At 46.4% G+C, this 144,179-nt stretch overlaps 1 protein-coding gene across 1 annotated transcript; it reads right to left on the bottom strand.

The window, feature by feature from the left end:
• Nucleotides 1–66,212: 66,212 nt before the first annotated feature.
• On the bottom strand, nt 66,213–125,586 carry LOC148138801 (putative G protein-coupled receptor 139). Its single transcript, XM_087981372.1, has 3 exons — nt 125,520–125,586; nt 109,105–109,296; nt 66,213–67,123 (listed from the first exon to the last, which is right to left on the bottom strand). Exons 1-3 carry the CDS (start codon nt 125,584–125,586, stop codon nt 66,213–66,215), a joined length of 1,170 nt encoding a protein of 389 aa, XP_087837498.1.
• Nucleotides 125,587–144,179: the final 18,593 nt, after the last annotated feature.

Genomic DNA, 144,179 nt, shown 5'->3' with positions numbered 1-144,179 from the left:
AGGTTCACTGTGTCTCACACATATACACACACACCCCAATAAAAGAAAGAAAAAAAAGAAAAAGAAAAGAAAAAAAATAGAAAGAAAAAAAAGAGAAAAAATAGATACAACAATGGAAATGGGCCCTGACCCCATTCCTGCAAAAGGACTGAAGACTTGTGCTGCACAACAAGCCGTGTCCCAGGGGAAGCTGTTTCCTTCTAGCTCAAACTCTGACGTCTTCGTGCTGATGTGGAAATTACTCAACCATATCCAGTCCCTGAAGTGAGGAATAATTACAATCTGTCCAATTACCAGCCCCTCAGTCCCATCACGAAAGTCATATTGGTGGGAGTTATTTCTGACAGAGCTGTCACGCAGCACAGAAATAACCTGCTCTGTGTGGTTTCTGGTAGGCGCCTTCTGGAGACGGTGTTGTTCTGGAAATGTAATGGATTACTAATCCATACCAGGATAATGCTCTGGAAGTGTAGGGCAATTAATAACATATCAAGTCGGAAAATCTGGTGTCAGTAACAGTGAGCTTGAAGCCAATGTCGATTGGAAACATCGATCTCCTCCCCTAATGTACATTCAGGAAGTGAATCTCCCGTGCTTTCCTGGTGTGGCCTAAAAGTGACTCCAGGCACACAGTCATGTGATAAACTTTTCAATGTGTCTGAAACGGCGAAGCAAGACACTCAATTGTATCAAACTGCTCAGAGGTCTTAAAGGAAAAACCGGACAGAACACCCAGCGCCAGCCTCAATATCGGAAAAAGGAATGTGAAAACTTAGTCCTGACGACCCTGCACAGATCTCCTTCCTAACATCTGAGAGTTTGTAACAATATTACAGAGATTTCCCACAGACTGCACAGAAATATTGGGAAAGGTGGAGGTCATACAACACATTGAACCTCCACCATTCTGGTTCATGGAGAAAGTCTCCTCAATGCAGTTTTCCCCGCACAGTTTTCATGTCCCTTAGTTTGTGTAAACATCGTGAAAAATAAAGTAAAAACTGCTGTAGTCCCTTTGGTCCATCAATTTTGCTCTTCCATTCAATATACAAGCAGGTCACCGATAACGCTTGTTTATTAAACACAATTTGGCTGCAACACGATTCGTGAATTGCGGATCTTTCTTGACAAAGGGATCTCCCGTTCACTGTGACACAATTTCGTACACGGCACCTGCTGAATAGCAAATCCCAGCCTCAGGGTCCTCTGTCTGTGAAATGCGCCCTTGGTGTGTTCAGCTATAAAAGAAATGCAAACTGCTCTGTAAGCCTTGAACCTGAGTCTGAAACTAGGAATTGAAGTCGACATTCAGAAGGGGCGTCGCTCAGAAAGCTAGTGCACTTCCAATTAAACCTGTTGGAATATAACCTGGTGTTGTGTGATTTTTTAACTTTGTAACACCCAGTCCAACACCGGTATCTCCAAATCATGCTGCAGTCTGTCACTGTAGTGTTAAAGTGTTGCATTTACAGCACTATTTCATTACAATATAAGATTTAAAGTCTGATCTATAATTTGTGTTCAACTAACAATTGTTTTTGTTTTGATTTGTAGTTATACTTTAACGGTTTGCCTCTAAAACCGCCTTAATAATATTTATGATTTCAATAAGACAGTGTTCCACAGGATCACAGCTATCACATTATTGGACCTGTCATGGTGGCTGGCCCTCTAGCTCCAAAGCATTCTCCTGCTCTCTCTCCATTATTTTAGTTTCCAGAAATTGTTATTTATATTCAGTGCCTCGGCTTCCACAGCCTTATGCGACAGAGAATTCCCCATGTTCAACAGTCTCTGAGTGCAGACATTTCTTCTCATCTCACTGCAGAGTGGCATGCATGTACCTAAGAATGTGACCCCTTGTTTTATACTTCCCAGCCTGGGGAATTTTAAGCCCTGCTTCCAATCTGCCTCGCCCTGTCAGAGTTGTATATATTTCACTGAGATCTCGATTCATTTTCCTATACCCCATGGAATACAGGCCCATATCCCCAAACCTTGCTCGCACAACAAGCCTGTCATCCTACAGATCAGTCTGGTCATTCTTCACTGCTCTCAGATATGTCCTTCATTATGTAAGGAGACCATAACTGCACACAATACTGCACAATGTTCGAGATGCAGTCTCACCAAGGGCCCTGTACAGCTGCAGTAATACACGCCTACTCCATTGATATCAAGCTCAGCACCATATTTATCTTCCTAACTGCTCTCTATTCCTGCAATATAGCTTTCAGTGACCTGGTGTACATGGATGTCCAGGTCCTTCCACACCATACACTCACAGGAGCAGAGACTTTGTACCATCATATATACAGCACAGTCTACATTAGTCCCACTTTCCTACACAAGTCCCATAGCCTTGAATGTTATGACACTTCAAGAGCTCGTCCAAGTACTTTGTAACGGTTGTGAGGTTACCCATGAAAACTGTCCTCTCAGGAAGTACATTCCAGACCCCAACACCCTCTGGGTGAAGAATAATCCTCTAATTCTCTCTCATCCTCAAACCCTTCACTTTAAAATTGTGCCCCCTTGTTCTTGACCTTTTTTCACCCTATTCATGTCCATCGAAATCTTGATTTGTAGATGCCGGTGTTGGACTGAGATGTACAAAGTTAAAAATCACATAACACCAGGTTATAGTCCAACAGGTTTAATTGGAAACACACTAGCTTTCGGAGCGTCGCTCCTTCATCAGCTCCGAAAGCTAGTGTGTTTCCAATTAAACCTGTTGAACTATAACCTGGTGTTGTGTGATGTTTAACATCGAAATCTTATCCTTCTGTATTGCGATCCCTCAGCTTTTTCTACTCCAAAGTAAACCACCCGAGCATTTCCAGCCACTCTCCACAGCTGATATGCTCCATTCAACCGAAAATCATGGTGAATCTCTTCTGCACACCCTCCAGAACAATCGCATCCTTCCTGTAATGTGTCTCCCAGAACGACACACAGTATTCCATCTTGGCCACACCAATGTTCCGCAAAGCTCTTATAATCTATGTGCCGATGAAAGGAGGCTATGTTTACGTTCTCAACTTGTGCATTAACCTTTTTAGTCACATTTTGGGATGTGTGGAGAAGCACACTCTGACCTTCCTCGTGTGCTACTATTCATTGAGTACTCCACATCTGGTTCCTTCTTCAAAACTGCATCACCTCATACTTAGCAGGGTTACATTCCATCTGCCATTGATTCACCCATCTGACCATTCTATCTGTATCGTCCTGTAACATAAGGCCTTCCTTCCCACTGCCAACCACCCGGCCAAACTTTGTGTTACACATACACTTACTTATCACCCTCCCCCTACACCGCTTCCTATTCACATCTACATCATTTATGAATACCACAAATGATAAGGTTAAAAATCACACAATACCAGGTTATAGTGCAACATGTTTATTCAGAGGCACTAGCTTTTGAAGCGCTGCTTCTTCATCACATGAATGTGCGCTTTGAAAGCTCGTGATTCCGAATAAACCTATCGCACAGTAACCTGGTGATTTGTGATTTTTAACTTTGTCCACCCCAGTCCAACATTGGCACCTCCGAATCACAAATAATAAGGGGCGCAGCATTGATCCCTATGGTGTACCATTGGACATTGCTTCGCAGTTACACGAACAGCCTTCTACCACCACCATCTATCTCCTACCACTCAAGTTTATTAGGATGCAACTTAGCAAGTCACTGATGGGTTCTACTGTTCCCTCGTCATTCGGTTCGTATTGATACATGTAGATTACCTAGGGAATTTCCCGAATCTTGCACTTCCAGCAGGTTTCCATGCCCCTATGTTAGCCAGTCCCAACAAGTGAATAATTTCCTCCTTATTGCGGTCTTAAATGACCTGTCCCTTCTCATGCTATTGTTGCCTTAACTGTAGAGTAGACAGCCAGACAAACGTACTGTTTATTTCCAACTTGTCATCTGTTTAATGTATATTCTAAATTTCACTGCGATTACGTCTTATTCTTTGAAACTCGAGAGAACACAGGTAGAGTTTCCTCATCAGGCAATCTCACCACCTGATGCATTTATCTGGAGAATGTCCATTGCACTGCCTCTGTCGTCAGTATATTTTTCTCAGATTGCGTCACCAAAACCGTACACAATATTCCAGACACAGTCTGCTTCAACATGACCTCCCATCAATATTCTGATTCCCTTAAATGAAGGCGAACCTAACTTTAACTTTCCACTTATATCTATTCCTCCAAATACCCTACAAACTATTTCGAAGTTTATCAAGTATGATTTCCCTTTCAGCAATTCTTACAGATTCTCTCCAATGTTGCTGTTAATTTTTAAATGTCCAATATCACATCCTATGTAATAGATTTCAACAATTTAACGACAGATGTCAAGTTATTTGTTCTGCAGTTCTCCACACTATCTCTTCTTGCCTTTGTACATGCTTGGATACATTCCACTCATCTACCATGCTTGTATCACGTTTACTACCTTCCATTCATCGAGAATGGCTTCTGTCGTCTGCAGAATGCATAAGAAAATAAAACACATTAATCGACTGTGCAATTAATACTTCTGTTGCTGATTTATTTGTAATATTTTGATATGAAGTACATCTGGCTCTCAGACTTAGCAATTCTCAATCCAGCTACAATGTTAAGTACTACCTTGTTACTGATATGAATTTACTTTATGTCTTTAGTTTCACATGTCCGAGATGATCACTTGGTATTTCTCAGAGATTTTCGGGATCTTCGTCCATGAAGACAGATGCAAAGGAACTGGTTATTTTCTTGGCCATTTCCCTGTTCACCACAATAAAATCTCCTCTCCCGGTTAAAACCTCCTACATTTGACCGTGCTTTTATCTTGTTTTATTTGAAATATAGTTTTTCGATTTATGCCGTCTTTGTGTTTCTGTTTGTTAGTATACATGTTCACTTTTTGATTTCCATATCAGTGTCATGGCACTCTTTTCGATTGTAATTTTTTGAGAATTCTCAGTTTTCCAAAATGTCTGGAATTCTTCTGAAGTCAATTCCTGTGATTAATATAATCGATAAGTTGTTATGTTAACCATCATTAAGTCACTTTAACATACTTTGGTGTTTTTACCTTCAAGAAATAGACGCATCTTCAGACTTTGCAGTATTTCTTTAAATCTACCATTTCTGACCAGAAATATCCGAACGCACTGCGGGAGGAGAGAGAAGAAATTCCGGGGGGGGGTTGATTGATATTTTTGCATCATCGCTGGCCATGGGTGAAGTCCCAGAGGACTGGAGGGCAGTGAAGGCTTTGTCCTTATTCAAGAAGGGCTACAGGCCGAACATCTGCATTATGTAATGTTCTTTAGAAGATTCTGAGAGAGAAGGTATTCATGCATTTGGAAAGACAGGGTGTGATTAGGAACAGTCAACACATTTTTGGACATAGGAGATCATGGCTCACAAATTTGTTAGTGTTCTTTGATGAAGTGACCATCAATGTTGGCGAGGGCAGGGCGGTATACGTAGTCTACAAAGATTTCATTCCACATGGTACGCTGGACTGGAAGATTAGATCGCATGGAATTGAGTGGGAGCTTGCAATGTGGATGCAAATTTGGCTTGATAGAAGGAAGCAGAGTGTAATAGTGGAAGGATGTTTGTTGGATGGGATGTCTGTCACTAGTGGAGTGACTCAGGGGTCGGTGCTGCGACCATTTCTGTTTGTTATATGTGTAATTATTTAGATTCGAATGTACAAGACATCATTACTAAGATTGCAGATGACACTAAAATATGCGGTATTGTGGACAGTGAGGAAGGTTAACACAAATTGCAGCAGGTCGTTGATCAGCTAGGGATATGGGCCGAGAAATGGCAAATGGAGTTTAATATAGATGCATGTGAGGTCTAGCATTTGGAAAGTCAAATCAAGGTCGGAATTTCATGCTTGGGCCTTAAGAGGTGGAGTGGAACAGACGAACCCTGGAATTCGGGAGCATGGTTCTCTGAAAGTTGATTCAGAGTTAGACAGGGCAGTGAAGAAGGCTTTTGGCACTCTGGCATTCATCAGTCATGGCGATGAACATCGAAGTTGGGGAATTATGCTGCAGGATGCACTGGTGAGCGCATACATGCACCTTAATGTTCCGTTTGCTCACTTTGCGAAGGGACAGATGTTATTAAATTGTGAAAAAGTTCAGAAGAAATTTACAATGATTTTGCCAAGGTCTCAATGGTCATAGGTCTGGCGAGATAGTACGTTTTACTTTAGAGTGTATCAAACTGAGGGGGAGGGGGGATCTTATAGAAGCGAATAAGATCATGGGAGGCATGAATAAAGTGAATGCAATGAGTCATTTGTCCCTGGGGTGAGTAATTACGGTCTAGAAGACATCAGTTTAAGGTCAGAGGGAAAAGAATAAAAGGGAACCTGAGGAGCATTTCTTTTACACACAGGATGGTACACATATGGAATGAGCTGCCAGTGGAAGTGTTTGAGGTGGGTACGTTCACAACATTTTAAGAGACAATTGAACAAATACACAGATATAAATGATGAGAAGGATACGGACAATGGCAGGGAATTATGGTTAGTGTGTATGGATATTTTGATTATAATGGACCACTTTTGACCGAAGGGCCTGTGTCTTTGTTGTAGGACTCTATGACTCTAACAAACATTGCTTGTCTCCCACTGACTGTTATATTGTGGTTTTTCAATTCACTGGAGCGAACGTGACCTTCTAGCCCCCAGGCTTCCATGACGTTTGACCAGAATGCTCACACATGCTATATTGTATGCAGACGCCATGTAAAATGCAACATATTAATGACATTATTCCTCAAAAGCTGCTTAAGAGCAAGGTTATTAATTAGTCGTTCTGACCACACAACACCAAATCTGATATGACCTGCTCTCTAGTTTGGTTCACAACATAGTCTTCAACCCACCTCAAATACACCATTCGAATTTATTTTTCACAACATTAGCAGTCACTAAGTTTAGGCGTTTTCAATGCAACTCGATACCATCAATTATTACTGCAGCAATCACGAGTATTTGTTACTCATTTACAGGATGTGGGCGTCACTGGATAGCCAGCATTTACTGCTGCTGTCGGAGGGCAATTAAGAGTCAACAGCGTTGCCGCAGGTCTGGAGTCACATGTAGGCCAGACCAGGTAAGAACAGCAGTTCCCTTCCCTAAAGGGCATTCAGTGAAACTGATGAGTTTTTTCCCCAACAATCGATAACAGATTCCTGCTCATCATAGATTCTTGATTCCAGATACTTACTGAATTCAAGTTCCACCACCAGCCATGGAAAAATTCAGGCCAGGCGCCCACAACATTACGTGGATCTCTGGTTTAAGAGTCCAGCGATAATACTGCCAGGCCATTGCTCTTCCGTGCATATGCTTGCATATCTAATTTCCAGAGAATATGATGCAAAATATTTGCATTACAGTTTTGGTTTAAATATATAACACACCAATGTTTGCTTCTCTTTGCTATTTGTAAGATCTCCCCAAACTGATACTGTGGGATCTGAGGGACAGAGTCTGTGGCGTTATTAGTGAGAGACATGGGCAACATATTCGGGGAGACTCACTTCAACGCTGAGATGATCTGAAGAAATATCCAGCAATACAGGACAAGCATCAATGTCCTCCCAAGTTTGCCAGGGTAATGGTCGTCGTATTCTCTCTGCTCTCTCACACTCACTGTGTGTCTGCCATAGCACCGATGCCCGAACAAGGCTCACGCTCTATCTGAAAATAATGGTCATGCACTACCACTCTATTGAATTCAGCACCTTCCTTCAATCATTTTGCCTGTGGTCTATGCAATACACCGCACGAATAACACTGCATGGATTCTGCGCTGTGGTCTGTCTCCCTCCAGCCATCTCACGATCTCCCCCACCCCTACCTACACCATCACTAACTGCAGGGCCACCCACTCCCACCTTCACTCCCTTCCTCCATTTCTCCGATTAGAGGAGAAACAGCCTGAAATAGGACGGAAAGGACCAAGCTGGGTGTTGGAGTGCCTGATATCCGGTACTCCATTCCTCACCCCTTCCCCACCACAGCCATGTGCGGAGGACCTGGTTCAAGGTGGGCAGGATCGGTACTCCTCGTGTAGAGATTCTAAAACATCCATGTCCCACCAACCGAGCAAGGAGCAATTTTCAATGAAGGGCAATTCTCACTTTGAACCCACTGGCAGTTCCAACATCAGCTCTCTCACTCCCTCCCCCAAAACAAACACATGCCACATTACGCAGAGATGCAGGCACAGAATTACACAGAAATATTGGTAAATACCCCAATATACTGACGTGCACAAAACATACAAGAAGATAGGCATACACACACGTAGAAGCACACAGAGGCATATACAGTCACACACAGATAGACACAAACACAGATAGAAACACATCGGTTGATGTACAGACAGAAGTAGGCACACAAATACTCAGATAACAAGCACATGGACACACACACACATACACACACACCGAGACACTCGTGTCTTAAAGACACCAATAGATAAGTTTTTGATTTATAAGGGGATCAAGGATTCTTGGAAGAAGGCAGGAGAATGAGGTTGAGGAACAGATAAGAAATTATTGAACGGCATATCAGACTCGATTATCCGAATGGCCTAATATCGCTCGTTTTTTGATGCTTGTGTGGTGTTATGCGATCAGGTATTCTCGTGCTGAGACAGCAGCAGAGGCTGGGTTTGATACATAGTTGATCGTAAAGAGTCAGGAGGAATGTGGGACAGGTTTAGAGGGCTGAATGGTTTATGTCTTTTCCTAATTATTGTTTCCTTATGTCTCAAAAGAGGCGATTTGATGTTAAGTTAAGTTTAAAATAACGGGTCCTGCAATGAAATCAGGACGTCCCTTTCCCTTTAGTGTTGTGATATCTGTGGTGTCCTCATCCTCAGGGAGCAGTGAAGCCTCAGTTATTTAAGATATTCAAGGTTGAGCTCGACTGATCTTTGCTGGGCAGGGTATTCAATGTTTACTGAGTACAGTCGGGCGACGGATTGTCAGACATAATCGGATCAGCCATGGCCATTCTGAATTGTGCTGCTAAATGGCCAACTGCCGTCCCTACCCGACATGTTGTTCCCTTAATTCACCCCTCGAGGCTATTACAGGGATGTACTGCTGCCTCTACCACATGTGTTGTTCCCTCAATCCACCCTCGACGCTGTTGCAGAGACACACTGATGTCCCAACCCCACGTGTTGTTCCCTCAAGTAACTCCACGATGCTGCTACAGAGATATACTGCTGCCCCTACCCATGTTTTGTTTCCTCAATCCACCTTCGATGCTGTTAAAGGGTAGGTGACCACCCCATTCAGCTACAAAAGATCGTTTCAATGAGATGGGAGGGAACCATCCTGCACCTCGAAGGAGTTGCAAAGGAATATAGAATGAAGTAATTCAGCTCGTTGAGCACATTTCGCAGCCCAGGAGGAGACCATTCAAACTACCTGAGCAACTTAACAGGAAATAGAGAGTAGAGATAAATGTCCATTTTCAGGTTGCAAAGCTGTAACTGATAGATTGCCTCAGAGATCACTCTGGGATCGTCAATGATCAATAATCTGTATGAAAGAGCTGGAGGAAGACGAGGGAACGGCTTGAAGCTCAATTAGCTTGTATACCAATATGATCATTCAATGTGTCAACAAATTGAGGTAGTGAGTTTCTATTGTGATATAGACAGGCAAGGTTAGTGAGCAAACCTTCAGCAGAAATAACATAAGGTGAGGTGTCTGTTTTGGCAGGAAGGATAAAACAATGGTAATCAATTTTAATGGGGAGATTGCAGAACTCTGTGATACAGGCTGTTTCCATGTTCCTGGTAAATGAGTCATATGCAGTCAGTCTGCAGATGCAGCAAGTGATTTGGAAGGTAAGTGGAACGATGCTGTTTCTGGCAAAAAGATATCAGGTTTCGTGAGGAATGTTTCGCTGCATCTGTACAGGGTAATGCTGAAACCACATCAGATACACTGTGTGAAGGTTTGATCCCCTAAACTAAAAAAAATAATAATTATTTCAGATGATTTCCAACATGTTTCCATTTACTCATTCACGGAATGAATGCCTTTTTTATTGGGGATTTTCAGTTTCGATCTTAGATGATAAATCTTATTAAACCATCCATGACTTTCTGAAAAGTGTATCAGCTGAATGCGTATTTTCTCTTGTTAAGGAGATTAAAGTAGAAACGCAATTTAAGAATAAGTAATATTGATTTAGCACACGTATTATAAACACATCGACTAATATTTGCAAATTATGCAGACACTTATAAACATGTCATCAAATTATAAAGCGGGGACATTTCTTTTTGCGAATGAAAGCACTGTGCTCAATAACAGCAACTATGCACCTGCATATAGTTCATTATCATCCATTCCAGAGAATGTTCATGGAGAGCGCACATGGCCCAGTTTGGTGTTCAATTGAAGTTATTTTATGCTCTAACACAGAGAGGGCGAAAACGTTTCCCTGCCTAATTAGCAGCAGCCGATTGATCCATTTCTCTTACTCTGTTCCAACTGATAGCAAAATGTGAGACCATAAAATTCCTGAGTTACCTTTACCACTTTTCAAGGATTCCTGATGAGTATTCATTCGAATCTCTCCACAGCCTGAAGCAAAGGGAATTATGCCAAATCCAAATTTGCTTGAAAGAAATCCCACTTCCAGCAGCTTGTGTGAACAGACAAACTTCAAAAGCAGAAAACAATTTGGGACACTCTCCCATTTTACCACTTGTGATGTGTTCAGATTTTTGTGTCTCAATTTTCCAGAAAATGGCCAGTGTGAGACCTATACAATTGGTAATATCACTAAACTGGTTAAATTTAAAATTTGTTGTAACCAGTGGAAGAGTAGGGCTGGAAAAGCAAACAGTGACCCTCCAACATTGATCGGAACACAAATGAGAAATTCTTTTCGGGCAGTTCAAGTGGGAATTCCCTTTCCCAGACGTTTGTGGTGCCTGGATGTTTGCATTTATTCAAAGTTGTATTGTATTCAAACGTTTGACAGGCAAGTGAATTTAGGAAAATACAGTGAGAAAAGAGCTGCTGAGATCGCAATCAGATCAGCCAAGATCTTAGTGCCTGCTGAAACCATGACTAAATGTCTGATTCCCAACTCTTGATCCTCAGTCCTATGTTCATATGTTCCATTCAGACTCTGAAACCTCCTGCACAGGCGCAGATGGGGGCAACACGTTCCAAATACCTGGTCCACAGTAATACAGTATCTCATTCAGTCCCTCAAGACTGACACACACAGTTTGGTGTGGGTTGCAAAATGTTATTGTGAAATCCAGGCTGGTTTCGAGTAAAACGCATTGCTGTGGGTTTGTAGTGTTACAACACAGGATACATTCTCCTGCTTAATTTAAAACCAGCAACAGAGAAAAGATTTATTCTGTGCAGTAATCTGTGATAAATTTCGAGTCCAAACCTATTTAAAGTAAAAATTAACAACTTTACTTCTGAAAGTATAAAAGCGAATAATAAACCAATGATTATTTCCAACTTCGTCCTCTCACCTATATTTTACCTTCCTGCTCCACAATACTAGAGTCCTAATTAAGATTCACAAAACAAAATATTTTATCTCTAAACCAGGACGCTTTCAGTTCTTCTGCGTATTCCGTCTTCTTTTTGTTCTTGGGGATTTTGCTTCAACAGTTACTGTTTAATAAAGGTACTTTCATGAGAGCTATTTTTCAGGCAATCTTTACATGCTAATAGCTTGGCAGTTCTCCTCTCAACTGTTCTATTTCCCAGGTCTTGCAAACCGAAAGCATTGGATTCTGTCATTGTCTTATAAGATTGTCAATATGTTAAATTCAAACTTGTTTGTAGCTGTGCGTTTTGGGGTGTAATTTAAACTGATTGGTTGAATTTGTTTTTGTCTCCAGGCAACCAGCTAATTGAGTTATTCCACCAAGTGTTACATTTTATCATTTTCAGAACATTTGGGGCTGCCAGGTAGTAGTTACCTTTTTAATTTTCTTAAAGGTACAGTACGCCCACATCTTCATCACGGAAGTCACACAGAAACCTGACCAGGGAAAGATGACATATTGACTTCCCTAAACGAATTGAGGCAAGTAGATGGACTTTTATAAAAAAATGATAATGGTTGTTTTTAAATTGAACCAATTCCCTTAATGAGTTATCAAAAGACGATTATTCTGTGGCGCTTGATTATGAGTCAATGATTTGGCCTCAATAAACTGTCTTCCCGTTTCTGCAGAGAACAAGTTAAACATTCTCAAGAGCAATTATTTTGTGATGGGCATGTGGTTAGAAGGAACTTGCAACTGTTTCATCCAGATTGAACAAAGGCACAAATCATGGTTTATTCAGAAGTTGCACTGAGACTGAGGACGAGACTGAGGTATCATGACGGTGGTATTGGACAGGATTGGTGATTGGGGAGGACATGGAGATGTAAATATGTGAAGGGCAAAAAGGTTTATGAAGCTTGAGAACAGTCTGGTTCCTTGTCGCATATCAGTGAGTGATGTATAAATAATAGTTTGATACTTATAATTTATACAGAAAGGAATTTTTGTTTGGAACTGAAGACATCCGCTATTCCAAAATTTACCTGTCATGAGCAGGAATTCAGTTCAACCCGGTTTAATAGATAAATGGAATGACTTACCAGGAACACAACTATAGCGATGATAGTAAAAACCTTGAATAATCCAAAGTATACTTCATCTGTGATGTTTATGATATCCAAGAATGAGATACATAATAAAGACACCGGAATAAACTCCTATCTATTGCTATAACATTCCAGACTATCATTCTCAGATTCTGATGCATTGTTGGAACACTCCAGTCTAATGTTCTCAGATTCTGATACATTGTTAGAACACTCCAGTCTATTTTTCTCAGATTCTGTACCATTGTTGCAACATTCCCGTCTAATGTTCTCAGATTCTGATCTCTCCTCCCCCTTTCTCTCGAGCTGTTGATCCCTATTAGTGCTGTCGGCGATGCTCCCACTCATACTATGGGATAACACATTGACTGAGCCCATTTATCACGAAACGATGGAAACTCTGCACTGGAATAATTAGAATTCATCGAGATTGACATTAATCACAGTCACTGAACAAGCAGGTTCAGTTAACCACTTTAAATTAAATAGGGTTTTTATTGAAATTCAAAAGAACGTTTGAAATTTACAAATTCAGCATGTGATATGCGGGGGTGACTGAGGGAAGAAATATTGGAGGAGGTAGATTGATTGTGTATAATCGTTCAATCTACTTAGATGTGTGAGTAATGTCATAGGATTGACAGAACATAAACAAGTTTCTCTGTTTACAAATGGAAGCGTACAGCCTGTAGTTACTGATCATTGATTACAACGTCAATAAAACACGGAGAGAACTTTTATTGTCCATTATCTGACAGGAAAATGCGCTTAAGACAACATGGGTTATAACAGACAAATGGCATGGATATGTTAACAGAGAATATTACGTTACAAACGCAATTCAGATGGTTATTCAAGGATCAGAGATGGCAGGTGAAGATTCTGCTGTTAACTTCATTGATGTCAATTAACTGTGATGAAGTGCCAATCACTGGTCTTCAATTGCAGTGTGATTATGATATTGGGGAGGAGACAAATCACACATGGAATTGGGGGACATGGCTGATGAGACTGGATGGAGGGAACATGATATTGCCCGGTCATCGGTATATTGCTCTTTATAACTGATATAAAGATAAATTTCCAGGATACATCTACAATGGGGAGTGAGGCGAACAAAAAATTAACCATACGACCAGAAGAAATTGGAGCAGAAATTTGGCCATTCAGCCCATTGAGCCTGCACCGCCATTCAATGATGGCTGTTAAGCTTCTCAACCCCATTCTCCCGCTTTTTACACCCGTGATCCCCTTTAAAATCAAGAGTTTTTCTATTTCAGTCCTAAATATACTCCATGACCTGGCCTCAACAGCCTTCTGTGGCAGTGAATTCCATAGATTCACCACTCTCTGGCTGAAGAGGCTCCTCCTTAACTCTGTTCTAAAATGTCATCTCTTTATTCTGTCCCCTCGGGTCCAAATCTCTCCTACCATTGGAAATATCTTCACAAAATGTCCACGTCATTCAGTATTCTGTATATTTCAATTAAATTTCCTAACATCCTTCTGAACCCTATTAAATATGGACCCAGAGCCCCCAATCTTTCCTCATATTTTATGCTTTTAATTTCAGGGACCATTCTCATGAATCTGCTCTGAAAATGCTCCAGGACCAGTACTTCCTGAGATATGTTACGCAAGCCTGCGCACAATATCCAAACGTAGCCTGAACAAAACCTTATAGAGCCTCAGAAGTACTTCCTTTTTTTATATTCAAGCCTTCTTAAAATAAATGCCATCATTTTATTTGCCTTGTTAACCACTGACAACCTGTAAGTTTGTCATTCGAGACTCCTGGATTAGAAACCCTGAATCTTTTTGCACTTCAGATTCTCAATTGACCTGCTATTTAGAAAATAGTCCATGCCTCTATTCTTCGTGGCAAACTGCATGATCTCACATTTTTCCACGTTATACTCCATCTGCCATTTCTTTGCTCAGTCTCCTAACCTGTGCAAATACTTCATCAGGTGAAAGTGAAGACTGCAGATGCTGGAGATCAGTGTCAAGAACTGTGATGCTCGAAAAGCACAGCTAGTCAGGCACCAGCTGAAGCCCAGGAGATTCGACGTTTCGGGCATAAAGCCTTCATCAGGAATGCGGGGGCTGGGAGGAAGGGGACTGAGAGATAAATGGGAGTGGGTGGGGAAAGTGGAAAGGTAGCTTGGAAGGCGAGAGGTAGATGAAGGTGGATGGTGATAGTGATAGTTGTGAGTGGAAGGTGGAGTGGATAGATGGGTAGGAAGATGGGCAGGTCGGACAGTTCAAGTGGGAGGTGCTGAGTTTGAGGGTTAGATCTAGGATAAGGTGGAGGGTGGGGAGCTGAGGAAACCGGTGAAATTGGCCTTGATACCGTGTGGTTAGAGGGTTCCAAGGTGGAAGATCATCCGTTTTTCATCTAGAGGTCGGGTAGCTAGAAGTTGGCAGTGGCGGAGGCCACTAACTTGCATATCCTTGGAGGAGTGGGATGGGGAGTTGTAGTGTTCAGCCACAGGGCAGTGTGGTTGTTGTTCGTGAGGGTCTCAGAGTGTTCCCTGAACTGTTCCGCAAGTTGATGCCCTGTCTCCTCAATATAGAGGAAACCTGGAGCAACAGACAGAATAGATGAGGTGTTTGGATGCACGGGATGTTGTCTGCCCGATGTGGAAGGATCATTTGTGGCCTGGGATGGAGGTGAGGGGAAGGTGTTGGCACTGGTTTTATATCTCTTGCAGTGTCAAGGGAAGGTGCCAGGAGTGAAAGGTAGGTTGGTAGGTGGCGTGGACTGAAGAAAGGAGTCGTGGATTGAATAGTCTCTGCAGAAAGCTGATGGGGTAGGGAGGAAAATATATCTCTGGTGATGTGGTCTGACTGTTGGTGGCGGAAATTGCGGTGGATGATGGGTTGTATCCTGTTGTTGGTGGGTGGTGTTCAAATCCTTGTTGTGGTTGGAAGGGTGGTGATCAAAGGTGGAGTTGCGGGAAATTGAAGAGATGCACTAGAGCAACCTGCTGCCGCCAAACCACATCTTTAATGCTTCCTGTCCCTCTATTGATCTTTGTACTGTCTGAAAATTTAGGCAGAATGCCCTCAGTTCCTTCACTTAGATCATTAATGCATAAAGTGTAACGTTATGGTCCCAACACTGAGTCTTTTGGAACACCACTGCTCTCTGGCTGCCATCCTGAGAATAACCCTTCTATTCCAACTCTCTGCTTTGTGTCAGACAGCTATGCTTCTTGCCTCTAACACCATGGGCCCTTATCTTTCTTATTAGCCTCCTGTCGCCACCTTGTCAAAGGATTCTTTAGGTGCAGCGAGATAACATCAATTGGTTCTCCTTGGTCTTATCTGCTCGTTACTTCATCAGAGAATTCTAGCAGGTTTATCAGCCATGACCCCCCACCCCACTTCATGACACCATGCTTTTTCCTATTTTATCAAACACATCCAAGTATTGAGAAATCCCATCCTTCACGATGGATTCCCTCAACCAAGGTTAGGCTAAGCACTCTGTAATTTTCCAACTTCTGTGTGAGGGTGATCTCCAGCATCTGCAGACCTCACTTTCTCCTGACAGTGGAAGGGTACAGTTTGGTTCGGCGGGAAAGGAAGAAGCGGAGTGCTTTGAGGCCTTCGTGATGGGGGATGGAGTTGTACAGGAAATCAACGAACTCAACTTCAGCCAGTGGTCAGAGAGATAGGCAGTAGAGGGACCCAGGAGGTAGTTTCAGGAGTCCCAGCCCCTGTCCGTGTCGAACAGGTTCCAAATCTTGTTCCCTGCGTGGATGGGAATGGGTACTGCAGCGCAGATGAGACAATGGGCCCCAGCACCCAGTTTAGGGAACCTTTCAAGGGTGGGGGGAGGAGAAGAGACATGTTGTTGCAACTGGGGATAGAATAGTCAGAAGCATAGACACTGTTCTCTGTGTCCGGGATTGGGAGTCGTGAAGATTGTGGTGCCTACCTGGAGCTCACATTGTCATATCTCAATTGGGCTGCAGAGGAACTTGGAGTGAGAGGGAAATAAGCCAGTGGTCGTGGTCGTGGTACCAACGACAGAGACAAAACTCGGACAGAGGTTCTGCTTAGCGATATGCACAGCTAGGAGCTAAATTAGAAAGCAAAAAGTAAATAATCTCTGGATTACAGACTGAGCCATGAGCTAATTGACACAGGGTCAGCAAGTAAATGTATGACTCAAATATTGGTGTGGGAGAAATGGGTTTGAATCATGAAACATTGACATCAACACTGTGGGAGACGGGAACTGTTCCGATGAATTGTGTTGGAACCAGAGTCTTAGCAAATCGTATAACTACGGTTATAAACAGGACGTTAAACTTAATGGGGGTGGGATCGGTTATACGGAAAATTAGAATACCCGAATTAAAGGAGAAGCTAAAAGTGCAGAACTCAGCAGAAGTTATTAAAATCTCCAATCAGACACAGAGTGAATGGAAAGTGTTAACAATCAAACTTCAAGGACACAGGACAAACAAATGACAATGAAAAGAGGGACGGTTAATACAGGACGGAAGTGTTCTATCTGAATGCATGCCGTGTCAGGAATAAAGTAAATGAGCTTGTGACACGAACACAAACTGGCAGATACAACATGGTGGCCATCATGGAGACATCGCTGCAAAAGGATCAGGATTGGGAGATGAATATTCAAGGATACTCACCCTGTCGAAAAGGTAGGCAAGTGGGCAGAGGAATAGGGTTGCCTCATTGGTAAGAAATGAAAATGAATCAATAATAAGAAATTAAGTAAGGTCAGATGGTGTGGAATCTGTGTCGGTAGTTTAATGGAAAATTAACAAATTTAACATTTACTGTGAAATCTGAAAGTGAATGCTTTTCTAAATTTAATGCTGTGCTGAGTTCTGCAGCCAGGAGACAGCTTGTCTTTGTTTGAAGTTTGTAAACATTCAGTTTGACATTGCCACATTCGAATTCAGCGAAATCTGAGAAAAGCATAGGAGTAGTTATGTCCACGACCAGTGGATGAGAGAATAACAACTTAAGTTTTCCCAGTCTTTAAGAGTATCTGAATTATGCTCAGGTGCCCCTTACATGAGGCATCTGGCCGAATGTATTCGGTCGGTTCTGCAGAACCTGAATAGAACTCTTTTGTTTGCTCGTGCAAACAGTTGAGTCGACTCGATTTAATTTCCACGACAGTAAATTTGGGGGCTCGTCCCGGCACCCCGCAACTGGGTGGGATTCTGACGATTCCCCAAGAGGCGCAGGCGCCAGCGCCTTGAAAGTCTATCACTTTATCTCGAGCGCTGAATTGGCCCCTTTGCGTGAGAGGACTGGGAATCTGTGGATTACCCTAGCGCCGGGGTTCAAATCGAATAATTTCGGGCTACGAGTCGTGCCTTAAGTAATCGCACATAGAGACTCATTCTAAGAGAACAAATGAATCCGGAAAACGGTTCAGTAAACTCTCGCGTGATATTTGAGCAAAACCCAAGGGAAAGGATTGCCATTTCTGGAGTGCTTAAGAGACAGTGATTTTAAGTGTGGTTTTAGACTTGGAGCCACAACTGGCTGAGTTAGAATCGCCAAAGACGTACCGGGTACTTGGTTTCTTGGTTTGCGAAAACAAAGGCATTGAGGCGAACGGGCCGAAGGCGAGAGGGGATCTGCAGAGGTAACAAAGCACGTCAAAGCAGAAATATGCTACTGTGTGCGAGAGAGAGAGCTGAACACTTTTTCAGTTACGCTAAAAATGGGCTCTGGCAAGAGCAAACAAAAAGAGGGTCCACCGAGGACTTGGAATGGCCAACCAAAAATAAAATACATGCGAAATAATTACGACCCATAGTCTGTAAAGCAGTTAGAATTGTGCGTCAACGAATTTGGTTTTCTGGCGGGAGGAAGTTTTACGAAAAAAACAGTTGGAAATATTGAGGTCGAGGTTGAAGGAGAGAGAGAAGGAGAAACGGAAGGGAAAATAGTACCTGTGAATTGGAGTGCTTATAACATGTGGAAGGCTGAGGCAGATATCAGAAAAAGGATATCTCAAGTCAAAGGGAGATCAAATACACGTACAAACACGAGCACACATGGAGTCGGGCTCAGAAAACAACTGATCTGAGCTGTGCAGTGTCTTAAGTCTGTTTCAGATCCTGACACTGATGACTGCCCTCCAATTCCTACAGTCCCCCCTACGAGATCCGCCTGGCGAAGGTTCCTAGTCAGCGCCGCCGCCTCAAGGTCTGCTGAATCAATGGTAACACTTCGTCCCACTAATCAACTGAAGCAAGAAGCCCAAAAGAAGGGCGGCCACTCCAAGATGGAAAGGGATCCCGGGCCTGCTCGCGATTGCCCCCAACGGATGACGAGTCAGACGGTGAGAGTAGTGGTGTATGATCGTCTAGCCAGGTAGTTCTGCAAGCTCCAATGGTTGAAGTTGCAGGTCCAGAAGGATATCCAGTGGTGGTCCACAGTCCATGGACCATGAAGGATCTGGAAAGTGCCTATGGGTAATTTCCTGACCCACGCGAGGTTGGAGGTAATAAGTTCGTTGAAGACGTGACAAAGTTCTGTACTGAGCTCTGTCCCATGTCACATGGAATCAGACGTCTCCTGAGATGACACCTGGATGCCTATGTTACCAAGATCAAGTATAAATAGCCAGTCGTAAACGTCCATGCCAGGGCAGCCGACCCCAAGCTTTGATGCTTTTGTTGCAGCAGCCCGTCGGGAGTCATTCCCAGTGCAAATGGACATGACCAAAATTGCAATGTGCAAACAACAAAAAGGTGAAACAGTGTCCCAGTACCTTCCGCACCTCACTGAAGTCTACAACGCCCATAGTGGACTGAGACTACCTGACGACGTAACGGCGGCAGAGATCACGCTATATGAAGCACACCTCAGGAACAGCTTCATCAATGGAATGAAGGACGAAATAGCTAAAAAGGTAGAAGAAACTTGTATTACCTGGGACACGGGAAAGCTGAATTTGATAGAACGACATGCAATGCATGATGAAAAATTGCTTACCCACGAGAAGAATAAGCGGAAACTCAAGATGGAACAAAAAGCACATAAACTCCATTACTATGATGCAAATGGTCACCCAGCCGTTGGAGGAAGGTGCTGCAGGAAGAGACAGAGGCTGAGCTGGAGGTCGCAGAAGAGGCACTACCAGAGGCATAACTGGTGGTTGATTTGTTTGCAGAGAAATGGACCACTAGGCGAGGCAGTGCCGGCACAGACAGTTTCAATCAGCCCGGAGCCTGAGCTGCAGGGTGACTCAGAGGGAAGGTTGAGGTGGAGGTGGGCAGCCCACAATGTACAGGTAAGCCTCTTTCCTTTATGCTTGACAACGAAGACTTGCATATGCTAATCTTTTCTATTAACCATACTGGCACTGAGACATTTCCCACCTCTCTGTTTAGCTCTGAGATTGCGAAGTATATCAGTGATGCATATACGTCGATGCCTACCTCTATGTTATATGTGGAAGGTAAAATTTAACTTTTTGATAGATACAGGGGCAACATATTTAGTCCTGAAATCAAGCCAGTTCAGAGAGTCAACGCGAATAAAGATGAGTGGAAGGTTCCTGAACTCAATGGGTGCATCAGGAGTCGTGATACGAGGGAGATTTACTGCACCCCTTTTGTGCGATTTTATCAGAATGATCACAGATGTACAGTCAGTGTGAACTTATCTAAGGTATCTGTAACAGCAAGCAGACCCTGTCTTTCTAATGTAGAAGGCTCCGCTCCCCACGTGTCACTGGCGAAGGCACCCAGTGACAGGTGGCAGGAATTGGGTCTATATGCGCAAAGAACAAAAGATTGGGTCTTCAGGGACGATTGGTATCTGGTTCAATGCAGATATGTGAACATATAAGAATAAAGTTAATTGGCTAACTCAGGCAGATAGGACAGCCTTGAAAAGCTTTTAGGGGCAGCCTGGCATGTTCCCCAAAAATAGAAATCTCGGACCCAAGATTTAAAACGGTCCCTACTGAGTTGTAGGCAAAAGGCAAACATGATATGGGGCTCATACGGGGCTGATAATCCACAAGGATAACTCCGAGATCTGAGTATCGTTCTTACAGAGCACAATAATAATTAAAACCCGAACCATAGAACGGATTACTCCAGTCTTTTAATCTGTCCTAAAGGCTGGAGAGATAATCCCCTGTGAAAACTCAGTGGTGAGAACCCCCATTTTTCTGGTCAAAAACGCAAACATTTCCGGTGAACCGGAGGAATGGAGGATTGTTCAACACCTGCAGGTAGTCAATGATGCTGTAGTCCCACGCACCCCAAATGTTCCCAACCCCTATGTTATGTTAGTTCAAATTCCACCGGACAATGTTGTGGATTTAGCAAATGCCTTCTTTAGTGTACCTTTCCACAAAGGTACTCAATTCTGGTTCGCTTTATCATTCAAAGGAAAATCATTTACCTTCACACGACTTTGTCAAGGTTACTGTGAGTCCCCCACCATATATAATAACGTTCTATACAGGAGGCTGGAGACTCTCGCTTTTACCCCGGGGTCAGCGCTTCTGCAGCATGTGGACGATTGCTTAGTACCAGCACCAACAGAGGCCGAGAGCGCCTTTGTTGAATTTAAAAAGGTGGTCCAAACTGCACCTGCACTGGGAATTCCAAATCCAAACAAGCCTTTTGTACAATCAGTAGTTGAGATGCGTGGCTGCATGACATGTGTAGTGTTACAGGATCATGGGGGAAAGTTGAGGCCAGTAGCATATTTTTCAGCGAAAACTAGACCCCGTAGCGGAAGGATTACCTAAATGCCTGCGAGCCGTGGCCTCAGCTGAAAAGGCTGTTGTAGCATCCAGGAATATAGTCGGCTATGGTGAATTTACTCTTCTGGTCCCACATGCAGTATCCATAGAACATAGAACATACAACAATACAACACAGAACAGGCCCTTCGGCCCACGATGTTGTGCCGAACATTTGTCCTAGCTTAAGCACCCATCCATGTACCTATCCAATTGCCGCTTAAAGGTCACCAAAGATTCTGACTCTACACTCCCACAGGCAGCGCATTCCATGCCCCCACCACTCTCTGGGTAAAGAACCCACCCCATCATCTCCCCTATACCTTCCACCCTTCACCTTAAATTTATATCTCCTTGTAACACTCTGTTGTACCCGGGGAAAAAAGTTTCTGACTGTCTACTCTATATATTCCTCTGATCATCTTATAAACCTCTATCAAGTCACCCCTCATCCTTCGCAGTTCCAACGAGAAAAGGCCTAGCACTCTCAACCTATACTCGTACGAACTATTCTCCATTCCAGGCAACATCCTGGTAAATCTTCTCTGCACCCTCTCCAAAGCTTCCACATCTTTCCTAAAGTGAGGCGACCAAAACTGCACACAGTACTCCAAATGTGGCCGAACCAAAGTCCTGTACAGTTGCAACACCACTTCACGACTCTTGAATTCAATCCCTCTGCTAATGACCGCGAATACAACATAGGCCTTCTAACAAGCTCGATCCACCTGAGTGGCAACTTTCAAAGATTTATGAACATAGACCCCAAGATCCCGCTGTTCCTCCACCTCACTAAGAACCCTACCGTTAACCCTGTATTCCGCATTCTTATTTGTCTTTCCAAAATGGACAGCCTCACACTTGGCAGGGTTGAACTCCATCTTCCACTCCTCAGCCCAGCTTTGCATCTTATCTAAGTCCCTTTGCAGCCGACAACAGCCCTCCTCACTATCCACAACTCCACCAATCTTCGTATCATCTGCAAATTTACTGACCCACCCTTCGACTCCCTCATCCAAGTCATTAATAAAAATTACGAACAGCAGAGAACCCAGAACTGATCCCTGCGGAACTCCACTTGCAACTGGGCTCCAGGCTGAATATTTACCACTCTCTGACTTCAACCAGTTCGCCAGTTTTCTATTCAATTGGCCAAATTTCCCTCTATCCCATGCCTCCTGACTTTCTGCATAAGCCTACCATGTGGAACCTTATCAAATGCCTTACTAGAATCCATGTATACTACATCCACTGCTCTACCCTCATCAACATGCTTGGTCACCTCCTCAAAGAATTCAATCAGACTTGTAAGGCAAGATCTACCCTTCACAAATCCGTGCTGGCTGTCCCTAATCAAGCAGTGCCTTTCCAGATACTCATAAATCCTATCCCTCAGTACCCTTTCCATTACTTTACCTACCACCGAAGTAAGACTAACTGGCCTGTAATTCCCGGGGTTATCCCTATTCCCTTTTTTGAATAGGGGCACAACAATCGCCACTCTCCAGTCCCCTGGTACCACCCCCGTTGACAGTGAAGAATGAAAGATCATTGCCAACGGTACTGCAATTTCCTCTCTTGCTTCCCACGTAATCCTAGGATATATCCCATCAGGCCCGGGGGACATGTCTATCCTAAAGCTGTTCAAAATGTCCAACACATCTTCATTCCTAACAAGTATTTCCTCTAGCTTACCAGTCCGTTTCACACTCTCCTCTTCAACAATACGGTTCCTCTCATTCGTCAATACAGAAGAAAAGTACTCATTCAAGACCTCTCCTATCTCTTCCGACTCAATACACAATCTCCCACGACTGTCCTTGATTGGACCTACCCTCGTTCTCGTCATTCTCATGTTTCTCACATCCGCATAAAATGCCTTTGGGTTATCCTTGATCCTATCCGCCAAAGATTTTTCGTGCCCTCTCTTAGCTCTCCTAATCCATTTCTTCTGGTCCCTTCTGGCTATCCTGTATCCCTCCACTGCTCTGTCTGAACCCTGTTTCCTCAACCTTATGTAAGCCTCCTTCTTCCTCTTTACAAGACAATCAACCTCCCTCGTCAACCAAGGTTCCCTCACACGACCATTTCTTTCCTGCCTGACAGGTACATCTATATCAAGGACACGTTGTATCTGTTCCTTGAAAAAGTTCCACATTTCCACGACATCCTTCCCTGACAGCCTATGCTCCCAACTTATGCTCCTCAGATCCTGTCTTACAGCATCGTAATTACCCTTCCCCCAATTGTAAAACCTACCCTGTTGCACGCACCTATCTCTCTCCATAACCAAGGTGAAAGTCACAGAATTGTGGTCACCATCACCAAAATGTTCACCCACTAACAAGCCCATCACTTGTCCCGGTTCATTACCGAGTACCAAATCCAAAATGGCCTCTCCTCTGGTCGGACAATCTACATACTGAGTTATCCTTACTGCTTTCGGAGCAAAATACCGCACACATGTAGGCAGCACGTTGTCTCAGATATAATACTGTGCTATTGGAGATGCCTAACATTACAATAAAGCAATGTAACGTTCTTTACCCTGCTAGCCTTCTCACACAGAAGGAGACAGAGACACACATGATTGTGTCGCTGTAACTAATGAAATTTGCAGCCCGAAACCAGATTTGCAGGAGTCAATACTTCAGAATCCAGATATGGAGATTTTTGGTGGATGGGTCAGCAGTCAGAAGCAAGGAGATAGGCCAGAAGTGTGTTGGATATGCTGCAGTGACTACTTACGAGATAGTCAAACCAGACCACTCCCTCCTCATCTGGTGTTTCCACCTCTTACCAAATGACAATGTTCCCTTCGTCATTTTCACCGTGCACCTGAGAGCCTCTTTCAGCACAAGCAGCGGAGCTGATTGCCTTGACTGAGGCCTTTAAATTGGCTGAGGGAAACACAGTGAATATTTACACCGATAGCAGATACACATTCAGGGTTGTACATGATTTTGGAACCGTGTGGAAACACAGAGGCTTCTTGACCTCTACCGAAAAGCCCATCACACACCGTGGCCTGATTTCTGACCTCCTGGAACTGGGCCTATTGACTAAATCAATCGCAGTGTGTATATGTGATGCCCCCACAGAAAATAATGATTCTATTTCTCAAGGCAATGCGAGGCCAGACTTAGCAGCCCAGCAGCTGCCACGTGATCAGATTGACATGTGTATGACAAAACTTTGTACCCCAACAGCAGATGTATGGGAATTCTAGTCACAGGCCACACTGGAAGAAAAGTGTGAGTGGACTAAAGCAGGATGCAGTGTGAGGGAAAGAGTATGGTGTGGTCCCAATGGTAAACCCTGTCTGCCACGATCATTATTTCCATTCTATGCCAGACTGGCACACGGAAAGGACCATGTGTCAAAAGGGGCGCGGGGGAATGTGTTAACGTATTATGACACTGATGGATTTACTCATTACTCCCAGAAATATTGTGAACTTTGTGTTATCTGCGCCACTAATAACGTGGGGAGGGGAATACAGATGAGTCAGGCAGCACACCCCAACCCTAAAAAACCTTTGAACTTTTACAGATGGATTTTATTGAACTAACGCCCAGTGAAGGGAAAAGGTATTGTCTGGTAATAGTTGATATATTTTCCAAATGGGTGGAAGCGATCCCCACGTCTAAATAGGATGCCAGAACAGTAGCCAACACTTTGCTAACTGAGATAATTCCCAGATGGGGCAACCCTGAAAGATTTAGTTGCGACAATGGGACACCATTTGTCAGTAATGCCTTACAGCAGATTAGTGATCACTTGGGAATAAACACTGTGCCTACCACTCAGCGAGCGGTGGGTCATTGGAAAGGAAAATGCTACCCTAAAAATAAATTGACTAACTGTGAGGAACGAGGGGTGACGTGGACATAGACACTTCTGAATGTGCTAAAGTATATGGAGATCCAGGAGGAGAGGAAGAGCTAATATTAGCCAGTTTGAGATTTTGTTTGGTCGACCACCCAACACGGGAATTGGACCAAGACCTAAGGTAAGACAGATAACAGACCACTATGAGGATGAAATGTTGTGTTACTGTATACAACTCTCTGCACTTTTGTCTCAAATACAGAATCAAGTGAAAGCCGCACGACTCGAACCAGCCGAAGGGAAACTGCATAATCTTGAACCTGGAGACTGGATAGTGGTGAAAGACTTCAGGAGGAAAACCTGCAATGTGAAGAGGGGGCTGGCATCGTTTCCAGTGCTCCTTACAACACAGACAGCTGTTAAGATCGCCGAAAGAGCTACGTGGATACACGTCAGCCATTGCAAGCGTGTAGCTGGGCCTGAGGAGACATCAGAAAACACCAGGATGAATTAAGTGCAAGTAGTTATTAGAAACCTCATACGAATATGGGGCTGCCACAGCTCACACTGTTAGTAAGCGCCCTGATAGGAATTGTCTTAAGGAAAGGCGCATTTGGGATGCAGCCACGTGATAGAGAGTCGAGGAATAGGGAGAGAGAACAGTTAAATGCGTGGCTACAGGGATGGTGCAGGAGGGAGGGATTCCGGTATTTGGATAACTGGGGTTCTTTCTGGGGAAGGTGGGAACTCCATAAACAGGATGGTCTACACCTGAGCCTGAGGGGCACCAGTATCCTTGGTGGGAGGTTTGCTAGTGCTCTTGGGGGGGGGGGGGTGTTTAAACTAACTCTGCAGGGGCATGGGAACCCAGACTGTAGCTTTCGGGTGCAGGACCTGGAATATAGGGAGGTTAGGAACATGGCATCAATTTCAAAGGAGGGTGCCTGTATACAGGAAAGTGGTTTTAAGTGTGTATACTTCAATGCAAGAAGTATACGAAATAAGGTAGGTGAACTTGCAGCGTGGGTTGGTACCTGGGACTTCGATGTTGTGGCTATTACGGAGACATGGGTAGAACAGGGACAGGATTGGCTGTTGCAGGTTCCTGGGTTTAAATGTTTTAGTAGGGTCAGAGGTGGGGGTAAAAGAGGGGAAGGTGTGGCATTGCTTGTCAAAGATAGTATTACAGCTGTGGAAAGGACGATGGATGAAGACTCGCCATCTGAGGTAGTACGGGCTGAGGTTAGGAATAGGAAAGGTGAGCTCACCCTGTTAGGAGTTTTTTACAGGCCTCCTAATAGTCCTAGAAACGTAGAAGAAAGGATTGCGAGGATGATTCAAGAGAAGAGTGAAAGTAATAGGGTGGTTGTTATGGGGGACTTTAACTTTCCTGATATTAATTGGGAAAGCTATAGCTCAAGTTCATTAGATGGATCAGTGTTTGTCCAATGTGTGCATGAGGGTTTCCTGACACAATATGTAGATAGGCCAACAAGAGGTGAGGCCATACTGGATTTGATTCTGGGTAATGAACCAGGCCAGGTGTTAGAATTAGAGGTAGGTGAGCACTTTGGGGACAGTGACCACAATTCGGTGACCTTTACTCTCGTGATGGAGAGGGATAAGTGTGCACTACAGGGCAAGAGTTATAGATGGGGGCAGGGAAATTATGATGCTGTGAGGCATGACTTAGGATGTGTGGCCTGGAAAAGTAAGCTTCAAGGCAAGGGTGTAATTGATATGTGGAGCTTGTTCAAGGAGCAACTATTGAGTGTCCTTGATAAGTATGTGCCCGTCAGGCAGGGAGGAAAGGGTCGTGTGAGGGAGCCGTGGTTTAATAAGGAATTGGAATCCCTTGTTAAATGGAAGAGGGCGGCCTATGTAAAGATGAGGCGTGAAGGTTCAATTGGGGCGATTGAGAGTTATAAGGTAGCCAGGAAGGACCTGAAGAGAGAGCTAAGAGAAGCAAGGAGGGGACATGAAAGGCCCTCAGTTGGTAGGATTAGGGAAAACCCTAAGGCTTTCTATAGGTATGTCAGGAATAAAAGAATGACTCGGGTACGAATAGGTCCAGTCAAGGATAGTAGTGGGAAGTTGCGTGTGGAGGCTGAAGAGATTGGGGAGACACTGAATGAATACTTTTTGTCAGTATTCAATCAGGAACAGGGCATTGTCGTCGATGTGAATACTGAGTCACAAATAAGTAGAATGGATGGCTTTGAGGTATGTAGAGAAGAGGTGTTGGAAATTCTGGAAAGGGTGAAAATAGATACGTCCCCTGGGCCTGATGGCATTTATCCTAGGATTCTCTGGGAAGCAAGGGAAGAGATTGCAGAGCCATTGGCCTTGATTTTTATGTCCTCGTTGTCTACAGGAGTAGTGCCAGAAGATTGGAGGCTAGCAAATGTGGTTCCCTTGTTCAAGAAGAGGAGTAGGGATAACCCTAGTCACTATAGGCCGGTGAGTCTCACTTCTGTTGTGGGCAAAATCTTAGAGAGAATTGTAAGGGATAGGATTTATGAACATCTGGATAGGAATAATGTGATCAAGGATAGTCAGCATGGTTTTATGAAGGGCAGGTCGTGCCTCACAAACCTTATTGAATTCTTTGAGAAGGTGACTAAGGAGGTGGACGAGGGTAAAGCGGTAGATGTGGTGTATATGGATTTTAGTAAGGCGTTTGATAAGGTTCCCCATGGTAGGCTACTGCAGAAAATACGGAGGTATGGCATTGAGGGTGAGTTGGAGGTTTGGATTAGGAGTTGGCTGGCTGGAAGAAGACAGAGGGTAGTAGTTGATGGCAAATGTTCATCTTGGAGTGCCGTCACTAGCGGTGTTCCACAAGGATCTGTTTTGGGACCATTGCTGTTTGTCATTTTTATAAATGACCGGGAGGAGGGGTTAGAAGGTTGGGTGAGTAAGTTTGCGGATGATACGAAAGTCGGAGGAGCTGTAGACAGTGAGGAAGGATGTGGCAGGTTACAGCCGGATATAGATAAGCTGCAGAACTGGGCAGAAAGGTGGCAAATGGAGTTCAATGTAGCTAAGTGTGAGGTGATTCACTTTGGTAAGAGTAATAAAAAGAGGGGGTACTGGGCTAACGGTCGGATACTTGGTAGTGTGGATGAGCAGAGGGATCTTGGTGTCCATGTACACAAATCTTTGAAAGTTGCCACCCAGGTAAATAGTGCGGTGAAGAAGGCATATGGCGCACTGGCTTTTATTGGTAGAGGAATTGAGTTCCGGAGTACTGAGGTCATGTTTCAGTTGTATAAGACTCTGGTGCGGCCACATCTGGAGTATTGTGTGCAGTTTTGGTCGCCATAGTATAGGAAGGATGTGGAGGCACTGGAACGGGTGCAGAGGAGGTTTACCAGGATGTTGCCTGGTATGGTAGAAAGATCGTATGAGGAAAGGCTGAGGCACTTGGGGTTGTTTTCATTGGAGAAAAGAAGGTTTAGGGGTGACTTGATAGAGGTGTATAAGATGATTAGGGGTTTAGATAGGGTCGACAGTGAGAATCTTTTTCCACGTATGGAGTCAGCTATTACAAGAGGGCATAGCTTTAAATTAAGGGGGGGGGGGTAGGTATAGGACAGATGTTAGGGGTAGGTTCTTTACTCAGCGAGTCGTGAGTTCATGGAATGCCCTGCCAGTAGCAGTGGTGGACTCTCCCTCATTATGGGCATTTAAGCGGGCATTGGATACGCATATGGAGGATAGTGGGCTAGTGTAGGTTAGGTGGGCTTGGATCGGCGCAACATCGAGGGCCAAAGGGCCTGTACTGCGCTGTATTCTTCTATGTTCTATGTTCTAAACGGTAAACTAAACTGAGATTGATAAGGACACCTTCACATACGACCCATGGCCGTTTAGAAACCAGGATGACTATATGTGGGACAATAAATATTTAAGCAGGGATCCTTGCGGCGCCAATGACTGGCACTTAGTAGTAGCCACCACAGCTAAAGGAACACCTGACACGGGAAATGGATATTCTATGATCAAGTTAGGAGGTTCCAGGGCACGGGTAATAATATCCAAGACTCAGAAGAGCGATAGGGGAGTCTGGTGGTCTGGAATAGATAAACACTTCTCCGACATCTATTGGCAGGTGAATATAGTGGTGCAGTCGTTCAGCCAACCCCCCTCCCCGAAATTCAATGCAGAAGGTCCGACAGAAGATAGTAGCACCGGGGCATGGCAGCCAATCAAACCAGGTCATGGACCTAACCCCAAGCAGGTCAGAGGGCATTAATGTCACGCCTGAACGCAAAGGGAGTCGATCGGTGCACAACAGCGAGTCTAACACAATAGTGGAGTTGGCCCCTGCAAGTGTTAAATGGCGTAAATGCGACGCCAGTAGGTTGGGAGGTGCGTCGGGCCTTTGCTAGATGTTAAGGGAACAGAGCATGAGCTTTGGTCTTAATATTACACCGGAGATTAGGGTTTGGCTATCCTTGGCGGATATTTTTGCACACAGCCCAATGCTGAACTGCCGAACCAATCACAGAGAGCCTGGCGAGAAGTGTTAGCGGTCTGCTTATGCGGGTGGTGACTACCCTGGGAACAATTACGGCAAATCCCGCGTCACCTCCAGAACTCAAGGCTAACTGCAGTCCCAAAGCTGCCACGTTTTGAACGACAGCCTTCCATAGAGGGGAAGGCAGGTGAGAAACGTGTATTTGCACAAATCAGGGGAGATTCCATTTAGGATCTCCCAGTGTACTACGACACTGTATTTGAACAATGACTCTTGTTCAGCAACTTATGCAAATGGTACGATCATAACTATTGCTTGTTTCTTTATCAATAATCAGACAATGATAGTGGGTATAATATGGGCCTGTGGAGAGAACGGTACCTTCAACTTCCCAGGATTGAAGGGGTGCTGTTACCCCGCGGTAAAGTCTACTGCCACAACAGTGTTCGTCCCAAGACCCAGTAACAGATGCACCCGAAGGGACGTTTCACGGCGTTGGAATGGGTACACACTCGCAGACACTCGGACTTCACCAGGAGTGAACATTGGGTGCTCCATTCTCTTGGGAGCAGGGACAACAGCCCTTATAAACAAGAATAATGGCCTTGCATTTAGTGTATTGCTGTAAGCTAATGAAACAGAGGAAGTCCTACTACTCATTAACACTGAGTTAACGGCGATTAAGGAAGCAGTGATTACAAAATAGATTAGTGCTAGACATACTGACGGTTGAGAGCGGGGGCGTCTGTAAAATTTTAGGTGCCTCATGCTGTTTTAATATTCCTGATGAGTCTCAAAATGACATTGCTGTAATAAATAATATGAAGGCAGTGATACGACCACCTCCCCCAGTAGATGACTCCTGGTTCCGATGGCTCACCTCCCTTTGTGGAGGATGGGGTATTAGATTCTACACGTCCTACTTGTTGTAGGACTGATCTTATTCATAGTGCTTTGTAAAGAACCCCGCTGATTTACCTGCCTGCACCACTTGCTTATGAAGGCACAGGATAAAAATGGTAAAATTATCAGTGGCCCCAGGCAGGAAAATCCGATTGCGGGGATCCCACCCTGCCGTGACGTTGACGAGTGTGACGTGCGAACATGAGCTGTATACAAGGCACACTAGAACAAGTGACGATACCACCACAAAGCTGTATTGCATGTAGGTGGTGTCTGAGGAAACGCCTGGTGTTTCTTCAGCATTTTTAGATGTATAGCTAATCTGGCTCTAGTTATTTTTGTTGCTGGAGTTCTCCTTGTTGTCATAAAATGACAGAAAGGGGGAAATGTAATGGACAATGAACAAATTTAACATTTACTATGACATCTGAAAGAGAATGCTTTTCTAAATTTAATGCTGTGCTGAGTGTTGCTTTCTGCAGCCAGGAGACAGCATGTCTTTGTTTGAACTTTGTAAACATTAAATTTGACCTTGCCACATTCGATTTCAGTGAAAGCTGAGGAAAGCATAAGAACAGTTATGTCCAAGATCTGGGCATGAGAAAATAACAACTTAAATTTTCTCAGTCTGTGCCCTTGACAGCGTAATAATAACTGTATAAGAACTGTATCTGAATTATGCCCAGGTGCCCCTTACATGAAACATCTTGCCGAATGTATTGGGTCGGTTATGCAGAATCTGAATAAAGCTCTTTTCTTTGTTCTTGCTAACAGTTGAGTCGAGTCGATTTCATTTCCATGAGGAATCAAAAAGGTAAAAATAAAATAAATTTGGAGTTATGTACAGGTCTCCAAACAGTAGTCAGGATCTGGGGTGCAAGATCCACCAGGAACTCGAAAGATCTGTGAGGAAGGCAAAGTTACATTGATCATGTGGGAATTCAATATGCAGGTGAACTGGGAAAATCAGTTTGCTTGTGGTTCGCAAGAAAACGATTTTGTGGAATGTGTACGAGATGGCTTTTTGGAGAAGGATATGCAGACAGACAAGGTAAGGAACGTAAGGTCAAGGAAACCTTACGAGACAGTTACCATAATATGATTGAAATTATTTTGAAATTTATGAGTGTGAAGGTAGAATCAGTGTTAAAGCTATTACAGCTGAATAAAGGCAATTACAGAGTCATGACGGAGGAGCTGGGTAGAATTGATTGGGCAAGGGCTCATCAAAGAAAGCCTGTGGAACAGAAATGCAGGAGATTCTTGGAGTACCTCAGGACACGCTGCAGAGATTCATCCCGAGGAAATACAGGCATGGTACAGGGAAGGTGAGGCAACCATGTATGACTAGGGAAGTCAGATATAGCATAAAAGCAAAAGATAAAGCAGATCATGTGGCTAAGAGCAGTGGGAAACCTGAAAATTGAGAACATTGGAAAGACCAGCAGAGGTCAACAACAAATAAATACAGAGGGAGAAAATTGAAAATGGGGTAAGCGAGCCACGAAGATAAAGGAGACTTTAAGAGTTTATTTAGATATATAAAGTACAAAAGAGAGGAAAAAGCGAATATTGGATCGCTAGAAAATGACTTAGGAAAGATAGCATTGGGGAACAAGAAAATGCCCAATAATTGAATAATTACTTTGTGTCAGCCTTGACAGTCGAAGGCACGAGTAATATATTTAACATTCAAAAGAGTGAGGGTGCAGAGCTGAATATGATGACCACCGCCAGAGCGAAGGTGTTAAAAAAATCTGTATGGCCTGAAGTAGCTTAAGCAACCTGGACCAGACGGACAACATTCTGGTGTTATAAAGGAGATAGCTGAAGAGGTATTGGATGCGCGATAATGGTGATCTTTCAACAATTGCTAGAGTTAGGAAGGATCATAGAGCACTAAACAATCACTAACGTGTCACCACTTTTTTGACAAGTGAGTACGGAAAATGATATAAAAAAAACCTCAGTGATTAGCTTAACCTTGGTCACGGGTAAGATCCTGAAATCCATTGTGAAGGATGAGATTTCAGACTATTTGTAACTGTTGGAAAAAATAGGGCAAAGCCAGGATGGTTTCATCAAGACAAGGTCATGCCTGACTAATCTGCTCGAAATCTTTCAGAAAATATTGAGCTGGCTAGACCAAGGACAGCCAATGGATGTTATTTAACTAGACTTCAAGAAGGCCTTTGAGAAGGTGTCACACAGGAGATTACTGAGTAAGATAACGGCCCGTCGTGTTAGAGGAAAAATAGTGGCGTGGATAAAATCTTGGCTGTCTCCGCCCCCACTCCCTCTCCGGCCTTTACCCCTCAATTTAACCTCCGTTCACCCATTGCAGTCTCATCGCCCCTCCCCCTAGTCCCTTCTCCCTACCTCTTACCTTAGCCTGCTTGGCACACTCTCCTCATTCCTGAAGAAGGAATTATGCCCAAAACGTCGATTCTCCTGCTCCTTTGATGCTCTCTGACCTGCTGCATTTTTCCAGCAAAACATTTTTCATCTATAATCCCCAGCATCTGCAATCCTCACTTTCTCCCAGTTGATTTTAACCGTCTGCAAATCCTCTTGGAAGGATGCCTTCCTTGACGAAGCTCTCTTCCACCCTCTACAAGAATCTCAGTGAGTCCCTCTCTCACTGCACCCTCCATGTCATCTCCTCTGCCCTGAAGCTCTTCAGCCACGTCCCAATTCGTTCGCCTCCACCGCATCTGCTCCCAGGAGGACCAATTCCAATACCGAACAACCCAGAAGGCCTCCTTCTTCAAAGACGGCAATTTCCCCTCAGATGTGGTTGACGATGCTCTCCACCACATCTCCTCCACTTCCCGCTCCTCTGCCCTTGAACCCCGCCCCCCAATCGCCACAAGGACAGAACCCCACTGGTCCTCACCTACCACTCCACCAACCTCCAGATACAACGTATTATCCTCCGCCATTTCCGCCACCTCCAAACAGACCCCACCACCAAGGATATATTTCCCTCCCCTCTTCTATCAGTGTTCCGGAAAGACCAGTCCCTACGCGACTCCCTCGTCAGGTCTACACCCCCCACCAACCCAACCTCCACTCCCGGCACCTTCCCCTGCCACCGCAAAAAATGCAAAACTTGCACCCACACCTCCCCATCACTTCCCTCCAAGGCTTCAAGGGACCCTTCCATATCCGCCACAAATTCACCTGCACCTCCACACACATCATTTACTGCATCCGCTGCACCCAATGTGGTTACCTGTACATTGGGGAGACAACCACCTACTTGCGGAACGTTTCAGAGAACACCTCTGGGACACCCGCACAATCAAACCCAACCGCCCCCTGGCTGAACACTTTAACTCCCCCTCCCACTCCGCCAAGGACATTCAGTTCCTTGGCCTCCTCCATCGCCATACCGTGGCAACACGACGCCTGGAGGAAGAGCGCCTAATCTTCCGCCTAGGAACCCTCCAACCACAAGGGATGAATTCAGATTTCTCCAGATTTCTCATTCCCACCCCCCCCCCCCCGCACCTCCTCTCAGTCCCAACCCTCGGACTCAGCACCGCCTTCTTGACCTGCAATCTTCGTCCCAACCTCTCCGCCCCCACCCCCTCTCTGGCCTATTACCCTCACCAATAACCACCAATTATTTTGTAATGGACACTTGATTAGAAGGGACTGAAACACTTGTATCCGGATTTAACAAAGGCGCAAAGAATGGTCTATTCAGGAGTTGCACTGAGGCAGAGGAGGGAGTACTGGACAGGATTGGTGAGTGGGAAGGATTGGATATGTAAGTCATTGCAGGAGAAAATAGAGCAAGGAGTTTGAGAACATTCTGTTTCAACCTCGCATATTGGTGAGTAATTTGTATTGAGTAAATTGCAAGGTATGATTTGTACGAAATGGAATCTTTGTATGGAACTGGAAGTATTGACATGCACCTTTCCAAAATTTACATATCACAAGCAGCAATCTGATTCAAAACGTTTCAGTAGACAGATAGTGTGACTTACCAGAAACACCATCTATATCTAGGATAAGATAGTAACCAGCTTGAATAACCATCAATACATCTTCAATCCACAATGCTAATGATAGCCAAAGGTGAAAAAGCCAGAAAAGAACGGAGGATAAACTCCTATCCATAGTTTGAACATTCCAGTCTAATGTTCTCAGATTCTGATCCGTTGTTTGAATATTCCTGTCTAATGTTCTCAGTTGCTGATCTCTCCTCCCTCTCTCTCTGGCGCTTCACATCCCTGTTACTGTGAGTGATGCTCCCGCTCATACTCTGGGATGACACATTGAAAATACTTCGTTCTTGATAGAAGAGGAAACCCTTCAGGGACGCATAGGATTCATGGAGACTGACATAATCACAATAGCTGAACACATAGCTCCAATTAACCCCTTTCAATTCAATTCTATTTTGTTAAAATTCAAAATAATATTTATGCATTCTGGATGTGATATGGGAGTGTGACTGCAGGAAGTAATGTTGGAGATGGCAGATTGATTGTGTGTAATCATTCAGTCTGCCTTGGATATTGAAGTAATGCCATAGGGTTAATGGAACACAAACATGATTGTCTGTTCATAAATGGAGAAATAAATCTTGTAACTACTGCTCAGTCATTGTAGAATCAGCACAACATTGAGAGAACATCTATCATCCATGTTTGATGGCAGAATGTGCCTAATACAAAGTAGGTTTATAACAAACAAACAGCATGGATATGTTAACAGAAAATTGTATTTTACAAACAAAATTCAGATTGTTATTCCAGAATCAGAGAGGGCATGAGAGCGTCATGCTGTCGATGTTGTCCATGTTAAGGAACTTGAGATGAAGAATCGTTTACTGGATTTCATTTACATTGTGATTATGACATTGGGGAGGAGACAGGCGATAGATAGGACTGAGGGACATGGCTTTTCAGACTTGGAGGAGGGACAGTGATGTTCCCTAGTTATCAGTATTAGAGCGTTACTCTTTATAACTCATATGAAGAACAGATTCAAGGTTACATCTACAATGAGGAGTTAGCAGAGACAATATTAATGAAGTGTGTTCATGCAATACAAAATACAGGCACAAATGACTTTCTGTACATATTAAAATATGGAAATAACAAATGTATAAGATTTTTATAATGAACTCCTGATATTGGGCTACATAGGTTGAAATGTGGATTTCAAACCCATGGAAATTTTGTGCAAACTTTATCAGTCACTATTTGACCCACAGCTGCGATCCTGATTTCCCCTCTGTCAGTGATCCCCCTCGCTGTTCAGGTCCATTGGCAACTCCTAAGATACTGAAGCGGTTGATGTCCAAATGGAACAAGATCTGGACAATATCCAGGCTTGGGCTGACAAGTGGTAAGTAACATTCGCATCACACTATAGATATGACCTCAGACCCTACTGTACTCCCTGCACACACAGCTCTGTCCTCAGCCCCCTAACTTACTCCCTCTGCACCCACAGCTGTGCCCTCTGTCCCTACTGTACACCGTGCGTACGCACAGCTGTGTCCTCAGACTGCTACTGCACCCCCTGTACAACCAAGGCTCTGTCCTAAGCACCCTACTATACGCCTTGCACATCCACGGCTGTGCTGTCAGACCGCCTACTGTACTCCCCGTACACACATGGCTGTGTTCTCAGCCACGAGAGTACAACCTATACACACACGACTGTGCCCTCAGCACACAACTGTATTCCCTGCATACCTACAAATGTGCACTTAGCACCCTATTGTACTTCCCGGACACCCATGACTGTGTCCTCAGCCCCCACTTTACATTCTGTGTACACATGGCTATGTAATCAACCCCTTCTGTACCCCCTGCACACCCACAGCTGTGTCCTCAGACTCCGATGCTATTCTCTCTGAACACCCACGGCTGTGTCCTCGTCTCCCTACTGTACTCCCTGTATACACATGGCTGTGTCTTCAGCCACTACTGTACTACATGTACACCAAAGACTGTGCCCTCATCAACCTACTCTACTCTCTATATACCCACAGTTGTGCACTCAGCCCCGAATGTATTCCTTGTACACCCACGGCTCTGTCCTCAGCCCCCAACTGTACCCTCCTCACACCCACAGCTGGGAGCTCAACCGCCGGCAGTATTCCCGGTAATCCCACACCGCTCTCTTCAGTCCCCGACTGTACTCCCTGAATACCCACGGCAATGACCGCAGCCAGTATTGTACTCCATGTATACACATGGATGTGCTCTCAGCCTCCTAATGTACTCCCTGTAAAGACACGGCTGTGCACTCAGCCTCCTAATGTTCTCCCTGCATACCCACTGCTGTGTCCTCAGACCTCCTCTGTGCTCCCGTTACATCAACAGCTGTGTCCTCAGCACACGACTGTACGCCCTGTATAACCACAACTGTGCCCTCAGCGCCCTGCTCTACTCGCTCTACCCCCATGACTGTGCCCTCAGCTCCCTACTGTACTCGCTGCACACCCATAGCTTTTTCCTCAACTCTCTACTATGCTCAACGTATACCCACGGCTGTGCCCTCCACCCTACTATACTCCATGTATATTCACGGCTGTGTCCTCAGCGCTCTACTGTACTCCATATACACCCACAGGTGTTTCTTCCGCCTCCAACTGAATTCCCTGTACACCCATGTCCATGACCTCAGTCCCCGACGGTACTCCATGTATAAACTCGGTTGTGCGCTCAGCCACTGCAGTTCTTCCAGTACACCAACAGTTGTGTCCTCAGACCCCTGCTGTACTCACTGCACACATACGTTTGTGTCCTCAGCTCACGACTGTATTCCTTCTGAACCCACAGCTGCATCCTCAGACCCGTACTGCACTGCCTGTACACCCATGGCTGTTTTCACAGCCCCCTACTGTACTCTCTGTACACCAACGGCTGTGGCCTCAGCCACCTACTGTACTGCCTGTATACCCACAGCTGTGACCTCAGACACCTACTGTACTCCATTTACACCAACAACTGTGTCCTCAGGATCCCACTGTCCTCCCTGTACCCCCACGTCCATGCACTGAGCCTTATACTGTATTTCCTGTACACACATGGCTGTTTCCTCAGATCTCTCCTGTTCTCCCTGAACACCCACGCCTGTGCCTCAGTGTCCTACTGTACTCCCTGCATGCATATCTGTGCCCTGAGACGCCGACTGTATTTCCTGTACACGACAGCTACATCTTCATCTTCCAATTGCACTCCCTGTACCCCACGGCTGTGTCCACCGCCATCTATTGTATTCGCCATACACACACAGCTGTGCACTCAACCAACTACTGTACTCCCTGTACACCAATCGCTGTGTCCTCAGTCCCCTACTGCTCTCGCATATACGCACAGCTGTGCCTGCAGCCCTAACTGTAATCCCTGTACACACACAGTTGTGCCCTCAACCATCTACTGTACTCCCTCCACGCACGCGGCTCTCTGCCCATCCCCCAAGTCTCTCACTATACACTCACAGCTGTGCCCTCAGCCACGTACTGTACACCTTGTACAACAATGGCAGTGCCCTCAGCCCTCTACAGTACTCAATGCACACCCATGGCTCTTGCCTCAGCCATCTACTGTACTGCTTGTTCACCTACGGCATTGCCCTCAGCACTAGACTCTACTCCCTGTACACCCACAGCCCCCTACTGTACTCCATGTACACCAAAGGCTGTGCCCTCTTCACCCTACTGTACTCCCCATATACCCAGAGCTGTGTACTTATCCCCCGAAAGTACTCCTTGGACACCCACGGCTTTGTCCTCAGACCCCGATTATACCTTCTTCACACCCACAACTGTGCGCTCAGCCACCGGCAATTTTCCCGGAAAACCCAGACCGCTGCCTTCACCTCCCCTACTGTACACCATTTACACTCATGGCTATATCCTCAGCCCTCGACTGTACTCCCCATACGCCCACAGCTGTGTCTGCTGCCCAGCGTTGTACTCCATGTACACCCACTGCTGTGTCCTCAGCCCCCGACTGCACACCCTGTACACCCATGGCAGTGACTGCAGCCCCTACTTTACTCGCTGTATACCCACGGCTGTGCTCTCAGCCTCCGAATGTACTCCCTGTACATCCATGGCTGTGCACTCAGCCTCCTAATGTTCTCCCTGCATACTCACTGCTCTGTCCTCAGACCACCACAGTGCTCCCTGTACATCAATGGCTGATTCCTCAGCATCCTACTGTACTTCCAGTAAAACCTCAACTGTGCCCTCAACCCCCTGCTCCACTAGCTCTACCCTCACGACTGTGCCCTCAGCCCCCTACTGTACTCGCTGCACACCCATGGCTGTTTCCTCAACCCTCCACTATGCTCCAAGTATACCCACCGCTGTGTCCTCAGCCCCCGATTATACTCCCTCTATACTCACTGCGCTGTCCTGAGCCCCCTACTTTACTCCCTTTATACTTACGGCTATGTCCTCAGCCCTCGACTGTATTCCCTGTGCACACGCAAGTGTTTCTTCCACCCTGACAGAATTCCCTGTAACTCACGTCCATGACCTCAGTCCCCGACAGCACACCATGTATACCCCCGGTTGTGTGTTCAGCCACTGCACTAATCCCAACACACCCACAGCTGTGTCCTCAGAACTATACATTTCTCCTTGTGTACCCACGATTGTGTCATCAGTTCACTAATGTATTGCTTGTATACCCACAGCTGTGTCCTCAGACCCGTACTGCACTGCCTGTACACACATGGCTGTTTTCTCAGCCCTCTACTGTACTCCCTGTATACCCACAGCTGTGGCCTCAGCTCCCTACTGTACTCCCTTTATGCACACAACTGTGTCCTCAGGATCCCACTGTCCGCCCTGTACCCCCACGTCTGTGCGCTGAGCCTTTATACTGTATTTCCTGTACAAATACGGCTGTGTCCTTAGACATCTCCTGTTCTCCCTGAACACCCACGGCTGTGCCCTCAGTGCCCTCCTGTACTCCCTGCATACATAGCTGTGTCCTGAGACCTCGACTGTACTTCCTGTATAGCGACAGCTACATCCTCATCTTCCAACTGTACTCCTTGTACACACACGGCTGTGTACTCAGCCCCCTACTACAGTCACTATATACACGTGGCTGTGCCCTCAGCCCACTACTGTACTACCGGTACACACATAGCTATGCCCTCAGTACCCTACTGTACTGTCCATACACACACAGCTGTGCCCTCAGAACCCTAGTGTACTCAATGTACACCCACATCTTTGCCCTCAGCCCTTACTGTACTCCTTGCACACCGACGGCTGTGTCCTCATCCCTCTACTATACTCCTTGTACACCCATGGTTGTTTCCTCAGCCAACTACTATGCTCCAAGTATACCCACGGCTGTGTCCTCACCCCTCTTCTGTACTTCCTGTACACCCACAAGTGTTTCCTCCACCCCTGAGTGAACTCCTTGTACACCCAATTCCATGACCTCATTCCCAGACGGTACTCCCTGTACAGCGCCGATTATGCGCTCAGCTGCTGTAGTACTCCCGGTACACCCACAGCTGTGTCGTCAATCCCCTACTGTACTCACTGTACACCAACAACTGTTCTCTCAGCCACCTACTGTAGTCCCTGCACACCCACGTCTTTGACCACAACCCCCTAGTTTTCTCCCTGTACACCCATGGCTGTGCCCTCAGTCCCCTACTGTACTCCCTGCATACATGGCTGTGCCCTAAGTCTCAGATTGTACTCCCAGTACACTCACCGCTGTGCTCTCACTACCCTAACGAACTCTGTGTACTCCCATGGCTGTGCACTCAGCCCCTACTGTGCTTCTTACACACTCACCGCTGTGTCCCCATCCCCCTACTTTACGCCCTGTACCCACACAGCTGTCTACTCGGCCCCCTGCTGCACTCCCTGTACACACATCGCTGTGTCCTCAGCCCCTTACTGTACTCACTGTACAACCACTGATGTGTCCTCAGACCGCTACAGTATTGCGTCTACATCCAAGACGGTGTCCTTAGCCCCCATTGTACTCTCTGCACACCCTCGACTGAGCCTTATGTCACCCAAATATACTCCCTGTACAGCCACATCTGTGCCCTCAACCACCTAAGTACTCCCTGAATACCCACGGTTATACCCTCAGGCACCTACTATATACCCTGCATAACCACGGCTGTGACATTAGCCTCTACTGTACTCCTTGGACATCCACCGCTATGCCCTCAGCCTCTTACTGTAATCCCCGAACATTGAGTGATGTGACGTCACCCCTACTGTTCTATACACAAACGTCTCTGCCCTCGTCCCCCAATGTACTCTCTCTACATGCGCAACTATGCCCTCAGCCCTCTACTATACTCCCTCACACCCACAACAGTGCCCTCAACCTCATACTCTACTCTCTGTATACACACGGCAGTGCTCTCATCCCCGTAATGTACTCCCTGTAAACAAAATGCTGTGTTCTCAGATGCCGATTGTACTCCTTCTATATATACGGCTGTGTCCTAAGCCCTCTACTGCACTCGTTCTGCAAACACGGCTGTGCCCTCAGCCACGTACCGTACTCCATGTACACCCAAAGCTGTGTCGTCAGCCCACTACTGTACTCCCTGTACACCAACAGCTGTGCCCTCAGCCCCCTACTGTACTCCTTGCACAGCCACGGCTGTGTCCTCAGCCCCCTACTCTACTCACGGTTCACATACAACTGTATCCTCAGTTCACTACTGTACTCACCGCACATAAACAACTGTGACCTGGCACCCTACTGTGCTCTCTGTACACCCGAGTCTGTGCCCTCAGACTCCTGTTGTACTCCGTGTATACCCAAGGCGTTGCCCTTAAGTCCCCATTGCCCTCACTGGACACAAATGACTGTGTTCTCAACTGATAATGTACTTCCTGGAAAACCACGGCAGAGTCTTCAGATCCTAATTGTACCCGCTCTACATCCTCAGCAGTGTCCTAAGCCCTCTACTGTACTCCCTGCATACTCATGACTGTGTCCTCCGCACCCTACCCTACTCCCCGTACACCTATGGCTGTGTCCTCAGACTCCTATGTACTCCTTGTATGCACGGCTGCGTCCTTGCCCATCTATTGTAATCCCTGTACACAAACAGCTGTGTCCTCAGCCCCCTACTGTACTCCCTGTGCATCTGCGGCTCTGCCCTCAGCCCCCGACTGTACTCCAGTCCAGCAAATGCTGTGTCCTCAACCTCGAATTGTACTCCGTCTGCACACACGGCTGCGTCCCCAGCCTGCTACTGTACTCCCTGTAATCCACGGCTGTGTCCTCAACCCATACTGTACACACACCCCCCCACCCCGTACACCCACGCCTGCTCCCTCAGGCACATACTGTACTGCCCTTACACAGATGGCTGTGTCCACACACCTCTACTGTACTCCCCGTACACCCTCGACTGTGTCCTCAGACATCTACTGTCCTCCCTGTACAACCACGACTGTGCCCCCATTCCGCTACGGTACCCCCTGTATGCAAATGGCTGTGTCCTCAGCCCCCTACTGTACTCCAGGTACACCCACGGCTGTGGCCTCCGCACCCTACTCTACTTCTTGCATACACTTTACTGTGCCCTCAGCATACAACTTTACTCTCCGTACACAGACAGCTGTGTCCTCAGCCCTCTACTGTAAACCCTACACACCCACAGATGTATCCTCAGCCACGGACTGTACTACCTGTAAACTCACAGCTGTGCCCTCAACCAACTACTGTACTTCCTCTACACCAATCGCTGTGTACTCAGTCCCCTACTGCTCTTGCATACACCCACAACTCTGCCTGCAGCCCCTTACTGTAATCCCTGTAGACCCACAGCTGTTCCCTCAGCCATCTACTGTACTCCCTCTACGCATATGGCTCTGTGCCCATCCTCCCAAGTGTCTCACTGTACACTCACGGTTGTGCCCTCAGCCACGTACTGTGCACCTTGTACAAATATGGCACAGCACTCAGCCCTCTACTGTTCTCAATGTATACCCATGGCTCTTGCCTCAGCCATCTACTGTACTAGCTGTTCTACGGCATTACCCTCAGCCCAAGACTCTACTCCCTGTACACCCACGGCTGTGTCCTCAGCCCCCTACTGTACTCCAAGTACACCAAAGGCTGTGCCCTCTTCACCCTACTGTACTCCCCATATACCCACAGCAGTGTACTCAGCCACTGGAAGTATTCTTGCACACCCATGGCTTTGTCCTCAGCCCCCGACTGCACCTTCTTCACACCCACAGCTGTGCGCTCAGCAACCGGCAGTATTCCTGTTAAACCCACACCGCTGCTTTCAGCCTCCTGCTTTACTCCATTTACACTCATGGCTATGTCCTCAGCCCTCGACTGTAGTTTCCATACGCCCACAGCTGTGTACTCTGCCCCGTGCTGTACTCCCTGTATACACACTGCTGTGTTCTCACCCCCCAACTGCACACCATGTACACTCATGGCAGTGATCTCAGCCCCTACTGTACTCCCGTATTACCCATGGATGTGCACTCAGCCTCCGAATGTATTCCCTGTAAAGACACGGCTGTGCACTCAGCCTCCTAATGTTTTCCTCAGACTCGTACTGCACTGCCTGTACACACATGGCTGTTTTCTCAGCCCTCTACTGTACTCCCTGTACACCCACGGCTGTGGCCTCAGCTCCCAACTGTCCTCCCTTTATACACACAACTGTGTCCTCAGGATCCCACTGTCCTCCCTGTACCCCCGCATCTGTGCGCTGAGCCTTTATACTGTATTTCCTGTACACACATGGCTGTGTCCTCAGACCTCTACTGTTCTCCCTGAACACCCACGGCTGTGCCCTCAATGCCCTACTGTACTCCCTGCATACATAGCTGTGCCCTGAGATCCCGACTGTACTTCCTGTACACCGACAGATACATCCTCATCTTCCAACTATACTCCCTGTACATACACGGCTCTGTATTCAACCCTCTACTGCACTCACCATATACCCGCGGCTGTGCTCTCAGCCCCCTACTGTACCAACTGTACACACACAGCTGTGCCCTCAGTACCCGACTGTGTTCTCTGTACACAACAGCTATACCCTCAGTACTCTACTGTACTCCTTGCACACCCACAGCTGTGTCCTCATCCATCTACTGTACTCACTGTTCACCCATGGCTGTTTCTTCAGCCGTCCACAATGCTCCAAGTATATCCACAGCTGTGTCCTCAGCCTGCTACGTTTCTCCCTGTGTACTCACGGCTGTGTTCTCAGCCCTCCACTGTACTTCTTGTACACCCACAGGTGTTTCCTCCACCCCCGACTGAACTCCCTGTGCAACCACTTCCATGATCTCAGTCCCCGACGGTACTTCCTGTTCCCCGCCGTTTGTGTGCTCAGCCGCTGCAGTACTGCTGGTACACCCACAGTGGTGTCCTCAGATCCCCTACTGAACTGCCTGTACACCAACAGCTGTTCTTTCATCCACCTACTGTACTCCCTGTACACCCACGTCTTTCACCTCAACCCCCTACTTTTCTCCCTGTACACCCATGGTTTTGCCCTCAGTCCCGTACTGCATACATGGCTGTGCCCTAGGTCTCAGATTGTACTCGCAGTGCACCAACTGCTGTGCTCTCAGTACCCTACAGAACTCTGTATACACCCACGGCTGTCCACTCGGCCCCCTACTGCACTCCCTGTACACACATTGCTGTGCCCTCAACCTCGTACTGTACTCCTTATGGAACCACTACTGTGTCCACAGATCGCTACAGTATTGTGTCCACATCCAAGATGGTGTCCTTAGCTCCCACAGTACTCTCTGCACAACCTCGACTGTGCCGTCTGCCAAACAAAAGTACTCCCTGAACAGCCACGTCTAGGCCTTCAACCACCGACATGCTCCCTGAATACCCACGGCTGTACACTCAGCCTCCTACTGTATACCCTGCACAACCATGGCTATGACCTTAGCCTCGACTGTACTCCCTGGACATCCACGGGTATGCTCTTAGCCCGACTGTACTCCCTGTAAACCCACGGATGTGCCCTCAGCCCTCTACTGCCCTCCCCGCACAACCATGACTGTGTCCTCAGCACGCTACCTTACTCCCCGTACACCATGGTTGTGTCCTCAGACTAGTACTGTATTCCTTGTATATCGACGGCTGTGTCCTTACCCACATATTGTAATCCCGGTGCACAAATAGCTGTGTCCTCTGCCCCTACTGTACTCCCTGTGCATCTGCGGCTCTGCCCTCAGCCCCCCAATGTACTCCAGTCCACCAACTGCTGTGTCCTCAACCTCGCAGTGTACTCCCTCTGCACACACGGCTGCGTCCCCAGCCTTCAACTGTACTCCCTTAATCCACGACTGTGTCCTCAACCCCTACCGTAGCCCCCGTAGATCCATGGATGTTGCATCATGCTCATACTGTACTCCCCGCACACCCACGGCTATGTCCACGCACCCCTACTGTCCTCCCTGTACACCCACGACTGTGCTCCCATTCACTACTGTACTCCCTGCATGCACGTGGCTGTGTCCTCAACCCCCTACTGTACTCCAGGTACACACACGGCTGTGGACTCTGCACCGTACTCTATATGTGCACATATAATGCTGTGCCCTCAGCATACAACTTTACTCCCCATACACAGACAGCTGTGTCCTCAGCCCTCTAACTGAACGCTCTACACACCCACAGATGTATCCTCAGCCCTGGACTGTACTACCTGTAACTCACGGCTGTGCCCTCAACCAACTACTGTACTCCCTATACACCAATCGCTGCGTCCTCAGCCCCGTACTGCTCTCGCGTACACACACAGCTGTGTCTGCGTTCCCTTACTGTAATCCCTGTACAACCACAGCTGTGCCCTCAGCCATCCACTGTACTGCCTGTACACACACGGCTCTGTGCACATCCCCCCAAAGCACTCACTGTACACTCACGGCTGTGCCCTCAGCCACGTTCTGTATACCGTGTAGAACTATGGCAGTGCCCTCAGCCGTCTACTGTACTCCCTATACACCCATGGCTCTTGCCTCAGCCCCCTACTGTACACTTTCTACACCTTTGGCTGTGCACTCAGCCCTCCACTGTACTCCCTGTGCACCCACGGCTGTGCTATTGGCCCGTACTGTAATCCCTATACACCCACAGCTGCATCCTCAGACCCCTACTGAACTCCCAGTACACACGGCTGTGTACTCAAACCCTTACTGTACTCAGCATACACCCACGGCTGTGCCCTCAGCCACCTACTGTACTACCTGCACACCCACAGCTGTGCTCTCAATATCCTCATGCACTCTCTGTATACAAACGGCTGTGCCCTCAGTAATCTACTGTACTTTGTATACACACAGCTGTGCCCTCAGCTCATTCTGTACTCCTTGCACACCCATGGCTATGTCCTCATCCCCCTACTGTGCTCCCTGTACACGCATGGCTGTGTCGTCAGCCCCTATTGTACCTCCCGTACACACAAAGCTGTGTCCTCAATGCCCTACTGTACTCTATGTATACACTTGGCTGTGTATTCGAGCCCTTACTGTACTGACCACACACCCATGGCTGGGCCCTCAGCCACCTACTACTACCTGTACACCCACAGGTGTGCCCTCAATACCCTACTGCACTCTAGGTATACACACAGCTGTGCCGTCAGTACCCTACTGTGTTCTCTTACACCCACGTCTGTGCCCTCAGCTTTTTCTGAACTCCTTGAACACCCACGACCGTGTCCTCATCCCCTGACTGTAATCCCTATACACCCATGGCTGTGTCATCATCCCTCTATTGTACACTCTGTACATCCACAGCTGTGCCCTCCACCACCTACTGCACTCTCTGTACACACATGGCTGTGTCCACAGCCCCACTATGGTACTCCCTGCACACGCACAGCTGTGCCCTCAACCTCATAATATACTCATAGTAAACCCACAGAAATGTCCTCTGACCCCTACTGCACTGACTCCACAACAATGGCTGTGTCCTCAGCCCCCTACTGCACTCTCTGTACACCCACGAATGTGCTCTCAGCACCCCCCCACCCCACTACCTATTCACCCACAGTTGTGTTCTCAGGCCCCGAGACCACGACTTTGGCCTCAGCTTCCGACTCTTCTCCCTGTATACCCACTGCTGGGCGCTCAGCTACCTAACGGACTCCCTGTAGACCCAGATGTGTCCTCAGACCCCCTACAGTATTGCTTCTACATCCACGACTGTGTCCTTAGCCCCTTACTGTACTCTCTGCACACCCTCAGCTGTGCCTTCTGCCCCCCCCCCCCCCAACTATACTCGCTGTACAGCCACGTCTGTGCCGTCAACGGTCTAAGTACTCAATGCATACGCACGGCTGTACCTTCACCCCCTTACTGTATACACTGTATAACCATGGCTGTGTCCTTAGACCCTACTATACTCCCTGGACACCCACGGCTATGTTCTTAGCCACTGACAGTACTCCTTGCCCTCAGCTCACTATTATATTACCCGTACACGCACAGTTGCGACCACAGAACCCTACCGTTCCAACCACAGCTGTACACTTAGACCCCTACAGTACTCTCTGTGCACACAAGGCTGTGTAGTCAGCCGTCTGCTTTAGTCCCTGTACACCCATGAATGTGCCCTGAGCCCCTGCTGTACAACCTGTACACCCATGGCTGCATCCTCAGACCCCTTATGTTCTCCCTGTACACACTCGGCTGTGTACTCAGCCCCCTACTCTACTCCCCGTATAGACATGGCTGTGTCCTCAGCCCCCTAATGTACTCCGTGTACACCCTCAGCTGTGCTCTCAATTGCCTACTGCACTCCCTGTACACACAAAGCTGTGCCCTCACCCCCACTCTTCTCCCTCTATACCCACTGCTGCGTCCTCAGCCCCTAATATATTCCCTGTGCATACACAGCTGTGCCCTGAGCCCCCAACTGTACGCCTTGTACATCCATGGCTGTGCCCTCAGACCCCTCCTGTACTCCATGTACACACACTGCTGTGCGCTCACCCCCGTAGTTTACTTGCTGTAAATCCATGGCAGAATCCTCACACCCCGATTTCACCCCTTCTATTTCCACGGATGTGTCCTAAGCCCTCTACCGGACTCCCTACACACCCACAGATATGTCCTCAGTGCCCTACTGTACTCCCTGTACACACACGGCTGTGTCCTCAGCCCCGACTGTGCTCCCTGTATACCCACGGCTGTTACCTCAGCCCCCTAATCTACTCCCTGTACACTCACAGCTGTTGTCTCATCCCCTTACATGGATGTGGCCTCAGCCATAGACATTACTCCCTGTACACCCATGGCTGGGACCACAACCCTCTACTGTACACCCTGTATAACCACGGCTGTGTCCTCAGGCCTCTACTGTACTCTCCGTACACCCACAACTGTGTCCTTTGCCCACTACTGTACTCCCTGTATACCCACTGCTGTGTCCTCTGCCCCCGAACTATACTCCCTGTACAACCATATCTGCGCGTACAAGCCATTAAAAACTCCCTATAAACCCACGGTTGAACCCTCACCCCTCTTCTGTACACCTTGTGTAACCACGGCTGTATCCTAAGGCCTCTACGACAGTCACTGCGTTCCCCCACTTTGCTCTCAGCCGCCTACTGTCGTCCCGGTATACCCACAGTTGAGTCCTTGGCCCTTGACTGTACTTCCCATACACATATGGCTGTTCCCTCAGTCCCCTACTGTAATCGCTGTACACACACGGCTGTGTCCTCTGTCTCCTACTGCACTCCCCATGTACCCATGGCTGTCCCCTCAGCTCCTACTTACTCCGGGTTCATCCACAGCTGCGCCCTCAGTCTCCTACTGTAGTCGTTGTACATACATGGCTGTGTGAACGGTCTCCTATTGTATTCCCCGTACACTCATGGCTGTGTCCTCAGCCCCTACTGAACTTCCTGTACAACCACAGCTGTGTCCTCAGGCCCCAATTGTACTCCCTGTACACCTACGACTGTGGTCTCAACCCCATATCGTACTCCACATACACGCACAGCTGTGTCCTTAGCCCCCTACTGTACTCCACATACTCCCACGACTGTACACTCAGCCCCGCACTGCACTCCCTGTACACCGTCGGCTGTGTCATCAGCCCCTACTGTACTCCCGTTCACAAACGGTTGCGTCCCCAGACCTCTACTTTACTCCCTGTACACCCATGACTGAGCCGTCAGCCGCCTACTGTACTCCCTGTACACATACGGCTGCGATCTCAGCCCCACTACTGTACTCCCTGTGATACACAGCTGTGTCCTCAGCCCCTATTGTATTCCCATACACACACGGCTGTGTCCTCAGCCCACTACTGTACTCCCTGTTCCCGTCTCTGTCTGTCTCTCACTCCTCTCCCTCTCTCTTTGGCCACACTCCCTCTCTCTCTCGCCCTCCAATCTCTTTCGCCCCTCCCTCTCTTTTTCTCGATCCCCACTCTCTCACCCCTGTCTCTCTCAACCGCCCTCTCTCGCTCCTATCTCCCCTCTCCTTCGCTTCTCTCTCTCCCCCTCTATCTCCCCTCTCTCTCCCCCTCTCGCTTGCCCCCTCTCTCTCTCGCCCCTCACTTTGTCCCTCTCAAACCCTCTCTCCCGCGCTCTCGCCGCCCTCTCTCCTTCTCTCTCTCTCGCCCTCTTCCTCTCGAACCTGCTCCATCTTGCACCCTCTCTCTCTCGCCGCCCTCTCTCTCGCCTTTCTCTCTATCTCGCCCGCTTCTCTCTCGAACCTCTCTCTCGCCTTTCTTTCTCTAGCCGCTCTCTTTCGCCCCTCTCTCTCGCCTCTCTCTCTCGCCACTCGCTCTCTCGCCACTTTCTCCCGCCCCTCTCTCTCTGCCCTCTTTCTCACCTCACTCTCTCCCCTCTCTCTCTACCCCTCTCTCCACTTTCCCGCCCCTCTCTCTTGCCCCTCTCTTTCACCCCCTCTCTCGCCCCCGCACTCTCGCCTCTCTCTCTCGCCCCCTCTCTCTTGTCCCTGTCTCTCTCTCTCGCCACCCCACCCACCCTCTCTCTCTCCACCCCTTTCTCTTGCCCCCTCTCAATCACGTCTCTCTCTCTCTCTTGCCCTCCTCTCTCTCGCCCTGCTCTCTCGCTCGTCTCTCTCACCCCTCTCTCTCGCCCCTCTCTCGCGCCTCTCTCTCGCCCCCTCTCTCTCGTCCCCGTCTCTCTCTCTCTCTCTCGCCACCCTCCCTCCCACTCTCTCTCCAATCCATTAACTTGCCCCACTCTCAATCACGTCTCTCTCTCTCTCTCGCCCCTCTCTCTCGCCCCCTCAAACCCTCTCCCTCTGTCTATTGTGCCCCTCTCTCTGTCTGTCCATCCCCCTCTCCTTCTCTCTCACTCGCCCCCTCTCTCATTTCTCGCCCTCCTCTCTATTTCGCCCTTCCCTCTCTCTCTTTCGACCCACTCTCACTCATGCCCCTCTCTCTCGTTGCCCTCTCTCTCTCTCTCTTTCCCTCTCTCTCGCCCCTCTCTCTCGCCCCTCTCTCTTGCCCCTCTCTCTCTCGCCCCCTCTCTCTCTCACCCCTCCTTCTCCCTCTCTCGCCGCCCTCTCTCCTTCTCTCTATCTCGCCCCTCGTCCTTCTCGAACCCCCTGCTTTCTCGCAACCCTCTCTCTCTCGTCCCCTTCACTCTCTCTCGCCCCTCTCTCACCTCTCCTTCGCTTCCATCTCTCTCCCCTAACCCCCCTCTCTCGTCACGCTCTGTCTCCCCTCTTTTTCGCCCCTCTCTCTCGCCCCTGTCTCTTGCCCCACTCTCACTCGCCCCCCCTCTCCTTCGCGCCCCTCTCTCTAGCCCCATCTCTCTCGCTCTCGACCCTCACTCTCGTCCCTCCCTCTCTCACACCCTGTCTGCCTCTCTCTCACCACCCTCTCTCCTTGTCTCGCTCTCTCGCCTCCCTCTCGAACACCCCTCCCTCTCGCACCCCTCTCTCTCTCGCCACGCTCTCTCTCACCTCTCTCTCACGCTTCCTTCTACTCTCTAACCCCTCTCTCTCGCCCCTCTCTCCCCAGCCCCACTCTTTTGCCCCTCTTTCTCGTCGCTCGCTCTCGCCCCACTCTCTCGCCATCTCTTTCTCCCCTCTCTCTCGCCCCCTCTCTCTCCCCTGTCTCTTCCCTCTCTCTCTACCCTCTCCCTCTCTCTGCTCTGTCTCTCCCCTCTCTCTCGCAACTCTCTCTCGCTCCCTCTCGCTCGCCGCTCTCTCTCGCCCTCTCTTTCGCCCCCCTCTCTCTCGCCCCAATCTCTCGCCCCTCTCATTCTCGTCCCCTCTCTCTCTCACCCCTCTTTCACTCCACCCTCTCTCTCTCTCGCTCCCCTCTCTCTCTATCTCTCGGCCCTCTCTCTCGCCCCGCGTCTGATTCTCTCTCACCACCATCCCTCTGCCTCTCTCTCGCCACTTTCTCTTGTCCCCCTCTCTCTCTCGTCTCTCTCTCTCGCCCCTCTCTCCCTCCGTCTCTTGTAACCCCTCTCTGTCTGTCTCTCACTCCCCTCCCTCTCTCTCTGGCCACACTCCCTCCCCCTCCAATTTCTTTCGCCCCCTTTCTTTCTCTCGATCACCACTCTCTCTCCGCCTCTCTCTCTCAGCCGCCCTCTCTCTCGTCCCCTCTCTCATTCTCGCCTCTCTCGCTCCCTTCTCCCTCTCACCGCTCTCTCTCGCCACTCTCTCCCTTCTCCTTCGCTTCTCTCTCTCTCCCCTCTCTATCTCCCCCCTCTCTCTCTCCCCTCTCTCTCGCCCCGCTCTGTCTCCCCTCTCTCTCGCCATTCTCTCTCGCCCCTCTCTCCCACCCCTCTCTCTCTCTCTTGGTCCCTCTCTTTCGCCCCTCCTTCTCTCACATACCCTCTCTCCTTCTCTCTCTCTCTCGCCCCCCAACACCCCTCCCTCTCGCACACCTCTCTCTCGCCCCCTCTCTCACCCCTCTCTCTCTCGTCCCACCCTCTCTCTCACGCACACCCTCTATCCTTCTCTCTCGCTTCCTTTCACTCTTGCCCCCTTCTCTCTCGCCCCTCACTCTGTCTCTCTCAAACCCTCTCTCCCGCGCTCTCGCCGCCCTCTCTCCTTCTCTCTCTCGCGCCTCTTCCTCTCGAACCCGCTCCGTCTTGCACCCCTCTCTCTCTCAGTGCGCTCTCTCTCGCCTCTCTCTATCTCGCCCCCTTCTCTCTCTAAAGCCTCTTTGTCGCCCCTCTTTCTCTAGACCCACTCTTTCCTCTCTCTCTCGCTGCTCTCTCTCGCCCTTCTCTCCCACCCCTCTCTCTCGCCCCGCTTTCACACCTCTCTCTCTCCCCTCTCTCTCTCCCTCTCTCTCTCCCTCTCTCTCTCCTCTTTCCCGCCCCTCTCTCTTGCCACTCTCTCTCGCTCCTCTTTCTCACCCCTCTCTCTCCCCGCTCTCTCTACCTCTCTCTCTCCTCTTTCCCACCCCTCTCTCTCGCCACTCTCTATCTTGCCCCCTCTCTCGCCCCAATCTCTCTCGCCCACTCTCTCTTTCTCCCGGCCCTCTCTCTCTCTCTCACCCCACTGTCTCTCACCCCTCTCTCTCTCGCCTGTCTCTCTCTCTCTCGCCCCTCTCTCTTTCGCCCCTCTCTCTCGCCCACTGTCTCTGTCTCGCCCCCTCGCTCTCTCACCCCACCTTCTCTCGCCCCTCTCTCTCTCGCCTGTCTCTCTCCCTCGCACCTCTCTCTTTCTCCCCTCTCTCTCGCCCCCTGTCTCTCTCACCTCACTCTATCGCCCTCTCTCTCTGTCGCCACTCTCTCTCTCTCTCCTCTCTCTCACACCCTCTCTCGCACCTCTCTCTTGTCCCTTCTCTCTCTCGCCGCCCTCTCTCTCTCTCACCCCTTTGTCTCTCGCCCCCTTTCTCTCTTGACCCCTCTCTCGCTGGCCCCCTCTCACTCTCGCCTGGTCTCTCTCTCGCCCCCTCTCTCCCGTCCTTCCATGTCTCTCACCCTCTCTCCTTCTCTCTCTCTCGCTCCCCTCTCTCCCCTCTCTCTCGCCCCCTCGTCCCTCTGGCCCCTCTCGCCCTTTCTCCCTCTGACTCCCTCGCCCCCACTCTCCCTCTCTCTCCCTCTCTCTCGCCGCCCTCTCTCCTCCTCCCTCTCTTGCCCCTCCTCCTTCTTGAACCACCTGCCCCGTCACACCCCTCTTTCTCTCTCTCTCGCCTCTCTCTCTCGCCTCTCTCTCGTCCCCTTCTCTCTCTAAACCCTCTTTCTCGCCCTTCTCTCTCTAGCCCCACTCTCTTGTCCCTCTCTCTCGACCCTCTCTCTCGCCTCTCTCTCCGCTCTCCTTCGCTTCTCTCTCTCTCCCCTGTCTATCTCCCCTCTCTCTCGCCCCGATCTGTCTACCCTCTCTCTCGCCACTTTGTCTCAACCTCTCTCTCGCCCCTCACTCTCTCTCTTGCCCCTCTCTCTCTCTCTCGCCCCTCCCTCTCTCTCACACACACCCTCACTCCCTCTCTCTCGCCCCACCTCGCTCTCGTCCCTCACTCTGTCTCTCTCAAACCCTCTCTCCCTTTCTCTCGCCACCCTCTCTCCTTCTCTCTCTCTGCCCTCTGTCTAGAAACCACTCCCTCTCGCACCCCTCTCTCTCTCAAGCCTCTCTCACTCTCGCCAACTTCTCTCTCTAACTCTTCTCTCTTGTCCCTCTTTCTCTAGCCCCACTCTTTCGTCCCTCTCTCGCCGCTCGCTGTCGGCTCTCTCACTCGCTTCTCTCTCTCGCCCCTCTCTCTCGCCCCCTCTCCCTCGCTCCACTTTCTCGCCCCTCTCTCTCTCACCCCCTCTCTCTCGCCCCCCCTCTCTCACCCCATCTCTCTCTCTCTCGCCACCCTCCCTCCCTTTCTCTCTCGCCCCATTCTCTTGGCCACCCCTCTCTCAATCTCGTCTCTCTCTCTCTCTCACGCCTCTCTCTCTCTCGCCCCCTTCTCTCTCTGCCCCCTCTCTCTCCCCTCTGCTTCGCTTCCCTCTCTCTCCCCTCTCTCTCCCCCTCTCTCGCCCCGCTCTGTCTCTCCTCTCTGTTGCCCCTCTCTCTCTCGCCCCTCTCTCTTGCCCCTCACTCTTGCTCCCTCTCTCTCTGGCCCCATCTCTCTCGCTCTCGCCCCTCTCTCTCTCTCTCGCCCCTCCCTCTCTCTCACACCCTCTCTCCCTCTCTCTCGCAGACCTCTCTCCTTCACTCTCTCTCGCCCCCCTCGAAACCCGTCCCTCTCGAACCCCTCTCCCTCACCTCTCTCTCTCGCCCCTCTCTCTCTCATCCCACCCTCTGTCCCTCTCACACCCCCTCTCCTTCTCTGTCTCGCCCCTCCTCCCTCTTGAAACCCTGCCCCCTCGCATCCCTCTTTCTCTCGCCACTCTCTCTCTCTCCCCTCTCTCTCGCACCTCTCTCTCACCCCCTCTCTCGCACCTCTCTCCCCTCTCTTTCGCCCCTGTCGCTCGCACCTCTCTCTACTCTCTCCTTCATCTCCCTCTCTCTCCCCTCTCTCTCACCTCTCTCTCGCCCCCATCTCTCTCTTGCCCACTCTCTCTCTCGCCCCCTCACTCTTGCCCCATCTCTCTCTCTCTCTCTCTCTCCTTCTTTCTCTCTCGCCCCCCCGATCACCCCTCCCTCTCTCACCCCTCTCTCTGAACATTCTCTCTCGCCCCTTTCTCTCTCTCGCCCCACCCTCTTTCTCTCATACCCTCTCTCTCTAGCTCACTGCCCTCCCCTCCTTGTCTCTCTCTCACTTTCCATCGAAACCCCCTCCGTCTCGCGCCCCTCTCTCTCGGCCCTCTCTCTTGACCCTCTCTTTTGATCCTCTCTCTCGTCCCCTTCTCTCTCGCCCCTCACTCTCTCTTGCCCTTCCCTCTCTCACACACACACCCTCACTCCCTCTATCTCACTTCCCCCTCTCCCGCCCACTCTCTCTCTCGTCCCTCACTCTGTCTCTCTCAAATCCTCTCTTCCGTTCTCTCGCCGCCCTCTCTCCTCTCTCTCGCCCCCCTCCCTCTCGAACCCCCTCTCTCTCGCACCCCTCTCTCTCTCGCCGCGCTCTCTCTCTCTCGCTCACACCCTTCTCTCTCTAACCCCTCTCTCTCGCCCCTCTTTCTCTAGCCCCACTCTTTTGCCCCTCTCTCTCGCCGCTCGCTCTCGCCTCTCTCACTCGCTTCTCACTCTCGCCCCTCTATCTCTCGCCCCTCGCTCTCTCGCCCCTCTCTCTCGCCCCTCTCTCTCTCGCCCCCCTCTCCATCGACCCCCTTATCGCCCCTCTCTCTCGCCCCCTTCTCTCACGCCCCTCCTCTCGCCCATCTCTCTCTCGTCCCCCTCTCCCTCTCCCCATCTCTCTCTCTCTTGCCACCCTCCCTCCCTCTGTCTCACCCAATTCTCTTGGCCACCCCTTTCTCAATCTCGTCTCTCTCTCTCTCACGCCGCTCTCTCTCGCCCCTCTGCTTCGCTTCCCTCTCTCTCCCCTTTCTCTCCCCTTCTCTCGCCCCGCTCTGACTCCCCTCTCTCGCCCCTCTCTCTTTCTCGCCCCCTCTCTCTCGCCCCCTCTCTCTCGCCCCTCCCTCTCGCCCCCTCCATCCCTTTCTCTCTCATCCCCACCTCTCCCTCTGTGTCTCGCGCCCCCTCTCTGTCTGTCTCGCCCCTTTCTCTCTCTCCACCCTTGCTCTCTCCACTCTCTTTCCCCAACCTCTCGCACCTCTGTTTCTCTCGCCCCCTCTCTCTCTAGCCCCTCTCTCTCGCCCCTCCCTCTCGCCCCCTCTATCCCTTTCTCTCTCATCCCCACCTCTCCCTCTGTGTCTCGCGCCCCCTCTCTGTCTGTCTCGCCCCTTTCTCTCTCTCCACCCTTGCTCTCTCCACTCTCTTCCCCCCCTCTCTCTCTCCCCGCTCTCTCTCTCCCCTCTCTACTTCCCCACTCCCTGCCCCTCTCTCTTGCCCCTCTCTCACTCCCCTCTCTCTCGCCTCTCTCTCTCTCTCTCGCTCCCCCCACTCTCTCTATCTCACCCCCTAACTCTCGCCCCGTCTCTCTCTCTCGATCTCTCGCCACCATCCCTCTCCCTCTCTCTCGCCCCTTTCTCTTGGCACCCCCTCTCTCTCTCTCGTCTCTCTCTCGCCCCGTCTCCCTCCGTCTCTCGCACCCCCTTCTCTGTCTGTCTCTCTCCCCCTCTCCCACTCTCCCTCTCGCCACACACCCTCTCTCTCTCGCCCTCCAATCTCTTTCGCCTCCCCCTCTCTTTCTCTCGACCCCCCTCACTCTGTCACCCACCCTCTCCCTCGTCCACTCTCTCTTTCTCGCCTCTCTCTCTTTCTCGCCTCTTTCTCCCCCCTCTCTACTCTCAGCTCTCTCACTCGCCCCTCTCTCCCCTTTCTTTCGCTTCTCTTTCTCTCCCCTCTCAATCTCGCCTCTCTCTCTCCCTCTCTGTCTCCCTTATCTCTCGCCTCTCTTTCTCGCTCCTTACTCTCGCCCCTCTCTTCTACCCCTCTCTCTCTCCTCGCCTCTCTCTCTCGCCCTTCTCTCTCTCTCCCCCCCCCTCATACACCCTCTCCTCCCTCTCTCTCGCCACCCTCTCTGCTTCTCTCTCTTTCGCCCCCCCAACACCCCTCCCTCTCGTACCCCTCCCTCTCGCCCCTGTCTATCACCACTCTCTCTCTCTCGCCCCACACTCTCTCTCTCTCACACACCCACACTCCCTCTCTCTCGCTCCCCTCTCCCTCTCGCCCCCTCTCTCTCGCCGCTCACTCTGTCGCTCTCAAACCCTCTCTCTCGCTCTCTCGCTGCCCTCTCTCCTTCTCTCTCTCGCTCGCCCCTCTCCCTCACGAACCACCGCCCTCTCGCACCCCGCTCTCTCTCGCCACGCTCTCTCTCTCGCCTCTCTTTATCTCGCACCCTTCTCTCTCTAACGCCTCTTTGTCGCCCCTCTTTCTCTAGACCTACTCTTTCCCCCTCTCTCTCGCCGCTCTCTCTCGCCCCTCTCTCCCACCACTCTCTCTCGCCTCGCTTTCACACCCATCTCTCTCTCTCTCTCTCTCCCTGTCGCTCTCTCCTCTTTCCCGCCCCTCTCTCTCGCCACTCTCTCTCGCCCCTGTTTCTCACCCCTCTCTCTCCCCTCTTCCTCTACCTCTCTATCTCTCCTCTTTCCCGAACCTCTCTCTCGCAACTCCCTCTTGCCCCCTCTCTCGCCCCAATCTCTCTCGCCCCCTCTCTCTCTCTCCCGCCCCTCGCTCTCTCACCCCTCTCTCTTTCGCGCCTCTCTCTCGCCCCCGTCTCTGTCTTGCCCCCTCTCTCTCTCGCCTGTCTCTCTCCCTGTCACCTCTCTCTTTCTCCCCTCTCTCGCCCCCTGTCTCTCTCACCTCACTCTCTCGCCCTCTCTCTCCCCTCTCTCTTACACCTCTCTCACCCCCTCTCTCGCACCTCTCTCTTGTCCCTTCTCTCTCTCGCCGCCCTCTCTCTCTCACCCCCTTTGTCTCTCGCCTCCTTTCTCTCTTGCCCCCCTCCCTCTGGCCCCCTCTCACTCTCGCCCGGTCTCTCTCTCTCCCCTCTCTCTCGCCCCCTCGTCCCTCTGGCCCCCCCTCGCCCTTTCTCCCTCTGTCTCCCTCGCCCCCTCTCGCCTCCTCTCTCTCTCGCCCCTCCTCCTTCTCGAACCCCCTGCCCTCTCGCACCCCTCTATCTCTCTCTCTCGCCTCTCTCTCTCGTCCCCTTCTCTCTCTAAACCCTCTTTCTCGCCCTTCTCTCTCCAGCCCCACTCTCTCGTCCCTCTCTCTCGACGCTCTCTCTCGCCCCTCTCTCTCACCCGCCCTCTCTCTCGTCCTCTCTCTCTTTCTCGCCTCTCTCTCTCGCTCCCTTCTCTCCCTAACCTCTCTCTCTCGCCTCTCTCACTCTCGCCAACTTCTCTCTCTAACCCCTCTCTCTCGCCCCTCTTTCTCTAGCCCCACTCTTTCGTCCCTCTCTCGCCGCTCGCTCTCGCCTCTCTCACTCGCTTCTTTCTCTCGCACCTCTATCTCTCGCCCCTCGCTCTCTCACCCCTCTCTCTCGCCCCCTCACCCTCGCCCCTCTCTCTCGCCCCCACTCTCACCCCATCTCTCTCTCTCTCGCCACCCTCCCTCCCTTTCTCTTGGCCACCTCTCTCTCAATCTCGTCTCTCTCTCTCTCTCTCACGCCTCTCTCTCTCGCCCCCTTCGCTCTCTGGCCCCTCTCTCTCCCCTCTGCTTCGCTTGCCTCTCTCTCCCCTCTCTCTCCCCCTCTCTCGCCCCGCTCTGTTTCTCCTCTCTGTCGCCCCTCTCTCTCGCCCCTCTCTCTTGCCCCTCACTCTCTCGCCCCCTCTCTCTCTGGCCCCATCTCTCTCGCCCCTCTCTCTCTCGCCCCTCCTTCTCTCTCACACCCACTCTCCCTCTCTCTCGCAGCAGTCTCTCCTTCAGTCTCTCTCGCCCCCCTCGAAACCCGTCCCTCTCGCCCCCCTCTCTCTCGCCTCTCTCTCTCGCCTCTCTCTCTCTCATCCCGCCCTCTGTCCCTCTCACACCCCCTCTCCTTCTCTCTCGCCCCTCCTCCCTCTTGAACCCCCGCCCCCTCGCACCCCTCTTTCTCTCGCCCCTCTCTCTCCCTCCCCTCTCTCTCGCACCTCTCTCTCACCCCCTCTCTCGCGCCTCTCTCTCATCCCTTCTCTCTCTCGCCCCCTGTCTCTCTCTCTCTCTCTCGCCCCCTCTCTCTCACGCCTCTCTCTCGCGCGCCTCTATCCCCTCTCTCTCGCCCTTGTCGCTTGCACCTCTCTCTACCCTCTCCTTCATCTCTCTCTCTCTCCCCTCTCTCTCACCTCTCTCTCGCCCCCATCTCTCTCTTGCCCACTCTCTCTCTCGCCCCCTCACTCTCGCCACATCTCTCTCTCTCGACCCTCTCTCTTCTTCTCTCTCTCTCGCTCACCTGATCACCCCTCCCTCTCTCACCTCTCTCTCTCACTCCTCCTCTCTGGACCTTCTCTCTCGCCCCTCCCTCTTTCTCTCACACCCTCTCTCTCACTGCCCTCCCCTCCTTCTCTCTCTCTCACTCCCCCTCGAAACCCCCTCCCTCTCGCACCCCTCTCTCTCGGCCATCTCTCTTGACCCTCTCTCTCGACCCTCTCTCTCGTCCCCTTCTCTCTCGCCCCTCACTCTCTCTCGCCCCTCCCTCTCTCACACACACACCCTCACTCCCTCTATCTCACTTCTTCCTCTCCCGCCCCCTCTCTCTCTCGTCCCACACTCTGTCTCTCTCAAACCCTCTCTTCTGTTCTCTCGCCGCCCTCTCTCCTCTCTCTCTCGCCCCCTGCCTCTCGAACCCCCTCTTACTCGCACCCCTCTCTCTCTCGCCGCGCTCTCTCTCTCTCGCCTCTCTCTCTCACAGCCTTCTATCTCTCGCCCCTCTTTCTCTAGCCCCACTCTTTTGCCCCTCTCTCTCGCCGCTCGCTCTCGCCTCTCTCACTCGTTTCTCTCTCTCTCCCCCCTCTCCATCGACACCCTCTATCGGCCCTCTATCTCTCGCCCCCTTCTCTCACGTCCCCCCCTCTCGCCGATCTCTCTCGTCCCCCTCTCCCCATCTCTCTCTCTCATGCCAACCTCCCTCCCTCTGTCTCACCCAATTCTCTTGGCCACCCTCTCTCAATCTCGTCTCTCTCTCTCTCACGACTCTCTCCCTCGCCCCTGTCTCTCCCCGCTGCTTCGCTTCCCTCTCTCTCCCCTTTCTCTCCCCCTCTCTCGCCCCGCTCTGACTCCCCTCTCTCTCTCCCTCTCTCTCGCCCCTCTCTCTTGCCCTCGCTCTCTCTCTCGCACCCTCTCTCTCTCGCCCCCTCTCTCTCGCCCCATCTCTCTCGCTCTCACCCCTCTCTCTCGCCCCTCCCTCTCTCTCACACCCTCTCTCTCACAGATCTCTCTCCTTCTCTCTCTCTCGCCCCCCTCAAATCCCCTCCCTCTCGCACCCCTCTCTCTCGCCCCCTCTCTCGCCTCTCTGTCTCGCCCCCTCTCTCTCATCCCGCCCTCTGTCCCTCTCACACCTCCTCTCCTTCTTTCTCGTCGCCCTCTCTCCTTCTCTCTCTCTCGCCTCTGCTCCCTCACAAACCCCCTGCCCTCTCGCACCTCTCTCTCTCTCTTGCCCCTCTCTCTCTCTCACCTCTCTCTCGTCCCCTTCTCTCTCTAACTCCTCTCTCACCCTATCTCTCTTTCGTCTCTGTCTCTCTCGCCCCCCTCTCTCTCGCCCCACTCAGTCGCCCCTCTCTCTCTCCCCTCCCTCTCGCACATCTCTCTTAACCCCTCTCTCGCGCCTCTCTCTCTTCCCTTCTCTCTCTCGCCCCCTCTGTCTCTCTTGAACCCTCTCTCTCGCCCCCTCTCTTTCGTCCCTCTCTCTCACCCTCTCCTCCTCTCTCTCTAGCCCCCACTCTCTCTCGCCCCACTCTCCCTCTTTCCCCTTTTCTCTCACACCCCCCTCCCTCTTTCCCCTTCTCTCTCTCGCCCCCTCTGTCTCTCTTGAACCCTCTCTCTCGCCCCCTCTCTTCCGTCCCTCTCTCTCACCCTCTCCTCCTCTTTCTCTCACCCCCTCTCTCTCCCGCAAACTCGCGCCCCTCACTCTCACGCCTCTCTCTCTCGCCCCTCTATCCACTCTCTCTCGCCCCTCTCGCTCACCCCTCTCTCTACACTCTCCTTCACCTCTCTCTCTCGCCCCATCTCTCTCTCGCCCACTCCCTCTCTCGCCCCATCTCTCTCTCTCTCTCGCCCCTCTCTCTCCTTCTCTCTCTATCGCCCTCCGCGATCCCCCCTCCCTCTCTCACCCCTGTCTCTCGATCTTCTCTCTGGACCTTCTCTCTCGCCCCCCTCTCTCTCTCTCGCCCCTCCCTATTTCTCTCACACCCTCTCTCCCTCTCTCCCACCGCCCTCTCTCCTTCTCTCTCTCTCGCCCCCCCCTCGGAACCCCTTCCCTCTCGCACCCCTCTCTCTCGGCCCTCTCTCTCGACCTTCTCTTTCGCCCCTCTCTCTCTCGTCCCCCTCTGTCTCGGCCCCTCTCTCTGTCCCCCTCCCTTTGTCTCTCTCACACACCATCTCCCTCTCTCTCTAGCCGCCCTCTCTCCTTCTCTCTCTCCCCGTCCCTCTCGAACCTCCCTCCCTCTTTTTCCATCTCTCTCTCGCTTCTGTCTCTCCAGCGCCTCTCTCTCTCCCTCTCTCTCTCTCGCCCCCTCTCTCTCTCGCCTTCGCTCTCTCGCCCTCTCTCTCTCTCCCCCCTCTATCTATCCCCCACCCTCTCTCTCTCGCACCCCTTCTCTCTCTCCCCCTCACTCTCTCTCTCACACCCTCTCTCCTTCTCTCTCTCTCTTGCTCCCCTCTCTCTCTAGACCCCTCATCCCTCTCGCTCCCCTCTCCCTCTCTCTCGCCCCTCTGTCTCTCGCCTCTCTCTCTCTCTCTCGCCCTCCCTCTCTCCCTCTCGTCCCCCTCGCCACCCCCTCTCTTTCTCTTCCCTCTCTCTCTCGAACCCTCTCACCTTCTCTCTCTCTCTCTCTCGCTCCCCTCTCTCCCCACTCTCTCTTGCCCCATCCCTCTCGCTCCCCTCTCTCCCTCTCTCTCTCCCTCGCCCCCTCTCTCCCCCTCTCTCACACCATTCTCTCCATCTCTCTCGCCCCTCTCTCTCTCGTCCCCCTCTCTCACCCCCAATCTCTCTCGCTCCACTCTCTCCCCCTCTCTCTAGCCCCCCTCATCCCTCTCGCTCCCCTCTCTCTCCCACTCTCTCTAGCCCCCTCGTCCCTCTCGCTCCCCTCTCTCCACCTCTCTCGACACTCTCTCTCTCGCCTTTCTCACTCTTGCCACTCCCTCTCTCCCTCTCCCTCTTCTCTCTCGCCACCCCATCTCTCTCGTCCCTCTCTCTCTCTCTCGCCCCCTCTCTCCCTCTCTCTCGCCCCTTCGTTCCCTTTCTCGCTCTCCTCTCTCTCTCGCCCCCCTCCCTCTCTCTCCCTCGCCCCCTCCCTTCCTCTCTCTCTGTCACCCCCTCTCTCCCTCTCTCTCGCTCCCCCCCTCCATCTCTCGCCCCCTCTCTCTCCCGTGTGGAGTATGAAGTGATTCACTTTGGTAAGAGTAACAAGAAGATGGGGTACTGAGCTAATGGTCGGATACTTGGTAGTGTGGATGAGCAGAGGGATCTTGGTGTCCATGTGCACAGATCTCTGAAAGTTGCTACCCAGGTAAATAGTGCTATGAAGAAGGCATATGGCGTACTGGCTTTTATTGGTAGAGGAATTGAGTTCCGGAGTCCTGAGGTCATGTTGCAGTTGTATAAGACCCTGATGAGGCTGCATCTGGAGTATTGTGTGCAGTTTTGGAGGATAGTGGGCTAGTGTAGGTTAGGTTGGCTTGGATCGGCGCAACATCGAGGGCCAAAGGGCCTGTACTGTGCTGTATTTTTCTGTGATCTATGATCTTTCTCGTCCCCTCTCTCCCTTTCTCGCTCTCCTCTCTCCCTCTCTCTCTCCCCCCTCCCTCTCACCCCCTTCTCTCTCTCGCCCCTCTCTCTCTTGCTCGCGCCCTCCATCCCTCTCTCTCGCCCCATTCTCTCTCTTGTCCCCCCTCTCTCTCGCACCCCTCTCTCTCTCTCACACCCCCGTCTCTCTCTCACCCGCTCTCTCGCCCCTGTCTCTCTCTCTCTCGCTACCCTCCCTCCCTCTCTCTCTCGCCGCTTTATCTTGCCCACCCCAACATCTCGCCTCTCTCTCTCACGCCCCCTCTCACCCTCTCTCTCGGCCCCTCTATCCCTCTGTCTCTCGCACCCCACTCTCTGTTAGTCTCGCACCCTCGCCCTTCTCTCTCTTTTGCCTCTCCCTCTCGCTCGACAGCCCTTTCTCCCTCGCTCTCTCTCTCTCTCCCGCCCTCTCTCTCACCTCCTCTCTCTCACGCCTCTCCCTCTCTAACGCCCCTTCTTCCTTTCGCCTCTCTCTTGCCCCTCTCTTTCGCCCCTCCCTCTCTCTCGATACCCCTCTCCCTCTTCCCCCCCTCTCTCGCCACCTCTCTCTCGCCCCTCTCTCTCGCCCTCTCTCTCTCTCTCTCCCCCCGCCCTTCTCTCTCGCTCCCCCTCTCTCTCGCCACGTCTCCCTCTCGCTCTCCCTCTCTCTCGGCCACTCGATCTCGTGTTTTTCTCTCTCTCTCGCACCCTCTCTCCTTCTGTCTCTCTCTCTCGCTCTCCTCTCTCCCCGTCTCTCTCGAGCCAAACATCCCTCTCACTCCCCTCTCTCCCTCTCTCTCTCGCCCCTCTCTCTCTCAGCTCTCTCTCTGACGCCCCTCCCTCTCTCTCTCACACTCTCTCTCCCTCTCTCTCGCCGCACTCTCTCATTCTCTCTCTCTCGCCCCACACCTCGATCATCCCTCCCTCTTTTACCCCTCTCTCTCGCCCCTCTCTCTGGACCTTCTCTCTCGCCACTCTCTCTCTCTCTCGTCCCTCCCTCTCTCTCTCACACCCTCTCCCTCTCTCTCGCCCCCCCCTCTCTCGCCCCCCTCTCTCTCGCCCCCCTCACTCTCACCCCCTCTCTCTATCGCTCCTCTCTTTCTTGCCCCTCTCTCACACTCGCCCCTCCCACTGTCTCTCTATCACTCTATCTCCCTCTCTCTCTCTCGCCGCCCTCTCTCCTTGTCTCTCTCTCTCTCTCTCGCCCCCTCTCGAACCCCCCCTCCTTCTCGCACCCCTCTCGTTCTCACCCTGCTCTCTCTCGCCTCTCTCTCTCTCGCCCTCTTCTCTCTCTAAACACTCTCACTCGCCCCTCTCTCTCTAGCCACACTCTCTCGGCTCTCTCTCTCTCGCCCTTCTCTCTCTCACCTCTGACTCTCTCGCCCCTCTCTCTTGCCACCCTCTCTCTCGCACCCCCTCTCGCTGTCTCTCTCTCTCGCCCCCCTCTCTCTCGCCCCCATCTCTCTCTCGCCCCCTCTCTCTCTCGCCCTCTCTCTTTCGCCCTCTCTCTCCCCTATCTCTCGTCCACCCTCTCTGTCTCGCCCCTCTCTCTCTTGCCCCCTCTCTCTCGCCCCCTCTCTCTCATCCCTCTCTCTCTCTCACTCCCTTCTCGCCCCTTTCTCTCGAGCCCCCATCCCTCCTTCTCTCGCTCTCGCCTCCTCTCTCACCCCCCTCTCTTCTTTCTCTCTCTCACCATTCTCTCTAACCCCCCTCATCCCTCTCGCTCCCTCTCTCCCTCTCTCCCTCGCTCACTCACCCCCCTCTCTCCCTCGCTCTCGCCCCCTCTCTCCCTCTCCACCCCTTCTCTCGCCCCCACTGTCTCTCTCTGCCCTCTCTCTATCCCTCTCTCCAGCCCCTCTCATCCCTTTTGCTCCCCTCTCTCCCTCTCTCTCGTCTCTCTCTCGCACCCTATCTCATTCTCTCTCTCTCTCTACTTTGCCCCCTCCCACCCTCTCTCTCTCTCACCCCCTCTCTCTCGCCCCACCTCTCTCTCTCTCGCCCCCTCTCTCCTTCTCTCTTTCGTCCCTCTCTCCTTTTCTCGCTCTCCTCTCTCTCTCGCTCCCCTCTCCCTCTAGGCCCCCTCGTCCCTGTCGCCCTCTCTCTCTCTCTCTCTCCCACTCTCTCCCTCGCCCCCTCCCTCCCGCGCGCTCTCACCCCCCTCTCTCTCGCCCCACCTCTCTCTCTCTCGCCCCCTCTCTCCCTCTCGACCCCCTCTCTCGCCCCCCTCTCTCTCGCCTCTCTCTCTCTCGCCCCTCCCTCTCTCGCCCCTCCCTCTCGCCTTCTCTCTCTCTCGCCACACCCTCTCTCTCACACCCTTCTCTCTCTCGCCCCCTTCTCTCTCTCACCCCACTCTCTCTCTCTCGCTCGCGCCCTCCCTCTCTCTCTCTCGCCCCGTTCTCTCTCCTGTCCCCGCTCTCTCTCTCGCACAACCCTCTCTCTCACACCCGCTGTCTCTCTCTCACCCTCCACTCTCTCGCCCCGTCTCTCTCTCTCTCGCCACCCTCCCTCCCTCTCTCACTCACCCCTTTCTATTGCCCCCCCAAATATCGCCTCTCTCTCTCGCCTCCCTCTCACCCTTTCTCTTGCCACCCTCTATCCCTCTCTCTGTCTCTCACCCCCTCCATTACTCTGTCTCTCACACCCCCCTCTCTGTCTGTCTCGCTCCTTCTCCCTCTCTCTCTCTCGTCGTCCGTCTCTCGCCCTCCTCTCTCTTTCGCTTCTCCCTCTCTCTGACACCCCTCTCTCTCGTCCCTCTCCCTCTCTCTCTCTCGCCCGCCCTCTCTCTCGCCCCCCTCTCTCATGCCTCTCTCTCTCTTGCCCCTCTCTCCTCTCTCGCTCGCCCCTCTCTCTCCCCTCTCTTTCACCTCTCCCTCTCTTTCTCTCGTCACCCCTATCCCTCTCCCCCCTCTCTTTCGCCCCCTCTCTCTCGTCCCCTTCTCTCTCGTCCCCACTCTCTCTCGCCTCCTTCCCCTCTCGCCCCCCCTCTCTCTCGGCCATTCTCTCTTGTCCCTCTCTCTCTCGCCTCTCTCTGTCTCTCTCTCTCTCTCCCTCCTCTCTCTCTCTCTCCCTTCTCTCTCTCTTCCCCCTCTCTCTTGCAACCCTGTCTCTCTCTCGAACCCACTCTCTCTCAAACTCCCCTCTCTCACCCTCCTCCCTCTTGCACTCCACTCTATCGCCCTCCCCTCTCCCGCCCCCGCCCTCCGTCTCTCCATCCCCTCTCTCCCCTCTCTCGACCTCCCCTTTGTCACCCTATCGCTCCGTTGTTCCCTCTCTCTCCCCTGCTCCTTCACTCTCTCTCCACCTTTGCTCACTCTCGACCCCCCTCAATCAGTGTCTCTCTCTCCCCACCTCCATTCATTTCTCTCTGACTGAATCTCTCTTCCTTCTGTCCCTCCCTCTCTCTCTGACGCACCCTGTCTCCCGGGTCCTTCCCTCTCCCTCTGACCCAGAGACTGGGGTGTGTGCGGGGTTCGGTTGGTCGTGAGACTGCGTGTGGGGGGTCTGAATTGTGGGAGGTCTGAGGAGGTGAAATTGGGGTAGAGATGGAACTGCTGGAGGGAGGCAGAGACGGTAGGACAGAGAGAGTGAGGGTGAGCGGAAAGGGAAGCGTGGTGGCAGATTGAGAAACCGGGGTTGGGAGGGGTGTGAGAGGGGGGACGAGGGAGTGTGAAGAGGCGTGGTGGTGAGAGAGAGGGGGAGAATTGTGTAGAATGAGTGGGGGAGAGTAAATGGGGAGGCCAGGCTGCAGTGGGGGAACAGAGGGAGTTAAACCCAGCTCCTGAGCTCAGAGCGCAGTCACCTCCCCTTCCCTGAGGACCAGGACTTGGGGCTAAGTCTGTCTCTCTCCAGCTCAGCTTCTCCAACACAAAGACACACAACAACATCGGTCACTAGGCTGCTCAGCCCGCTTTAATCAACATTTTTATTGTTTACAAATGGAAGGGATGGATACAGTCAGTGGGATGGTGCCTTGTCTCACTGGCCCCTGAGTTGTGAGAAACATTGAAATGTTTCCCTGTAACCCCCCTGTGGGATAAGGATGGACAAACCAGCGCTACCCTCAGTCTGTTACCATAGCGACAGGCTGCCCCATCGCTGAAACACTGAATTGAAATGAGACAATCCCGGATGGGGTGATTAATCAGGGAATTTGATTGATGGATGGATTTGGGTGAAGGGATATTTCAGCACATTCTTCAGCTGCTGCCTGAACTTAGTCTGGGTCACGGCATAAATCGCGGTGTTTGTGCAGCAACTGAGGAGCTGCAGCATGAAGCCCAATTCCCGCATAAAGTCATGGAGATACACAGGGGTATCCACGAAATAATACATCCGGTACCATATAGAATACAGCATTAACGTTGACCATAACAGGATGAAATTGGCCGAGATCACAAACAGTAAAATGATGGATTTTTTTCGGTTTCTCATTTCTGTGTCAGACTGAGCGTCCCCATTGGTGTGAGCGCGGAGTCTCCTGCGGGCTCTGCTGGTCACTAAAATGTGTCTGACGGTGAGAACATTGAGCAGCAGAATCAGGAGAAATGGGACACACGGGGTTAGAATATAGTGGAGGAACTCGATTGTGACCCAGACAATGGAGGATCTAACAGCGACTGTTACCTCACAAAACCATGGGCGGTTCACCAGCAAGTACTGAACCGTGAACATAAAATACCAGAAAATGTTCTTTAAACAGCTCAGCACAGTCACTGCTCCCAGAACCACAGCCGCCGTTTTCTCGCTGCAATATTTACTTTTCAGCTTCTGGCAACAAATGACCACAAACCGATCAAAGGTGAAAGTGACGGTGAACCAGACAGAGCAGTCAGTGGCTGCATAAAGCAGGACGGCGTGGATATTACACACGAGGACGGAGTCCCTCAGGAAATAAAACTGTTCCTGATAAACAATGGGAATGTGTCTCAGTATCAGGTCGAGGATAATGACCAGGAGATCCGCCGCTGCCATGGCCCCTAGGTAACGTCTGACACATGGAGACAATCCACAATCTTTATAAAGCAGGACGTAGATGGTCACTACGTTAACTGTGAGGAAGGAAAACAAACAAATTATCCATCAGCCTGGAGGCAAAGGGACCCGTTTGATGGGGGAACCCAGTGAGATTTTCAAATGTGTCCCTGTATTCAGGGATTTATTAAAATAATTGGAGCTGGAATACTTTTTGGGAAGGCCTGAATTACTGACAAAAATCTGACATAAACCAGAGGAAACCCTCCCCCCCCCCCAAACACACAGAGACACATCCATGAGGACAGATCGTTTCTGGAACATTCCCACACACTCGATCACTCGAGAGCAAACACAGGTCACTCCTTCCCAGTTCCTAATCCGGAGGGTGGAAACGTTGCTGTCCTGAAGGATTCTCTCTCAGTTTCCTGAAGACAAACGGACTTTGGGAATTTCTGTATTTTGGTCTAAATTGTGGTTGATCCTGTGTCCTGAAGAAATGTAAACGCAGGGAAAACGTATTCACCCATTTAACTGCCTTAGGGGCCTTCGGAACAGTGTCTCCTTCTCGCTGGAACGGGATCTCTTCCCTCGGGAACTTATCGTTTGTTCAATTCACTGACGTCCGGCCGTTCACAAACAATGTCAGGGACAGAACGTTCCGGGGAACTCCTTGACCTGTCCATCACCTTTCCCCTCTACCCACCCCACCAACATGATGTACTGTGCCTGGTAACACTGTAACATTAATGGGGTGAGAGACGGAGGGTCCAATCACAGGAATGGGAACTAAAGACATTGCCAGATCAGCTGAAATGGCTAGGTATACCACATTCTCAATCCACCTCACAGAACCAGCCCAGACACCATCAACCCAGAGGAGATATCTGTTCACCGTGGAACACTGTGCAGACCAGGCCAGTGTACTGCTCAGTACAACTCAGCAATCTGTCCAGATTCACCCATTGCACTGGTCAATACAATCCAGCAATCTGTCCAGAGTGGAGCACTGCACAGATCAGATCAGAGCATTGATCTATAAACCCAGACCATATAACTGTCCAGCGCGGTGAGCTGTGCAGTCCTCGGCAGTGCATTGATCTATAAACCCGGACTAGATATCTGTCCAGGATGGGGAGCTGTGCATATCGCAGCAGGGCACTAATGTGTGAACCTGAAACAAATATCCATCCAGTATAAAGAGTTACACAAACCACATCATTGCATTATCTATAAACTTCAACCAGATAGTCTGACCAGCACAGCGACCTGTGCAGTGATCACCGTGAACTCATCTGTAAACTAGGAGCAGTTACCCTCCCAGCATGTAGGACTGTGTACACCGCCCCAGTGCATTGTACAGTGACACTGTGTTAGATCCCTGTCCAGTGTGGGGAAACTTGCAACCCATGCTGGAAGTGACAGGATGTGCAGCTCCCATCCATTTCCAGCTCACTAATCTCCATTGTGCCATGACAAAGTGGTGTTGTGGGTGTGAACATCACTGCCAGAGAGGGATGGCGGGGGAATCAGGTTAAATATCACCACATGGGAGGGGTTTGGGGTATAGACAGAGATGGGGAGACTGAGAGACAGTGTCATGGAAGGATGTGCTCCCAGGTTTCAGAATGCTGAAATGTAGACACTTCGATAGCGTCCTGTAATATGAGCCTGTCTTCCCGGGAAAGATGGATAAAAGGGATATTTGTGTGAAGACAGATGAGCATTTGTTCTGCATCTTTGTAACTGGAATTAGTTTCAACAGAATCTTTGACTCATTGGGCAGATTCTAACAATACTTCATCTTTGTTTGATTTTCCTTGAATGTGACAGAGGGATGGTTCACACGAGGCTGAGCTAATTTCCTGGTGCTATTGTATCCAACTCACCTCATTAACTACCCACCCCACCCCATGGTGTCCCTCTCATTCAATACCAGCCCGATTCTCTCACCCATCATGGCTGGAGGTACTCACGATCGCCCGGGTGCCCCTGGATATTCTGTGATCCCTGGTGATGGTGCCATCTTTAAAAGGCCAATGGGCACACAATTAATCTTTCTCCGTTAGGAGCTGCCCTGCACAGTTTACCCCGAGCATGGCAGATAAGGGGCAATTACACCACGTTTTGTCGACAGGGGCACGGAGGTCCTAGTGGAGTGGCTAGCATTGAGGGGGGGGCATTCTCTTCCTAGAGGGGGTCACACCACCAGACCCACCGAGCATGGTCTGAGTTCACCACCCAGCTCAGTGCAGTATCTGCAGTCTGAAGAAATGTCCAGCAATACAGAACAAGCATCAATAACCTTCCCCGTTCCGACAGGATAAGGGTTAACGTATTCTATCTGCTCCCTCACACTCAGGTATATCTGTTATAGCACTGACCCCCGAACAAGGCTCCTGCTCCACCACTCTCACTGCTGCAAGCCTCACCTTCTCTCTCTCTGGCTCTGTCTCTGTCTCTCTCTGTCTCTGTCTCGCTCTCTCTCGTGCGCCATCTCTCTCGCGCGCTCTCTCTCTCGTGCTCTCTCTCTCGTTCCGTCTCTCCCCCTCCACTTTGTCCCACTCCACTAATAACACTGCATGGATACATCACTGTGGACTGCATGGATACATCACTGTGGACTTACTCCCTCCAGACTCCTCACCATGAACCTGTCTCCCACCTACACCAGCACTAACAGCAGGGCCACTCAATCCCACCCTCCCTCCCTCCTTTCTTCCCATTCCAGGAGAAACAGCCTAGAGTAGGACAGAAAGGGCCAAGCCGGGTAGTGGAGTGCCCAATATCTGTTCCCTCACCCAGCGCCCCCGCCATTTGGGGAGGACCCTGGTTGGAGGCAGACAGGACCGGGATGCCTCGTGTGGAGATTATGAAACATCCACATCCCCCCGACAGAGTAAGGAGCTATGTTCAGTGAAGGGCAATTCCCACTTTAAACCCACTGGAAGCTCCGTTTCCACCCAGCTCAACTTAGAAGCCCTGGCCCTGATGCCATCTCCATTTTTGGTTAAGCTGGTACAAATGGAATCCCCACTTGTACAAATGGAATCTCGGTGGGCAGGAGGGTGGATTCACAACACACCGTTACCTCCACCTCCCAGGAAGGGAGCACGGAGACTCCCTCCTACACCTCCTCCTGGAAACAGTTCAGATACTGAAACTAATCTGTGATAGTTACTGCTCTCCTCACTTGTCCTGACATCTTCAACAATCTGTGCTCATATACACTCAGTGCTCTCGGTTCCTGCTGTCCCTTTATAATGGAACAGCCTGTTTTAAACTCTCTTTCATTTTCTTTCCTACCAAAGTGCATCACCTCACACAGCTCTGCACTGATCCCCATCTGCCATAAACATGAACACTACAACAACGTGTGATTGTCCTGTTACAGTTCCACACTCTCCTCCATCGACTTCAGAGTTCTTCCAAGTTCGGTGCCATCTAAAAACATTGAGATTGTCATAGCCTCACAGTTCCCTTGAAACAACTGAAATCCTGCCCCACATACACGAGTGTGAGCAAGTGAAATACTGCTATATTACAACCGACAGAGTCGAATGTTGTCAATGGAGCAATAAAAGTGCTGACACATACCAGAGAAGAGTAGATGAAATATTGACAATCCACAGAGCAAGAGAAATGCAGATAGGTTCCACTTATCTATATTGATCAGGGTATAATGTGATGAAGCTGAACGTGTGTACTGTACCTTTAAGAGAGGGTGAGTGCTGTTCTGAACTGACGGCTTAGAAGCATCTGAGATATGAGAGGATGGCAGACCCAGAAACAATATATTGCTATAGAGCTGGAGTCGGGTAATAAGTGGTTAAGAGAAAGGGGGTCTCAGAGTTGAGAATAGTTGATGTAAAATATTCACTTTCAGGGTGAAAAAATAAATTGATGTTTTTATTTAAACAGTAGAATTTATCAGATCTGTCACTCATATTTTAATAGTTTACGAGACGAATTGAGAATTTTTTTATGTTTCATTTAAGTTACCAGATGAGCTTCACGCCGTGCCCTAACCATTCCCGTGTGTGTATCTGTGTCTCTGTGTGGGGCATGTCTGGCAGTCTCTGTGGTGCTAAAAGTGATGCAATGCCACCCTCTGCTGGTCTTGCCACGCCATTGCACAGGCATTGGCAGAGGGTGAAAACCAACAGGGATTCATTCAGAGAGGGGGAGGGAGAGGGCAGCTGCTCACAGCACCATCCAAACTGATGTCTTATCCATGTGCGGATCTAAATGTCCTTTAAACATTGTAACTGTCCCTGCTTTCACCACTTCCTCTGGAAGCTCATTCCACATGCAAGCCAGATTCTGTCTAAAATATTTACCTCTCAAGACTTTTGTAAATATTTTTCCTCGCACCTTAAAATATCCCTCAGTTTTGAATCCCCAAATCTAGGGCATAGACATCAGCCATCCAGCTTATATGTACCCCTCATTATTTTATAAACCTTGTAAAGTTACCCTGTAATCTCATACTCTCCAGTGAAAATAGTCCCAGTCTACCCAACCTCTCCTTATAGCTCAATCCTTACTTTCCCAGCAACATCCCGGTTAATCTCTTCTGAACCCTCTCCAGCTTAATAATATCAAAGTCAATAATATCAAAGTTAATAGTCAAGACATTTTCGAAGGGTACGTTGAGTCCAAAACTAGAGAACATAGGTTTAAGATGAGAGAGGACCATTTTAAAGTCACCTGAGGGGCAGCATTTTCACCAGAGGGTGGTGTGCCTATAGAATGAGCGGGCAGGATGAACAGACTGGACACAGTATTCCAAAGAGTTCTCACCAATGTCCTGTACAACCACAACACGACGTCCCACTTCCGATACTCAAAGGTCAGACCAATGAAGATAAGTGTGTTAAACACCTTCTTAATCACACTATCCATATGAGATGCAAATTTTAAAGAATTATACCTGACGGATGAGGTCTCTGTTCTACAAGACTGCCAAAGATCCTACGTTTAATTGTATAGGTCCTGCCCTTGTTTGATTTACCAAATCCAATACCTCACCTTAATCGAAACTAAACTCCATCTGCCACCCCTCAGCCCGGTGAGTGGTATTACAGCCACTCACCATCCCCGTTTAATTTTAAATTGCCCATCCCCCTCTCCAGGAGACCTGCACACTCCGGCCTTGATTTTCACAAAGACCCTGAGCTTGGTTTGCCTTGTGTGATAAGTGAGAATAGGGACAGATTGCAGACATGGTAAATCAGTTGCCTGGTATCATTTCATGGTTTTAGGAAGAGGGCAGTCGCACGTTAGAGTTGGGTAATATTGATCGGTGTTTTGGGGCCAGAAATTAAGCTTTTTCTTCGTCGCTGGTGCTCAGTAATAAATATCCATTTGAGACCTTTCATTGGGCAGAGTGAGTCTGCAGGATTTATTTCCCTAATATTGCAGACTACAGATAATAACGTTTAAAGAAGTTCATAGTTACTTTCGATAGCACAGTACGTACACTCAACATTCTACAGTTGAGACAAATATCTTGCGTTTGTTTAACAATACACAGTTCAGTAATGATTATAATAAATCCACATCGAGCTGAAAGCCGGCACTAAATTATGACTCAAAATCTGGGTATGATAGTGCAGTGGGTAGTGTCCCTCTCTCCGAACCAGAGCTTTTGATTTGATTCCTATTCCTGAAATGGGGTGGTCGTGTTCCTAGCTCTGGACTAGAATACCTGGATTCAAGTCCTGCCTGTTGCAGAGGTATGTCACATCATGTCAGAACAGGCTGATGAACAAACACACAGGAGAATAATGTGACAGCTTTATGGGTATTGCTGAGTGATGCTCGTGTCCCTACCTCCGGGCACAAAGGTCTAGGCGTAAATCCCACAGAAGTGTCTCATGATACATCTGAACAAACTGATTAAAATCGACTTAGAATTGTTACTTGATGAAGAAGTAAGAGGTGCCAGTATTGCATTTCAGAATTTAGGCCCAGGATGACTGAAAATACAGCCATTCGTGTTGATTGGAGTCACATTTGGCAGCAGTAGAGGTCATGGATAGGGTGAGTAGTCATAGTTTTTCCCCAGGTTAGGGGCGTCCAAAACTCAAGGGCATTGGTTGAATGTGAGAGGGGAAAGGTTTTGATGAGGCCTAAAGGGCATCTTTTCAAATAGATAGTGGTGTGCATATGGAATGAGCGACCAGATGAAGTGGTGGAGGCTGGTACAACTACAGCATGTAAATGGCATCTGGATGCTGTCAGACTTGCCGAGTTTTTCCAGCAATTTCTGTATTTCTTTTAAAAACGCATTCATTTTAACACAGGTATTCTGAATAAATTAAACATTTTATTTTTTAATGACGCAGGGCCATGTAAATATAGCTCAAATTGACCAAGACCATTTTCTGCTAAAGGCATGCCTCTGGGCATGACAGCTACAATGATGCACCTACATGGAACAGAGAATGTGTTGGAGACATAGTTTGGACAATGTACAAGGAGACCTCACATGATCCAGTTTGGGAGAGGATGACATTACTGTGTGATTCAGCTCAGAGAGGTAGAAAATGTAATCTGTCCGAGAAGGAACGGCCTATTACTCTCTCTCTCCTTCATTGTTCCTCATCACAGCAATGTGTGCGAGCTAAACAAAAATTCTCTACAGTCGTCGTTTCCATTCTTATTTTTATAGAATCCCTGCAGTGTTGAAACAGGCCCTTCGGCCCAACAAGTCCATACCAACATTCCCAACCCATTCCCATATATTTATCCCTGACTAATGCACCTAACCTAGAAATCCCTGAACACTGCAGCCAATTTAGCAAGACCAATCCTCCTAACCTACACAATTTGAGCTGTGGTAGGAAACTGGAAGCTCACACAGAAAAGTGGAGAATTTGCAAACTCCACACAGACAGTCACCCAAGGCTGGAATCAAACCAAGTTCCTGGTTTTTTGAGGCAGCAGTGCTAACCACCGTGCTACCTGTTGGGGGATCCCTGACCAGAATTCATTGGAATCTCCTCACTGCCCAAAGCAAAGGGAATTCAGCCAAATTCCAACTCTCCCAGGATGAAATCCCATTACGAGGACCTGTGTGAGTACAATATCTTCAGAAGCACAAGAACGTTTTGGACAATCTCGTATTGTTTTCCTTTTGTCATGAATTCCAATAATATCTGGACAAAGTTCTTTCAAGTTAAAATTGCAGAGATTTTGTTTCTTGGTGTGTGTGTGATGTGTGTGTGTGTGCGTGTCATTGTTTTTAGAAAGGGAAATATTGATTATATATTTGCAATCCCCAAATAGTTTGCCATTCATCTTTCCATCATAGTTTGAGTAACATTGCTTTGGATCATAAACGTGTTGTTTTTCCAGATAAAAGAAACTAGCCTGACTTGTTCCGAAAACTGACCCTGACCCAGACTGAGACCGATATCATCGGCCATATCACCGACCTGGTTATATTTAACATTTGTTGTGAGCAGTGGAGGAGTGGGACTAAAAAAGGAAACAGTGACCCAAAAAGCCAGGGAACTATCGACCGGTGAGTCTGATCTCAGTGGTGGGTACGCTTTTGGTGGGGATTCTGAGGGATAGCATTTACATATATTTGGGAAGGCAAGGGCTGAGCGGGGTAGACAACGTAGCTTTCTGCATGGGAAATCATGTCTCATTAATTTGGTTCATTTTTTTGAAGTGGTTACAAAGAAGATTGATGAAGGCAGTTTGGTAGACATTGTCTAAATGGACTTCAGCAAGGTCTTCATTTAAAGAACAAAGAGCAAAGTAAAATCTTACGGCCCAGGAACAGGCCATTCTCCCTCCAAGCCTGAAACTATTCAAATGTACTGTTTAAATCTGTCGGTCAATTCCTAAGCATCTGTATCCCTCTGCTCCTCACCTACTCATGCATCTGTCCAGACGCATCTTAAATGCATCTGCCGTGCCTGCCACTACCACCTCTGCTAACAACGCGAACCAAACGCCCACCACCCTCTGTGTGAACTACTTACCGCATGTATCCACTTTAAACTTTCCACCTCGCACCTTGAAAGTGTGACCTCTCGTTATTGAATCCTTCACCCTGGGAAAAAGCTTGTCTCTATCCATCCTGTCTATTCCCTTCATGATTTTGCAAAGTTCACCCCCCTCAATCTCTTTTTTTCTAGTGAAAATAAACCTAACCTACTCAGCCTCCCTTCATAGCTAGTATTTTATTCCGTTTGGTAGATAGATAAATAAAGTTAGGTCAGTTGGGATACAGAGGAAACTCGTCACAATTGGATTGAAGGAAGAGGGGTATTTTTCCGGCTGGAGGCTTGTGAGCAGCAGTGTGCTGCAAGAATCAGTACTGAGTTCACTGCATTTCATCATTTATTTGAAGGATTTAGATGTTAATATTGGGGACATAGTTAGTAAGTTTACAGATTACATCAGAAAGGTGGTGTCGTAGATTATTTCAGAGTACAACGAGACCACAAATAGATGGGACCAAGGCTGCAAGGAGTGAAGATGAAGTTTAATTTAGATAAATACGAGGCTTTGCATTTTTGGAAGGCAAATCAAGGCAGAAATTATACACTTAATGGTAAGGTCCTGGGGCATGTTGTGAAACAAAGGGACATAGGGCTGCAGGTACATTGTTCCTTGAAAGTGGAGTCGCAGGTAGACAGTGTGGTGCAGAACACATTTGGCACATTTGCCTTAATCAGTCAGAGCATTGAGTATAGGGTTTGGGGTGGTATGTTGCATCTGTACAGGGTGTTGGTGAGGCCACTTTAAGAATACTGCGTACAACTTGGTTTTCTGCAGAAATGACTTACACGGATGTTCCAGTTCTGGAGATTTGAGATTTTGGGAGAGGCTGATTAGGTTGAGGTGTTTCCCCGGAGTGTCAGAGGTTGAGGGGTGAAATTATAGAGGTTTAGTAAATCATCAGGGGAATGGATATTCTGAACAGCCACGTTCTACTCCCCAGGGTAGGGGAGTCCAGAACAGGAGAACATAGTTTGGAGGGGAGAGGGTGAATGATGTAGAAGGGACCTGAAGTTAAATGTTTCACACAGCGAGTGGTGTGTGTACAGAAAATCCTGTCAGAGGAAGTGGTGAAGGCGGTTACAATCGCACATTTAAAACGTATCTGAAAGAGAAGGGATATTGGCCAAATGCTGGCAAATGGGACTGGATGAGTTTTGACATCTGATCAGAGCGAACAGATTGGACGAACGGGCCTGTTTCCGTTCTGCATAACTCTCTGATTCTCTAAGAGGGATGACGAAAAAATCTGAATGGACCTTTCAAGTGGGAATTCTCTTCACTGGACGTTTATCGTACCCCTATGTTCACATTGATTGAACGCTGCATTAGTTAAGTATTTGACAGAGAAGTGAGTCATGCATAATGCGATATAGACAGGAAAGCGAAGCTTAGACCACAACCTAATCAGCCACAATCTTAGTGCCTGATGGAGAAGGCTCAAAGTGTCTAATGACCAACTCCTGTTCCTCAGTCCCATGTTTCTGTATTCCATTACGCCCCTCAAACCTGCTAGACAGGAGCAGTTGGAGGCTACATACTGCTATAACCTGGTGCACCGAAACGGAGGAGAACATTCGGCTCTTCAAGATTGTCCCACACGGTTTGAGGTGATTTGGGAAATGTAATTGGAAAGCCCAGGCTGGGTATGAAAGAGGCCCCTCATCTCTCTTTACAGAGCGTACCCTCTGTGCAACTTGTGCTCCATTTGTTGGTCATGTTGTAGACCCAGACTCACTGCGAATACAGCCCATAGATGGCTCACCAGAGATGGCTCACAAAATCCTCTGGTCTCCCTGACTGCAATATCCAATATCAGAGCATTCATGAAAATAACACCCACTAACTTTCCAATAACAGAATGTGAGAACATCAGAAACAGGGGAAGTTCGTTCACTCCCCAAACCTGCCTTGCCCTTCACTAAGATCGTGGCTGATCTGCTCTGGGTCTGAAATGCCCTTTATTGCCCAATTCGTCATAGCCCTGACTTCTCTGACAGGTCAATATCCATCTACTTCCTCTTCAAATACTTTCAGTCATCTCGATCCCCAACACTCTGGAGAAGAGAAATCCTGACATTCAGTACCATCTGTTTGAAGAAAACAGTTGCTGCTCCTCTATCATGGCCTAATGATATGAACAAAAGAGGTTGACACAAGGTTTAGGGAAAAAAACTGGCCCCGATATCAAGGCAATGGTTGATTTTTGTTGACATCAAGAAGCTTAACAAAACTGGACTTAATGTGAATCAGAGTAAACCCTCCAGTGTTTGGAGTCAAACATGGCACAAAGGAAGATATTCATCATCTCAGTCCTGGGTCAGCTCTGTGGGAGATCCTCAGGGTAGCTTCCTCTTCACAAATATCTTCAGCTGTTTCATCAAGTTGATTGGTCAAACTACTCGGTGGTCAGCAAAACACCATTTATTTAAACACGAAAGATGAATAAAACCAAAGAAAGAGGAATTTAGAATAACGTAATTCTGTTGGACAACTGAACAGAATAATAGATCGAGGAGATACTCCTAGTGAACTATTCCAACATATGAAATTCTCATAAACACAGCCCTTGGCAAAAAGGAAAATTCAGGAATTGAAAACACCATCAAGAGAAAATTCAGAGTGAGTAGCAGCCAGGAGACATTTCCTGAAGCTTCCAACTCTCTGGACACCCCTATAGTTTTTGATGTTACTCAGAAACCAAAACCCAGTGATCCTAATCTGTGACAGCTGGCCACACACATTCAGGCTGCATTAAAATAAACCTAAGGCCTCGCTAGCTGTTTACTCAAGTGGTCTGAACTAGCCAGCTTGGTAACGGTTGTTCAATATCTCTCTTCAAGGAAACTAGGACAAAAAAGCCTCTTTAAGCTGCAGCATCATCACACTTGTCAGCACATCAAGCTTTCAAACCGGAACCAGGGGTAATCCAGTCAGGCCCTTGATCTTGTCCAATCGAACGAGGAAGCAGCCAATCAGTCCTTTGAGTCACTTATACAGGAACAGTAGGAGGCCATTCCCACCTCAATGCACTTACACGGGGGCAGAATGAGGTAATTTATGCTGATTCCTGATGAATGTCTTATGCACGAAACGTCGATTCTCCTGGTCCTCAGATGCTGCCTGACCTGCAGTGCTTTTCCAGCAATCGAAGCTCTACTCTGACCTCCAGCATCGGCAGTCTTAAGGGTCTCCTAATTGAAGCTCCAACATGATGAACAAGTGGAGTAGAGGCTGCACAGGCAGACTGCTCCATGTTGTTCCAGGTGGCTCCGTTGCTCATAATACACACGTGGGACTTTAACGTGTATTTTTTTCTCGCGGTGAGGAGGGAAGCCATATTGTGAAGTCTCAAGAAGGCATCTTCCAACTCCGAGAAGCCAGCCTGGTGTTCTCTATGTAGGGCGGAAGCTGATGGATTGGATACCTGTTACAGAAGGAAGGTATTGTGGCTGCTGTTGGGGATTGTGAGCAACCTGACGTTCAGTACGGGTTCACACGCCGACTGCACAATAACATGGGGAGAGTTAATTTAGGCATATAAACTATTAAGAAAGTCACATTGGACTGATGAATGGACCTCTAAGTTCAAATAATGCTTATCATGTTCATGTTGATCATGTCGAGTGCTTGTCCTGTTCAGTGTAATCTGTATATCTTACTCTGTCCAAGACTATTTTCACCCTATGATCTGTCTGGGCATGTTTACTATGATCTGCCTCCACTGCTTATAAATACAGTGTTTCTCTGAGGTACACATGACAATAAATCAAACCAATCAATCCTGCGTAAAGTATGGAATTTCTCACCCTATCAACGTCTCTTAGTAAATAAGTGATCTCTGCCACTGGTCCTGTTTCAGCATCACTATTTCTTTGCCTCTCACTTTTCTACAGATTAAACACTCAGCTTCTTCACTCTATTCTCATGATACCATCACCAGTGTCTGTGGTAAGGAGATCATTTCTTACAAAGGAGATCAACTCTGTAGAGATTACCCCAAATGCTCTCTCAGCAAGGCTCTACAACTGCAGGAAGATGGCTTTACTTATGCACTCGAATCATCATAAATAGAAGGACAGCTTACCATTGCCTGCACCCATTACTTACACAGGGTTTGATTTGGAGCAGTCCACATAGACTTGTGAGTGGGAGATCATGCTTCTCAAATTTGTTAGTGTTCTTTGATGAAGTGATCAGTAAGGTTGATGAGGACAGAGCTGTAGACATCGTCTTTATGGATTTCAGTAAGGCCTTTGATAAAGTGCCACACGGCAGGCTGCTCTGGAAGGTGACATCACGTGGAGTGCTGGAGGAACTAGCCAATTAGATACACAGTTGACTTGATGATAGAAAGCAGAGAGTTTAGTGGAAGGTTGGTTTTCAGACTGGAGGCTGGGTCCATTGTTGTTTGTTGTCTACGATTTGGTTGAGAATGTACAAGTTATAATTAGTAAGTTAGCAGATGACAATAAATTAATTGTGAGCATGGTCAGTGAGGAAGTTTAACAGAAATTGCAACAGGACCTTAATCAGGTGGGGAAGTGGACCGGGAAATGTCAAATGGAATGTAATGTAGATGTGCAAAGTCTTTCCTTTTGGAAGCTCAAATCAAGGTAGGAGTTTCATGTTGAATGGAAGGGCCTTAGGGGGTGTCGTGGTCAGAAAGATCTTTGTATTCAGTTGCACGGTTCTCTGAGAGTGGAGTCACAGGTAGACAGGGCAGAGAAAAAGGCTTTTGGCACACTGCCCTTGATGAGGCAGGACACTGAGTATAGAAGTTGGGTATTTATGTTGCAACTGCACCTTTGGTAAGGCCGCACTTGGAGTATTGTGTTCAGTTTTGTCACCTTGTTATAGGAAGGATGTTACTAAATTAGAAAGAGGGCAGAAGAAATTTACAAGGACGTTGCCAGGACCCAGTGGTATGAGTTATAGGGAGAGGTTGAACGAACTAGGAATTTTTTCTCTAGAGTGTAGAAGACTGGGGGGGGGGGGGGGGGCTTATAGAGCTGTATAGGATCCTGAGGGATATGGATACGGGGAATGCTCTCAGTCCTTTTCAAAGGTTTAGAGAATCGAGGACTAGAGGGGATGAATTTAAGATAATAGGGGAAGGAATAAAAGGGAACCGGAAGGGCCACCTCTTTACACAGAGGGCTGGTGTGTGGATGTGCTGTAAGCAGATGAACTTGATGGGGTACATTAACAACATTTCAAAAGCATTTTGGGTAAATATGTGGATAGGAAAGGACTAGAGTAAAGAAAGCTACCAACCCCTCCACCTCCCTTTTTACCTTAACAATCCGTAATGGAATTGCCTCTGGAAATCTGGTAGACACATTATAGTCAGCAAAAATTGGTTTCCACATTTAGTTGAGAAAGGGGAGCTACACAATTGATCATTAGCCTCGTGAAAGATTCTTCGAATGCAGGAATTGCCCACAAAGTTGCTTTTTATTTTACTCCCTGTGACTTACCTACCATTTGGCATGTAACAAAAAAATAACCACGTCCTTGTGCATTCCAGGCCACTAGAAATGTTTCTGTACCTTAGCATGAGTCTCCCATAGACCTCGGTGACCACCTGCAGTTAGTTCATGAGCTACCCGTAACATTGTATGCTACCGGTAACACAATCTGGTGCACTTAGGCACATTTCCCTCTGCACTAACCTACTGTGGTCTCCATTTAAATTTTAGGATTCTCTATTTAAATTAATAACGTTCGATAGTATGATCTGATTCCTTTTCTGTGTGTGTGCATGTGTATGTGTGTGTATATATCTCTGTCGTAAGTCTATTAGCCTTTCAGGACTAAACACCACTGCCTGACCCTCTGCCTGTTCAGCTTTTGTTTCCTGCAGCGTGACGTCAAACAGGGTTTCAGTTAATGTACATCAACTCCTTTGTCTTTTTCTTTCGTTTTTTTTTCCTTCCTGCTGTACCTTATGAGAGTGGGATCTTGTTACTACACAGTCTGGAAAAATTCCTGGGTATTTTTGTTTACTCTCTAGTTCCCTAGATTTCCTTTGCCTTCTCCACCACAAGGATTGTTTCTCCCACCTTGAATCCTGCTAAACCGTTCCTCAGAACAAACTGTATTCCTGGAACTGACACTCTGCCACTCACTCTCACTGTTACTTCCCCAACCTTGATTTGGCACTCCAACCTGATGTTGCACAAGGGAATGCTTAATTTCGGTCCCAATTCCACAAATTATCACGCTCTTGAGTAACATGTCAGAAAGAGTGAAAATACTTCCATCTCTTAGTATTACAGGCTGAGAGAAAGTGAGGGCTGCAGATGCTGGAGATCAGAGTTGAACAGTGTGGGGCTGGAAAAGCACAGCAGGACAGGCAGCATCCGAGGGGCAGGAGAGTTGACGTTTCAGGCATAAGTCCTTCATCAGGAAAGTGGTGGGCAAGGGAGGGGGATGGGGGCTTTAGAAATAAATAGGAGGGAGGGTGTGGAACTGGATGGAAGTTATCTTCGAAGGCGATAGGTATATGCAGGTGGGGTCTGATGGTGATAGGTCGGACAGGAGGGTGAACTGGATAGGTGGTAGGACAGTTGGAACCCTCAAACTATACCGCATCGACGTTTAATTCACCAAAATCCAAATCTCCCCTCCCCAACCTCATCCCAGATCCAACCATTCAAATTAGCACTGCCCTCTTGACTGTCATAATTGCCCATCTTCCTTCCCACCTATCCATTCACCCACCCCTCCGACATATGACTATCAATCCTACCTACATCTTCTTATCACCCCCCCCCCCCCTCCAGTGACTCTCTCGCCAGCCCAGCTCCTACCCTCCTATTTATCTTTCAGGCCCCTTGTCCCCCAGCCACATTCCTGACAATGAGTTTATGCCTGACATGTCTATTGTCCTGCTCTTCGCATTCTGCCTGATCTGTTGTGCTTTTCTGGCGCCTCACTTCTCAACTATTAGATACTAAACAGATCCCGTATCTTGCAAAATTTCTTTTCCACACCTCCCCCCCCGAGTAAACTTTATCTACAGAGGGGAATTCTTTATAGACATCAGGCACTGACTCCATACACTGCCCCTGCTTAGGATGTGCACTCTCCTGCAGCTCCTCGGCTCCACTTGGGGTCTCCTTTGCCAGCTTCTCTAATGCCATTGGCTTAGCCTCTTTTACCACATCTTTTCCCAAAGTGTCTTCCTTCAACCCCCAGCACGGTGTGTCCCAGCTTACTACAGTGAAAGCTCCTTTTCACAGTGACCTTCTAAAACCATCGACACTGTAATTTTATGTGTTCCACTCGCTTATAGTGAGAACACCTGAGGCTTTCACCACGTTTCAAACCCCTTGGATTTCGTTTTTCACCTGTGGTAAAGTATTGCCAGTGTGCTTTACTCTATGCTTTGCAGTGTAGGATCTCCTCTTCTCCCAATTTCTATCCCTCACAGGATGAAACTCCTCACAGAATCTAAATTTCATTTCCTGCACCAATGCATATTTACCTGCCAAATTAGATAAGATTGCTTACAGTGTGGAAATAGGCCCTTTGGCCCAACAAGTCCACACCGACCCGCCAACCACCCATGCATTTACCTCTTACCTAACACTACGGGCAATTTATCATGGCGAATTCACCTGAACCGCACATCTTTGAACTGTGGGTGGAAACTGGAGCAGCCGGAGGAAACCCACGCAGACACGGGGAGAACATGCAAATTCCACACAGTCAGTCACCTGAGTCGGGAATTGAACCCGGATCTCTGGCTCTGTGAGGCAGCAGTACTAACCACTGTGCCACCGTACCGCCCACAAATCTGCCGCGCTTCTCACTTCTTGAACTTTCTATTCGTTCACATGAATTCTAACCATCTCTGGAAGTGAGTTTTTAAACACCTCTCGCAGAATAATCTCCCTTCGGGCCTCACAGGTCGAAACCATATTAAAGGCCTGCACCCATCTGTGAAAATGACTTTGTTTAATTCTTTCAAATTAACCTGGTTCCATCTCTATATTTCTGAACTTGCGTCCAAATGCTTCTAGTACCAATTCATAAGCACTCAAAACAGTGTGTTTGGTATCTGAATAATCTCTTGATCCCTCATCTGACAGCGCTGCACATGCCTCACGAGCTGTGCCCACCAGCTTAGTCTGAACTAACATTACCCACAAATTCACTGGACATACCATCTGCCGAGTCAATTATTCGAATGAAATAAAAAAGGGTTTGACATTTTTCTCATCGAAATATGGCAATATATTAACATCCCTACACTCTCCCTTTATCTTCATCCTGTTAATTTAACTTTCTTATCTAATTTCAAACTTCTGAAATTCAAATTCTCTCTCTTTAGATTTCCTCTCATTCTCTTTGTCTTTTTTATTTCTCTCTTTCTGTCTCTTTCTTTACCTACTAAGTCCATTTGCAATTTAAGTTTTTTCTCACTCTCCTGCAGTTGTCTGTTTCTCTGATACACCAAAGTGCTTGACCAACTCCATTACAATTTCAGCTTTCCTTTTGTCCCTGGTTAAACTCAATTCTAATCTATTTGTTAACTTTAAAAGTATGCCTTTCCTCTGTCTTTCTAAACTTTCTTGACAAACTTGGGAATCATCTTCAAACTTCAGAACTTCTTAGTAATGTTAAAAGTCATTTCTTTTAATTTAACCAACCACAAGGAATCAAATTTAAAATAATTTTCTCACCTGTTTTATGTGAAGATCTAGGTCACTAACTGCCAAGTGATCGACTCTGCTGGGATCTTTTTACCCCAAATCTGTCCTAATCCCATACGACAAGCCCTCAAGCTGTTATGATGTCGAACCCCTCTGTTAATTAAAACCAGACACCCAGAAAAGCTCATCTCGCCTCGTAATCTGTTAAAACATGAGTGACAGAGAAATCCTAAATTCAACTATTAAAAGAAAAATAACAATTCATAAATATGTAAGTTAGCTCGCTGAGCTTTAAGGTTTGTTTTGAGATGTTTCATCACCATGCCTAGATAACATTATCAGTTAGAGTCTCCGGTGACACACTGTTGGTATGTCCCGCCTCTCTATTTATAGGTTTTGGTTTATTAAGTTGGGTTATGGCATTTCCAGTTCTATTTTTCAAGGGAAAGCAGATAGGATCGAAATTGATGTGTTTATTAATGTAATTTTGGTTAGAGTGCCATGCCTCTACGAAATTTCGTGCGTGTCTTTGTTTCGCCTTTCTTACGATGTGTGTGTAGTCCTAGTCAAAGTGGTGTCCTTCTTTGTCTGTATGTATGGAAACTAGTGATAGTGGGTCATGTCCTTTGGTGGCCAGTTGGTGTTCATGTATCCTGTTAGCACGACAACAGGGTGGTTTGAAATGGAGGAAAAATTATTTTATATACAATGTTTAATCAGTGTGTGTTCAGATAAGGAAGATTGTTCTTATGTGTACAACACATTATGAATGCACAATAATGAACACAGTTAACGAAAAATGGTGCACATGATGTGTAACATTTAGAAAGCATTAAAGCATTATTTGATCCTCAACTGAAATTATATGTTCCCCTTCTCTCAACGTTCCCCTTTTTCTGGGATTCCTTTCTCTTGTCTCTCATTCTTATCAGGATGTGTGTTATAAATCGTGCTTATGATGCCACAATTTATTTCAGTTAATCCTCTTTCTACAAGGAATTCATTACATTGGCCTGCTGGGTCTTTCAAAAGTTAGTGTCTGTCATATTATTGGAGATGAAAATTCTGGCATCAGACTCAGTATTTGAACATATTCCTCTGATTTAAATGCACTGTACAAAGGACCACAGCACACAGGAATTGCCAAAACTTTGAGGGATGTACATCTAATTCTTTCAATAATCTAGTTTTCTCATTTTTTTCTTATCTTCACATCTATATCCTGTCTCTCGTTCTCTCTTTGTATCTCGTTAAGAAATCCACCAATTATTCTTCGTCTCCCATCTCTCAAAATTCCTTCTTTCGGTTTATATCTATTGCTCTTTTCTTGATGTAATGTGATTATAATTGAGCAATATAACTCCAAAGACATTCGGGAGGAGCTGGCCAGAGTTAATTGGAAGAGAAGCCGAGCAGGGAAGACCATGGAGCAGCAATGGCAGGAGTTTCTGGGGATAATTCATAACATCATGAGATTCATCCGCAAGAAGATAAAACATACTCATGCGAGGACAATGCAGCCATGAATGATAAGGCAAGTAAGGGACAGCATCAAACCAAAAGAGAAAACATACAATGTGGTGAAGATTATTGGGAATCTAGAGAATTCATTGGCTTTGGAACGACATCAGACTGGCTTCACTGAAACTACAGAACTCTTTATCATGGTCAGGGAGAGAATCAGAGGGCAACACATTCTCTTTAAAACCGAAGATGGCATTCATGAAGGAAAAAAAGATTCAGATGAAATAAGCAGTTGAATTAAAATCAGTTAAATGCTTTTGTGGATAGTGTCAGATTGAAAGCATGACCCAGGGAGAGACCCTCAGCAGAATGAAAATTTTAAAAAATGGAAGTATTTCTACATCAGAAAACAGAGTTGGTCACTGAGTACAGGGCTGATGGGCGAATAGGTCTCGATGTGAACTGGGGAACAGACAGAGTTGCATTGCAGACATTGCAGCTCAAAACTGCTTTTCATATAGTGCTGTAGACCACAGCAGCAGGAGAAGCAGAACAGCATTCAATCACAAACCTGTAACATTTTTGCCCAGGGACAATCCTTCAGTCTGCCACTACCATCAACACGATCTATGGCTCAGTGACGAGTGTGGGTGAACGTGTCAAGATCAGAAACACGTGAACCTAAACACGTGAACCTAAAAGCTACCGCACTTGACAAACAGATCTGATTGAAGCTCTGCAGTCCTGCCACATTCAGTCACAAATGATGATGGACGAGTGAACAAACGGTGGAGGAAAGGGCTCCACAAACATCCCCACCCTAAATAACGGAAAAGCCCTGCACCCTCAGTGTAAAAGACAAGGATGTAATGTCTGCAAAATCCTCATCCTGAGTGGATGATCTACCTCACCCTCGTCAAGATACCCACATAATCAAAGATGCCAGTCGTCAACCGATTCGATTCACTGCACGTGACATGAAGAAACGGCTGAACACAGGAGATACGACAAAGGCAAGGGGCTCTGACCCCATTCCTGCAATAGGACTGAAGACTTGTGCTGCACAACAAGCCGTGTCCCTGGGGAAGCGGTTTCATTCCAGCTCAAACTCTGACATCTCCCTGCTAATATGGAAAAGTACTCAGCTATGTCCAGTCCCATAAGACAAGAATAATTACAATCTGACCAATTACCACGCCCTAAGTCCCATCACGATACACAAATTGGTGGGAGTTCTTTTTTGACAGAGCTGTCAAGCAGCACAGAAATAACCTGCTCAGTGTGGTTTCTGATAGGTTCCCATGTGGAGATGGTGCTGTTGTGGAAATGTCACTGGATTACGAATCCAGACAATGATAATGTTCTGGAAGCTGGTGGAAGTTAAAAACAATTAGTAAAATACTGAGATATAAAATCTGATGTCGGTAATATTTACCCTGAAGGCAATGTTGATCGTAAACATCAGTTTACTTCCCCAATGTACTTTCAGGAAGTAAATCTCCCGTGATTTCCAGGTCTGGCATAAAAGTGACTCCAGACGCACAAACATGTGATAAACTCTTCAATGGTCTCTGAAATGGCTCCAAAATTATCATCCCTGCTTGTAATCTGTCTCACCCTGTCAGAGTTTTATATATTTCACTGAGGTATCCACTCATTTTGCTAAAGCACATGGAATATAGGTTCAGTCGACCCAAACTCTGCTCCCATAACAAGCCTGTCATCCCAGAGATCAGTCTGGTCATCCTTCACTGCTCTCCCGCAATGTCAGGTTTGTCCTTTATTAGGTAAGGAGACCAAAACTGCCCACAATCCTGCACAATGTTCGAGATGGAGTCTCATCAAGGGCCTGTACAGCTACAGTAAGACACCCTGACACCTGGACACAAATACCCCTGGAATGAAGGTCCAACACACCATTTACCTTCCTAACTGCTTTCTGTTCCTGCAAAAAATACTTTCAGTGACTAGTGTGCAGGGAGATCCAGACCCTTTTCAATGTTACAGCTACCCAACTGGTGGGTCTGTGTACACTGGTAAGTGTCCCAATGTCATTCCCAGTATTTTCTTCTCGCTTCAGAACTCACTGCCCTATTTCAACTGCAGAGGTCGTTAAAGAATGAAACAAAAAGAATCATAAGTCCCTTTATAGAGTAACATTTTCCAACCTTTTCTACTGGTAGGCTACCGTTCTCTTTTTCGCATCAAAGGGTACAACGTCACATCTACCCACATTGCTCTTCGTTGCCCCGTATTTGCACAGACACTCCATTTGCCTCAGTCATCTTGGAGCTTTTTTTTAAATTCCTCCTCCCCCACTCATAATCCGACATCGATTAGTGCCATCAGCAGGCTTGGGAATATTGCATTTGATTCCCTCTAACAAACGTTTGATGTGTATTTGAAATAGCTAGAGCCCAAACACTGAATCCTGCTGTACCCCCGAATACTCTGCTGAAAAAAAAAATATTTATTTCTACTCACTGTTTCCTGTTAGCTTTCCCATTCTAAACCCATGCCCTTCTGTTAGCCCCAGTCCCATAGGATTCGAATTTGCATAGTAGGATTGGGGCTTTATCAAAAATCTTCCTGAAAATCCAATCGTATTGCATTGATTGCTGCTCCATAGTTTTGCGAAAAGTCAGTTTCTCAAATATGATTCCCATTTGATAAATCTCTGTTGCCTTTGTCTCAGCCCATTACTTTCATTTAAAGTATTTTCGCCATAACGTTTATTTGCTAATTGTATTCTCTTCCCTTTTTCCCTCTCACCAGATTAAGCTTTCCTTGTATTGCTGGGAATATTGATGTTTGTTTTGTTTTCTTCTGTGAAGACATAACTGAAATATTTGCTGCATAGTTCTGCCATTTCCCTCTTCTCCATTCTTCATTCTCTGGTTTCAGACTGTAATGAAGCTGCACGTTCGTTTCCTTTAATTTTGCCATTGACGTATTGAAGCTATTACAAGTTCCCTCTTATTACCCTTGTGCATATAGAGTGTTCTGAAACCCATCAATTCCTGTCGTAAGCTTCTCAATGATTGACCTTGCACAGCCATGTACTCATCAGAAATACAGCACGGTCTACATTAGTCCCAATTTTCTACACAAGCTCCATAGCTGGGAATATTACGATACTTCAAGGGGTCGTTCAAGTACTTTGTAACAGATGTGAGGTTATCCGTGACAACTCCCTCTTCGGAAGTGCATTCCAGACCCCAAAACCCTTTCAGTGTAAAATGATCCTCAACTTCCCTCTAAATCTCAAACCCTATACTTTAAGAATGTGCTCCCCTTTGTTCTTCTCCCTCTGACTAAAAGGAAGAGTTGCTGTCTATCCACCCTCTCAATGTCCCTCATAATCTTCCTTTGAATCACATCCCCCTCAGCTTTCTCTGCTCCAATGTAAACAACCCGAGCTTATCCAGCCTCTCTCCCTAGCTAATATGCTCCATCCCAGAGAACATCCTGGTGAATCTCCTCTACAACCCCCTCCAGTACAATCTCATCCTTCCTGTAATGTCGTTTCCAGACTGCACACAGTATTCCAATTTGGCCTAACAAAAGTTCCGCATAGCTCTTATAATCTGTGCCTCGATGAATAAACGCTATGCTTACGCTCCCCTTTGCATTCTCAACTTGTGTATTAATCTGTCCAGTCACATTGAGGGATATGTGGAGAAGCTCCCTCTGAGCTCCCTAATGTGCTGCCATTCACTGAGTACTCCCCTGTCTGCTTCCTTCTTCCAAAGTGCATCACCTCATATATATCAGGGTTGCATTCCATATGCTATTGATCTGTCCGTCTGACCATTCCATCTGTATCTTCCTGTAATATAAGACCATCCTACTCACTGCCAACCACCCGGTCAATCATTGTATCGAACACAAACTTAGTTATTACACTCTCTCCACCCCTAGTCCAAATTCACAGATGCTCCATTTATAAATACCACAAAATTTAAGGTTACAGTTCACAGAACACCAGGCTATAGTCCAACAGGTTTATTCGGAGGCACTAGCTTTCGAAGCGCAGCTCCTTCATCAGGTAGTTGTGCGATTTGAAAGCTCGTGCCTTCGAATAAACCTGGTGTTGTGTGATTTTTAACTTTGTCCACCCCAGTCAAACACTGACATTTTCGAATCATAAATAATAAGGGACATAACATTGATCCCTATGTTGCACCATTATACACCAGCCTCCAGTCACACCAACAGGCTTCTACCATCACCCTCTGACTCCTACCACTCAAGTTGATTTAGATGCAACTTGGCAAGTCACTAATGATTCCTACCTATTCCCTGGTTATTCTGTTCTACTTGACACACTTGTTGAATACCTGGGGATTCTCCCTAAACTTGCCGTGTCAGCAGGTTTCCATGCCCCTGTATTAGTTAGTCCTCTCCGAGTAAAGAATTTCCTCCTTATTGCAGTCTTAAATGGCCTGTCCCTTATCCTGCCATTATTTGCCTTAAATGTAGACTAGACAGCCAGAAAAAAAAATCATGTTTAATTCCACCTTGTCATATGTTTAGTGAATTTTCTAAATTTCACTGCGATCACCTCTCATTCTTTGAAACCCTAGAGAACATAGGCCGAGTTTCTGCATCAGACAATCTCGCCATCTGAAGGACGAATCTGAAGAATGTCCATTGCACTTCCTCTGTGGTCACAATGTATTCTTTCTCAGATTAGGTCACCAAAACTGTACACAATACTCCAAGTACAGGCTCACCAATACACTATGAAACTACTTCACCATTTTATTGCATCGATATTCTGATTCCTTTCATTGAAGGTGAACCCAACTTTAAATTTCCACTTACATATATTCTTCTAAACATCCTTCAAAAATTCCGAAGTTATGAAGTATGATTTCCTTTCAGAAATGTATTCTAATTCTCTCTGATGTTGCTGTTAATTTCTAAATATCCAATATCGCATCCTGTCTCAAAGATTCCAAACGCTTCTCTACAGATGTCAAGTTAATTCGTCTGCATTTCTTCACACTATCGCTTTTTCCCTTTCTAGATGTCTGGAACGATTCCATTCATCGAGTAGAAAGCAAGGACTGCAGATGCTTGAGATCAGAGCTGAAAATATGTTGCTCGAAAAGCGCAGCAGGTCAGGCAGCATCCAAAGAGCAGGAGAATCGACGTTTTGGGCATGAGCCCTTCTTCAGGAATGCTTTTTGGATCCTGCCTGACCTTCTGCGCTTTTTCAGCAACACATTTTTAGCTCCATTCCATTCATCTACCTACCATGCTTGGATCTCGTTTATTACCTTCCATTTACCTGAACTGGCTTTCCAGCCTCGATGGAATGTACACGAAAATAAACGAGAGTCATCGACAGTGCAATTAACACATCTATTGCTGATTTATTTCTGACACTTTGAAATGAATTACACCTGTTTCAGTCGACATGGCAAGCTCCATCCAGCTCCATGTTCAAGTATTATATTGTTACTGATATGAATTGACTTTGTGTCTTTAGTTCCACAAGTCCTATATGATCAAGTGGCATTTCTGGGTGATTTTCTGGATCTTCCTCTATGAAGACAAATGCAAAATAACTGGTTATTTTATTGGCCATTTAACTGTTCTCCAGAATAACCTCTCATCTCCCGATTACAAATTTCCACATTTGACATTGCTTCTATTTTGTTTCCTTTGACATACATATGTAGATTTATGTACTCTTTGTGTTCCTGTTTGATTGCATGCATGTTCGCTTTTTAATTTCCTCATCAGTTTCATGGCCCTCCTTTTCTGGATTGTAAATTTCTGAAATTTCTCAGGTTTCTGAAGTCACTTCTTATGATTACTATAATCTTTAATTTGTTGTATTAACCATCATTAAATCACTTTCTCAGTCTTGGGTGTTTTTACCATAAAGAAATTGACTTTTGTTTCAGACTTTGCAGAATTTCTATTAAGCAGATATATCCAAGAACATTTCAAGAGGACAGAAAAGAGATTGTGGGAGCCTGGCTGATATTTTGACATCATCACTGGCCATGGGTAAGGTCCCGGACGACTGGAGGACAGGAAATGTTGTGCCCTTATTCAAGAAGGGTTACAAAGAAAAACCTGGGATCGATAGACCAGTAAACCGAACATCTGCAGTTGGTCAGGTACTTGAGAAGATTCTGAGAGATAAGATAAACATACATTTGGAAAGGCAGGGTATGATTAGGAGCAGTCAGCACGGCTTTGTGTATTGGAGATCATTGCTGAAAAATTTATTAGAGTTCTTTGATGAAAAGTGACCAGCAGCATTGACGAAGGCAGGGTGATATATGTAGTCCAATTGATTTTAGTAAGGCCTTCAATAAGGGTTCTCATGGTACGGTGCTCTGGAAGGTTAGATTGCATGGAATTGAGTGGGAACAGGGCAAAGTAGATTCAAAATTACCTTGATGGTAAGAAGCAGAGAGTTCTAGTGGAAGGATGCTTGTCGGACAGGAGGCCTCAGTGTTCGGTGCTGGGACCATTACTGTTTGCTTTATGTGTAAGGATTTAGATGTGAGTGTACAATGCATGATTAATAAGATTGTAGATGACAATAAATAACGTGGTATCGTGGACAGTGAGGAAGGTTGTCAGACATTGCAGCAGGACCTTGATCAGCTGAGGAAGTGGGCTAAGAAATGGCAAATGGAGTTGAATGTGGACAAATGTGAGTTCTTGCATCTTGCAAAGTCAATTCAAGGTCTGAGTTTCATGGTGAATGGTTGGGCCTTAAGGGTTGTAGTGGAACAGCCAGACCCTGGAATTCAGGTGCACGATTCTCTGAATGTTGATTCAGAGATAGACAGGACATTGAGGAAGGTTTTTGGCACACTGGCCTTCATCAGTCAGGGCATTGAATATCGAAGATGGGGAGTTATGTTTCGGTTATGCAGCATACTGGTGAGACCATACTTGTAGCATTATGTTCAGTTTTGTTCACTTTGTTAAGGGAAGGGTGTTATTAAACTGGAAAGTCTGCAGAGGAAATTTACAAGAATGTTGCCGAGGACTCAATTGTCTGGGTTTTAAGGAGAGGTTTGACAAGCTAGGACATTTTATTTTAGAGTTAAAGAGACTGAAGGAGGATCTCATGGAAGTGGATAAGATCATGGGAGGCATGGATAGAGTGAATGCACTCAGTTTTTTCCCCCAGTGTTGAACAATCCCGGACTAGAGGGCATCAGTTTAAGGTCACAGGAGAAAGAATAAAAGGGAATATGAGAGGCAACTTTGTTTACACAGAGGGTGGTATGCATACGGAATGGGCTGCCAGCGGAAATGGTTGAGGCACGTACATTAACAATATTTAACAGGCATTTGGACAAATACATGGACAGGAAAAGCTTAGAAGGATACCGGGAAATAGCAGGGAAATGTGTAAGTGTGAATGGACATTTTGTTCAGAATGGACCACTTTGGGCCGAAGGGCTTGCCTCTATGCCCTAGGACTCTGTGACTGGAACAGCCATTGCTTGTCTCTCACTGAATATTATATTGTACTTTTCCAATCTACTGGAGATAACTTGACCCTCTAGCCTCCAGGCTTCCACGATGCTTGACTGTAATGTTCAAAATTTCTATATTGCATGTAGATGGTATGTAAAATGCAACATATTAATGTTCCAATTTCTCAAAGCTGCTTCAGAACAAGGTTAGTAATTAGTCTTTCTGACCACACAACACCAAATCCAAAATAACCTGCTGTCTAGTTTGGTTCACAACATACTCTTCAACCCACCTGATACACACTTAAGGAATATATTTTTCACAACACGAGTAGTCACTTAGTTAACGCAGTTTTGGTACAACTTGATGCCATCTAGTATTACTGCAACACCCACGATTATTTGTTACTCATCAACAGGATGAGGGCATCGCTGGATAACCAGCATTTATTGCCCATTCCAGAGGGCAGTTAAGAGTCAAGAGCATTGCCTTGGGTCCGAAGTCACATGCAGGCCAGACCTGGTAAGGACAGCAGTTTCCTTCCCTTAAGGAAATCAATGACCCAGATGAGATTTTCCAACAATCAACAATGGATTCCTGGTAATCATAAATCCTTGATTCCAGATACATATTGAATTCAAATTCCACCATCTGCCATGACAGAATTTAAACTTGGGTAGTCAGAACATTCCCTGGGTCTCTGGGTTAAGAGCCCAGCGATAATACCACGAGGCCATTGTTTCCCCTTGCATATACTTGCATATCCAATTTCCAGAGCATATGATGCAAAGTATTTGCACGATAGTTTTGGTTTCGAAATGTAATGCACCAAAGTTTGCTTCTCCTTGCTATTTGTAAGATCCGCCCAAACAGATTCTGTGGGATCTGAGGGACAGTGTCTGTGGCGTTGTTAGTGATAGAGTTGGACAAGACATACAGGGAGACTCGCCTCGACGCTGGGATGATATGAAGAATTGGTCAGCAATACAGGACAAGGATTAATATCCTCCCCGCTCTGTCAGGATAAGTGTTAGTATATTCTCTCTGCTCCCTCACACTCGCTGTATATCTGTTATAGCACCTACCCCACGAACAAGGTTCACACTGTCTCTCCAAATAAGGCTCAAGCATGATCACTCTCACGATTGAATTCAGCACCTTCCTTCCCCCACTTTTTCTGTCACTGACACAATAGCCGTGCAGACTAATAACACGGCGTGGATACAACACTATGGACAGACTCCATCCTGACACCACACCCTTCCCCCTTCACCTACACCAGCACTAACAGCAGGGCCACCCACTCCCACCCTCACTCCTTCTCTCCCCTTCTCCCATTCCATGAGAAATAGCCTGGAATAGGACAGAAAGTGCCACGCCAAGTGGTGGAGTTCCTGACTTCCATTTCCTGATCCCCCCACCCTGACATGTGGGGAGGACCCTGGTAGGAGCCAGAAAGGACCAGGACGCCTTGTGTGGAGATTCTGAAACATCTCCGTCCCACCAACCGATAAGGAGCAATATTCAGTAAAGAGCAATTCTCAATTTAAACCCACTGACAGTTCCAACCTCATCACTCTCACTCACAAAAGAACAGATACCCCATTTCACAGAGATGCAGGAATTGAAATACACAGAAGTATTGGTAAGCACCCCGATATACTAACTATCACAATGCATACAAGGAGATAGGCAGACACACACAGAGAAGCACACAGAGACATATACAGTCACACACAAATAGACAGAAACACAGATATAATCACACAGGCTGATACACAGACAGAAAGACGAGGTCACAAAAATACACAGATAACAAGCACATTGACACAGACACACACATACATATACACACAGAAAGAGCCAGACACTAGTGTCATTAAGACACAAATAAATAAGTTTTTGATTTATAAGGAGATCAAGAACTCTAGGGAGAAGGTAGTAGAATCATGTTGAGAAACATATAAGAAATGATTGAATAGCATGTCTAATTCTGTTCCTTTCTTTAATGCTTGTGTGGTGTTATGCTAGCAGGTATTCTCTTCCTGAGACAGCAGCAGAAGCTGGGTTACATATATATTTGATTGGAAAGAGTCAGTGGTATTGTGGAACAGAGTTGGAGGGCGGAATGGTTTCTGTCTATTCCGAGTTATTGTATCCTTCTATCCGAAAATAACAGAGTAGTTGTTATGGAGGACTTTAACTTTGCAAATATTGACTGGAAACGCTTCAGTTCAATTACTTTATATGGGTCAGCTTTTGTCCAATGGTTTCCTGACACAGTATGTAGATAGGCCAACAAGGGGCGAGGCCAAATTAGAAGAGGTACTGGGTAATGAACCAGACCAGGTATTGGATTTGGAGGTAGATGAACACTTGGCTGATAGTGACCACAATTCAGTTACGCTTACCTTAGCGATAGAAAGAGACAGGTGTGTATAACGCAGGGCAAGTGTTATAGCTGGGGGAAAGACAAATATGATGCGATCAGGAAACGTTTTAGGATGCATCGGATGGGGAAGGAAACTGCAGGGGATAGGCACAATTCAAATGTGCAGCTTTTTCAAACAACAGCTACTGTGTGTCCTTGATAAGTTTATACATGTCAGGAAAGAAGGAAGTGGTCGAGTGAGGCTGCTGTGGTATACTGAAGAAGTTGAATCTCTTGTCAAGAGGAAGAAGGAGGCTTATGCAAAGATGAAAAGTGAAGGCTCAGTTCGGAAGCTTGAGAGTTTCAAGTTAGCCTGGAAGGACTGAAAGAAAGAGCTAATAGCCAGGAGAGAGGATGAGAAATCTTTGGCAAGTAGGATCGAGGAAAATCCTCAAGCTTTCTATCAGTATGTCGCGAATGACCAAATTAAGATTAGGGCCAATCAAGGATAGTAGTGTGAAGTTGTGTGTGTAGTCCAAAGAGATAGAACAGGCACTAAATAAATATTTAATTCAGTATTCACACTGGAAAGACAATGCTATCGAGGCCTATATGGAGTAAAGGCTGTTAGACTAGATGGGATTGAGGTTCGTAAGGTAGAGATGTTAGCAATTCTGGAGAGTGTTAAAATAGATAAGTCCCCTGGGCCAGATGTGATTAATCCTAGGATTCTCTGAGAAGTTAGAGAGGAGGTTACACAACATTGGTTCGAAACCTTACATCACCAATGTCTTCAGGAATAGAGCCAGAAGACTGGAGGACAGCAAATGTCCCCTTGTTCAAGAAATGGAGAAGAGACAACCCTGGTAATTATATACCAGGCTTTCTTTGGTTAAGGGTAAAGTGTTGGAAAGGATTATAAGAGATAAGATTTATTATCATCTAGAAAGGAATCATTTGTTTAGTGATAGTCAACAAGGTTTTGTGAAGGGTATGTCATGCCTCACAAATCTTACTGAGTTCATTGAGAAGGTGACCAAACAGGTGGATGAGGATAAAGTGGGGTATATGGATTTCAGTAAAACGTTTTTATGTCCACCATGTTAGCGTAATGCAGAAAATATGGAGAGTGTCGCGTTGGAAAAGCAGAACAGATGAGGCAGCGTCCAAGAGGTAGGAGAGTCGATGTTTCATTTGTAAGCCCTTCATCAGGAATCAGTGTTCTGGTCCCCAGCATCTGAAGTCTTCACTTTCTCCTAGCTCATCGGATGTTGCATGACCTGCTGTGCTATTCCAGCAGCACACTTCTGACTCTGATCTCAAACATCTGTAGTCCTTACTTTCTCCCAGAAAATACGGAGACGTCGGATTGAGAGTGATTTAGTGGTTTGGATCAGGAATTGGCTCACTGAAAGCAGACAGAGGATGATAGTTGATGGGGAATGTTCATCCTCGAGTTCAGTCGATAGTGGTATACTGTAAAAATCTGTTTGGGGGCAACTGTTGTTTGTTTTTTTGAAAATGACCTTAATGAGCGAATGGAAGGATGATTTTGTAAATTTACGGTTCGCAGTAAGGTCGGTGGAGCTGTGGGCAGTGCTGAAGGATGTTGCAGGTACTGAGCTGTAATGTTCTATGTTCATGGACCTACAATGGGCTGAATAGCTTCCTCTGCGATGTAACAATTCTGAGGTACTCTGACCCACAATAAAAACTTTAGATGCCTGGAGAAACAAGCTTGTCCAGTAAAGGATACACACTGCGCAAACATCCATTATCTCTTCCTATTCTTTGATATGCAGCGGCCTCAAAATATCTGTCCAAACAAAATAGATTGATTCAAATTCAAGCAGTCAGGAGGATGTTCACACGAGGGGATGACCATCAGAAGTTTTAATTAATAACAAGATTTCAGAATAACACAAATAATAAAATAATATCACAGCAGCATAATAATTGGCAGCAGAGTAAAACTTACAGTTGCAAATAGTTCCAAGTTCAACATTGTGTTCAGTTTTGGTCAACTTGCTCTCGAAAGGCTGTTATTAAACTGGAACATTACAAGGATGTTGCCAGGACTCAAGGGTCTGAGTCATAGGGAGAGTATGGATAAGCTGGGACATTTGTCTTTAGCGTCTAGTCATGGCGCAAATCAGTTCCAGTCTCCCAGCCTGCCTCAATCCCCTACAATTTTCCTACCAGTGGAATGTGTCCATTGCGGGTGTCATATCCCTGGAATATCTGGACAACAAGGACACCCACGTCAGATTCCTGCTCATTGATTATAGGTTCACCTTCAACACCATTATTCCCTTCAGACTGATCACAAAACCCCCTGACCGTATTCTCGGATCAGCCCTCTGAAATTGGATCCTCAGCTTTATGACCCACAGTGCACAATCAGTGAAAATAGGTAAGTGTGTCTCTTCCATGATAACATTCAACACTGAAATCCCAAAGGATGTGTCCTATGCCCCCTACTATACTCCCTATACACCCACGACTGTATTGCCAAGTTTTGAACGAATGCCGTCTACATGTTCACTGATGACACCATCATATTAGAATAGGTATGTAATGATGGCAAGTCAAAATACAGAACGGAAATAAAGGACTTTGTGATGTGATGCACTGAGACCAACTTTTCTTTCAACATCGGCAGAACTAACCAACTGATCAATTACTTCCGAAAGAAAGGAGGAGAACATGCCGCCATCTCCATCAATGGAACTGAAGTTGAACTGGTGGACAACATTAAGATCCTCGGAGTGAAGACAACCGATAGCCTGTCCTGGACTTCCCATGTAGATGTGACAGTCGAGATGACACAACAACCTCTCTTCGTTCTCCGGTAGCTCAGGACATTTGTCATGTCCACCAGGACTCTCACCACTTTCTACAAATGCACCACTGAGAGTATACCATCTGGTTGCATAATGGCCTGGAGAGGCAACAGTCCAACCCAGGACAGTAAGAGAAATGACAGAAGGTTGTGTGCACAGCCCACACCATGAAGGAAGCCATCCTCCCGTCCATTGACTCCATTTACATGGCAACCAAAGACCCATTGCTCTCTGGATCACAAACATTCTCTTCTATCAGGCAGACAGTACAGAAGCTTAAACACTCAAACCAGCGGCTCAACAAGAGCATCTTCCCAACCATTGTTAAACTGAGGAATGGAATCTCTGACTTCAAATAGTGCTGATCTTAATCGTGTTGATCTTGCCTTCAGCATGCCATGTGTGGTGTAGCCTGTTGGGCTCAGTCTGTTTTTAGTTTACTCTCTGATCTGTATGTCCTTGCTTATTGTAGGACGAGATTCCCCAGCTAGGGACAAAGACTCTGGAGGCAGAGAGGACACAGGCAGGGAGTCGACTTTAATTCAAGCAAAAATAGGTTATTGCAGGGAGAGTACCAAAGGATCTTCCTTAAATCTGGCGTTAACATAAGAAGACAATGGTTTCTTTAATCCTCAGCTCAGATCAGAAGAGGGATGCTGCTCCAAGTTACCTTGAGCTGTGGGGTGGTGGGAACCTCCTGGTTTTCACCTGGTGGAGGGTGGCCTTTCCCAGTCACCACAGAGGGTTCGTCGTTTCCTGTTTGGGAGGTTTTGCCCTCCTTTCTCCCCGCAGCGCTCTGTTTGTTCTTTGGTGATGACCCTCCTTGAGCCCACCATTCATTAGATAAGATTCCCTACAGTGTGGAAACAGGTCCTTCGACCCAACAAGTCCACACCGACCCGCCGAAGCGCAACCCACCCAGACCCATCCCCCTACATCTAACACTATGGGCAAATTAGCATATCCAATTCACCTAACCTGCAAATTTTTGGATGGTGGGAGGAAACTGGAGCATCCGGAGGAAACCCACGCACAGAGATTCGCCTGAGATGGGAATTGAACACGGGTCTCTGTGAGCCGCACCGCTGTGAGGCAACAGTGCTAACCACTGTGCTACTGTGCCGCCCACATTCACCATCCGAAGAGCTACATGTATCCTCACCGTGCAGCTGCCGTTTCCCCCTTGGCTAGGAGGTTTTGGTGGCCTGGCACGTTTTCGTCCTCCTGTTTTTATAAGAATCCACTCCTCTGCCTCCTTGGTTCCCTCCTCCTCCATTGCCTCCATCTGACCTGTAGAAGCTGGGATCGGCTGCTGTACCTACCTGTTGGCTGCTGTCTGCTCCGCTCCAGCCTGTCCTTCCTTCTGGGTGCCACCAGACACCGTTCCCTTGCTGGTTTGTGGTGCTTTGCTGATCTTTTGCCGTCCACCTCTGGCCATCTGTGCATTGGTGGCGGACGCTCGTCTTGGGCAGGCCGTGTCCACGTGGTACGCCTCTCCACACAGATTGCAGTTCTTGGCCTCTTTGCATTCCTTGGTCGGGTGACCCTCCTGCTTGCAGTTCCGACAATTAGTGACCTTACAGTCAGCCGCAATGTGGCCTGACCTACCACAGATTTGGCACACTTCTGGCTTTGCTTCGTTTGTCATGTACATTTTGCTCCCTCCGATTACAAAGCTGGAGGGTGGGTAGAGGATGTTCCCATGGCATCGATCCTCAGGGTTATCCTGACCTGCCGCTTGCTGGTCCAGATTCTGAAAGGGTCAACCACATCACTGGTTTCTGCCTCAACCTGGAGGTATCTTCTCAAGAAAATGAGGACATCAGCTGCTGGAAAGTGGGGGCTGTACAAATGAATTGTAACAACCCAATTGTTCTGCTCAGGACGCACACACAACAGCTGACGAGATGGAGAACAGAGGCTCCCCTTCCTTCTCCTTGAAGACCTTCTGGAGCTGTTCGCACTGCTTCACTTTCCTGAAGGTCACATCGAAATCGCCTGCCCCAGGAAATTCCTCCATGCAGCACACATCGGTTGCTTCACATCAGCAGCACCCGAGCAAAATCTTCTTCACTAACAACATCCGATTGACAGATGTACGATCCTCCACCTTCTTCACAGTCACCCTGTGTTGCGAATGTCCTGGTCTGGGCTGCGGGCGGCAGCTGAGGTCATAGTTCCGAGCTTGGCTGGTACCTGAATTGGCGTGAGGCCAAAGCGAGCATGAAGATCCACCAAGAGCAGGGCAGCACAACTAAGGATCCTCCAACGTGCAATCACGATACTGCGATGATCTCGACTAGTTGTGATGACTGGAAACTCGACACCCGTCCTGTTATGAACAGACACTTGATCTTAGCCAAAAGGGACTCTATTAAACATCTTGCTGAAAATCCAAGTTCAATTCCTCGACTGCTTTTCTATAATTAATTTACCAGTCAGTTTCTCAAATATGTTTCCCATGTTATCAATGTGTGATGTTTTTTTCTCTGCCCATTACTTTCAGTTCCAATAATTTCTTCAAATTAGTTTATTTACTAATTTAATCCTATAAACTTTTCTCCTCAGTCTCAGGTTTTCTCCTATTGCTGGGAAGGCTTTGTTTATGCCTTTTTCTGTGAATACAGAAGTGAAGTAGTTGATTCATGTTTCTCTGTTTACTATTCTCCATTCCCTGGTTTCAGACTGTAAGGAAGCTGACACTTTGACTAAAAAGAACAGCTGTTGTCTATTCACCTTGTCCATGCCTCTTGTAACCTTAAGCCTGAATTCCTTACCCACTCAACTTTCCCTGATCCAATGGAAACAGCCCGAGCTTATCCATCCCCTCTCCACAGATCATAGGATTCATCCCAGGGAACATCTCAGTGGATCTCCTTTGCAACTGATCCAATACAACCATATCCTTCCTGTAATGTGGCTCCCAGAACTGCACACAGTATTTAATTTGGCCTTACCAAAGTGCTATATACCTCTTATAATCTTTGGGTCAACGAACAAAGGCTATATCTACGGTCCTGCTTAACTCAACAATGATCATATCCAGTCACGTTCAAGGATGTGTAGAGAAGCACCCTCTGAACTTTCGAGTGTGCAGCCATTCATTGAATTCTCCCCTATCTAGTTCCATCCTCCAAAGTGCATCACCTCATACTTATCAGGGTTACATTCCATCTGCCATTTATCATTTCCATCTGACCAATCCACCAGTATCTTCCTGTAACATAAGACCATCCTCCTCACGACCAATCACCCCGTCAATCTTTGTTTCCAACACTGAATTGCTTTTCACACTCCCCCCCCCCCCCCCTCACCACATCACATTCACATCACTTATGAATACCACAAATAATAAGGGATACAGCACTGATCTCTGCGGTACACCAGGGGACATTGTTCTCCAGTCACACAAACAGCCTTCTACCACGAAATTGAGTTTGGATGCAACTTGAAAAGTCACTAATAGGTCCTACCTGTTCCCTGGTTATTCTGCTCCAGGTGACATACCTGTAGAATATCTGGGGATTCACCCTAATCTTGCCCTGCCAGCAGGTTTGCATGGCCCTACATGTGTCAGTCCCCTGCGAGTGAAGAATTTCCTCCTTATTGCGGTCTCAAATAGCCTGTCCCTTCTCCTGCCATTATTTGCCTCAAGTGTAGAGTAGACAGCCAGAGAAACATTCTGTTCATTTCCACCTTTCCACATGTTTGGTAGATTTTCTAAATTTCATTGTGATCATCTCTCGTTCTTTGAAACTGGGAAGGTCACAAGACAAGTTCCCCCATCAGAAAATCTTGTCATCTGAAGGGTTAATCTGAGAATGTCCATTGAACGCCCTCTGTGATCAATACACTCTTTCTTAGATTGGTTACCAACACTGTACACAATTTTCCAAGTATACTCTCCCCAACACTCTGTCCAACTGCTTAATGATGTCTTTACATCTATATTCAGATTCCCTTAAACGAAGGCCATAATAACTTTAATTTCCAATTACATGTATTCTTCCAAATACGATTCACGTTAATTGCATTTACGAACTCACTGTGTGAGTTCTTACAGGAAGACTTCTGAAAATCCAAATACACGACTTCCACAGGTTGTTCATTGTCTATGCTGCAAGAAACAACTTCAAACAATTCCGAAGTTTGTCGGGTATGATTTCTCTGTCAGAAGTACATAGTCATTCTCTGCAATGTTGCTGTTCATTTCTAAATATCGCATATTATATAGTAGATTCCAACTGTTTCCCTACAGATGTCAAATTAATTGGTTTGCAGTCCTCTGCATTATCTCTTCTTGCCTGCGTATATAGTTGGATCATGTTTACTGCCTTCCAGTTATCTACAATGGCGTATGGCCTTTGCAGGATCTACAGGAAAATAAAAGGCAGTCATCGACAGTTCAATTAATATGCAGTTTTAATTCTGACATTTTGATGTGAAGTATATCTGGCCCATCAGACTTAGCAATAGTCAACCTAGCTACACTTTCAAATACTACGTTGTTGCTGAGACGAATTGACTTTATGTCTTTAGTTCCACAGGTCCCATGTGATCACTTGCTATACCTCGGAGATTTCCTGGAGCTTTTTCCATGAAGACAGATGCAACGTAGCTGGCTAGTTTTTCTGCCATTTCGTTTTTCCGCACGATAAATTCTCCTATATCATACAAATTTCCATATTTGACCTTGCTTTTGTTTTCTTTGGTATATGGATCATAGATGTAAGAGGTCTTTGTGTTTCCTGTTTGTTTGTATTCATGTTCTTTTTTGATTTCCTGAACACTTTCTTCGTCCTTATTATCGGAAAAGTAAATTTCTCAGAATGTTGAGGTTTGTACAATATCTGCAATTCTTCTGAAGCTGCTTCCTTTGATTTAATGCAATCTTTAATTTCTTACATTAGCCATCATTGAGTCACCTTCCTTTTTATTTGATGTTTGTAACTTAGTGATATGTACATATATTTTAGACATTGTAGTATTTCAATCAATAACAACCATTATTTGGCTTACACTAAATGTCATATTGTATTTTTCCAATTCAGTTGACCCTCTCATCCCCGGGCTTCCATGATATTTGAGTGTAATGTTCAAATATTGTATATTGCATGCAGACGCTGTGTAAAATGCAACATATTAGTGTTACGATTCCTCAAAAGCTGCTTAAGAGCAAGGTTATTAATTAGTCCTTGTGACCACACAACACCATGCCTGAAATTACCTGCTCTCTAGTTTGATTCCCAACATACTCTTCAACCTACCTCATATACACTTACGAAATTTATTTTTCACAGCATTACCAATCATTTTGTGAACGCAGTTTAGATGCAATTTTAGATCATCCAGTATAACTGCAACACCGACAATATTTGCATATCTAATTTCCAGAGCATAGGATGCTCAAAATTTGCACAGCAGTTTTGGTTTAGATATGTAAGACACCAATGTATGTTCCTCCTTGTTGTTTACAAGATCGACGCAAACTGATTCTAAAGAAGCTGAGGGATGTGGTCTGTTGTGTTATTAGTGATAGACGTGGACAAGTCATTGGGGAGGCTTACCCCGACGCTGAGATGATCCGAAGAAATGCCCATCAATACAGGACAAGCATCAATAAACTTCCCCGCTCGGCCAGGACAAGTGTCTCCGTATTCTCTCTACTCCCTCACACTCACTGCATATCTATTGTATTCCAGATGAAGGGCTTTTGCCTGAAACGTCGATTTTCCTGCTTCTCGGATGCTGCATGACCTGCTGTGCTTTTCCAGCACCACTCTGATGTAAATCTTGTTTGCAGCATCTACAGTCCTCACCTTTGCCATATCTGTTATTGCACCTACCCCCGAACAAGGCTCTTGCTCCACCACTTTTTCTATTGCATGCAACACACTCTTTCCTTCACTCTCGCTGTCACTGAAAGCAAATTGAGTTTGAATCTATAGCTTTGCCAACAACGAACAGTAAGACGGTTCAAAAATGCGGACAATTTGAAAGTTGGAGAGAGAGCAGATGCCATCGAGTTAGAAGAAACTGTGGATCAACCATCTTGCTCTGCAAGACATTAGGAAATACTCTCTATCAAAGATATTTATTCATATAAAACTCATGCATGGTAAACAGAAATATGACGATCCAGGGAATTCAACAGCCAGAAGAGTGTCATCACAGAGGATGTCTGTAGATGTGTGGCTTTGAAATTAAGTTGATGAAATCTTCATAAGTTTCTTATTGAAACAGCATAATTTTATTGACTTGGAGGCAGATAATCAGCAGTTATGGGGGGCATTGGATTTGTGAATAGTTGTTGTGTAATGTTCAACTTTAGAGTTAAAAAATAAATTGAGATTATTTTCTTTAAATAGTGAAATGTGGGAGTTCTCTGTCACTCATATTCTAATAGATTACGAGGTGTGGTGAGTTTTCCTGGGTGTTTGCTTTAATTAACAGAGGGGTTCATCACCATGTTATAACACTTGCAAAGACCAACAGAGAGGAACCAAAAAATAAATTAGGAGTGAGAAATTAAATATGAGAGTAAGTAAGCCAATCATGTAAAGAAAGTGTGTAAGAGCTTGTTTCGATAGATAAATGACGAGCGAGAGGCAAAAATGGGCATTCGATCACGAAAAATTGACACTAGAAAGATAGCAGTGTGGAAGAAGGAAACGGCTGAGGAGCTGAATAATTACTTCGTGTCAGTCTTCACAGTGGAAGACAAGAGTAATACACCAAAAATTGAAAAGAGTGAGTGGACAGAGCTAGGTATAGTGGCCTTCACCAAGGAGAAAGTGCTGGAAAAAACTGAATGGCCTGAAGGTAAGTAAATCATCTGGACCAGATGGACTCCAATCCAGAGTTCTAAGGCAGATAGCTGATGACACAGTGAAGGCATTGGTAGTGATCTTTCAGGAGTCTTGCAAATCAGAGAGATTCACAGAGGACTGGCAAATCTCTAACGTGATACCCCTGTTTAAAAAGGGAGTAAAGCAAAATACGGATACTTACAGAATGACTAATCTAAACTTGGCTGTGTGTAAGATCCTGGAATCCATTGTGAAGTATGAGATTTCTGAATACTTGGAGGTGGATGGTAAAGTAGGACAAAGTTAGCATGTTTTCATCAAGGGGAGATCATGCCTGGAAAATCTGCTAGAAAACCTTCAGGACGTAATGAGCAGCTTTGAACATGGAAAGCCAATGGATGCCATCCATCTGGACTTCCAGAAGGTCTTTACAATGTGCCGACAGGAGGCTACTGAGTAAGGCAAGGGCCAATTGTGTTAGAGGGAAGGTGCTAGAATGGATATAAGTTTGGCTGTCTGGCAGGAAGCAAACAATGTCGATAAAAGTGTCCTTCTCAGGTTGACAGTCGGTGACAAGTGGTGTTCCATAAGGCCCAGTGTAGAGACCACAACATTTCACTTTATGCATGAACGATCCTGATGAAGGAACTGAAGGCATTCTGGCTACATTTGAAGATGATACAATGATAGGGAAAGGGACAGCTAACGTCGAAGAGACAGGAAGGCTCAGGAATGAGTTGGACAGGTTAGGATAATGGGCAAAGAAGTGTAGATGGATTACGAAGTTGGTAATTGGGGTAACATGCACTTTAGTAGGAAGATAACATGGTCTACTTTCTAAATGGGGAGAAAGTTCAGACATCTGGAGTGCAAAGGGACTTCGGAGTTCTACTGCAGGATTCTCTCAACGTAACCTTGCAGGTTGAGTCAGTAGTTAGGAAGGTAAATGCAATGATGGCATTTATTCTGAAAGGATTTGAATGTAAAAGCAGGGACGTACGTCTGAGGCCCTATAAGGCTCTTGTCAGACCATATTTGGAGTATTGTGCGCTGTTTTGAGCCCCATATCTCAGGAAGGATGTGCTGGCCTTGGCAGGAGTTCAGAGGAGGTTCACGAGAATAGCCCCAGGAATGAAAAAGCTTAACATATGAGAACGTTTGAGGACTCTGGGTCTGTTTCGGATGGAGTTCAGAGGGATGTGGGTTGATCTAATTGAAACGTACAGAATACTGAATGGTCTGGACAGTGTGGATGTTGAGAAGATTTACATTGGTAGGAGACTCGACGACCCAAGGACACAGCCTTAGAGTAAAGGGAATACCTTTTGGAATGGAGATATGGAGAAATGTCTTTAGCCAGAGAGTGCAGAATCTATGGAATTCATTTTCACAGAAGGCAGTGGATGTTAGGTCATTGAGTATATTTAAGACAGAGATAGAAAGGTTCTTGAGTATCAAAAGGATCAAGGGTTACAGGGAGAAAGCAGGACAATGTGGTTGAGAAACCTGTCAGCCATAATTGAACAGTGGATCAGACTCGATGGGCTGAATGGCCTAACTTCTGTTCCTATATCCGATTATCTTATGGTCGTAAGCCGCAGCCGATTGCTAACTCTCTATCACTTTGACCCTCCTGACAGCAAAGTGCGAGAGTCAAAAATACCTGAGTCATCTTTACCAAACATGGAGGATTCCTGCTGCGGATTCATGGGAATCGCTCCACTGCTTGAAGGAAAGGAAATTCTGCCAAATCCAACTGTTCCAGGAAGAAGTCTCATACCTGCAGTTTGTTTGAGTAGAATAATATCGGAGACAGAATAGCAGTTGGGACACATTATCACTTTTCCATTTGATATGAGTTCAACTACTATGAAACTCTGGAAACCTTTCCTTATTCTTTTTCGTCTTAAGACATGTGCGTTCGTGTATGTGTCTGTACGTGTGTGACTCTGTGTCTCACATTTGTCGGGAAAATGACCAGTGGAGTAGAGGGGCTGGTTAATGAAACAGTGACTCTCCAACAGTGGTCGGAGCAGGAATGAGAATGTCTCACTGGGCTGTTCAAATGGTAATTCTATTCCCCCGAAGCTTCATCCCAAGATGGCAGCTCAACACCACCACTTCTTTCGTAATTCGACATGGTCCATAAATGTTGGCCTATCAACAACAGCCACATTCCATGAACAAATCAAAAATGATAAACGGCAGCAGAATTAATTGGATAGGAAGAAGACTGATAGATAAATGCCTGGTGCCTTCCAGAATTGTGCTGCCTGTGCATTTTGACTTTGTGCAGTTTCCTAGTATTGTTTAGATGTTTGCATTTATTCAAAGTTGAGTTTATTCAACATTTGACAGGCGTGAATGGAGGAAAATTGTGGACAAATCGAAAAGTGCAGCGGAGACCACAATCAGATCAGCCATGACCTTACTGTCTGTTCGAGCAATGACAAAGTGTCGAATCACCCACTTCTGCACCTCAGTCCTATTTCCTATGTTCCACTCATTCCTTACAACCACTCTGAATAGGAGCAGATAGAGACCACTTGCTCCAAATACCTGGTCCGCAGTAACACAGGATACCATTCAGTCATCAACACTGCGTGGTTTGGTGTGGGTTGGAAAATGTGATGGAAATCCAGGCTGGTTACGAAAGAGGCCTCCCATCTCTTTACAGAATGTCTCCTTTCTGCAACTGGGTTTTCATTTGTTGGTCATGTTGCAGACCCAGATTTACTGTGAATATCTGGCCCATATCACTCCCAGGGATGGCTCACCGAATACATGTCTCTCACTGTCCTCAACATTCAATAACAGCTCTTCCAGGGAAATTACAACCATTCACTTTCCAAAGACAGAATATGAGAACATAAGGAACAGGAGTAGGTAATTCAGATGTTCACGGCATTGTATGCCATCATGTCTGACTTACTGTTGGTATTAACGCCTTTTTAAAGCCCAATTCTTCACACCCCTCAGCTCTCTGACAGGTCAAAAATCCAACTATCCCATCTTTAAATACTTGCAGTCATCTAGCCCCCCTAACTTTCTAGACCTGAGAATTGCTGACATTCACTACCCTTTGTGAGAAGAAAATATTCTCCAGACAGACACCATCTTATTAACCTTTACAAAAGGGATTAACTGATCTGCTCAGATATGAGGGATTGAGCCGGATATCAAGGCAGGATTTGATTGTTGATTTTAATCCTCAGAAACACTTTAATATCCAGAATCATGCATCCCGAGTAAAATAAAAAAATACAAGTCTGGTGAAATTCCTTTACCCTGTCTCTGTTGCAATGAGATAATTCCTTTTTAAAGGAGAGAAGATCTATCCACAGTATCTCAAATACTGCCTCAACAACAATTTCAGTGATGATCATAATAATTCCTTTCCCTCACTTACCGGTCTCCATTTCTTTATTATGACATAAAACCCCATTCCGACTCTATGCACTGCCACTGACGCGGAATTTAAACGTTTGTTACATCTGAATGTCAGCATTAGTAAAGCCAGCACCAGAGGTGCCCGTGGACATGACCATCACGCTTGGGGAGAGACTCAGTCAGAAAGATTGCACTTGAAATGGGGAATAGTCACCTACCCGAATGGAAATGAAGTGTAGAAATAAGGAAAAAAGGCACAGGAAGGGAGCTAACTTTATTTTTGTTCTTCTCTCACGGGATGTGGGCAGCCCGAGCCAGGCCAGCATGTTATATGGATCTTGAACTGAGTGACTGGTTCAGCTGTTCCACAGGACAATAAAGAGTAAAACACATTGTTGTGAGTTTGCACAGACCTGACTGGGGAAGGATAACCCATTGATTTCTTTGAAGGATATGATGCAAGAAGATGGGCTTTTTCTCATAAATGATGATAGTTTCATTTCAATTACATTAATTTCCTTCATGAGATATCAACAGATTATTATTCTGTGCCTCTAGATTATGTGCAATGACTAAAGCAGCATGCAGTTCTTTGCCTGTCTGACTGATTTTGTACAGTGAACAAGTTCAACATACTCAAGCGCAATTATTCTGTCATTAATATGTGGTTAGAAGGGACTTGAAAACTTGTGTCCAGCTTTAACAAAGGCACAATTGATGGTTTATTCAGAAGATGCACTGAGGCGGAGGAGGAGACGGGGATATCATGATGGTGGTATTGGACAGGATTAATGAGTGGGGAGGATATGGAAATGTACATCTGTGCAGGGTTAGAACGATTATGGAGTTTGAGAACAGTCTGGTTCCTCCTCGCATATTGGTGAGTAATTTGTCATGAGTAATTTTCTCGTTATAATTTGTGTGAAATGGAATTGCATTAGAATTGAAAATGTTGACGTCTACCTTTCTAAATTTTAAATAATATGGGCAGCAAATCAGTTTAACCTGGCTTAATGAACAGATAGAATGACTTACCAGGAACACCAACTATAGCGAGGATGGCATAGTAACCAGCTTGAATAACCAGCAGAAAATTATAGATCCACCAAACTAATAATATTCCAGGCTTGGAAATCCAGTAAAGACCATAAAATAAACTCCTGTCCATTGTTGGAACATTCCAGTCTAATGTTTTCAGGTTCTGATCCATTGTTGGAACATTCCAGTCTAATGTTCTCAGATTATGATCTCTCCTCCCCCTCTCTCTGGAGCAGCTTATCCCTGTTAGTGCTGTCGGTGAGCTCCTGCTCATACTATGGGATAACACATTGAACCAAATCCTTAATTAATAGAAGAGGCAAATCCTCCCATGACACATTTAGGATCCACGGAGACTGACATCAAAAACATTCGCTGAACTAATAGTTCCAGTTAACCCGTTTCAATTCAATACTATCTTATTAAAATTCAAAATAACGATTAATATTTACACATTCCGATACGGATATGTGAGGGTGACTGAGGGAGCGAATGTTGGGGCTTGTAGGTCAATTCAATTCAATCTGCCTTGGATATGGGAGTAATACTGAAGATTTATTGGAACATGAATATGCTTCCCTGTTTATAAATGGAAGCATGCGTCCTGTACCTGCTGCTGAGGCATTACCATATCAATAAAACATTGAGAGAACTTCTATCATCCATGATCTTGAAGAAAATGTCTCTTAGACTGTGTGCGTTTACAACAGACAACGATATAATGGTACCTAAGAGACGATAGGGACTGCAGATGCTGGAGAATTCAGTGTAGATAAAGTGTGATAATGGAAAAAGCACAGCTGGTCAGCCAACAACCGAGGAGCAAGAGAGTTATCTTTTCAGTCAGGACTCTTCTTCATGTCTGGGGAGGGGGAAGAGGGCTGAGAGAAAATGGGTGGTGGGGTGAGGCTGGGGAAAGGTAGGCAATACGTGGACGAAGGTGGAAGGTGATAGTGATAGGTCGACGGGGAGTTTGAAGCGGTCGATGCGAAGGAACATGGACACATAGGTCATTTCGAGAGGGCGGACCTGAGTCGCAGAGTTGGATTTGGGATCTGGATGGGTGAGGGTGGTTTGGAAACTCGTCAATTCAATCTTCATGCCTTGTGTTTGGGCTCGAGAGGCAGAAGATGAAGTATTCATGGTAACAACCTGGTAAATCTCTTCCCAACCCTCTCCAGTTTAATAATATCCCTCCTATAACATAACGACTATAATTTCACACAGTACACTAGAAGAGGCTTCATCAATGTCCTGCACAACCTCAGCATGACTTCTCAACTTCTAATCTCAAAGGTCTGAGCAATGAAATATCCTTAAACACCCTGCATCACAAACGTTAAAGAATTACACCTGCGCCCCGGGTCCCTCTTTTCTACATAACTACCAAAGTCCAGCATTATTTGTACAAGCCCTCCCCTTGTTTGATTTACCAAAATGCAATGCATCGCATGTATCCAAGTTAAACTCCATGTGCCACACATCAGCCGAGTGAGTGATATTATTACCCCCTCTACATTCCCCATTCAGATTAAAACGACACCCCCCTCTCCAGTAGGTCCACAAACAACAGTCTTGACTTTCCCAAAGACGCAGAGCTTGGTTTGCTTTGCGCAGGCAGAGGGAGGAGTGGGTAAGGAGAAGCTGGATAGTGAAGAGGTATCTTGTATGACGTCATGATTTTAGGAAGAGGAAAGCCACATGTTAGAGATTTGAAATAGTGACCGGTGATTTGGGACAGAATTATGCTCTTTCCTCGTCTCTGGTGTTCAGTATTGATATCTACTCGAGATCCTTCAAAGTGCAGAGTGTGTTTGCAGGATTTCTTTCCCCGATATAGCAGACGACTGTTAACAGCCATTTAAACAGGAAATCATAGCCAAGCAATTGAAGATGTTAATAGTTTATCTCAATAGCACAGCGAATGCACTCAACATCCTATAGTTGAGGCTAGTAACTTGCACTTCTTTTCAATGAGAAATGCCCACTGTATAATTTGGTAATGTTAACCAGAATTTAATAAATCCATATACTTAAAATAAGACAGAAAATCTGGGCATGGTTTAGGCCTTGTGCAGTGGGTGGTGCCCAGGTTTCTGAGCCGGAACTCTGAAATCGATTCCAGTCCATCAACGTATGGTACTGCACCTGTCTCTGGAGAAGGTGGTGTTTATTCATATCATGTGGAGGTGTATCACAGCATGTTACAACAGGCTGATGAACAAACACACAGGAGCAAAATGTTGCATCTTTAGGGGCTAATGCTGAATGATGGTAGTGTCCCTATCACTGTGCCGAAAATTTTAGTTCAAAATCCCACAGTGCTGATTCGTAATATGTCTGAACAAGTTGATTAAACTTTTTTGGAATCATGTCATGATGGAGATGGAAGGGGTCCGACTACTGAATTTGAGAATTTAGATCCAGGATGACTGAAAGCACAGCCAATCGTCTTGATCAGAGTTACATTTGCACTTTCCAGAGGTTTATACAAATATGAAGGGCATGGATAGGGTATGGTCAAGGTTTCATCCCCCCAAGGTAGGAGAGACTAGAACTAGAAGGCATAGGTTTAAGATGGGAAGAGAAAGATTTGAAAGACAATGAAATGCAACTTTTTTTTCCTGCAGAGGATGGCGCTTGTATGGAATAGGCTGGCAGAGGAACTGTTAGAGGCTGGAGCAATTAGAGCATTTAAAAGGCAACTGGTGGCTATATGATTAGTGGGATATGGACCTAATGCTGGCAAACGGAACTGGATTAATTTAGAATCGTTGGATGGGATGAACGAGTTGCAGGTTCTCTTTCCCTGTTGTACATGTCTATGAATCATTGATTTAATTAATGAAGATCTCTTTGAAATCCTCAATTGTTCTCCATTATGCAAACACTGTCCACTAGTCACCCAAACCTGTTGTCCTCCGCATGTCAAGCGATGATCACACTTTTGCCTGTGGATCATCGCTGTTCACAGGCTTCCAGTTCAAAAAGCAACCATTCACGACCACCCTGTCTCCTGCCATTAAACAGATATACACAGAAACACACACAAACACGCACACACAAACACAAAAACACAACCACACAATCATCCATATAGAGAGACAGACACAAAAATGTATTTAAGACAAGGATGGTAAAGTTGGATTAAAACAACGATCAAGAGTTACAGTGAGAAGGCAGGAGAATTATGTTGAGAAACATACCGGACAGGATCAAACAGCAAAGTAGACTTGATGGGCCAAATGGCCTAATTCCAATTTCCTATGCTCTGTGGACTTAAGGTGTCAGGATTATTTTCCCAAGAGTGCAGTAGAAGCTAAGTTAGATAAGAACTTGACTGAACAGTCAATGGGACTGTGGGATCGATTTGAGGGGCTGAATGGTCTATATTTGTTCCTATTTGCTGTGCCCTTGTTCCTGAAAAGAGGAGATGACTTGACGTTGTTCCTTTCTCCTTTGGATTATGCGACCTGTGGCGTTCTCATCCCCCGGGAACAGTGAAGTCTGGGTCATTGAGGATATTCAAGGCCGACCTTGACTGAACTTTGATGGACAGGGGAGTCAATGTTTATTGGGAACAGAAGGAAAGGAGGTGGTCAGCTACAATCAGACCAGCCATGATGTTTCTAAATCGAGCAGCAGGCTGGAGGGGCCGAATAGCCAACTGCAGTTCCTATCTCACACGTTGTTCTGTCAATTCGCCTATCGAGGTTGATACAGCGGGAGATAAAGATCCCATTCAGCCAGTCAGCATCGTAACAATGCAGCAGGGGAAGTCCATAATGCATCTCCATGGGGTTAGACTGGAATAGAATGAAGTATTCAAATCATTTCAGTAAATTACACAGCAAAGGAGGATGACACATAACCATCCCAGGCTGTTATGCAGGGGCAGGGGCGCCTTGGGTGGCGTCAGGAAATACAGAGTAGAGATCATTACTCATTTTGTGTTTGGGAAGCTGTAACTAGTGGAATTCTTCAGGGATCTGTGTGAGGTTATCAACAAATTACAATCCATACCAATGAATTGGATGAAGGGGATGGAGCTCAGTTTGCTCATGCACCAGGATAGTCATTCAGTAAGATGTCAAATGGAGACAGATCGTCTCTAATGGGATACAGACATGGAAGGGCTGCGTGTCTGCAATGGGTTACAGACAGGTGGAGGGCAGATCATCTGCAATGGGATAGAGACAGGGGAAGAGCAGTGCATCTGCAATGGGATACAGACAGAGAGGGCAGGGCGTCTGCAGTGGCATCCATACGGGGGAGGCAGAGCGTCTGCAATGAGATACAGACAGTGGAGGGAAGACCGTCTGCAATGGGAAACAGACATTAGAGGGCAGAGCGTCTGGAATAGGATATAGAGAGGAGTTGGGCATCGAGTCTGCAATGGGATGTGAGTAGAGAGAGGGCAGAGAGTGGGATATAGAGAGAGGGAGAGCAGAGTCTGTAACGGGAAACAGAAAGTCGGATATAGACAGAGGGAGAGCAGAGTCTGTAACGGGATACAGAAATTGGGAGTGCAGAACGTCTGCAACTGGACACAAACTGGGGGAGGTTAGAGCATCAAGCAATGGCATGCAGACAGAGGACAGTTGTAATCAAACCTTCAGCAGAAAAAATAACAGTACAATACAGATGTGATGGGAATTTTCTGATTTGGGGAAAAAGACAAAACAGCAGAAAATTATTTAAGTGCACTGACAATGCAGAACGCAGTGGTACAGAGGGATTTGTGTGTATTAGTCCATGACTCACATCAAATTACTCTGAAGATGCAGCAAGTGATTTGGAAGGTAAATGGAATGATTCTGTTTCTGAAAGGGGGGTTGGGTATGATCTTAGCGATGTTTTTCTGCATTGCTGAGATTACATCTGATATATTATGTGTAGTTATAATTGCCTAAACTAGAAAAAAAGACAATTATGCTTTCAAAACCTTTCAAACATGTTTCTCTTTACTCATTCTTGGGATGAAGGCACTACGTTATGAAGAATTAACAGTTCATCCTGAGAATGAGGGTTGTTTTATTGACCATGTAAAATCTTGAGAAGAGTGTCGTTGGTGAATACCGGATGGATATGTCTTCTTGTGTGGGAGAATAAAACTGGGGAAATAATTTAAGAAAACGTCAGGTTCAAAGGAAAGGTCATTGGACAGAAAGATTGAACTCTGATTTCTCCTCATACATGCTGCAAGACAGGCTGAAAGTTTTCAGCAATTTCTGTATTTGTTTAAGAATAAAACATATTCATCTTAAAGCAGATATTGGGAAGTCATGAAATGCTTAATTTTACACTACACATGCACATATTAACAAATAGGGCCATTTATTGTTCATGAATGGATTCTGTGTACGACAACAGCAATAATGCACTGACCTGGAGTCGAGAATGTGATGGAGTCATATAGATCGGACAATGTTCAAGGAGAGCTCACATGGTCCAGTTTGGGCCCCTGATAACGTAACTGATTTAATTTACAGATAGAAAAGTGCAGCCAATCTGTGAAGGGACAGTCTATTGCTCCTTTTCTGTTTCCCTGTCGCTCATCACAGCAATGTGTGGGAGTGATAAAAAAAAAAGCCCAGTTGTCTTTCCCATTCATGGAGGATTCCTCATAAGGATACATTGGAATTTTCCCACTGCCTGAAGAAAAAACAATTCAGCTAAATCCAACAGTTGCAGCAAGAAATCCCATTGTTAGGAGGTTGTGCGAGCAGAATAACTTCAGAAGTAATTTTTCAAACTCGATAGTGAGAGGGACAGACAGGAGATTCTGTGGCTGCAAATAGGAATCCAGAATGGTGTGTAGCCTCCCACGTGCCAGGGTCAAGGATGTCTCAGAGCGGCTGCAGAACATTCTCACCGGGCGGGGGAGCACGTTGGTACAAATGACACAGGTAGAAATAGTGATGAGATGGAAAGAGTGATTATAGAGAGAGAGGAAAAACGATAAAAGACAGGACCACCGCAGTGGTAATATTCGGTTTACTTCCAGTGCGAGTGAGGTTAAGAACAGAAGGATATGGCAGATGAATGTGTGGCTAAAGAATTTGTGCAGGGGGCAGAGTTTTGGATCACTGGGATCTTTTGTGGGGCAGCGGTAACCTGTTCAGGAAGGACGGGTTGTACCTGAACTAGAAGGGGACTAATATCCTGGCAGGCAGGTTTGCTCGTGCTTCAACGGAGGATTTCAACTAGATTGGCTGTGGTTGGTGAGGGGTGGGATCCTCAACAGCAGGGAGGCAAGTGCGAGGCTGGACGGAGATACAGTAATCAGAAACAGTAAAGTGAAGTGACAGGTTCGGCTGGAACACGACAAGGAGCAAGGAATGCATGTTGGATTAAATTGTAGAATTAATTGTAAACAGTAGACTCTGAGCTCAAAAACTGCATGGATTTATGTAAAACTCTGTTATCTCACTTTGTAGATTAGATTCAGTCTAAACATCAGGTCATACACAGAGAACACAGGGGGCTAACACCTTCAACATTTTGTCTAGCTATCACCATTGTTAACAGCTAACCTGAGAATGCAACTTTTAAAAAAAATGGTTTTGTGATTTACACATGAAAGAAGCGAAACTATCACTATATTTTCCTACAGATGAAAGTCTTAACAGACAATCAGTTTTTCAATGTATAATTTCAATTAAATCACACTGCAAATTTTTGCTATAAATTCTGTGTTACGATCGAGCCCTCCACTATCGCCTGATGAAGGAGCGTCGCTCCTAAAGCTAGTGTTCTTCCAATTAAACCTGTTGGACTATAACCTGGTGTTGTGTGATTTCTAACTTTGTCCACCCCAGTCCAAGACCGGCATCTCCAAATCAGGATTAAATTGCAACTGTTTAAATGCAAGATAGCTGACAGGTAAGGCCGATGATCTCAGGGCGAGAATAGGTACGTGGGACTGGGATGTTATAGCAGTACAGAAACATGACTAAGGGAGGGACAGGACTGGCAACTAAATGTATTGGGGTACAGGTCCTTTGTGCGAGACAGAGATGTTGGAAAGAGGGGACAGGGAGTTTCATTTTTGATTAAGGCGAGTTTCACAGCAGTAATCAGACATAAAATAACTGAAGGAATATCCAGTGAGGATTTGTGGGGGAACTTAGAAGTAAGAAGGGAATGGTGATATTATTTGGATTGTTCCATATGTCCTCAAATAGTAAACGAGGAATTCGTGGAACAAAAATATGTAGAGTGGTTGGGGAGACTTCCAGGGCCAATGGGATTGCCATAGTAGGAGATTTAATGTTCGTAACATAGACTGGGAATGACAAGAATTAAGGACTGAGATGGGCTGTATCTATTAAGTGTGTTCAGGAAAGTTTCCCCAAGCAGTATGTAGAGGGTGCAACTCTGGAAGGGGTAAAACTTGACCTACTGTAAGATCGAGGGCAGGACAGGTGACTGAGGTGAATGTGGGGGAGCACTCTGGGATCGGTGACCGTAGTTGCATTAGTTTTTAAATTGTGGAGAAGGACAAAACCGGTCCATATGTTCAAGTTCAAAATTGGGGCAAGGCGAATTTTGATGGAATTACACAGGAGCTGTAGGGGTTGTTTGGAGGAGTTTGTTTGCAGGCGAAGGGACCTCCTGCAAGTTGGAGGCCTTTAAAATTGAAATGTCTAGAGCTCAAGATCTATATATGCCTTTGAGGTGAAAGGCAAGGTTAGCAGGGATAGGGAACCCTCGATGTCAGGAGGTATTGAGTCTTTGACCAGCAAAAAGGCGGCGTGGCTCAGGTCCATGCAGCTGTGATCAAGGGAATTCCCTGGAGGTATACAAAGGAATACAGGAGATCACTGAAGAAGAAAATCAGGAGGGCGAAAAAGGGGCGCAAGATAGCCTTGGCTGAGAAGATTTCGGTGAATCCAAAGCGGTTCCTTAAATATATTAAAGAAATAAAGAATAACTAAACGAGAATATGACCGCTCAAGGTCCAAAGTGAATATGCATGTCAGGAACCGTAGGAGGTGTGCGAGGTTTTCAATGAATATTTCTCCTCTGTCTTTACCGTGGAGAAATACATGAAGACTTGGGAGCTTAACAAACGTCGTGGTAACATCTTGGGTTAGTCAATATCACAGGAAAGGACTTGTTGGATGCATTAGAATGTATGAAGGAGGATAAACTTCCTGGTCCTAAACAGATGCTTCCTAGAACACTGCAAGAGACGACAGAAGAAACTACGGGGACCCTGGTTGATATTTTTCCATCATTGTTAGCTACAGGTTAGGTTACTGATTATTGGAGGGTAGCAAATGTGCCATTATTAAAGAAGGGAAGCAAAGAAAAATCTGGGAACTATAGACCAGGAAGCCTTACATCTGTGGTAGGTAGGTTACTTGAGAAGACTCCGAGTGATAAGATGTACGTACATTTGGAAAGATAGCTTTTGATTAGAAATGTTTTTTTCAGATTCCCTACAATATGGAAACAGGTCATTTGGCCCAACAAGGCCATACCGACCCTCCAAGCAGTAACCCACCCAGTCCCATCCCCCTACCCTATATTTAACCCTGACTCATGCACACAACTCTATAGGTAACTTAGCATGGATAATTCACCTGACCTGTACAATTTTGGATTGTGAGAGGAAAATGGAGCACCCGGAGGAAACATACATAAACAAAGGGAGAATGTGCAAACTCCACACAGAGGGTCACCCACAGCTAGAATCAAGTCCGGATCCATGGCACTATGAGGTATCAGTACTTGCCACTAAACCACCATGCCACACTTGCTTTTTGTCAACATAGTTCAATGACAAAGGTACAAAATCTACTCATGATGCAAGTTCCAATACCACATACCGTGTGATATTTAGATTGTTTTTAGATTGGAAAGATTGCATGGCTTTGTGAGTGGGAGATCATGCCTCACAAATTAGTTTGAGTTCTTTGATGAAGTGACCAGGAATGATGATGAGGGCACTGCGGTAGACATAGTCTGTATGGTTTTCAGTAAGGCATTTGACAAGGTTACCATTGATAGGCTGATCTGGAAGGTTAGAATCGCATGGAATCGAGAGGGAGCTGACAAATTGGACACATAATTGGCTTGATGGTAGTAAGCAGAGGGTAATAGTGGAAGGATGCTCTCGGACTGGAGGGCTGTGACACATGAAGTGCCTCAGTGGTCAGTGCTGGGCCCATTGCTATTTGTTATCGATATCAATGATATTCTTCAGAATGTACAAGGCATGATTCGTAAATGTGAAGGTGACATTAAAATAGGTGGCATCGTGGAGAGTGAGGAAGGTTATTAGAAATTGCAGCAGGACCTTGATCAAACTGGAGAAGTGGGCTGAAGAATGTTTGCAAAGTCAGGAGTTTCATGGTGAATGGTCGGGCCTTAAGGAGTGTAGTTGAGTAGAGGGACCTTGAAGTTCAGGTCCACCGTTCTCTGAAAGTGGAGTCACAGTTAGATATGGCCGTAAAGAAGGCTTTTGGGACACTGACAGTCATCGATCAGGACGTGGAGGAGAGAAGTTGGGAAGTTATGTTGCAGTCATACAGGATGTTGGTGAGGCTGCACTTTAGTGCTGTGTTCAGTTTTGGTCACATTGCGATCAGAAGGATGTTTCTAAACTGGAATGTGTGCAGACGGAATTTACAAACATGTTGCCAGGACTGAACAGTATGATATATAGGGAGGGGTTGGACAAGCGAGGATTATTTTCTTTCGAGCGTAGGAGATTGAGGGGGATCTTATAGAAGTGTACAAGATTATGAGAGGCACGGATAGGGTGAATTGACTCAACTCTTTTTCCCAGAGTTGGGGAATTGAGGACGAGGGAGCATCAGTTTAAGGTGAGAGGCCAAAGAATAAAAGGAAAACCGATGGAAACTGTTTTACACAGAGAGTGTTGCACAAGGAGAATGAGATGCCAGCGTAATTGGTTGAATCATTTATATTAACAATATTTAAACAGCATTTGGAAAGTACATGGACAGGAAAGGACAAGACAGCTATGGGCCATGTGCTGGGAAATGGACTTAGTGTGGATGAACATTTGGGTCAGCATGGACCAGTCTGGGCCAAAGGTCCTCTCTCCATGCTTTAGGACTTGATGACTCTATATATAGAACAGCATTTGAGCCAAACTGTCATATTTCGTTTTGTCATGTGTTCGAAGATTATTTGGGCAAAGATAACGCTGCAGATAGTTTGCTTTTCAGTTTGTTATCAAACGTGTGTGTGTGTGTGTCTGTGTGTGTGTCTGTGTGTGTGTGTGTCTGTGTGTGTGTGTGTGTGTGTGAGAGAGAGAGAGAGTGTGTGTTCCACTGTATTTTTCAAAGGGAAATAACAATGTAAATATTTGCAATATCCTCTCGTCATTCCTCTTTCCATCATAGTTTGAGTAACTTTGTTTTGGTCATAAACGTGTGGTTTTAGCAGCTTAAAGAAATCTGCTTGACTTGTTCCTAACACTGACCCTGACACACTCTGAGAACTATATCATTGGCCATATCACCAACATAGATATAATTATTTTTTTTTGTGGCCAGTGGAGCGGTGGGACTAGAAAAGGGAACAGCGGTCCAAAAACATAGGAAATTATCGACTCAGTCAGCCGAACTTCAGTGTAGAGGAGTTTGTTGGAGGGAGTTCTGAGGGATAGGACTTACATCCATTTAGAAAGATAAGGACTGATTGGGGATAGTCAAAATGGCTTTGTGAAATCATGTCTCATTAATGTGATTGAATAATTTGAAAAGGTGACAAAGAAGATTGAAGAATGCGCTGTCGAATATATTGTTTTCACAGACTTCAGCAAGGCGTTTAATAAGGTTCCCTATAATAGATTATTCAGGTCAAGTGACATGGAATCCAGGGAAAACTAACCAATTGGATACAAAATTGTCTTGAAGGTAACCGATTGTTTTCTAGATTGGAGGCTTGTCGCCAGTGGTGTTTGGTCGGGGTGAGCAGGCTGGAATAAAGGATCTGTTTGCACGCTGTGTGACTCTCTGATTGTATAAGAGGGATGAGGAGCAATTCTAAAAAGGGCCTTTCAAGTGGAAATTCTCTTCCACAGAGAATTCTCTTCTATGTGCCTATCCAAAAATCTCTTACATTTCCCTCACGTATTTGACTCTACTACCACCGCTGGCAGTGCATTCCGTACACCCACCACTTTCTGTGTTAAAAAATATCCTACCGCTGATATTTCCCCCAAACCTTTCTTTAATTATCTTAAAATGATGACCTCTCGTGATAGACATTTCTTCCCTGCGGAAAAGGTCTCTGACTATTCATTCTCTCTTTGCCTCTCATCATCTTTGACACGTCTATCAAGTCACCTCTCATTCTTCTAAATGCAAATGAGTAAAGCCCTAGCTCCCTCAATTTCTTTTCATAAGACCTACCCTCCAGTACAGACAGCATCCTAGTAAATTTACTCTGTACCATTTTAAAGCTTCCACGTCCTTCCTATAATAGGATGACCAGATCTGAACACAATATTGCAGGTGCGGTCTAACCAGGGCTCGACAGAGCTGCAGCATAACATCACATCTCTTAAAGTCAATCTTCCTGCTAATGAAAGCTCACACACCATTCGCCTTCTTAACAACCCTACCAATTTGAGTATTATCTTTGAGGGATCTAGAGACATGGACACCAAAATCACTCTGTTTTTCCACACTGCCAAGAACCCTGCCTATAACCCTGTATTCTGCATTCAAATTTAAGCTTGCAAAGGGAATTAATTCACACTTTACCAGTTTGAATTTCATCTGCCACTTCTTAGCCCAGCTCTGCATTATGTCAATGTCCCGTTGCAACCTACAACAGCCCTCCAAACACCCATGTACAACTTCACAAACCTTCGTGTCATTGGTAAACTTACTAAACCATCCTTTCACTTTATCATTGAAGTCAGCTATAAAAATCACAAAGTGCAGAGGTCTCAGAACGGATCCCTGCGGGACACCACTGGTCCCTTTCAATTATCTAGCTCTCCTAACCCTCTGTGTAAGGGAATTCCTGACATTCACTACCCTCTGTTTGAAGAAAACATTCTCTGCTTCTACACCATGACCTATTGATATGAATAAAAGAGGAAACACGGGGGATTAGAAAGAGAGACTGGGCCTGAACTCAAGGTAGTATTAGACCAAGGATGACATCAAGGAATCTGAGGAAATTTGCACTGACTGTGAATTTATTGCGACCTCTCCGCTTTTTGGAGTCCGTCACAACACAAGGGAGATGTTTATCATCGGTGCGCATCAATCATCTCAGCCGTTGGACATCTCTGCTGGAGATCCTAAGTGTAGCTCACTCAGCCCAAGTATCTCCACTTTGTCAGCATAGCGTCCTTATAGAGTGGAAGCAGGACATTCAGCCCATTGAGTCCAAACAGAGCAGAATTGCTAATATTCACTGAAGTTCAGAACAAGTTGGCCCTCCTCAGCTCTTGAAACAGTCTGTGTGCATGTACACCAAGAATTGGACACCATTCAATATCGTGCTGGTAAAGTCTGGGTAACACTCATGTAACAGCACTCTACATTTCGACAGTAAAAGGTGCAGCTTATTCGGCATCTCAATCTGAGTTCACAAGAATATGCGGAAGTCATTCAACGCTTCAAAATATTGGACAAGACGTGTGATTGCTCATTCAGTCCCTCTTGTCAATTACACAGTAAGGGAAGGAATCTGCTAACTCCCTCACTTACACGGGATCAGAAAGAGAGTGGTTTGCATCTGGAGTTATTTACTGAGGAACAGGAAACTAACCCAGGAACAAGAAGGTGTTAGAGATGCTACAACTTCACAAACAAATGGAGCAGGGACGCAACAGATAGACTGCACCATCTTGTCCCTCGTGACTTAATTATTAATTGTACATTTGTGTAACTTTAACATGTTTTTTTGGCAGTAGCAATGATGCCAACTTTTTTAACCATTTTCCCAGGTGTCCTCCATCTCCAATATAGCAGACCCATGGTCTCCATGGAGGTCAGAAGGTGGTGCGGAATTGTTAAGTGTTTCAGAATGAAGGTATTCTGACTGCTGATAGTATTGTGTACAAAGTGACATTCAATGCATTTTCACACAGTAACTGTGGATTAAAGTGTTCAGAGTTCATTTAGAGACTGTACCTCTCTGTCAATAGACATGAGGACACTGCAGAGGCAGGTAAACATTCGGGAGTCAACCATCCAGTTAAAATATAGCATTTTCACCCTATTCAGCTGTTTAGGACGTAATGAGTGTCCGTCGAAAACCATCAAGTTTCATCTTCTTATTCTCTCAAAGCGCTACAGTTTAAACATATAGTTATTGTTCTCTCTCCTCATGGTGCCACCATGCCAGGGTTTTGTCTGGTGAAACTACTTTGCACTGTCTCGGTGACAAAAAGACCATTATTTATAAAACAGACCAAATCTGTAAACAATGCACCAAATACTGTGTCAATAAAACACTCCCATCGGGAAAGGTATATAACTCTGGTACTTCAATCATTTTGCATGAAGTGCCACGTATCACTTACTTCCTGCCCCATAAGAATTTTGTTAGTGACTTATGACCAAGGACATCGAGGTTCTTTTCAGCACCAGCCCTTCCCAACCTCTCACCATTTAATAGATATAAAGGGAATGATTGTATTATTTGTTCACATCTGAATCATTTATATACCTTGTGAATACCCTCCAAAAACACTGTTCCTTCTGCCAGCCAACAAGCCTTCAGACCTGAAAAAAATGCACTACTCTTCTCATTCTCCATTACCCAATGTTTAATCAATATAGTATGTATTCCAACCCTACCTACCCATGGACTCTAATATTCTCCACTCACCCATATTCAAACATGTCAAACGTATTCTGAAAATTCAAATACTCCACTCCCACTGCTTCTCAATTGTCGATGTCACAGCAGACAATATTCACAACCCCCATCAGGTTCAGCAAAGATTATTTCCTTTCCTGAATCTAGTCCGATGCACCAAATCATATCATTATTCTCCAAGAGAATAGTTGTCACATTTTTCATAAAAGATTACAATATTTTTCTCACAGCTGAAATCAAGTTACTTAGTTTTCTGTATTCTCTCCCCATCCTGTTTTAAATATTTAGTGGAACAATAACTGCTTTCCAGTCTGCAGCATCCTTTCCAGAATGTAACCAGCTTTGAAGAATAATCAGTCATTCTTTCATTAGCTCTGTTGCCACCTCTTCAATACTCTGGGATGGAGCTCATCAGATGCAGCAACTTATGAAACTTCAATTCAATTAGATTTTTAAAACATACTCTTCATTAATTCTAATGTTCTGCCGTCCATCATTTTTTACCAGACACTCTGTTCCCTTATTTTTCAGAAAGTTAGTTTCTATACCAACTCGTATGGAGATGGAACCAATGCATTCCTCTCAGCAGGCAGATGGCTTCTGTCAGCTAGCAATACATCGGAGGACTACACTTCAGAGATGGTGTATATATTACCCACTCCCAGGTGGAAAGTTCCAGAATCGAAACAGTTCTCTTCATGGTGAGAGTCAGCAAAGTCCTGTCCCTGGTGTGAAGCTACAGGTTATACTGAAGGAGGGGACACCGCTCAGTGAGCACCTCATTTTTGAACCAAGCTGGCTTCACACTTTACACCTGGAATGTGTCCAGTTTAGACAAATGTTCCTGGAAATCCCAGGGAGGAAATTGCAATGCCCACCTCCTCTCTGTTTACAAAGCTTCCCTTCTGTCTAGTCTCAGCTCCATTTGTTTCCCATGCACCCAGACACTCTGTAAATGCAGTATCCAGGGAGGCATCCCCAGACCCTCAGGTCTCCCTGAATGATCCCAGCAGCTAACAATACAAAGCCAGGAAAACCATTCACCTGAACTTCACTGATCTTCTACTGACACCAGCAAGTCGAATTCCCACACCCATGGTGCACGCAAATGCCTCCCTCTCCTCAGTTTCTTTTCCTAGCTAAGAAAGCTGTTACGTTTCCACACAGTCCCACAGTAACTCTCTCGAAAGAAGCAGTTTACAATGTGACATTATGTTTCTCTGTATCTCAGCAATTAGTCGGACAGCAACAGGATTTCCGACGAAATTGGTCACTACACTCAGAGAAGAGAGATAGAAGGAACATAACTCACTTTAAACAGGCACATACCTAAATTACGTGATATTCAGGAATATCAGAAAAGGGAAAATGTTAGAATAACTTCCCATTCTATTTTCCTTGCAGTTCATCATCAGCAATCCTTCTGCTTGCTTTGCCTGTCTCTTGCTCTGTCTCTCTTTTGCTGAACGTTCCTCCATTCATTCAACACAAACCTCCCACTCACCCTTCTTATCATCCCTGATATAAATAATATTACTTCCCAGTTGCATTAAGTTTTGATAAGGTCACTGAACTCGAAACGTTATCTGTGTTCCTCCTGACAGAGAGACATGACTGCTGAGATTCTACAACACTTCTAGATGCTGAAGAATTTTGTCAGAACTCAAGTATCCACAGTTCCTTCGTTTATTTAACATTTTATGTTGTTGTTTCCCAGGATGCCAGCATTTGTTGTCCATCACTAATTGCTCTTGACTGTGAGGCCACTTGTCAAGAAAATATGGAGCCAACCATATTGTTATGGGTCAGAATTCACACTTAGTCCAGACTGGGCAAAAATGTTAAGGTTCTGTACGAAAGGTTATCAGTAAAATAAGGAAAAAGAAATCTGGGGGTTTATGGTTGCCACGAGTGAATTTAGGTTTCATTCCGATTTTTATCATTCGAATTTCTGTTCTGTCATCGGCTGTGTTAGGATTTGGAACAATAAGTGTAGAGTCATAGCCTGTGCCTCTGAATTACACAATCAGTGATATTATTACTCTGATACAGTGCCCCTGCTGTGAAGTAACTGTAGAGACAAGAATAAGTTTGTGGTCAAAATATTTGTATTGGGGAAGAAAGGTCAGAAGAGAAGTGAAGCCATAAAGTCTGAAGTTAAGGAAGGGGTAGATGACAAGCTCATTCAGCAACAGCACTGAGGCAGAAGTGGAGACTGGAGATATTTTAGAGGTGGAAAAATGACAGACAATCCAGAATTGTAGAACATTTTAGGGTAAAAAGGAGACTCGAAGTCGAGTTTATGACTGAAAGTTTATGCTTTTGCTAAATATAAATAACCGAAGTAGCAATAACCCTCACCATCATCATAGAATTGACAGAGATAGGTTTACCAGGAACACCAGGGATAGCGAGGATGGCGTAGTAATCTTCCTGAATAATCATCAGTACGCCTTCTATCTGCAACTCTAACCATGCCGAATCTAGAGAAATATAGTAAAGACCATCGGATAAACTCCTGTCCATTGTTGGAACATTCCAGCCTAATGTTCTCAGATTTTGATCCACTGTTGGAACATTCCAGCCTAATGTTCTCAGATTTTGATCCACTGTTGGAACATTCCAGTCTAATGTTCTCAGGTTCTGGTCCATTGTTGGAACATTCCAGGCTAATTTTCTCAGATTCTGATCTCTCCCTCTCTCTGTAGCTGCTGATCCCAATCGTGTCGAGGATGACGCTGCCCCGAATACTATGGCGTAACAAGTTGATGGAAGCCCCTAATTATGGAAGAGGGAAACCCTCCAGTGACACTGTTAAGTCCAGGAAGACTGATATTAATCACAGTCACTGAACAAACAGCTCCAGTTAACCCCTTTCACAACCACCCTGACATATTCCAATAACACTTGGACTGGATGGGATGCTGACATCGCTGACTATTGGGCGAATGGTACATTTCCAAATGTAGAGTTAGAGGTAAGGGAGTGAGATGATGCTTTCTCTTCACTAGCTCGTTGATTCTAATGTGTTTTGGCAAGGTAAGAATTTCTGGGCACCTGACGCCATCTGTGTCTGATCACCAGGCCTGCTGCATTCTTTTGGTTTATGTATTTATATTTAACTTTGACATATATCTGACCATCATTTAATGGCTTCGGTGGGGTTAGGCATTTTTGAGAGGCTGCTACAATGCCGTAGACGGTGTAGATGCACTCCATTCCTTGTGGTCCTTGCAGCCACGGTCCAGTCATGTGGAGTGATGGTCAAACTCACCCAGAACCAGGATTCTTCGTTTTACCTTTCGTCAGTTATTGCTGGGGTCTCAGCAGGGTTGGAAGGCAGTGAATCTCTCCCGGTTGCTACACACTCTCTCTCTGAGATTTCTCTCAGAATTGTTTTTGATGTTCTTTCCTCCTGGATTGGAGAACTGCATGTGAGACAATCTGTTTCCTGAATTTGTTTTTCGACATGTGAGTTTTTCTCGGATGTTACTATATTGGAGCAGTTACTGTTATTTGAATAACCTATTATTCTGTTAAGTTTTCCAAAAGAATTAAGTTATTCCAAGATCCTCTTGTTTTCGTAATGTTTTGTCGACTGTGTTTGAATAGATTGTGTTTTTCTTAATGTCGAATATTTTGGCCAATCGAATTGTATCTGAAATACAGCACCTCACATTTACCTTTAAAATAAGAAAACGCTCGGGTCGAGATTACCTTCTCCATGTACTTTGAGGGGATCTGCTCTGGTCCATAACAGAGGGACAGATATTCATGTCTTGCTTGGGTAATTACTTCATGGACAAAATTTTGCAGAAATATGGAGTTTGGCAGCAGAATGGGCCGAGCTGGAGGAGTGACAGTTATGTCAGGAATTATATCGGATATTCATTCCTCCTCATAGTTTCAGCCCGGACACATATAAGGCAAGATGAGATATCATGAAACACTTCGTAGACAAGTGTACTGCTAGTGGACTAGCAATCCGTCTAGGATTGAACAATGTTCAGAGCTTACAAATTGAGCATTGGACCCATTTGTAAATGGCCAACAAGCACACGGTTGAGTTTTCTCAGTTCAGAGCTGCCTGGCACAATTTACCCTGAGCATGGGAGATAAGGGACAATTATACCACGATTTGTTGACAGGGACACAGTGGAACAGCTGGTACAGAAGAGGATCTTTCTCTTCCCAGAGGATCCGCACAATCAGACCGAGCGAACATGGTCTGAGCTCACCACCCAGCTTAGTGCAGTACCTGAGGTCTGAAGAAATGTCCAGCAACACAGGACAAGCCTCAATAACCTTTCCCAATCTGTCAGGATAAGGGTCACCATATTCTCTCTGATTCCACACACTCACTGTATATCTGTCATAGCACTGACGCCCGAATAAGGTTCATGCTCCACCACTCTCACGACAGCATGCAGCACCTACAAGCTCCCTCGCCTATTCAATACCTACGTTCGGGAGACCACCCATGCCCTCCACCTGCTCCATGATTTTCGCTTCCCCGGTCCCCAACGCCTTATTTTCACCATGGACATCCAGTCCCTGTACACCTCCATCCCCCATCACGAAGGACTCAAAGCCCTCCGCTTCTTTCTTTCCCGCCGTACCGACCAGTACCCTTCAACAGACACCCTCCTTCGACTGACTGAACTGGTCCTCTCCCTGAACAACTTCTCTTTCCAATCCTCCCACTTCCTCCAAACGAAAGGAGTAGCCATGGGCACCCGCATGGGCCCCAGCTATGCCTGCCTCTTCGTAGGATATGTGGAACAATCCATCTTCCGCAACTACACTGGCCCCACCCCCCACCTTTTCCTCCGCTACATCAATGACTGTATCGGCGCCGCCTCGGGCTCCCACGAGGAGGTTGAACAGTTTATCCACTTCACCAACACCTTCCACCCCGACCTCAAATTCACCTGGACAGTCTCAGATTCCTCCCTCCCCTTCTTCGACCTTTCTATTTCTATCTTAAGCAACCGAATCAATACGGACATCTACTACAAAACAACCGACTCCCACAGCTACCTGGACTAGACCTCCTCCCATCCTGCCCCCTGTAAAAACGCCATCCCATTCTCCCAATTCCTTCGACTCTGCCGCATCTGCTCCCAGGAGGACCAGTTCCAAAAACGCACATCCCAGATGGCCTCCTTCTTCAAGGACCGCAATTTCCCCCCCCGACGTGGTCGACGATGCCCTCCACCGCACCTCTTCCACTTCCCGATCCTCCGCCCTTGAACCCCGCCCCTCCAACAGCCACCAGGACAGAACCCCACTGGTCCTCACCTACCACCCCACTAACCTCCATGTACAGCGCATCATCCGCCGCCATTTCCGCCACCTCCAAACGGACCCCACCACCAAGGATATATTTCCCTCCCCTCCCCTATCAGCATTCCGTAAAGACCACTCCCTCCGTGACTCCCTCGTCAGATCCACACCCCCCACCAACCCAACCTCCACTCCCGGCACCTTCCCCTGCAACCGCAGGAGGTGCAAGACTTGCGCCCACACCTCCCCCCTCACCTCCCTCCAAGGCCCCAAAGGAAACTTCCATATCCGCCACAGATTCAGCTGTACCTCCACACATATCATCTATTGCATCATTTGCACCCGATGTGGCCTCCTCTATATTGGGGAGACGGGCCGCCTACTTGCGGAGCGTTTCAGGGAACACCTCTGGGACAACCGGACCAACCAACCCAACCAGCCTGTAGCTCAACATTTCAATTCCCCCTCCCACTCCACCAAGGATATGCAGGTCTTTGGACTCCTCCATCGTCAGACCACAGCGAAACGACGGTTGGAGGAAGAACGCCTGATCTTCCGGCTAGGAACCCTCCAACCACAAGGGATGAACTCGGATTTCACCAGTTTCCTCATTTCCCCTCCCCCCAGCCTGTCTCAGTCAAATCCATCAAATTCAGCACCGCCTTCCTAACCTGCAATCTTCTTCCCGACCTCTCCGCCCCCACCCCAGTCTGACCTATCACCCTCATCTTGACCTCTTTCCACCTATCACATTTCTGACACCCCTCCCCCAAGTCCCTCCTCCCTATCTTTTATCTTAGCCTGCTGGACCAAATTTCCTCATTCCTGAAGAAGGGCTAATGCCCGAAACGTCGATTCTCCTGTTCCCTAGATGCTGCCTGACCTGCTGCGCTTTTTTGGCAACACATTTCCATTTCTATTCAATACCCCGCCATGGTTGTAAATTCTTCTGGAAAATGCTGTAACTGGAATGCTCAGGTTCAGGCAAATGTTTGTCCTCCAATCTGTAACACATCAGTGGAAGGAAAAATGTTTTTCTAAAAATCACTCAGGATGAAAGTATATCATGAGACCATTCAGGCCCTCAAATATACTGCACCATTCAGATAATGGAATTGCCTAAACAGTTGAAGACTCATTCCTTTCTTGAAGACAGGCGTCACATTACAGGTTCTCTAGTTTCGCTGTAACTCTCCTGTATTCCAGAGAGTTATGAAATATTTAGCACTGTGCCACCAGTCACTCTGTAACCACTTCTTCTAAAACCAGCTATGAATTACTGCTGACCTGTCTACCCTTATTCTTACCTGTTTGTTAAAAAAATGTTCCTTTTGTTAGAGACAGTTCAAGAACTTTCATCCGACTACAGTTTTGTTTATATTATTGAATTACTTTGTGACTTCCCCTGTGAAGAACGATGTAAAATACTGTTTTAAATTCTCTACCTGTTCCCTGAAACCAGTTCCTCAGTCACATCCTCCAGCTGTCCCACATATACTTTCCTGCCTTTCTTCCAAGGGTCATACATACATCATGAACGTTTTATAGTTGGTATGGAAAAACTCTTGGTGATAATTTTATTCTTTCATATTTCTAGTCAGTTTTAGAATACTTTTTCTTTATATTATACTTTATCCAATTTGCTTCTGATTCCAAAAATAAACTTCCCAAATGTGGCCAATGCTAGAGCTCACCGACCTGAATTCTGTAGTTTGTGATTGATTAGTTATCCTTCACAGCCATTGTGCATCATGCGGGTGGGGGGGGGGGGGGGGGGGGGGCGGGGGGGGGGAGGAGTCATCTTCACATCTTCATATCATCTTCCTTTTGACCAGAGTCAATTATTGATGACCGTTATGAATTATCTGTTTAAATGTCTCACCCACACATCTACTGACCTTTACCTGAGTCTATTTTCACATCCCGTTTTAGATCAGATATAAGACAGAAATCTGCAATGGAAATGCCTGGCTCTTTTCAATCATTCAGGGGGAACCTATGTCTGCAGATGAACACATGATCAGTTTAAAGTGACTTCCATTCTCCCAGTTTTTCTGGCTCTGCCATTTCTGTTCGATGACCAGCTTTTCTCTCAAAAAAGAAATCTTCTAACTCCGGTGGACAGGGCCTTCAGCTGTGACTGCCCCATGCCCCTCTCTTCTGCCCTCACTCCGTCCCCTCCTTCCCAGAACAGTGATAGACCTCCCCTTGTCCTCACTTCCCACTGCACGAGAATCCACATTCACAGAATCATCCTCCGTCACTTCTACCAACTCCAGCAGGACAGCACCATCAAATACATCTTCCCCTCCCGTCCACTGTCAGCATTTCACAGGGACTATCCCCTCTGTGACACCCTCCATCAACCCGAACACTTCCCCACTCCCCCATGTCACCTTCCCATGCAAATACAGAAGCTGCAACACTTGCCCATTCCCCTCTTCCCTCCTCACTGTCCAAGACCCCAATCATACCTTCCAGGTGAAAAAACATTTCACTTGTACTCTTTCAATCCAGTCTCCTGTCATCGCTGCTCTCAATACAGTCTCCTTTCCACTGTAGAGACCTGAGACTGCTTTGAGGAACACTCCCCTCCCTGTCTGTAGGAATGACTCAGACCTTCTGATTGCTCCCCATTTCAATAAATACCTTGCCCATAAGCTAATGAGATTTCTTTGAAGAGGTAACAAGCAGGTCAGATCAAGGGAGCCAATGGGAGTTCCTGTATGAAATTCCAGAAGGCCTCTGATGAGGTGCCGCACAGGAGGCTGCTGAGTAAGACAAGGGCGCATGGTGTTAAAGGTCATGTATTAACATGCATAAAGGGTTGCCTGTCTGGCAGGAGGCAGGGTGGGAATAAAATACTCCTCAGGATGGCAGCCGATGACTAGTCGTTTTTCACAATTTTCAGTGCTGGGACCACAATATTTCACTTTATAGGTTAATGATTTGGACGACAGAACTGAGGGCATTCTAGCTACGTTTGCAATAATGCAAAGATAGGTGGAGGGAAATGTAGTGTTTAGGAGGCAGGGACCCTGCGGAAAGATTTAGACAGTATAGGAGTATGGGAAAAGGAATGGAGATGGAATACAATTTGCGAGAGCGTGATGTCATGTACTTTGATATGAAGAATACAGGCATGGACTATTTACTAAATGGGAAGAAAATTTAGAAATCTGATGTTCAAAGGGACTTGGGATTCGCCGAAGATAAACGAGCAGGTTGAGTTATTAGTTAAGAAGGCAAATACGATGTTATCATTCATCTCGAGAGGACTACAATGTAAAAGTGGGAATCTTGAGGCTTTCTAAGGCTATGGTCATCCCACATTTCCAGGATTTAAACTTCCTGATGAAGGGATGTGGCCTGAAATCTCGATTGTCTTGCACATTGGATGCTGCCCGACCAGCTGTGCTTTTCCAGCAACACACACCCAACTCTGTGAGTACCTGCAAGCAGGTGCAGGTCTGACAGTCTCTGTAGTGCTTAAAATGACACAATCTCTCCCGCAGATGGCCTCCCCACCCTACTGCAGCGACAATGGCTGGGTGTGATAACCCTCGAGGATTGAGTCTGGGAGGGTGGGAGGGAAGCAGCTCACAACACCATGCAAACTGACAACATCATCAACACACACAACCGAACCCCCCCCACCCAACCTCACACTCCCCCTCCTCCCCTCCACGCACACACACAATGCTGGTAGATGGAGGTTTACAAATATACTTCGGCCTGTCGGAATGAAAATGCTCACCTCCGAGTGAAACATTTTGTTAGGAAATAAGAAGAATGTAATTCTCCTTCTGTGTCTTCTAATACTTAAAAATGATGTGAGAAAGTATTAGAACGTCCTGAGAAAGGCCTAGCAGTAGTTCTAATGTCAATCAGCATTGACGAAACCCGCTGTGTATCCAAAAGATGTTATGTGAAAAACCAAATAGCCATGCAATTTCAGAGATCAACAGTAAAGGATTTGTTATCTTCTGAGAGAGTAAAAAATCTCTGCCACTGATGCAGAGGCGTGGGGAGACTAGCAGAGGGTAGTATTGTATGAATCTGTTCATAAAACTCAGTGGTTCTCACTGCTGCCTCCCTATTTTTTTTATTAATAAGCGATCAATGGTCAGTCTGAGAAGTCAGGAGAATGGAGTTGAGAAATATTTCTGCCGTGATCAATTGTCATGGCAGATTAGATGGACTGAATGGCTTAATTCTGCATCAGTGTTTCATGCTGATATGATCTTTGGTGCCTAGGACTGTCTTCCTGCAAGTTCAGTGGAGATTCAAATTGTTAAGTATATGATTTAGAAGAGTTAATGGGAATATGGACAGGTTTCAGGGACTGAATGTTCAATATCTGTTCCTAATTATCATCCCTTTTTATCTTAAAAAAGTGGCGATTGGTTTGAGGGTAACACATTTTGAGACTAAGGGCCTTCCAATTTCAGACTGAGACAGGGATGTTCCTTTCTCTTTAAGGTTCTGTGTTCTGTGGTGTTCTCAGGCTGAAGTAGCAGTGAAGACTGGGTTAATGAAAACACTCAAGATTGAGTATCATAAAACTTTGATGAACAAGAGAATCTATGTTTATTGGGAAAAGAGGGGAAAGGGGTGATTAGTTACAATCACATCAACAATACACATTCTGAATGGTGCAGCAGGCACGACGGGCTGAATGGTCAGCAGATGCTCTTGCCTCATGTGTTGTTCTCTCATGCACTCAGTAATATTACAGAGATAAAGGAAGATACCATTCAGCCAGTCAGCGTCAGTAAAATGAGATAGGAGGAGACCATTCTGCCCTCTAAGGATTTACGCAGGAAGAGATTGATGTCATTCAGTCTGCTAAGTACATCACACAATGACCCAAAGCTGGACTTCAAACCCACCACAGCAGATGGTGGAATTTTAATTCAATAAAATGTTTGGAATTAGCAATCTAATGAAATATTGATGAATGTCAACACTAAAAAAAAAACCCTGGCTCACTAGTGTCCTCCACAGAGGGAAACTTGCATTCTTCACTGGTCTGACTTACATGTTACTCCAGACCGTCAGCAATGGCAGACTCTCAAATGCCCTTTGCAATGGTCAAGCCAGCCATTCAGATACAACACTACAAGTTCTTAAAGAAGTGAAACCAAACAGACCTGAGCACTGGCAGCCGACAGCACTTTGAAGTGCATGGGTTCAGAAAGGCAGTTCCCCAACAGCTTCTCGAGAGCAACTCGGTAAGGAAAATAAATTCTGGGCTAGCCACCAACACCAATGTCCCATTAATGAAAGAAAGATGGAGGGGACGGTCCTCACTTGAAACAGTGACTTGGATATATACCTACATGTGCATGATAATCAGGAATATGGGAAAAGGTGAAAAATACATGAAAATAATCTCACATTTTATTGCATCGAAGCTGATTATCAATAATCTTTTTTATCCCTCTATTTCTCCACATATTTCAATCATTTCACCAAAACACATTATACTATTTCCAAGCTGCTTTCAGATCTGATACATGGTGAGTGGATTTAAAATGCAAACTCTGCTTTTCTCTTGGCAGAGGCTGCCAAAACTGCTCCATTTCCACATCATTCTTTTTCATAGAACATAGAACATAGAACATAGAACAGAGAACAATACAGCACAGAACAGGCCCTTCGGCCGACGATGTTGTGCCGAACTTCTAACCTAGATTAAGTACCCATTCATGAACCTATCCAAATGCCGCTTAAAGGTCGCCAATGATTCCGACTCTACCACTCCCACGGGCAGCGCATTCCATGCCCCCACCACTCTCTGGGTAAAGAACCCACCCCTGACATCTCCCCTATACCTTCCACCCTTCACCTTAAATTTATGTCCCCAAAAAGTTTCTGACTGTCTACTCTATCTATTCCTCTGATCATCTTATAAACCTCTATCAAGACACCCCTCATCCTTCGCCGTTCCAACGAGAAAAGGCCGAGAACTCTCAACCTATCCTCGTACGACTTCCTCTCCATTCCAGGAAACATCCTGGGAAATCTTCTCTGCACCCTCTCCAAAGCTTCCACATCTTTCCTAAAGTGAGGCGACCAGAACTGCACACAGTACTCCAACTGTGGCCTAACCAAAGTCCTGTACAGCTGCAACATCACTTCACGACTCTTGAATTCAATCCCTCTGCTAATGAACGATAATACTCCATAGACCATCTTACAAACTCTATCCACCTGAGTGGCAACCTTCAAAGATCTATATACATAGCCCCCAAGATCCCTCTGTTCCTCCACCTGACTAAGAACCCTACCATTAACCCTGTATTCCGCATTCTTATTTGTTCTTCCAAAATGGACAACCTCACACTTGGCAGGGTTGAACTCCATCTGCCACTCCTCAGCCCAGCTCTGCATCATATCTAAGTCCCTCTGCAGCCGACAACAGCCCTCCTCACTGTCCACAACTCCACCTATCTTCGTATCATCTGCAAATTTACTGACCCACCCTTCGACTCCCTCATCTAAGTCATTAATAAAAATTACAAACAGCAGAGGACCCAGAACTGATCTCTGCGGAACCTACACTTGTAACTGGGCTCCAGGCTGAATATTTACCATCTACCACCACTCTCTGCCTTCGACCGGTTAGCCAGTTTTCTATCCAATTGGCCAAATCTCCCTCTATCCCATGCCTCCTGACTTTCCGCATAAGCCTACCATGGGGAACCTTATCAAATGCCTTACTAAAATCCATGTACACTACATCCACTGCTCTACCCTCATCCACATGCTTGGTCACCTCCTCGAAGAATTCAATAAGACTTGTAAGGCAAGACCTACCCTTCACAAATCCGTGCTGGCTGTCCCTAATCAAGCAGTGTCTTTCCAGATACTCATAAATCCTATCCCTCAGTACCCTTTCCATTACTTTGCCTACCACAGAAGTAAGACTAACAGGCCTGTAATTCCCGGGGTTATCCCTATTCCCTTTTTTGAACAGGGGCACAACATTCGCTACTCTCCAGTCCCCTAGTACCACCCCGTTGCCAGTGAAGACGAGAAGATCATTGCCAACGGTACTGCAATTTCCTCTCTTGCTTCCCACATAATCCTAGGATATATCCCGTCAGGCCCGGGGGACTTGTCTATCCTCAAGTTGTTCAAAATGTCCAACACATCTTCCTTCCTAACAGGTATCTCTTCTAGCTTACCAGTCCATTTCACACTCTCCTCTTCTACAATACGGTCCCTCTCGTTCGTAAATACTGAAGAGAAGTACGTGTTCAAGACCTCTCCTATCTCTTCCGACTCAATACACAGTCTCCCACTACTGTCCTTGATCGGACCTACCCTCGTTCTCGTCATTCTCAGGTTTCATACATACGCATAAAATGCCTTGGGGTTATCCTTGATCCTATCCGCCAACGATTTTTCATGCCCTCTCTTAGTTCTCCTAATCCCCTTCTTCAGGTCCCTTCTGGCTATCCTGTATCCCTCCACTGCTCTGTCTTAATCCTGTTTCCTCAACCTTATGTAAGCCTCCTTCTTCCTCTTTACCAGACATTCAACCTCTCTCGTCAACCAAGGCTCCCTCACACGACCATTTCTTTCCTGCCTGATAGGTACATACATATCATGGACACGTCGTATCTGCTCTTTGAAAATGTTCCACCTTTCCACCACATCCTTCCCTGACAGCCTATGCTCCCAACGTATGCTCCTCAAATCCTGCCTTGCAGCATCGTAATTTCCCTTCCCCCAATTATAAAATCTACCTTGTTGTGCGCACCTATCTCTCTCCATAACCAAGGTGAAAGTCACAGAATTGTGGTCACCATCACCAAAATGTTCACCCACTAACAAGCCCACCACTTGTCCCGGTTCATTACCGAGTACCAAATCCAATATGGCCTCCCCTCTGGTTGGACAATCTACATACTGCGTTAGAAAAGCTTCCTGGACACACTGCACAAACACCGCCCCATCCAATCTACTTGATCTAATGAGCTTCCAATCAATATTTGGGAAGTTGAAGTCGCCCATGACTACGACCCTGTGGCTTCTGCACCTTTCCAAAATCTGTTTCCCAATCTGTTTCTCCACATCTCTGCTGCTATTGGGGGGCCTATAGTAAACACCCAACAAGGTGACTGCACCTTTCCTATTTCTGACTTCAGCCCATACTACCTCCAGAGACAGATCCCCCTCAAATTTCCTTTCTGCAGCCGTTATACCATTTCTAATTAGCAATGCCAACCCCCCTCCTTTTTTCCCACCCTCCCTAATCTTACTGAAACACCTGTAACCAGGAACCTCCAACAGCCATTCCTGTCCCTCATCTATCCACGTTTCCGTGATGGCCACAACATCGTAGTCCCAGGTACTGATCCACGCCTTAAGTTCACCCACCTTATTTCTGATACTCCTTGCGTTGAAGTATACGCTGTTGAGCCCATCTCTGTGTCCGCAAGTAGTCCCTGTCAGTGCTACCTTCTCCACAGCCTCCCTACAGTCTTGGGAATCCTGACACACAGCTAGCTTATTGCTGGACTACAAGTCCGGATCCCATCCCCCTGCCAAATTAGTTTGTTTGGTTCAGATCACCATTAACTTACTTTGTTTGATTTAACCTTTTTTTATATATTATGGAACATTGGCCCATCGAGTCCACACTGAACCTCTGCAGAGCATTGCATTCAGGACCACCTCATGCCCTAATTCTGCACTTCCATTGGTTATCCCGTTTCCTACCCGATTCCAGCATTTCCCATAGCTAACACACCTAGCTGCACATGATGGGTAATTTAGAATGGTCAATACACTGAACCTGTTTGGACTGTGGGAGGAACCTGGAGGAAACACAAGCACACCCGGGGATAATGTAAAAATTCAATACAGACAGTCCTGACGGTGGAAGCAAAGTGCGTTCCTGGTACTGAGAAACAGCCTGCAGACAAATGAGACACCATGCTGCACTCCCCACCCCCCCCCCCCAAACCGGGTCCCTGGTATTGTGAAACAGCCATGCTAACCACAGAGACACCATGACCCCCTCCCCCTCACCCCACAAACCGGTTCCCGGGTAATGTAAGACAGCCGTGCTAACCACTGAGACACCATGCCCCCCTCCCCTCCCCCCAAACCGGGGCCCTGGTACTGTGAGACAGCCGTGCTAAACACAGAGACACCATGACCCCCTCCCCCCCAAACCAGGTCCCTGGTACTGTGAGACAGCCGTGCTAACCACAGAGACACCATGACCCCCTCCCCTCCCCCAAAACGGGTAGCTGGTACGGTGAAACAGCTGTGCTAACCACTGAGACACCATGCTGCCCTTCCCCTCTCCCCCAAACCGGGACCCTTGCACTGTGAAACAGCCATGCTAACCATTGAGACACCATGCCCCTTTCCGGCCCCCTTCCCCAAAACGGAGTCACTGTGCTCGGGAATACTGGGGAAAATGTAAATTTGAAATACAAACAGTAAGCAGTGACAAAACACCACAGATGAGTCAGGATCTGGTGGTAGAAACAGAGGCAGCATATTGAGTCTGATAGGATCTTCTTCTGAAAAACTCATATTGGACTTAAAAGGTTTATTGTGTTTCTCTCTGCTCAGAACGTGCAAATGTTTTCCTGCACTTTCAAGTTAGTTACTCTTTTGGACCGTGGATATTTGTCTGATCTGAAAGGGAACAGTGAAGCTGCCATTACTGTTGATGCTCAAGTATTTGGTTATTGTTTTTGAATGAAAAATTAAAAACTCTGCGCCTGACAGCTCCCCAAATACGAATAATTTATTGCCACTGTCATAATTCAGTATGAAATTGTTGAACTTGGTGGACATGACATCACATGATCAATCCTCTGAAAGTAACTGATTGAAGGACTGATCCCAATTGTTAACATTGTCTTATCATGCTCCCGATGTCACTGGCATCATACTCATTCACCAAGGTCTTACCTTTCTGAGAGTTTCCATATAACTGTGAAAACATAAAATATCTTTGTATTTGTCAACAAGACATATTCATCCAGGGTTTTGGAAGGCACTGGCAAAGGCAGAGTTTATTTGTCATTTCCCATGGCTCTGGAATAAGCGGCATATAGTTGCCCTGTTTTACCTCTTCAATCAAAAGTGATGCAGATCCAGACAGAGCTGCTTGTAGCTGCATTTAACAAATACTTGTGAACGATCAGCAAATTAGTCCCTCGACAGGATGACATGCAACTTGGAAGATAGCTTTCAGAGACTGATTTTTCTATTGTTCCCATTCCCAGTGTGAAATGTTCTCTAATTACTATTTATCACAGTTTTTCTCAGGTCCTTGATTCCATCCTCAGTCAAGTCCTGCTTCGATTGAAAGGTAAGTCACTCTGATCTCACCTCAAATTACACGGGAAGATCAGTTGAAAGAATAAGCAGCAAAATACAAGAACACTGTTTGTTTGAACAATGTCCTCGCAATATTCAAAAGAAAATTGATACATGATCTTCCTTAATGCATTATTTCAACATGACATCACTTTTCAAACAATATTCAGAACGGTGGGTGTTTGTTCTTTTAATTTGCTTCCAATTCAACATAGAAATGTGAACGTGAATTGATCTTCTACAGTGTGTTTGTAATCCAGAATTTAAATCAATCTTTATCATCATTACTCTCGCTCTTTGAAACAAAATTAATGAATGAGCCTGTGTCCATCCTGCAGATGAAAAGGTTCTTTCAACTCTGACTATTGCAGCGAATGTTGTAAAGAATAAACTACAGGCCCACGTAAAATGGAAATGTTGCAGGGCAAGGTGCCAAAAGTTAGACCAAAGTTAATGATGTCCAAGCCATATGAATAATACATGCAGAGGGGCGGAGTATAAAAGCAGAATTCAGCTCCATGTCCAAAATAATATTTGTGGCTCTCTCACAATAGACCACAGCTGATTCATGCTGTAAATTCACCAAGATAGGAAAAACAATAGACTGGAATTCCCAATTCTGCAACAACATCTGTAGAATAGGAAGAAAATCAAGGTTTGTTTCTGAAATTCATAAATGTTGATGATAAGAATGTGGGAAATGGAGGGGATATTGGAGGATGATAAACCATGTTGTAGATGACACAATTATTAGCCGGGTGGGTCACAGTGAGCAGGAATGTGTTGGTTACAAGAGGGTACAAACGAATTGACAGATGGTCAGATCAATGATTGATAAACGGTAACATTGAAATATGTGAGATGCTGCTGCACTTTGGAAGCTGTAACAGAACAAGAGTGATGTCAAACTATGATGATCCGTTACATTTGCTTTTGGAGCAGAGAAGAGTGAGGGGTGAACCTGACAGAAGTGTATTACAGCATGAGAGATATGGGACGAGTGAACAGACAACAGCTATTCCCCTTAGTCAAAGGGTCAAAAACAAGAGGAAGTACATTTGAAGTGAAGGAGAAGATACTAAGAGAGGATTTGTGAAATCTGTTTTGAACACAGAGCCTGATCTGTGTCAAAAAATGTATTGCCTGGGAGCGTGGTTCAGGAAGGTAACCTCATAAAGCACTTGTATCAGCACTGGGTGGTGCAGACTCGATGGGCCTTGTCTTTATTACATGATTACATGTGGTGGCAGCCAGCTTTGGTATTCTGAAGCAGCAACTAATGGGACATGTTGATTTGTTAAATCGAACTGTGATCAGTTTGTGGCGAGAGTACAAACAAGCATCATCCATTGGAGTAACGGCACTTAACCTCGGACAGCCCAGCCATCTCTGAACTCATCCAGGATAATTCACATGCTCAGTGCAAGAATCGTCCAACAACAGCATCAATATTATTCCAGCTGATGGACTCCATTATTTTAAGATCACCAATAATATAGAAACAGACTTCGTTTCATTATTATATAGACTTCTCGTGTAAGGTTGTTCTCTTAAGACGAATAAATTCCTTCCCATATATTCGTATTGACAAAGAGTCTGTTACCCTGCGAGCTGTTTATCACAGCATGGTGGCTTGTTTAACACTCCATCCATCACAATTAATATTTACTCCCAGTTACTCCGGCACATGAGATGCACTGCTGGTACTCCCTCTCAACAGCCACTTGGATGGACCAACGTCAACTGGACGGGAACTTCTCAAGGGCAATTAATGCTGGTGTAGCTTCATTAAAATCCCAAATGAACTAAAAGACAATCCGATTTTCTAATAATTATTAAACAACGAGGACATTTTATTGATCTGATGAGTTCGTCGCTGTCTTTGATATTGTGTGATCTATTTCCGTGAAACAATTTCGTGCATATATTGGAAGAACAAAAAAGCTCAGTTCATAGATATTCGGTAATGCAGCATTTAAACGCAATTTGCCAGGGAATAGTAGGTTATAGATATTCAGGTAACTGGGAATAATATAGTTTGTTGTTTTCTGGCTGGCGTAGTTGCATTGGGCTGAAGGGTGGGTTTGTATGCTGTATGACTCTGTCACTTTAATTGTTGGAAACAGACGATGTGGTCAAACTATTTCCATAGCTTGTGAGCATCAAATAGTGAGAAATACAATCTCCAAGGGCACACAGGATTTGAAGCTATATCATTCTCCCTTCACTATCAAATTGTTAAGAACCCCATTTCTCTCTTTGTAACATTCCTGTTAGTGTTCCTGCACGACAAGACTCCCTGGGGTTTATCACCATATTCTGATCAGAAATTAAACACAGGCAACAGAATGCTGACCTTTCCAATGAAACGCACCTCACAAGAATAACAAGAATTGTGGGCGGCACGGTGGCACAGTGGTTAGCACTGTTGCCTCACAGCGCCTGAGACCTGGGTTCAATTCCCGCCTCAGGCGACTGACTGTGTGGAGTTTGCACGTTCTCCCCGTGTCTGTGTGGGTTTCCTCCGGGTGCTCCGGTTTCCTCCCACAGTCCAAAAAAAAGATGTGCAGGGTCAGGTGAATTGGCCATGCTAAATTGCCCGTAGTGTTGGGTGGGGGGTAGATGTGGGGGTATGGGTGGGTTTCGCTTCGGCGGGTCGGTGTGGACTTGTTGGGCCGAAGGGCCTGTTTCCACACTGTAATGTAATCTAAAAGGAATCTGCATTGTTAAAGTTATCCATTCGACCCAATCTGATTTCTAAAGCAGTTTCAAGCGAGGCTTTCCCGTTGTTCTATGCTCCTGACTACTCTACAACATCATGAATCCTTCCTGAGTGCTTTTGACTGCGTTTAAAAATTACATATACAAAACCTTGCCAAATAATCTGAAAGGAAAAGTCTTCATGTTCATGATAAACGTGTCATATTCTTTTCAGTATCTAATGACAAAAGAAATGTAGAAACTAGCATCAGGGGTAAGGAATTAAAACGACTCCATCATGCGGTAAGATAAGAGAGTTCCATAAAGACACAACACATTAAGAGGATTACACCAAATCACCATCTTCTTCACTGAGATGTTCTTCAGTTTCATAGTCCATTCACTCATGGTAATCTCTCACACAAGCTGAAATATTGTTTCAGAATTCAACTTGTAAAGACTACTTGGAATATTCTGGGGTTAAACAAGATCATGTGCTGCTCGCCTAAAACCCAGCAGATCCAGGGCCATTCAGTTCAAGATTTCCTCCTGAAATAAACGATCCTCACGAAAGCCAGCTGAATGAATCTTCTCTAGACAGCATTTCATATCATTGTTGTCATAGCACGTTCGATATGGTTAAACTATTACCTTGTAGATCTGTGGAAAATATTCCCTACTTCTAAATGTATTCTGTTTCAGAAACTTTCAGCATTTAACTTACCTCTCTAAAAAAAATGATGTACATCTAAAGGTTTTATTTTGTAATCCAGGTGCCGGTTCCTCGGTTCCTCTGTGCTTCAAGCCAGTCTCTCCATTGAAATAATGCCCTGTGTTTCCATTAAACCCTCAAACAACTTTGAGCACAGGCATATTTTCCAACTGTGCTCCATACACCTATATTTGGCTGTTCATTTGACCCACCTTAATCTCTTTATAGACTCAGGTCCTCGTCATACCTTCCTTCTGTCACATTTTCAAAGGTTTATATTCTTCCATAATACAGACAGAATATTTGGCCAAACAAATACACTGTGGCGACATTTCAAAGTAAATGGTAATGAAATATTTTTACTCAATGCCTTAGCTATAAATTTATGGCAGTACTGAAGTATTTTGCAGTCCCATCGCTCAGTTCCCATTACTTGAAATAGAGTCAGATAGTGTGGAATGTAAGTGGGCAGAATTGAGGAACCACGAAGGTGACAAACCATAGTTCGACTTATATACAGGCCTACGAATGGTAGTCAGCAGCTGGGGCGCAAGACAGAACAGGAGATGGAAAAGAAAGTGTAGGAAAGGCAAAGTTACAGTGATTGGGGGATTTCAATATGCAGATGCACTGGGTTTCAAGGAAAGGAATTTGTGGAATGTCTACGAGATAGAGTTTTGGAGCAGTTTATGGTGCAGGCAACAAGGGAACGGGCAATACTGGATTTAGTGTTGTGCAAAGAGGCAGGCTTGATAAGGAAGCTTAAGGTGAAGGAACCCTTTGAAGGCAGTGATCATAATATTATTGAACCTATTCTTCAGTTTCAGAGTGAGACGGTAAAATCGGAGTTAATATTACAGCTGAATAATGGCAACTACAAAGGCATGAGGGAAGATCTGAGTAGAATTGTCTGGGAGAGGAGCCGAGCAGGAATGTCAGTGGAATAGTAATGGTGGGAGTTTCTCGGAGCAATTTAGGAGTCACAGCAGAGATTCATCCCGAGGTAAAAGATGCATTGTACAGGAAGTATGAGGCAATCATGGATGACTGGAGAATTCATGGCTCGGGTAAAATTAAAGAGAAAGTAGATAACATGGCAAATGGCAGTGGGAAGCCAGATGATTGGGAAGCTTTCAAAAATGAACAGAGGGCAACAAAATAAGAAATAAGGAGGGGGAAGATTAAATATGAGGTTAAGCTTGCCAGTGATAGAAAGGACGACTGTAAGAGTTTCTTTAGATATATAAAGGCCAAAAAAGAGAAGTAGAAGTGGATATTGAGGCGCTGGAAAATGAGGCTGGAGAGATAGCAGTGTGGAACAAATAATAGATAAGAAACTGAATAATTATTTCACGTCAGATTTCACGGCGGATGACATGAATAATATCCCAAACATTCAAGAGAGTGAGGAGGCAGATCGGATTAGGAGAAATTGCTCGAAAAACTAAATGGATAAATAAACTGTATGGAGGCATTAAGAGTGATCTTTTAATTCTAGAATCAGGGAAGGTCCCAGAAGATGAGAAAATTGCGAATGTGACACCCTGTTTTTTGTAGATAGTATTATTGAAAACAGAAGACTTTTGTAATATTTTCTAAAGTTACATAAATAGTACAAACTAGTGTATTCTGCTTTACAATATAGTAATAACCCCAATATAGAATTTGTAACAAAAAAAACTATTAATCCATTCTACAAACTATCAAAGCATGGAATAGGATATCCTGCATTACTAACAGTAGACAAAAATAGAAAAGAAAATAAATAAGTAAATAAGTAAATAGATACATATTCAAAATAAATTTATATTAAGTCGTAGCAGAACCCGTAGCTATATGGGATTCCTCCTCTCTGGAGCCCCCGAACCAGCCAGAACCATCCCACGGCTAAGAAAAGGCCCTTAACAATGTGGCTGACATATCTGTGTAAATGTAGTTCAAAATATTTTATATAACAGGTAGTTCATGTTGTATAAAGTAATTACGTTTTTTGGTGCATCATATTCAGAAGGAAGTCAAGGGGGATATATTTCATGACTATCCTGTGCCAATTTGAAGCTTCTGGGGGACCTTCGGATAGCCAATTCAATAAAATATCTTTCGTCGAACAAAAGGAAAGGATAGTGAATAATTTCCTCCTGTGTACTTCCAAAAAGGGAAATTTGGGGAGCCCAAAAGGAGAGACACTGAG

Source organism: Chiloscyllium plagiosum, unplaced genomic scaffold (genome assembly GCF_037043375.1).
Source record: "Chiloscyllium plagiosum isolate Xiang-an unplaced genomic scaffold, Cpla_swu_hap1 HiC_scaffold_39, whole genome shotgun sequence".
NCBI classification, from domain to species: Eukaryota; Metazoa; Chordata; class Chondrichthyes; order Orectolobiformes; family Hemiscylliidae; genus Chiloscyllium; species Chiloscyllium plagiosum.
This window is presented reverse-complemented; position numbering and strand designations above follow the sequence as displayed.

What these genes read in the sequence shown, in the direction of transcription:
- LOC148138801 (XM_087981372.1), bottom strand. Translation starts at nt 125,586, where the DNA reads ATGGACCAGAACCTGAGAACATTAGACTGGAATGTTCCAACAGTGGAT. An exon ending in TCAAAATCTGAGAACATTAG is followed by an intron (nt 109,297 to 125,519) that starts GCTGGAATGTTC and finishes TGAGAACATTAG; the next exon opens with ACTGGAATGTTCCAACAATG. An exon ending in CGCTATAGTTGGTGTTCCTG is followed by an intron (nt 67,124 to 109,104) that starts GTAAGTCATTCT and finishes CCTTCCTCACAG; the next exon opens with TTAACGTAGTGACCATCTAC.